General features: G+C 41.3%; 9 protein-coding genes across 10 annotated transcripts; 4 read left to right on the top strand and 5 right to left on the bottom strand.

Moving 5' to 3' along the window:
* Positions 1 to 9,007: 9,007 nt before the first annotated feature.
* Positions 9,008 to 11,892, top strand: si:dkey-266f7.9 (1-phosphatidylinositol phosphodiesterase; the record flags this gene model as incomplete). The annotated part of the gene is made up of 2 exons (XM_030792664.1): positions 9,008 to 9,604; positions 10,404 to 11,892. Coding segments are annotated over 2 exons (942 nt in total), but the record flags the coding sequence as incomplete, so codon positions are not given.
* Positions 11,893 to 14,068: 2,176 nt separating this feature from the next.
* On the bottom strand, positions 14,069 to 35,495 carry chd4a (chromodomain helicase DNA binding protein 4a). Its single transcript, XM_030784757.1, has 41 exons — positions 35,382 to 35,495; positions 34,718 to 34,859; positions 32,401 to 32,519; positions 31,066 to 31,311; positions 30,297 to 30,415; positions 29,735 to 30,009; positions 28,989 to 29,113; positions 28,575 to 28,710; positions 27,504 to 27,673; positions 26,522 to 26,758; positions 26,017 to 26,220; positions 25,483 to 25,694; positions 25,135 to 25,266; positions 24,640 to 24,739; positions 24,072 to 24,263; positions 23,541 to 23,741; positions 23,128 to 23,265; positions 22,835 to 22,956; positions 22,456 to 22,629; positions 22,020 to 22,161; positions 21,736 to 21,867; positions 21,459 to 21,576; positions 21,081 to 21,205; positions 20,888 to 20,980; positions 20,648 to 20,786; positions 20,388 to 20,557; positions 19,982 to 20,171; positions 19,262 to 19,348; positions 19,057 to 19,148; positions 18,804 to 18,937; positions 18,550 to 18,694; positions 17,862 to 18,018; positions 16,871 to 16,974; positions 16,338 to 16,590; positions 16,031 to 16,096; positions 15,747 to 15,902; positions 15,535 to 15,643; positions 15,266 to 15,398; positions 14,956 to 15,151; positions 14,558 to 14,721; positions 14,069 to 14,247 (listed from the first exon to the last, which is right to left on the bottom strand). The coding sequence occupies exons 2-41, from the start codon at positions 34,779 to 34,781 to the stop codon at positions 14,233 to 14,235; spliced, it is 5,886 nt and encodes a 1,961-aa protein (XP_030640617.1). The 5' UTR covers positions 34,782 to 34,859; positions 35,382 to 35,495; the 3' UTR covers positions 14,069 to 14,232.
* An 8,280-nt stretch (positions 35,496 to 43,775) lies between these two features.
* On the bottom strand, positions 43,776 to 53,947 carry LOC115820977 (cell division control protein 42 homolog). Its single transcript, XM_030784709.1, has 5 exons — positions 53,843 to 53,947; positions 49,867 to 49,939; positions 48,344 to 48,453; positions 47,539 to 47,736; positions 43,776 to 44,303 (listed from the first exon to the last, which is right to left on the bottom strand). Exons 1-5 carry the CDS (start codon positions 53,945 to 53,947, stop codon positions 44,214 to 44,216), a joined length of 576 nt encoding a protein of 191 aa, XP_030640569.1. The 3' UTR covers positions 43,776 to 44,213.
* Positions 53,948 to 60,118: 6,171 nt separating this feature from the next.
* LOC115820781 (gamma-enolase) lies at positions 60,119 to 67,070 on the top strand. The gene is made up of 12 exons (XM_030784456.1): positions 60,119 to 60,177; positions 60,251 to 60,336; positions 61,227 to 61,322; positions 61,606 to 61,664; positions 62,774 to 62,843; positions 63,317 to 63,450; positions 63,888 to 64,110; positions 64,425 to 64,622; positions 64,719 to 64,920; positions 65,534 to 65,642; positions 66,011 to 66,069; positions 67,001 to 67,070. Exons 1-12 carry the CDS (start codon positions 60,119 to 60,121, stop codon positions 67,068 to 67,070), a joined length of 1,365 nt encoding a protein of 454 aa, XP_030640316.1.
* Positions 67,071 to 70,471: 3,401 nt separating this feature from the next.
* tpi1a (triosephosphate isomerase 1a) lies at positions 70,472 to 75,393 on the bottom strand. Its single transcript, XM_030784698.1, has 7 exons — positions 75,285 to 75,393; positions 74,107 to 74,230; positions 73,751 to 73,835; positions 73,320 to 73,452; positions 72,919 to 73,004; positions 72,431 to 72,518; positions 70,472 to 70,590 (listed from the first exon to the last, which is right to left on the bottom strand). Exons 1-7 carry the CDS (start codon positions 75,391 to 75,393, stop codon positions 70,472 to 70,474), a joined length of 744 nt encoding a protein of 247 aa, XP_030640558.1.
* A 3,796-nt stretch (positions 75,394 to 79,189) lies between these two features.
* LOC115828498 (HLA class I histocompatibility antigen, Cw-2 alpha chain-like) lies at positions 79,190 to 83,650 on the top strand (the record flags this gene model as incomplete). Its single annotated transcript, XM_030792543.1, has 6 exons — positions 79,190 to 79,236; positions 79,734 to 79,996; positions 81,718 to 81,996; positions 82,400 to 82,705; positions 83,204 to 83,260; positions 83,604 to 83,650. Coding segments are annotated over 6 exons (999 nt in total), but the record flags the coding sequence as incomplete, so codon positions are not given.
* Positions 83,651 to 85,137: 1,487 nt separating this feature from the next.
* On the bottom strand, positions 85,138 to 94,876 carry LOC115820820 (major histocompatibility complex class I-related gene protein-like). Its single transcript, XM_030784508.1, has 8 exons — positions 94,812 to 94,876; positions 90,627 to 90,893; positions 89,694 to 89,972; positions 87,959 to 88,261; positions 87,526 to 87,627; positions 87,398 to 87,415; positions 86,043 to 86,091; positions 85,138 to 85,855 (listed from the first exon to the last, which is right to left on the bottom strand). The coding sequence occupies exons 1-7, from the start codon at positions 94,861 to 94,863 to the stop codon at positions 86,048 to 86,050; spliced, it is 1,065 nt and encodes a 354-aa protein (XP_030640368.1). The 5' UTR covers positions 94,864 to 94,876; the 3' UTR covers positions 85,138 to 85,855; positions 86,043 to 86,047.
* Positions 94,877 to 104,578: 9,702 nt separating this feature from the next.
* On the top strand, positions 104,579 to 116,707 carry LOC115820837 (H-2 class I histocompatibility antigen, K-K alpha chain). Its single transcript, XM_030784533.1, has 4 exons — positions 104,579 to 104,781; positions 105,827 to 106,087; positions 115,050 to 115,328; positions 115,632 to 116,707. Exons 1-4 carry the CDS (start codon positions 104,703 to 104,705, stop codon positions 116,027 to 116,029), a joined length of 1,017 nt encoding a protein of 338 aa, XP_030640393.1. The 5' UTR covers positions 104,579 to 104,702; the 3' UTR covers positions 116,030 to 116,707.
* A 6,725-nt stretch (positions 116,708 to 123,432) lies between these two features.
* Positions 123,433 to 128,506, bottom strand: gnb3b (guanine nucleotide binding protein (G protein), beta polypeptide 3b). 2 transcript variants are annotated; one of them, XM_030784577.1, is made up of 8 exons: positions 128,450 to 128,506; positions 127,474 to 127,634; positions 126,015 to 126,078; positions 125,242 to 125,398; positions 124,973 to 125,039; positions 124,539 to 124,740; positions 123,903 to 124,119; positions 123,433 to 123,539 (listed from the first exon to the last, which is right to left on the bottom strand). In XM_030784577.1, exons 1-8 carry the CDS (start codon positions 128,504 to 128,506, stop codon positions 123,433 to 123,435), a joined length of 1,032 nt encoding a protein of 343 aa, XP_030640437.1. The 2 variants fall into 2 exon arrangements, with proteins under 2 accessions (XP_030640437.1, XP_030640444.1); XM_030784584.1 differs by having other exon boundaries at positions 127,489 to 127,634.
* Positions 128,507 to 131,614: the final 3,108 nt, after the last annotated feature.

Raw genomic sequence — 131,614 nt, 5'->3', positions numbered from 1 at the left:
TGAACGTGACTGACCAGAGGAAACACAGGACTAATCTTAGTTAAATGTTTTGTGAGGCCAAGTGGCCTGACCAGGGTACCGTGTCAGCGAGGTGTAGTGCGTCATGTTGGCAACAGGTGGGTAAAATAACCATTGGCCCCAAAGCGTTTAAACAGACAAGAGAGCTAGCCAATACAAACTGGTGGTTTCATGACGATAGTTACAGGTCGTATTGGTAGATAGCCACGTCCGGGAGGGGTCACCTCAGAGTCCCTAATTCAGCCGGAATCGCAGTTGGACCTGGTGCAGACATCAATAATGGCATCACACTCAGATGCCTGTGTCAGGAGAGGTAAGTTAATTTATAGTCTGGAGAGACGAGAGGAGAGGAAATACAAACATATGGCATGATGTCTCAAAGACAACACCTTCTGAGAAATTACAAAGTCCACAGAACAGCTGAGTCAGGGTCCGTATCCTAAATGAGGAGCGTAAACATATAAATTAAAGGATTAGTCTGCGTATAGGTAACTATACCAATGATCCACAGCGTCGGACAGAAGAGCAATGGAAGAATCTGTGTTCATCTGTTTTTCCCATGGGACCAACAGACAAAACCTCTGGTTAAGAAAAATGACCCGGTGTAGCTCTCAGTATATCCACAGCTTGAGATCTGATACTGTCACGAACTGACCAGACAGAAGTTGTGTTTTCTCTGGGTATTCACAACGGCAGTGTAATTTACGTTGGATATGAATACTGTGATTTAATGTTGTACAAGTGCAGTGTTTTTTTTCAATGGCTATAAGATAAATGACGACATTTTGTGGATACGATCTACAGATATACGAAAGTGACAGCGCTTAGCTGAACTGGACTGCAGAAGAGGTGCAAACTGATCAGTTGAATAGTTTTCTATCCAGTGCGACCCTAGATCGGGTTTACATTCATGTCAACCAGAACAGATACATTAAATATACACATAAAGAACGTTTCTGTGGTACACACACAGAATCAGTGGCCCATAAGATGATGTGGCTTTAGCTTTAAATCATTTTTACAACATAAATAAACATTACAACTTTAAGTAGCCTGAAATGGAAAATGTCCGTTAATCAACAGACCGTGGCCGATAACCTCGTCACAGCCACCACTGTAGCACTGCAAAGCACTGCAAACAAAAGACAAAAAAAAAAAAAAATCACAAAGCCCTACACAAATGTGGCAATTAGCATCAGTTGTAGAAATAATCAAAGCACTTTAGAAACTCTGCATCGTAATGACATGCGCAAAATGTTAAAACGCCACAAAGCGAAGTTACCGATGTTGACGCATCGAGTGAACTTCGCTAAAGTTGCTGGTGGTATGTCGCCGTCTGAATTTATTTATGAATTTAACCACGACGTGAACAGCATTAAATATGCTTACGTTGCATGAAAAATGTATGATACAGATTTTACGTTCTATGAAGTACATTTAATATAAAGCGTCTTGAAGGAAATTTAAAGTGCAGCGAAGTACCACATTAAGGATATTTCAAGTGTTTCCAATATACCGCAATAGCACATTTTAATATACCAAAAGCTGCTATGACACAACTATACTAACTAAAATAACTGTGGCCAAAAGAATTCACTTAAGCGCATAGTTAGTACATCAGTGGTTTAAAAACACCAAAATAGGTGTACATAATATGGTGTTACTTTTCCTTCAAAAAATGGCACAGTCAGCCATCACTCACAACAGGGCAATGCACTGCACCAGGTATGGTAACTATGGAGACTTTGTGTTCCAAATTTCCCATTACGTTTAGAAGATCTTTAACTCCAGTCCTTGGATTTTTCCTAATTTCCCAAATCGCGTCATCGATTGTGACTGAAGGGCTAGTTGCAGTTGTGTTTGTGAAATCGGACAATAGAAAAGGACAGGAGATAAACCTTAAAAACCCAGTTTACTAAAGGTCATTACTGTGTATCCCCTCATACCTTTCTAGTTACCAAAAACTACGACGCAGACAATGTCAACATTAGTTTTCCCATGCAGGCTAGAACTCTGATTATTCTCTATCGCAAAATGGCGTTTACTTTTCCGTTCTCCTTTTTTTCTTGAAGATATGATTAAATGGTTACATTAGGTAAAAACCAAAAACTTGCCCCCCCAAGGAAAGCATTGTACCTCAAAGCTAAATCCTTTAATCTAAAACTAAAAGTTTTAGACAAAAATCTAAAACTAAACCAATAATGAAAAAATATATTAATTTTAAAAACTATTAAAGAAATATATAAAACATTACTTTCTTAATATGCTCATTTAGAAATTAGTAAAGTTTTATTGTTATGGACAAGACTAAACCCAACCCAACATAGATTAGCCTACTCCCATAAAGAAGAAACACACAGCCTGACAAACAAGCGTGAGTAACGTCAAGAGGATAACTTAAACAAGCTCTTCAAAAGGGCCAGTCAGGTGACATTTACAACCTAGAAATCAAAAACATATATACAGGCAAAAAAAAAAAGAAAAAAATCCAAACAAATACAATTTTGGGAGAACAAGGTAAATACTCACCATCAACAGCATAAATGTATCCAATATATCAAGTATGACCAATTCTGCTCTTAAAAGGCTAACATGAACTTACCTATCCCCATATCCTGAATGTTTGAATTACAAAACCAGTGGTATTACTGACTGTAAAGGAAACACGCATCCGGTCAATGCCAATGGGGCGGGACCAGTCACCTCTGACACGTCCTGATCATCTACTATAATCTACAATCCATCCAGAATCTTTTAATGCACCAATTTGTCCAATATCAGCTCATCTACCCCAAAAAGGTATTAATCAAAAGACAATTAATCAATTAAATGAAATATAATAAATAACTACAAATTACTTAAACATTTAAGGTAACCCCCCAGCCTTACCCCAGCTGACTGCTTCTAATGTAGCCAAACACTCATCAGTACAATGATTTTGATTAGCAAGATAATCCAGCCATAACTGTGGAAATAGGATTAATACTTAAACCTAAAGAACTCTAAACATTCAGAAAACTACCAGTGTCCCTCAGTGTTCTGTGTTGTAGGGCTTACGGGTGCAGAGCTGACATGTCATTGAAAAACATTTGTTCAGTTTTCGAAAGGATTTTAAAGCAACCAGCAGTTCTGTGTCTTTTTGAGATCTTTGACTAAAGGGCCATGAACCAGACCACAGATTTGTGACAAACATTTATAAATTGCACATGATGCTGAATGTTAAATAAATTAATTTAATGCTAAATGGTAGGGTGACTAGTGGTTGTTAGTGTCTGTTCCATTTTTTTGTTTGCATCTATCAATGAATCATGAGTCTACAGGTTGTTATTTAATATTTGCACAACACAAATGCAGCTGGAATTCAGCATTTCATTCTCTCAACACTATCAATGTGATGCTTACGGCATGGCCTGGATCGGATCCCAGGCGAACACGGGCACCACCTGAGCCAGGCTGGTCGTGTGCGGTTTTCTATCATTGCCTGTTCTCTTGCTTCCCCCTCCTCTCTTCTCTCTCTTACCGTAATTCTATAAATAGAACCTGATGACCCCTCTCAAACACAAAAGGGTCAGTATGTATTTGTGCGTTCAACCAGTTTTATCCAGAACTATGTTGTGTGCCCCCCTCTAAAAAAAAAAAAAAAAAAAAAAAGGAGTACAAAAACAACAGGCAGCTGCATTGCTAACCTGACAACTGACCAGTTGCTTGTTTCCACCACTGCCTCAAAGTCAGGTCCCCAAAGCAAAGTAAGAGACTGATCGCTTCATGTATCGTTTTAGTTTGTTTCAAATGCCTTTCTGACTCTCTTAGTCATGGTGAAGTGTATGTGAAGTCAGTGTTTTGCAACCCAATTTTTTTCTTTTTTCGCAACAGTCTGCACAGTGTCAGTAACCAATTACAAATGCCTGCCTAAGCCAACCAGTTTAATCTCATGTTTTATAGGAAATCTGCTGAGAAGAAATGAAAAGTTTGGTGACGTTGTTGGTTTTACTGGGGTAAGTTAAGCACAGTCTTACATGCACACACACACACGCACACACACACACCCCCAAAAACTGGGAAAATGTTAGACGTTGCGAAAGATTCCATGTTACTTTGAACCGTAGGTTTATTTTGAATATGTTCAGTCAAACTATACTACGTAAAGCTTAGCCTACAGGTAAACATTGCAGTGCTCTTTTGCTTTCTATTAATGAGGTTTTATGTCATTTCTTCATTAATCCCTGTGTGGTGAATTACTTTAAAGATTAACATTTGGAATTGTAGTTGTTTGTAGAGGATGACTGCTGTGTTCAGCCAAACCTCAGATCACTGCAGGTGTGAGAAGCCAAAAAACTTCAGTAGAGACATGCTGTCCTCACAATGCCGATAAATTTCAGTGTCAGCTCTTTATCAATAAATAGCTTTTACAGATATTATTTATTGTAGTATTGAGAAAACATCAGAAGTGCATAATGTGGGTAAAAAAAGAGCAAATGTTTCAGGGCTGTATGCGTTTGTTTCCGTTAGATATTTTCTTGTCCAGAAAGTGATACTAGCACCCTGTGGTGGACAGACCCCATATGCACCAATGAGAAACTCAAACTGAAGAGTTCTCTCTCTATCTTGTTTTGAATTCCTGTGTTGATACATTCCGTACAATAGTCGAAGGAATGTTGAACCCAGGACACAAAACATGTGGATGACTGACAGCATTGTTTTTAGTTGGGGTGATTAAGCAAATGCGGTACTCAATGGACAAAATCGACTGTAGCACAAATAGTCATTAGGACAATATATGTTTTGAAAGTGTTGGTAGAGACAGTCCTGGCTAGAAGAAAAAATAAGTCTAGTTATACATATATATTTAAAAAAAAGTTCAGTTTAGATATTTGTACAACCTATTTCAGGGAACTGTTTCATCCTGTTTTGTTTGTTGTGGTTATTGGGCTCTAAATAAACTTGAATTTGAACTGGTTTGAAGACAGTCCAAAGGGTGTCCATCCAGAACATTGTCATATCTCAGTCAGCATGAGCTGGACATTTTTCAGTGTATGTCAAGTACAAGACAGATCCATTTAATCAGTGTGTATTCAGGTGTTCAGTTATTCTTGCTTTTATCATCAGGTGCATGGGCTAGGTAATGGTATATTTGCAGCATTTGGAGCTGCATTTTATCGGTACAGGAGACACAGTCATGTCAGGGGATGTTTTCTAAGGGTGCAGAAAGATTGGGTACATGAGTAACAGCACAGACTAGTTTGTCCTTTAAACTCAAGGCTCCAGAAAACAATACAACTCATGGAAAATCAGTCAGCATCACTATATTCTATTCACATGCTAACTGAATAGAACACAGGTTGGCCTGCACCCCTACTAAAATGCATCCCTTTCTTACTTCAATTACAGGAGAGATTTGACAGGGTTGGAAACAAACGAAGTGCATACTTGCTGATATATATTACGCTGATGGTCAGTGCACCCAGCTATCGGCACAGACTAGTTGTCCTTTACATTCTAGCCTATCAGTGTTCCACACACAGCTATGACTACAGGCTCATTGAAAGTAACCCAAAGTCTGGAACCAAAGTCTAGACCATAGTCTGGAGAAGTCAGGAAAAACATGCATGGATGGAGACATGGGATACCTATGCTAACTGAATAAAGCACAGGTTGATGTGCATACCTGCAAAAATCCATTTGTTTCTTAATTAAGTAGCAGAGAGTTTTGACTTGTTGATTTCATGCTGATATATATTACATTGATGGAGAATGTTACAGGTTTCCCAACACAAACACAAGAATGCTTCATTCATTTTTGATCAAATTTTTTAATTAATTTCAGCACCTTTATTACGCTTGTGTGCGTATTCCCATAGCCCCTCAGCTTCCTTGTCACAAGACACATTCATTAGTGATGAGAATTACTTAAAAATATCCGGATGAATTTCTGAGGCGAGATCACCAGGAGAGGGAGGGACTTCACTTGTATCCTTGTTGTTTGTGTTGGGCAAGCATGAATGACATTCATTTCCTGCACCTGTGCCCGGATCTGCTCGTTCACCAGAACACTACTTGGACATTCCATCTGAGTGCACGCCAAGTTCTACCTCTGGGGTGCAGGATCAAAATGTCCTCCTGTTTCTGCTGTAAACCACAGTCCCCACAGACTTTGGTCTATGAACCACTGTCATGCTACTGGTGCCCAGTACACAGCAAACAGTATTACAGTGAGCTGAAACAGTCTGACTGGAGTACAAACAGCTGCGTACTCCTTGGAATCCGGAGCCAACCTTACCTGATAGTGCAGTTTACCCAGGTCAAGGGTAATAATGTACCTGGTGTACTCCAGTATCTCAGAAAGTTCATTCATCCATGGCATGGGGATGAAGGATCACAGTCTGAGACGATGTTCACGTGGTGAGAGTCAGTGCAGAACCGGATACTCCCATCCTTCTTTAGCACTAACCACTCTCAGGCTGCACCCTTCACTGGAGGATGGTTCAGTGACCCCCAACCATGTACATTAAGTCCAGCTCTTCTCTGAGGTCTGATAACAACTTCTCTGGGGCTTTGTACAACCTCTTCCTTGGTGATGTGCTGTATTTAAGTCAATTTCTGCCCTAAACCAGTGCAACGTACCCAGATGACTGCTGGAGGATCCCTGGCCTTTGTCTGACCCTTAGTCCCATTTGCTGTTTGGTGGACATGTCTAATTAAGGCTCTCCTTTGCATGTTTAGGAAGTACTGTTTGAAAGAAAATATTTCAAAGCCACTGAGAGAGAATGGGTGGAAATGCAAGGGAAAAACTCATGGCCTCATTCATGAGTTTTGACCAGTGACAAAAGTAGAAACACATGAGCTTAGCCATCTAACGATAATTATGTAGCTACATTAATCGGGATGTTGTCGTTTAGCTTCAATGGTTAACTACCAATAGTTTCTGAGGTAGCTAGTTATACGTTTTAGTATCATCATCAGCCGACAGCTGCGTTAATCTGTATTTTGTGATTAAAAGTAACAAAACCCTCCATATTATTGTCACGGTTGGCTACACCGTATTTTCAGGTTTTCTCAAATGTCGCAGACCTTGCTAGCTAGCTAACTAACCAGTTGTCAGTCTTAACAGGAGCTACTGTCAAGGACCCAGGCTCTCCCTTGTTAGAGTGGGTGGTCATATTATAGATACACAATTAAGTTGAACAGGTGTGTGTCACATCATAGCTGCTTCAATAATCATGTATTTTACATCACCGGTACACTGTATTGACCAATTAGCACCTAGGACCAGAACTAACCGTTTTATAAGCTAAATTTTAATGTTCAACATGAAAACATACTTTTGAAAAGGCATGTTTAACACAGTAAAGGACATTTTAATAGGCTAATCCAGTAACTGTAATGTGATTACTGAAATTTGAACTATAATGCTTTACTTTACTTCGTTATGGAGGAAAGTAATATAATTACAGTAACATGTTACTTTGTAGCGTGTTACCCCCAACACTGCTTCTAGGCTTGAGTTTTTGAGTGATACACAACCTGCATATACATGGTGCTTAGTAACACTCTCTAGAGAGCACAGCAGAAAAAGTCAAAATGTTTGCTTTGATTCATTTTGCTTTTATAGTTTCTGTGCACTGTGCACTTTTTCAATACGCAGTTTATAAAATTTAAACATGAATTTCAGACAAAGAGTGGTATGTGGGATTGTATTTGCAGTGGGTATAAACTTTCACATTCTGCACTTTCATTCTGCTCATGTTTCATCTGCAGTTCATAGCAGTTCTCATCCTCTTTCTGCAACTTTTTTCCTTTGTCATTATATAAACAGGTTTTGTCATCTCTCGCTGTCCATCTTGTTTGATTTGATCTGGTCCAACAGTCTAAGGGGGTTTATGTAATCATTCATAATACAGTATACAGGTGATCACCAACTGAATGGAAACACTATCAATGCCAAGTGAACAAGAATCTGTGACAGACACTATAAATCTGGGTCTCATATATTTCACTAGGTCAAAACACTTTGCTTATTCATGGTAGACAAGGTTCCATTTTGAGGGTGTTTGGAACTAACGTTATCACATGTAATTTAGTTAGACCTTCAAAGTCAACAACTTTTCAGGCTTCAAGACAAGTGTTTGCCATTAGCCTTTTCGACACATAATACACACACACTGGTTGCAAAAAGATTGGCTTTCATTCTTTTTGGGTTGTTTTTTTTTTACTCTGACCAAGTCTTTTGTCTCTTGCAATGACTCAATCTTCTGTGTATATATGCATGTAGGCAATACATGTCATTTTCATTTCCAAATGAAAATCAATCATTCTGAATGATTTTTGGGTGTTACAGACTTATGTATGTTATTGGTGCCATGTGGTAGTGCAAATATTTCTAGCTGAGGAACTAAATATATTGTATTTTTATGCTTAAATGAGAAAGTTAGTCGGTCAGTTGTTGTTGCCTATGTCCTATGTGAGATGAGTTGGATCAAAGTTAGCACTTTTTAATGTTCAATTTCTTTGTCAAAAATCCAGGTGACAAAATTACTAGTCCATTTATTTATTTTCAGGAATAACTATAGCGCAGACTTTTATTTTGAAGAATACTTCATTTCCATTTTCGGTATTGATTATTTTTCAGCTCTACCTTTTTACCCTTTGTTTTTGGTCACAGAACTGTGATCATTGTTCTTCTGATGCTTGTCTTTGTTCAGTGTATGTTAGTATGATTTCTAGCACTGTTCCTCTGATTTGTTCAGATCCTGCTGCCATTTCTTTCATTGATGCACCAACTATATAACCTCTTTCAAAATCCATTATATCTCCTGTTGCTTTAGAAACTCATACATTAGAGTGTTAATTTTAAGATGTCTTTTATCCCAGAGGGTACAAGTCATTTTTTAATTTCCCCTTATTTGGTCCTTGATTTGATCATTAATATTGATGCAAATTTGACTGAATGTTATCTGTGTCACCACACACACACACACACACACACACACACACACACACTCTCGTTATACTAATCAGGGTAAACTGCCTCGTCAAGAGCGCCACTCAAACCACCAGTTACGATGACACTCCCACACCAGAGTTCCTCAATCCCGGTTGGATGGCGTCCATCCCCGACAGTAGACTCCTATCTGAGGTCACCATGCCTGGCACACACAACACCATGGCTTTGTATGGAGGCTCTCTGGCCCGGTGCAACTCTTGGTCCCTGGCCCAGCAGCTTCGGGCAGGCATACGTTTCCTGGACATCCGCGTACGGCACGTGAACGGCAACCTCACCATCCACCATGGCATCTCCTACCAGTGGGCGCACTTCGGCGACGTCATGAAGGGCGTGGCAGATTTCCTGTCCGAATGGCCCAGCGAGACGGTGCTGATGAGACTGCGGGAGGAGCTGAGCGAGACGGGCGATATCTATGGCGCGGTGGTGCGATACATCAATGAGTACGCCAGCTGGGACCTGTTGTGGCACAGCCGCCTGGTGCCCACAATGGGTGAGGCCAGGGGCAAACTGATCGTCCTGCAGGAATTCTCTGGGCCTGACCTGGGCATGCGCTACCGGTCTCTGGACATCGCAGACGACTGGCAGGTAACAGCGATTGACTGTGGTTCTTTTTTTTTTTTGGGCGGTGGGGGTGGGAAGTGTCAGAGAATTCCTTCTTAGGGTGATCATTTGATTCAGTTCCAGTCACAGTCATTTACACTGCTAACAGTACCGTTCTGTGAGCGTAGTATACTGCAACAGAAAGGAGGTTAACAGATAGGGGCAGCTTAGTTGTGCACAAAAACACTTTGGAGGAACAAAATATTATTGTCATAATGTGTATAGAGCATTAGCTTTTTCCATACACATAATACAAACTTGTAAACTGGGTACAAAAAATTGAGCAATATTTACTGAGAACATGACACAATTTTTCAGAGGAATGCTATCAGATCAGAATTAGGAGCATTTGGCATCAGGCACTGGTATTCAGAGCGCAGCTGGCAGGATGTCTTTTCAAGGGAAAGGAAGGTTTAGGCCTACTTGAGACACTGCCATTGACTGTCTCATCTGTGCTCCAGTACAAATTGCAAAAACCACAGTTAGAGTGTACCATGTAAACAGAACATCAATGACCTTCTAAAGTTACCTACACCACACGGTAAATTAATTTGATTAATTATATTGTGTTACAGCATATTCTTAGTGTTCTACACACTTTTTAAAAATTAAAGTTTGTACATGAATGTTGCATAGTGGCTAACTGGTGACCATTACCTTGTTAGCTTGTTCGCCAAATGTTTTAAATGATAAAAACTTGACAGAAATGCACTGTTTATAACTTTATGTTTTGTAATGAGTTACCTATAAAACTGAACGTGACATTTACTTCTCTCTCCTGTAGGTGCCATCTCTTCAGACTGAACATGTCGATCAGAAGTGGTCAAGCATCCACACTCACCTCGAGGCAGCGGAGGTTGGCAGCAAAGACCGCATCTTCCTCACGTACTCCAGTGGAGCGAGCATCCTTGCACACCCCAACTCCCTTGCCAAGCGTATTAACCCTCGTCTGTACGACTACCTGATCGAACGCGCCAACCAGAAGAGGCGTTACGGTATCATCACCATGGACTTCCCAGCTGCTCCGCTTGTGAAACTCATCATTGGCTTTAACTCCCCAGGGGAATATAGCTCAAACACATTTCCCTTACCACGCACCATGTCACCCTCAGTCAATATTTTTCTGTAAACCCCCAAAAGCGATAAGCACTGGATGCGGATAGGAGTCTATTAAAAAAAAAAAAAAAAGTTCTGGCACTTCCTTAGTTGATGCATAACTCTTGCATTATTCAAATTTGCAATGCAAATTTTACCATTAATCCTTTTTTTTCCCTTGCACAAATGTATTCCTTTGTACAAAAGAATGCTTAATATTTTTTGAAATATTTCAATGAACACAGACATTTTGGAGCTTTTGACAAATCAAACCCCTAAGATCTGATTTGTGTCAATGGATATTAGACCTGACACCAAACAGCAGTCTACTTCAGTCACACCATTCCATGCTGGGAGTCCAGTTTAACAATTTGAGTTTATTTTTGTTGAAACAGTTACTTAACTCTCATCTGGGTTTTACATAATTGTTCCCACACAGATACCATGCTTTCACTGCCTGCTGTCTGCTTTCCCATATTTACACCACATGCCACGTTAGTGTCCCTTAGCTTACTTCAAAATTACATCTGCTAAGTCATTTTATAGTTACATACTCATTTTCCTTCATTATATGTTTGGGTTGTAGTTGCTGACATTTTCATTTAGAGATAAATGTACAGTCAGTCTTTAAACTGTAGACTGACTCAAAATGAATATTCCCTTCGTTTAAAAAGTTGGGATAGACGACAGATAGATGGCAGTCTTTTGGTGTTAACTGAAGTATTTTAGCTTCAGTACTTACCTTCAGTAACTCTGACATCCAAAGTTAGAGGACTAAGGCTGTTTGTGTTTATCTCATTTACTACATTTCACTGTCTACAGAGGGATAACAGTGTCCTCATCATTTTTAACTGTTGCTTTTGCCTACAAAACAAGACAGTGAGTTTGAAACTAACATGCAGGATTCATTCACGACTCCGAGACATACACTATTTGAAGTCTTTGTATGCGATAGGATGATTCAAATCAAGCTACGCAGAACCGTCAGGAGACATATGAAAAAGGCTGAATCAGTGGAACACCACATCAAGCACTTGATATCAATGTGAGACTGAAAAACGCTCATGATTACACACAAGGGTAACTGAAGGATGAATAGGAAGATGTGTACAGTATACACGGGGAGAATGATTATACAAATAAAATTGAGAAGTTGAATTGTTAACCCCAAAGAAGGTTTTTTTCCATCAAGTAGAAACTCAGAAACTCTAAATAAATAAGATAAATAAATAAATAAAAATTGTTGATACTACCCAAACTTTCTAAAATTGAAAAATCTACTCCACAGCTCCTCGCCTGCTTTAACATGTCATTCTCAACTAATGAGCTGTGTAAGAAAGCCCATTAGTGTACCAGCAAGCCTTTAAAAAACTATTCTCTCCAAATGTCACTTTTCTTTTCAATATGCACCTACCAAATCTCAAAAGACTGATATTAATAATATGGGTCCCCCCCCCCCCCCCCACACACACACTCACACACTCCATGTCAGGGTATGTCATTGATGTCTGCCTACTGGCCCCAGATGCTGGTCTGCTAAAAGATTTTTAGGGTTAGAGATCTTCCTCGCTGCATCTTGAATTGCACCATAATTCATTTCAGCCTTTAATTGCATGAGAACAGACAGTATTGGTAGTTCTCCAGTAGAACTTGCTATTGAGTGAAACCAAAATATAATCCTTTAAATATCTGTCACACCACAGAATCACTGACAAGTAGGTCGTTGGCTTATTTCATGACATGACAGAAGTAGTTCACTCTGAACATCACTGCAGGTAGGCATCAGTCTAACTCACATTTTCTGACCTAACTCAGAATCTGTGATAGGTTATAGCCTACGTCACTTTTTACAGGGAGTGCTGAAGAGAATTTTGTTCCAACACTATCACTCACTCACTCACACATTTTCAAAGCCGCTTATTTTAGAGTCCTGGGGGTGCTGGAGCCTATCCCAGCGTTCACTGGGCGTAAGGCGGGGAAACATCCTGGACAGGTTGCCAGTCAATCGCAGTCCAGCACTATCACTCACTCACTCACTCATTATCTAAGCCGCTTACCCCTCATTAGGGTAGCGGGGGTGCTGGAGCCTAACCCAGCGCTCACAGGGTGAAAGGCGGGGGTATTTTGTCATTCCAAATTTAGTGAGGAAAAAAGACGTTAAACAGAGAGGTTCAGCACAAAGGTGAGTCTGTTGCTTCAGTCAAATGGGTGAAAAGGATTCGGATTTTGAACACTGCTTGCAACCAGCAACAGCAATAACAAAAAAACGCTTAAACTGGAGAGCTAATTTTTAGTCAGTTTAAATGGGGCATTCTTTGCCTTACAATTACAGCAGCCTATATGGGGGGCACAAAATGTAACAGTTTTCTACTCATACGCGCCCGAAAAGTACATGTAATTCATTTTTTTGAGCAACTAAAATTCGTCCATTTAACCACAGTAAATATGTATTAAGCAGATGACGTCCCACAGCTTTTGGCATAGGATCCCTGCTGTATCCGAAACAAACGTAGCTTATCCTGAGTATGGACCTTAGGCACTATTTTTATAAGGTTTATCTGAAGAATGCTGCCCCCGTGTGGTAATGTTACTGTGTTTCCACCTAGAACAACCTATGTTTCATCAGGTTAAGGACTGGGTTAATGAAACTGCCTTGCAGTGAGACACCAAATACTTGCATGTGGATTAAAAAAAATATTAACAAGGTTCTTACATTCATCAAATCTCATCACCAAATGCTCAACAGCATCTAAAAACGTCACAAATACATTTGTAGAGACTGTTTGGAAAAAGAAATGACTTCATACATGCTCACTGTCAAACTATATGAAAAATAATCCTCACTGTGACGTCAGCTTCTCCATATTAAAGCAGAGTCAAGAGGCCAACTGAACACCACTGGCAATATTTGGCCAAAAGCATACCAAACTTGCACAAGGATCATATTGTCCAGATACAAAACAAGTGTTGTAAACTGCCTTCTCAGCTTTGCCAGAGAAGCTAATCACTTACATAACCATGCAGATGTTTAAGAAGTTCTTGTAAGCATAAAAGCAATTCACCCTTTCTTAAGCAAAGGGGAAAGAAAATACTTATACATGTTTTGATAAATGTAAAAGGCCACTGGAAACCGTGATAGATTTAAACAGGATTATCAAACTCTGTGTTAACTAATAGGGGGTGAGTCATTGAACCATTTTAAAGCAAAAGATGAAACTGACCGCTAGTTTTTATTTTTTTTATTGTAGGTCCCAAAAACCATAATAACATTATATCAATAATAATAATAACGATAACAAAGAGAGAAAAAAGTTCAAAAAAAAAAAAAAAGGGAAATAAAATAGCTTCGTTTTTCCACAGCCTCTAGGCTTCTGCCTACAGAAGCACTGCCTGTCCGTATAATAGGTAAAGGGGTGTGGCTTCAAGCTAAGGCGAGATGTCCTCTGAGGTGTCAATCGGGAATGTTGAGGTGGTGGGCGGTGCTTGGGTGGGGTTAGGAGGGAAAGTCAACCACAGGGCTATTGCTGAGGCACCTGGGAGCAAAGAAAAAACACACACACACAAAGTTATAAATAAATATCACATGAACAAATGATGCTTAAAAGATTTACATTAAATCTTTTGGCAGATGGTTTTCTCCAAAGCAACTCAGAAAGCACAGAGATTGATTTAAATCAAAAAGTGTCAGTACATAAAACTAGAGCCAAGAACTCCAAGGTCCACGTATGACTTAACCAAGTTTTTTTTTATATACTCCTTCTGCCTAAAATACAGAAAAGTAAAGTTAAATTACTAGTTAAGAGGTCAGAGTGGTTTTTAAAGGTACACATCCATGTTCAGTACCTGCTGGGACTGTGTGTCCGGCCCTCGGCTGGCCAAACGACTCAGGATGTTCCTTTCGGACATCTGCAGCCTAACGGCAACAGGTGGTATCCTAGCAATAGTTGCCGGGAGACGGGTGACATCTGCCTTCATGTCACTAAGCAGTTCTTCCAGCTGCTTCAGGACTAAATGACAGAAATGGGGAGAGAGAGAGAGAGAGAGAATTGTACAGAGTGAGTTACAAAGGAAAAGAGGAATGGAACCAAAAAAAAAAAAAAAAAAAAACGCAAAGAGAAGAAAAAAGACAGCTTTCAACATTCTCTCTGAGGGAAGTGACTCTACTGATCCTAGCACAGAGTTCTCTCGGTTTCCACATGGCAGGGTTAGAGCAGTGAGAGGGCAGAGTTAAGGCCATTCACCTTTGTGCAGGACGGCGTTGGCAGGTTTGTTTCCAGACATGGACTCCTTGCTGAGGTGCTGGTGGGACTCTGCCAAACACTCCACCTCGCTGAAGCGCGTGTTCAGAGCCATGGAGGGGTGGGACGGGTCCTCGGACATGTTGAGGTAGGCAGCCCGACGCAACTGCTCTTCTATCACCAGGGCCTGTTCCAGCAGCTGGGGGAAGAGCAGACGGAAAGTTCTAGAGAGGCCTCTCTCGCTAGTACGGACTCGGTTTGACAACTTAAAAAAAAAAAAAAAATTTTACACGTTATCTGTCTGGTCTTTTACCTTAAATCTCCTGGCGAGGAACTTGTTCTTGATCTCCAGGAAGTTTCCTCGGTTCATCTCTCCTTTGAAAGGCTCGTTGAGTATAGCGAATCTCACGTCGTTCTGGATGTCCTGCCACCGAGCATAGCCGTGTCTGAAGCACCGCCGTTAAGGACTCCTACACCGGAGGCCGAAAAAGACCGCTCATTTCATCTCTCTCTCTCACGCGCGCGCGCACACACACAAACTTCATTTGGTTTCATGTGGCAGGAATACAATGTAAAGGATACTGTATGATGCCAGCAAGCAGCCAGTAGTCATGGCGACGATGCCAAATTTCATTGGTCTTCTTGGTAACTGTGGCAGCTCGTTCTTCATTCTGCCACAAGGAGTGCAATTCTGAGAAAAAGAGAGAGAGACAGGGCACATGTTAGACAACTTTTCTGAATGACATTATCCATTAAAAAGAGAGATAGACAAAGAGACAGAAATATCCCCCTACCAGTGAATCCTCCATCTGCGATGTTGAACATGAAACGAGTCTTGGCCTTCTTCTTCTCCTCACTGCCCCCAGCTGCTGCAGCATCTTTGGCACTGTCTCCATTCTGCAGCTTGGTTGACTCCTCCGTCTTCCCTGCCTCCTTCTCCTCCTTTTGCTCTGAAGCCGCAGTACAGAGAGAGAGAGAATGTGAATAGGGACTAACACACAAAGCCAGTTATACTGTCCAGTGTGAGGTAATGGACGGAGGTTATGCCAATCTAAAGAGGTTGTAAGATTATCTCTACCTTTCTTCTCATCTGGAGGAGGAGTGGTGTCCATCTTCTCAACTTTCTCTTCTTTCTTCTCCTCTGCTGGAGGGCCAAACAGAAAGTCAGTCAATTCCATGCAAATTTACACTTCAGCTTCATAACTGATGCACCGCTTTGTGTTTTCAAAACTAGTCTCATGAATAAACAATCCCAAGTCAGTTACAGGCCAAATCTAAAAGTAAGAAATATTTAAAAATAATACCTCACCAAGGATCATACTTTATCTGAATGATTCATCTTGAAAAGTCTACACTGAATCTCATATTAACCATAAAACACTCACCTTTAACCTCAGGCTCTTCACTTTTGACCTCAGACACCTCTGGTTTGGTCTCTTCTGTAGACTTGTTCTCCTCTGCTGCCTCTCCAGTGTTCTCCTCTTTGTCTCCTTCCTTCTCAGTTTTCTCTTTCTCTTTTTCTTTATCTTTCTCCTCTCCGCTGCTAGCTTTCTCTGTCTCTGTGGTAGATTCAGCCGGTTTGTCCTTCTCCTCGTTGGGTGAGGGCGTTTTTTCGTCTTCGTCAGGAATGGCAATGACCTGTTCAAGTGGTACAGTTTCTGTTTAACTCACAGCTATAGACTGTTAACAGTTCATATCACCTTCACTTAGGCTATTCATCCAGCCCTGATAATATTTCATAGGTTCACGTAATTTAATTGTTAAATGTCAAGTCAGTCAAAGAGAACTCAGATGAACTGAATGAAGACTGAGTGGTTTCCCAGTGGTAGGGGCGTGGTTTAAGGGACTAGGGTTGAGAGGGGGCTGTATATGAGGTGGGGGGGGGGGGGGGGGGTTAGCCGTGTGGCCCAGTGCTGACCTCTGACTCTGTGCTCTTTTTGGGCTCTTTGCTTTCCTTCTCCGCTTCTCCCTCCTTCTCTTTCTCCACTTCTTTTCCGGCATCTTCCGACTTGGAGGCTTCGTCTGTGGATTTGAACAGAGAGACATGAAGTTTGGATATGAATTCTGAGGCATCTGTGCAGTACTGCAGAACAAGTTTTCCCTTGGTCACTGTAGTCCTGTGGAGGTTAAAACAGCAGAGCGTGGGCAAAGCGTGTGTGTGCACGTGCGTTACCTGCAGCGGGTGTGTTGGGCTGTGTGTCTGCGGGTGTGCCAGTGGAGGGCGTTTTTGGGGCTGAGGGGGGTAAGAGGGCAAGGGTGAGAGGGCAGTAATCTGAGGCACACTTTTCACTATGTCTCACCCACAGAAATAAGTGTCTAACCGAACAACAGTTGTGAAAATCAAAACAATGAGATGGTGTGGAACAGTACAGGAGGAGAGGAAGCTTTAACTAGGGCTGCACAATTAATCATACATTAATAATATTTGCAGTTTTGATCTCCATAATTGCAAAAAATTACATCTCTTCCTTCAGTACTTCAATTGCAGTAGGAAATCACCAACATGAAAAAAACGTCAATTTATATGCTGAGCTCAAGATGTCTACAATTATTAGCACAATTATATTTTTGTGCATATTGAAACAAAAGAATATAAATGGAACCCTGTTAATTATAAGTAAATAATCACAATTGTCTTTCTCCTCTCTAAAATGGAGTAGCCCAAATTACAAAACAGTGTGACAGTTATAACCGACCCGCTGTAGCCATGGAGAAGGCACAGGTTAAATGAGGGGGTGAGATGAGTTGCCAAGGCCATAGAAGACAAAATGACTCAAGGAAGTCAAAGACAGAGTAAGACACTGACACTGTTACAGGGTTAACTGAGACTGCTCTCCCAGCTGTCTGCAGAAACATAGCGCAAAGAGGAACCACAGAGAGACACAGGGGGCAGGGGGGCGGGGCTGTACCTGGGGCGGGCGTGTTGGGTTGGGTGTCGGCTGGTGTGCCTGTAGAGGGCGTCTTTCCGGGCGAGTCTGGGTGGGCGGCGGCTGCCTTCTTATTCTCCTCCAGTTCCATCATCCAGGGCATTGACCACTGGCCATTAACGTGTTCAAACTCCTGCACCTGGTGACAAAACCCCCAAACCTTATCACACACTGAACTGACAAACATACATCACTGCAGCCAGGACCATCATTCATTTATAAACTCAAAATCAGTTAGTTCTGTAGTTGCAAAAACCCCACACCTTATCACACACTGTACTAACACACACATTATTACAGACACGACTACCATCCATATATAAAATCAAAATCAATTCGTTTTCTGGTTTTACTTCTACTAAAATGTATATTTAAAGGCATCTATATATTTCGTATTTTTATCAGGCTCTTTTCTCACTAATTCTATTCAACTGTAGATGCTACACAAATTTCAAAATACTCAATATACTAAACACAATCACTAATAAAGTCCATGACAAAAGCAAATGTCAAATTCCCATTGTTATGTCAGTACAGTAAAAAAATTAATTCCACAATAATCCTGCAGCCTCCCAAATAACAATGTTAAGCTATAAACAGTATTTGGAATGAGTGAGTCAAACGAGTAAAACCAGATTGCAAAGAGCCAAGCAGGCACTGGTGCAATTACCTTCTTTCGGATTAGTGACATCACACCAATACGGGTAAGAACGTGTTGTCGTGACAACCCTTCCCGCGGGACTCCATCTGCGAAGGTCTCCGCCCCATCTGCACCGGGTTCGCACAAGTGCCTCATGAAGAGCGACACGTATGCCCTGAAAGAGAGAGACATGAAAGGTGATGAGCAACATGAAAGGGATCAAGTATAGACCCTTGAGGCACGCCGCAGCAGTAATGGTAATGAGAATGAGGGAAAACACTCACTTGAACTCTTTCTCTGATTTGCCTCGCAGGTCCCTGACCAGCCACTGTGTGGTGAAGGCATCCTGGGGCGGCATGCCGTAACGCATGACCGCGTTGAGAAAGGCCTTCCTCTGACGGGCGTTAAAACCCAGCACCTAAAGTACACAACAACTCTCACAATCAAGCCTTCTCCAGTGTCATTTTGGTACACAACTATACAACAACGCAAGATACACAGGCAGACAAACTAGACAGGGTGGTGGGGGGAACTCACCTCGATGTTGCCTCCCACTCTGGCCAGCAGAGGGGGCAGAGGTTTGTCCTTGTCATTTCTCAGGCCTTTTCTGTTGGGTCTACGAGAGTTCACTGGAGAGAGAGAGAGAGAGAGATAAAGAGAGACATCAGAGCTATTCCATTTGCTTCAACAGCTCCATTTCTGCTCCCTGTCTCCCAACCCAACTGGTAACTACATGTCTCACCTTCAGACCGCTCGTCAAAGTCCTCGTCACCCTCTTCTGAGGCCACGGAGTAATCAGACTGGTTATCAGACTGGTCATCTTGCCAATCTGTCACACGGGTACAGAGGAATAACAAAGAGTTCAGTTTTATTATAAATCAACTAGAGATGTTTCTACAGGATGTATCACATATCTCTGCAATAAATGTACGGACAGATAAGTAATTATGATTGAGTGTCAGCTGGTCATTGAGACAATAAAGTATGATTACTCTCTGTTTATGTCCGTGTGTGTGTGTGTTTGTGAGATAAAAATGAGAAACAGTAGTGGCCATTCATAAAAAGAAGCAGATGTTCTCTCTGGCCAGTGTACCTGATGACTTAACCTTGTAAACCGAAGAACATAAATTTATGCATGCTTAAGACTGTAACAGTGCATGTGTTTTATCCGAACCCTTCTGTCTGGGATCTATGGTTCTGTATGAGTTATGATCCAAATAATATTTCACAGGTAATAAGGGATAATTTAATATATGCTGCTAAACACTGGCTCTGATCATTTTCACACAGACAATCACATTTATAATGAAATACAGATTAGCATCATGATTTCGATTCCCAAGAGCCTTAAAAACAGGCATATACATGGTTTACCAAACTTGTACCATGCTGGCTGGTGCTTAATACCTGCACACCCCAACACACACACACACACCAGGGAGTAATATTGTGCACCGTTTACCCCGTCTACTACCTCGGTCCTCCTGGGAGCCGTCGTTGTAGTTGACCTGTTTGCGGATGCGTTTGCCCTTGCCCAGGTTCCTCGCCAAGTCCTCCTGCTGCTGCTCGTAGTGATGACGCAGGAGCTTCTCCCAGTAGTCTGGGTCCACGCTCTCCTCCTGCTTAATGATCTCCCTCTGCACCTCCTCCTCCTGACACAGCCAGAGTGTGAGACCAGAGATAGACAGCAGAGAGACAGCAGAGAGAGAGAGAGAGAGAGAGAGAGAGAGAGAGAGAGAGAGAGAGAGAGAAAGGATTGAGTGTGAGGAAGTCTTGAACTTTCAAGATTTGCTGAGGTGTCTTACACAGGTAGGGGTGTGTGTGTGTGTGCGCGCGTGTGTGTGTGAGTATATGCATGTGACACCCACCTCTTCATCCTCATCCTTTACCACGTATTGGGCCACCTTAAAGGAGCTGAGGTATTCATTCATGCTCTGGAGCTCTGTGTCCTCGGTGGCGTCCTGGTTCCGGTCCAGTAGACGGTCAATGGCTTTGTCGTCGTAGTGGATCACACTGCTGTCCTCTTCCTTATTCTCTCCTGACCAGAACACAACAACCTGTCAACTCCACCTCATTCCTCTGATTATTTCGCTTTGTGTGTAAATTTTCTTTGTACTGGTGGACTCACCTTCTCCCTCATCCTTGAAGAGCTCCTCCGTGCCAAATTTCAGAATGTCGTCCAGCTCCTGTTTGGACATGGAGCCCGTCTTGGAGCCCAGACCGGGCCGGACCACCAAGTGGGTCAGCATCATCTTTTTCTTAGCCACCTGGAAGAGAGGAAGAGCGGGTGAATGAGGGTTTTATTTTTCAAAACGTAGAGCCAGGCGAAAGGTTCTGAGGTGAGATGAGGGAAGGTGTTGAGACAGACCTGAGTGATCCTCTCCTCCACCGACGCCTTAGTGACGAAACGGTAGATCATCACCTTTTTGTTCTGGCCGATACGATGGGCCCTGCTGAACGCCTGAGGGAGAGGAGAGAGTGACAGGGAACAAGATCAGACATGCTGGGATGTAGAACTTAAAACTGAAACATATGGAAAATAGGCTTTTGAAAACCCAAACCTGAATGTCATTGTGAGGGTTCCAGTCTGAGTCGTAAATGATGACGGTGTCGGCAGTAGCCAAGTTAATACCCAGACCTCCAGCCCTCGTTGACAACAGAAACACAAACTGCACAGCTCCCGGTGCTGGGGGAAGAGGAAAGAAGGCTTGGTTAGCGTATGTGCGAGTGTGTGCATATAATGGAGAATGAGAAGGAATTCCAAAATTATCAGAGTTTGGCTGGTGTTAGTGTTAGGTCAGGAGCTTAACTGGCACAGTTAGAGTTATGGTTACAATGTGTGATAAGTGAGGACGAGGGTGGCATTAGTATTTGTGCCTTAAAGTCATTGTCAGCGTGGTGAGGAAGAGTAGCTGGATGAAGAGCTGTTTGGGTCTCACCATTGAAGCGGTCAATAGCTTCCTGTCTCTGGGCTCCAGTGATCCCACCATCGATGCGCTCATATTTGTAACCCTCATGCTCCAGGAAATCCTCCAGCAAGTCCAACATCTTAGTCATCTAACCAAGGACATCAATACACCGCTCACATTAACTCAAGTGTGTGTGTGCACCTGAGAGAAATTTAGTATTCTGTGTCCTACTTCTTTGTGTGCGTGCGTGTGTGTGTGTGTGCGTGTGTGTGTGTGTGCACGTGCGTGCATCTGTCTGTGTGTATACCTGAGAGAAAATGAGAACCCTATGTCCTCCTTCCTTGAGTTTTTTCAGCATCTTCTGCAGTAGCAGCAGTTTCCCGGCAGCTTTAGCCAGGGCACTGCCTTCATACATCCCATTGGGCATCTTTGGAGCCTCCTGTTCAGGTCAACCAATCAGAAATTAGTTAAGTAACCCATTCACTTTATCACTTCAAAAAACAATATATTTTGCACCATCAATCCAAGTGACTTTTCTGTATGTTCACTGTTTATAGACTATAATCAGTGGGGGGTTAAGGTGGATCGTACCATTGCGGCAACAGGGAAAAGGTAGGGATGGTTACAGCACTTTTTCAGGTCCATGACCACGTTGAGCAGGGACACTTGGTTTCCCCCTCCACGAGTGTTCAGAGCCTCAAAGTTTCGTGTCAGGATGAACTTGTAGTATTTCCTAGTCAGACACAAAATACAGGCATGAAGACCATCGCTGTTTGCTTCAGCCTATCCTATTACAGATGATTACATCAATAGTCTGCCTTAGCCCATCAGAGCTGCAGCCTGCTGGAAGTTCAAGAGTTAATAAACACAGGTAGTGACTCACACTACACCCACAATGTTTGAGTCCAGACCTGTGGCTTTCGGTCTATTGTCAACTAGCAGTTAAAAAATGATAGAATGACTTTGTAACATGCTTTTTTTCCCCTTCATTTTCTCTCTCTTTGTCCATTACTTGGCTGTGACTCACTTCTGCATGGGGCTGAGTTCCACTCGGACGATGAGCTCGGTTTTGGACGGCATGTGTTTAAACACATCGGCCTTCAGTCGTCTCAGCATGTGTGGACCCAGCATGTCATGGAGTTTCTTAATCTGGTCCTCTTTAGCGATGTCCGCAAACTCCTCCAGGAAACCCTCAAGGTTACTGATATAGAGAGAGAGAGAGAGAGAGATGAATGGTGGCGAGTGATTCTCGTGTGTCTCTGCATCAGTGTAGAAAACTGACAGAGCAGATTTGTCCTCCAGTGGTTTTCAACTAACTTATATTATGGCAATGATGCACAAAGCAACAGGATCGAAATGTTTTGTTTCCTCCTTTGGAGGCCATAAGCACTGACAGGCTCTCCTACCTGAATCTCTCGGGGGTGAGGAAGTTGAGGAGGTGGAAGAGCTCCTCCAGATTGTTCTGGAGAGGAGTTCCTGTCAGGAGCAGCTTATGCTGGAGCGGATAGTTGTTCAACACCCTGAAAAACTACACACACACACACACACACTCACATACATTATAATACAAACTTTAAAAACATAATCCTGTTTGATGAATGTTTTCCCACTTGATCCATAATACACACACACACATACCATACATAACTCTGTTTGCTGACTGGTTTTTATTCCCTCAGACTGTTTTTTGTCTCTGTACCTTAGACTGGTTGTTTTTGAGTCTGTGAGCCTCGTCCACCACCAGACAGGCCCAGTCTATGGAGCCCAGTATGGCCATGTCTATAGTGATCAACTCATAGGACGTCAGCAGCACGTGGAACTTCACCGCGGCCTCTTTCTGCAGAGAGGGGAGGAACATTCGACATGTGAAAAAGAGACAAAAAAGGAGGAGAATAAAATGTGTGACACCAGTAGAGTACGAGTATTCAACACAACGTTAGAAAACGCAAAGGGAACTAAAAATGAGACACCAGATAGAACGAGACAGAAAATTAAATGTGACACTGGCCAGGCTGCTTTCTGAGTCACAAATGAAAATATTCTTTGTGACTAGTCTTTATTTGGGTTCCTTTCTCTTATATCAATGCTTATAAGGCAGAGCTTGTGGTTCACCTTCATCCTGGAGGCTTTCTTTCCTCCGCGGATGGCGTTGTCCTCGAAGGTGAACTCGTTCTCCCTGATAACGGCCCTGCTGTCCTTGTCTCCCACATACGTCACCACATACATGTCTGGAGCCCACATCTCAAACTCACGCTCCCAGTTAATGATGGTGGAGAGAGGGGCACTGACCAAGAACGGCCCCTTTGAATGACCCTTTCATTCAAAGAGAGAGACACAGAGAGAAAGAGAAAGAGACAGACAGACAGAGAGACACACAGAGACACAGAGAGAGAGAGAGCGAGAGAGAGAGACAGACAGACAGAGAGAGAGAGTTAATATGTAAATGAGATTCATAATTTACATTTGCTGTATTTTCAGCCGCACTACATGTCCAGTTTAACCTTGTACTGTAACATGCTAGTATTCATTTTAACAGTTACTTAAAAAACACATGACATCTGTATGTCAGTTATGTAAGTGCATATGGGAATGCATTCTTCACTATACCCACTACGTGGCATACACATGCGCGCACACACGCACCTCTTTGTAGAGGGAATAGAGGAACACAGCAGTTTGGACAGTCTTGCCCAAACCCATCTCGTCGGCCAGGATAGTGTCTGTTCCCTGAGCCCAGGAGAAGCGCAGCCAGTTTAGCCCCTCCAACTGGTATGGGTGGAGAGTCCCACCTGTAGAGTCCAGGTAGTCTGGCTGACGCTCAAACTTTATGGTGGGCTGGAGAGGGGAGAGAGAGAGAGAGAGAGAGGGATGGCTGGATTGATATAAGGTCACGCTTTGTCATATTCATTGGTCAGGAAGGTAAAAGAACAAATTAATGAAACAGGGATGTTCACATCAGTTAGCCATCAACTGGACTTAACTAAAGATCTGATCTATCAAATGTCCGGAAAAAAAAAAAAAAAAAAAGAATCCTTCAATTATTTAACCCATTAAGGCCAGATGGAACATTCAAATGTCATTGGTAGTTATGTGTTTTGTGCTTTCAGGAGACGTAACCATGTCAGGCTAAAGGAAAATCAGTCTTACAGAGCTTGTGAAAAATGGACTCATGCAATGTTGGCACACGGCAAGCAGGGGGCAGTCTACTCACATCCACCACAGGGTTCTCTGGAGGTCTGTCTAATCTCTTCATTTTGCCCTTAATCTTCAGCTTCTTTCCTGGCTTGCCCTCATCTCCCATCATCAGTTCCCTGACAGAGAGACAGACAAAGAGAGAGGAGAGACAGAGAGACAGACAGAGAGACAAACAGAGAGGAGACAGAGGAGGTTTAGTCACTAAGAAAGTCATCTTTCAAAAACCATAAGTAGGTACAGCGTACAGCAAAGTACTATAAAATACACACACTAAATATATGTATTAAACACTTTAAAGTAATATACAGTGTACATATATATGTGTGCATGTGTGTGTGTCTACTCTTTGCCATCCGTGTAACTTTGTGTTAGTGCACGGGAGCGTGACCGTGTGTTTCTTAATATTACTGTATCTGTGGTTTTGTGAATGCACGGAATGTCTGTGTGTTGTTTGCTTTCATGTTTTTATCGTGTGTGTGTGGATGTGTGTGTGTGTATGCACATGTGTTACCTGTGGTTCCAGTACTGCAGTTTATAAGCGTCAAAGTCAGGAATGTCCATGTCTTCAGACTCCCATGTGGCCTGGTCATAGGGCAGGTCCCTCCATTTGATCAGGTAGTGAACGTTATTCTTCTTATCCACACTGCACAGGGCAGAGAAGACACGAAGGATATGTTTATTCATACTACCATCGAGGTATAGCAGCCTTCACTGTAAACTGACTCAGACACTCACCCGTGTAAACTGACTCAGACACTCACCCGTGTAAACTGACTCAGACACTCACCCATGCAAACTGACTCAGACACTCACCCGTGTAAACTGACTCACTCACCTGTGTAAACTGACTCAGACTTACCTGTGGTTGAGGATGCGGTGGATCATCATCCACTCCATCTTGATCCCGAAGCGATAGTATTTCTCCTCCATCTGAGCATAGATTGGGTCTTTATTTTTCCTCTTCTCACTCTTGTCTTCATCTCCATCCCCTCCAAAATCGATGGGCGGTGGCTCGTCCATGTCGTTCTTGCGCTGGTAGTTTCTAAACATCACCTGGCAGTGCAGCTCCAGCTGAAACAGTACAGACAGGACATGAGACACAGCCCCGGAACTTTCTGTCCAAATGCACCCAAACCACAAACATAACCAAAAAGAGTGACTGCATATTAGTCAGGATATGAGGAAAATACCAGTATCCACTGGTTGTTCTCATATATTAAAATGCATTTGGCCATTGTGTTCATGGGTTGCTTTTACAAATCTGAGTGGGTGAGGTTGTAAGTGTGTGTACCCACGGCTCTGACAACCATAAGCAGCACCTGTTCTTTTGAGAGTGTGGGTTTGTCCATGTATAAGTATATATATGAGTAAGAGTGTGTGTGTGTGTATATACCTGTAGCTCAGACACCCAAGAGCAGTGCCAGTATGACATGTTGTGCCATTTGACGAAGAATTCCCTCTCAGGGCGGCCGGACAACGGGGCGGGGTCAGGGGCGTCAGCTGGAAGGTCAGGGGGGCGTGGTACAGGGGTGGGAGGAGGAGGATCGCCCCATCGCCAGGTCAAAATCTTCTGCACCTTACCCTTCAAGGCAGGACACTGAAAGCAAAGGAAAGGGGGGAGAGACATAGAGTATAAGAACTAAAGAGAGTACTACGTCTCCTCCTTCCCAAATACGTTTTAATTTTAACATGAAGTTTCACATTCCCAAATGTTACAATTATAAAGATAATACACATATACTGTTGTTACAGGAGCTCTCAGTACAACAGTCACTAGCCAAGATCGCACTACGGAGAGCATTTTCAGAGCTAAAACCCCAGATAAACTGGACAAAAGATGAGTGACAGTCACTGATTGGCTGTGTTCTGATTGGCTGCATTCTGATTGGCTGACTCACAGTGCAGCGGGGGCAGATCCACTCTCCATTGGGTATCTCAGGCAGAGGAGGATTGAGACAGTGGATGTGATAGGATGAAGGGCAGGAGTCACAGCACAGCAACTCTCCTCCATCCTTGCACACGCGGCAGAACTCCATATGATGGTCATCCTCTTCAGCTTCTCCCCTGTCTCCTTCATTCTCCTCCTCACCGTCAGAGCCCTCCTCACGTGCCTCCCACTGTATGCCCTCCTTCTCCTGAGGGAAGAGTAAAATAATGTCAGAAATGCAAATACTTTAAAAGAGAGAGAGAGACAGAGATACAGAAAGAGAAAAATGGGAAACCAAAAGGGAGCGGAAATGAGTGAAAATGGTAAACTGGAGTTGCATGTATCAGTCAGGCATGTCCCTGTGTGTGTGTGTGTGTGTGTGTGTGTGTGTGTGTGTGTGTGTGTGTAAAACTGATGTAAACAATTTCACCTGATACTTTTCCAAGTAATTTAAAAGATGTCAAATTTAGCAGCTGCATTTATAGTCCAATACTTGGGAGAGTGTTAATTTGACAAAGGCCTGTGGTTGCTATGATACATTGCTAAGCACTGGCCTGTCGACTGTGGGTGTCAGGAGAGCTGTTGATTGTCTTTAAAGAAGAGGTGTTAAAGTATGAAGGATGGATACCTCAACAAGACCAGCATGAGACTCACTCACAGATCAGAGCTCATTTGACTGTCATATTGGAGGGAGTGTCTGTCACTCAGTCATGCTGATGTCTGATTGGCCCATCAGTGTGACTGAAAGCATCACTCAGAGCAAGGCTGGCATCTGATTGGCCAATTAGTAACTGACAGAATGAATCAGAGCCATGCTGACATCTGAAACCCTGTTGCGTGTGACGGCAATGACTCACACAGAGTGGGCAACTCCAGGTACCTTAAGGAGTTTTCTCCATGTCAGGGTCACTCTGTGTGTGTGCGTGTGTGTGTGTGTGTGTGTGTGCACTCACGCAGTGTGGGCAGCTCCAGGTGCCCTCAGGGGCCTTCTCCATGTCAGGGTCCAGACAGACCATGTGATAGGCTCTGGGACAGGTGTCACACAGAATGATCTCCCCACCCTGCTGACACACCTCACAGTAATCCTGATGATCTGTCTCGTAGCCGTCCCCATCCTCATCCACTGACACAGAGAGAGAAAGAGAGAGAGAGTCAGCTTATCCTCCAAAAAAAAAAAAAAATCTGATGACAAACTGTGAACAAGATTATTTCTCCATGAAGACACAACATGCAGAGGCCGGAAGCAGCAGTCACAGGGGACAGTCCTCATCAATCACACCAATACACTCTTCTTCACTAACTGCTCACTATAAACACACTCAGTGACATCTCTCCTCTTCCTCCTCACAGCCTACAGACACTGACAACTCCAGACAGCAGTACACAACCTCTGTCCCAGAAATAGCCCTCCTTTTACCCCTTCACAAAAGCATCTGAAGCTAAGGACAATGGAAAAGGTGATCTGAACAGGTGTTTCACAAAAAAAAACCCTCACAAGCTTTTGAATGTAATCATAGTGTAATGACTGTCTCTATCCAGAAAGCACCGTGTCTCTCTTGGAGGAGAAGACGCTGTCCCTCCTCTTTAAGCATGCTGATTCTTTCGACATGGAGGAGAAAACACCATCTCTCCTCCTTAAGCATGCTGATTCTTTAGACATGCTAGAGCCAAATAACCAAGAGTCACGTAGTCAAACCCATTTCACGGTGGTTAATATGGTTAGCAATAACACAGGACCTCAAAATAGAAACAAGCAGTTTTGGTTGTTAGACTAATGTGTGTGGAATTGCTCGACCGCTGAAAATCGATTCACCAAACTCCTCAGCACTTCTCAAGCGGACAGCGAGGCTAAAGACCCACGTAAATATGACTCTTCCATTCAGTGACCGCGAACATCCCTAAGACCGCGATTTAAAACAGTCTTCACGTCTGAGACTGATCGTTAGTCAATCCACGCTGCGGTATTAAAGCAGCTGATCCAAATGGGTCTCTGACGGATCCAGCAGCACCAGAAGACCCCTCACCTCTTTTCTTCTTCTTGGTGGTCTTGGGCTTCTTCTTGGAGCGGCTGCTGCGGCTGTTGGAGCCATCAGACACAGACACGCTGTTCATACTGCCATCATCAAAGTCACTGTCCGCATCCACATCATCCTCCTCACTCTGAGAGAGAGAGAGAGAGAGAGAGAGAGAGAGAGAGAGAGAGAGAGAGAGAGAGAGAGAGAGAGAGAGAGAGAAGGAGAGAGAGAGAGAGAGAGAGAGAGAGAGGGTTAAGTGAAACCCGGAGTTTGAAGGAGAAAAGGGTTACAGATACACAGATATGGAGGGGGGGTGCTAATGTTTCTTCTCAGTGTGATGCATCCTAACCTCTTCATTCTGAGAGGAGGAAATTAACATGGAAAATGAGTGAGAGAGAGAGAGGGAGAGATGTGAAATCTTACAGAGGAGCGTTTCCTCTTGCTGTTGAAGCCTCCGAGTTTAATCTTCAAAGGAGCGACTTTCTTGGTTTTCACTTTCTTCTCCTGAGGCTTTGGAGCTGGTTTGGATTTCTTACGAGCATTTGGACCTGGACAACAGAGAAGAGAACAAACACGCAGACTTCAGACGACAAGAAAAAACACCCCCCACAGAGATCGACTGAACCCGATATGAAATGACCAGAAGTCAGTGCGCATTAGGGCTCAAATTCTTTATTCACTAACCTCTCTCACTGCACTCTCATATGTGAAACAACAACCAGTTACATCTACTGCACATTAATGTAGACAAATAGGGATGCATGAGGCAAAGGCTCCCTTCACAGAGTCAATAATTGGTTTTTTCCCTTTGCTTTTCTCCAGATTTCTTGGTTTGTAATACATGGTTCTTGGATGTCACTTTGGAGCATTTAAAAGCAACTGTTAAAGCAATGAATGTAATCATTTCTGCTGCTATGACAGTTATTCTAAGTCCATCTTTCTAACACAGTTGTTACAAACCGGATTCTGACAGACGACGTACGTTTCATGTAGTGCATGAAGACTGGAGCCCCATTTAAACTAACTTGGCTTGTGACTGGCTGGATCTTGTGTGTTAGAGATGAGCAGAAACACAGACAAGCTGCCCATTGGAGCTCTGCTGTAAACCACACATGCTCTGTGCACAAGAAGGGGAGCCTACAGAGAAGCCCCACCCCCAAAACACTAACCTTTGCCTTCTTTGGTCTTGGCCTTGCGGAGAGGAGGTGCAGGTGGAGGCTGAGGTTCGGGGGCAGGGGGCACACTGGGTGTGGAAGCAGGCGTTTCCGTGCCACTGGTAACCATGTTGTCCACGGCAGCCGCCACGTTAGCCGCGGCCAGGGCAGCATTCGCAGTAGCCGAGCCACGGAGGGGGTTGTTAGTGCTGAACTCCCGCCACTTAGCACCGAGAACCATCATCATCTTTGAAACGGCGATCTTCGGGTTTTTAGCCGCTATCAGAGGCCTGTGTGACAACCAGGGAACAAAGGGTCAATGAGGAGAACTGACTGAAGAGTTGATTGTGGAGACCTCAACCAAGTGAAAAAAAAAACACATACAGAGAAAAGAGTTGAAACACATAAGGTAGAAACACATTTGAGTACAGCATTAAAAAAAACAATTTAAGTTTTCATTTAAATCCTGGATGGTCAATTCTACTTTTTGAAATAATTTTTTTTTAGTCTATTCCTTCTCCTGAGGTAAAGAAAGGGCTTGGGGTTGATTTTTTTAGCCTTCTGAACAGTACTTTACCTGACAAACTGGCTGAAGGCCTTGTAGTTGGTCAGGGATCGGTAGTCTTCCTCAGTGAAGACATGGTCGATGTCCTCCATCCCCCAGGCATCCAGGAGCTGAGAGGAGGTCTTCGGTTCCTAAAACACAAACCATCCGCCATGATCAGAACAGCGAAACAAAACACCACCAGGGATGAAACCTGTCACTCCACACCTAATAATCATACTATCCTGGTGAAGGTCATCTTTCTGTGGGAAAGTGTGTTGTAATATAATCTCACACCTTTGGAAACATGTTCTGTATTACAATTTCACTGCTTTACTGAAGCAACCTCTGTTATAATCTCATTATTTTGGCAAAGTACCTCACATTATAATCTCACTGTTTGTTAAAGCAGTTTGCAGTAGACTTAATCTCACTGACCTGGGAGAACAGTTAAGGTGATAACGTAAAAGTGAGCGTAGCTGTCTTAACTACACTGAAAATGAACTGATTAAGTACTTTAAATAATAATTACTAATTAGCATATATTTTAATAATTCTTTATGTTTCTAGGTCTGGCTGGTTAAATCTGAATCAACCCACAGATGCCGAATAAAAGAAAGGGGGTTGAAGCACAGCGCCCCTCAATATAATCTACTATAATCAAATCTCAGAGCAGCACTGAACAGACAGGAACCAGGAGCATGTTTCAGCCCAGAGTGAGAGAGATGAAACTGGGCAAACTCTGTTCTATCACAGAGCCCTGTCCCTCCCTTGTTACCGTGTGTTAAACATCAGCTCTCACCTGGCTGTCGTCATCATCTTCCTCATCCTCTTCCTCAAGCTCTTTCCTCTTGGTGACGGCCGAAGCGGCGGCCCGGTCCCCGGCGTTGCTCCTTCTCTTGTCTTTCGAGGAGCTTGCTCGTTTCTTCTTCTTTCTGCCAGGGGTGTAGTCACTCCCCTCGCTGTCTGAGCGCACCCCTCCTCCATCCTCGTCTCCCTCGTCCACATCAGGCCCCTCCCCAGCCTCCGGAGAACTGACAGCCAAGTCCTACACACACATCAAAGTTATACCATTGTGCACAGCCTCCAGAGAACTGTCCTAACGACACACAAATAGACACTCATCAGAATTATACAACTATACAGAACCTCCAGAGAAATCACACACATACCAGAATTATAACACTGTAAACAGCCTCCAGACAACTGGAGGCTGAGTTGTAATCCACACGCACACACAACCACATATAGGCCTACACTTCCCCCAGTGCAAACACGCTCATCAGAATTATACGACCGTACACAACCTGCGGACAACTGACAACACAGCTCTATAATACGCACACAAACACACAGAAGAATTACACAAAAAATCCTGCACCATTACACAGATCAACGTTATGTAACAAACAGTATGGCACACACTCAGATCAGAATTATGCAAGTCAAGCATCAGGACTGGCTGATAAGAATGTCCTACAGCTTCTCTCTTATAGGACAGTTTTGACTTTGCGCTCAAGGCATGGGGCTAACTGTGAAGTGCTGCTTTCTGGAACACCCCCAGAGTTTCACTTTACAAGCACACACACAAGTTCACAACACACATATCCACACATGCACAAGAACTACCAAAGTCACACACAAACATCAAAATTAAAACGAAACACCTGAACAGTGCAACAACAGGCCAAGTATAGCAGCTCGTGACGCCAGATCAATAATCTGACATTAGAAACACAACACACACACATAAACACAGACTCACTGTAAATATACAACCACACACATCTAAAAAATAAATTACTGCACACCACAACAGCACACAAAGAAACATCAGGGCCACACAACACAAAGACTGAGAGAACAAACACACAGATCTCAACAACACTGCTACAGGGACATTATTACTGTGTATCACACACACCAAAACAACACACAGATAAGAGGCGCATTGACACACAACACAATACACCTATTGGAACAACCCGACAAAATCAATGAGCATGTGTGTGCTCCAGCATTTTACAGAGAGACATGTGACGGAGCAGAGATGACTAACTAATACTATGTCAAATCTTTGGGTCTGTTCAGTTCCACCCTGCCTGGTCCTCTCACACACATACATCCGGGTCCATACCTCTCTGCGCTGCCGCTGCCTCTTGTTGCTTTTGCTTTCACGACTCTTCTTCGCTTTCTTCTTCTTCTTCACCTTGGGCGCTTCATTCTCCGACATGTCCTCCTCCAGGTCCTCTTCATCTGTAAAAACAAACACAAACATGAAAACAGACCATAAATTCTCACTGCAACGGCACAACCATGGCAGAACCCCTCACAAACATCATATCTCAGAATTTGCATCTCGTGGTTAAATTTCTGCATTGTGCCCGATTCCTGTAATTGTGCTGGCGTTAATAACTAAGATGTATCATGTGGTTTTGCGACGATTCAGTGAAACGCACTGAAATGCACAGATGACAATATTTCTTCCAACCTTTCTCACATTAACTATAGTAACAATACATCTTTCAGACAGTAAGACTTTTCCTGAACCAGACCCTGAGTCCGTTCAGTGTGCTACAATCGCAGTATCACAAAAATGGTGTAATACAATCCAACCAAGGTGCTAACGGCAGGGTTCGAGTTACAGGGGGGCATGGGGGGGGGGGGGGGTCTGAGTCCCCTAAATCCCTGACTGTTATTGTATAACTCGCACTCTGGCTAAGAGCATTATCTATCTGGACAGAAGACAAAATTTCAATATTTGCACAAGCTTGGCATCTAAGCGCTCTGGATACAGGTTTAAAACTTAAATAACACTGTCTAGACCGAAGAAACGGAGGCGCGCTTGAAGGCTGTTTCCCTATTAGCGGCTTGTTTGGCACTTCGACGGTGGACAATGGCTGCAGAAAGAGATAAGCTGTTAATAGGTCAAATCACAGTGATCAGGTCACGTGATCGCGTATCGCTCCATACACGTCAATCCCATTTGGTATTCGCGAGCCATCTAATATTGTCACAGGCTTATATCTAATTCACGTTAAAGCGACGTACTGACTTTAAGGAAGAGAGAGAGGGCGGCTTGATTAAGGGCGCATTTAGTTCGTTCTCCAAATTGTGAGTCGCATGCCCCAGAACAATATAACATCATTAGCTACTAGAACTCGACAAGGCCTCGTTTGTTAAGGAAAAAGTAAACGAGCTATCAGCAACTAACTACTGCTACATTAATATGGTTTAAATTATTCACTTATCAAGTCGGCTAAGACAGCACATGTGAATTTGTTTATGACTTACTATTTAAACACTGTAAACCGCTACAGGCTTAGGGGTCAAATTTTCTAATATTTTAGTAGGGTAACAACACTGAGACAGTGGAACTATACCGCCACAACACTCAGGACAGAATATCGTAATAGACATATCAGCAAAGTTTTTGCAACGAGGCTATGTAACACAAAATAACACATACCACCATGTATGTGCAATTTTGACCACTTTTCTTGTACACAAATACAACTTCAGAACGCCCCAAAGCGATCACCGTATACGAGAAATTCATAACTTAATGTTCTCGTTACAAAAAAAAATCCAGGGAAACCCCCTTCCTTCACTTTTTCCCTCCTAACCATCGTCGTCACATCCGAAAAACTGCGTCGGGTACTCCGTGAAAAACACAGTCCCTGAATGATAAACATATACCTCTTTCAGCTCTGTAAAGCCTCCAATCGCCCAAGGACTCAGAACGACGTATCCAAAACTGTGTAGATGTTAAGTATCTGGATTCGCCATGATGACCAACAAACGTCATCAACGAAATGGCTAACTGTAGCTCTGGCTTGTCATCAGCACGCGAAAATACCGGTAGGCCGCGAGACAGTGATGCCGGTAGAATAAATAGTAAAACTGCAAAGACTATAAAAACAAAAGTGAAAAAATGGAACTCGGTACGGGATTTTCGAAAGAGCATCAGTGACTAAAAAATCGGACGCGATGGCCGCCGTGATCACGGCAAACCATCTTGAGAAATTGCTTAGGCACTTTGTGTCAGTTAGCATAGCTAGCTACAGGGCTAACTAGTAGCACGAAGAGCTAGTTGTTAACAGATACCAGTCTAAAAGTAGTGTACGAAGAACTGCGGTCCATTAGCAATACATGATAAATATCTCAGTTCTGATCTCGGCTTAAGTGTTGTAACACTTAGGGTATTCCAAGAGTAATGTAAATAATGAAGGAACGTTGTTCTGAACAACAAACAAGTCCCAAACTGATGTCCAAACTTTAAAAGTACCTAGTTTTGTAACCCAGTTATCCAAGTTACACTATAACAACTTTACAGAAAACTAAGATGAGATCTTCTACGTAGATATGCAACAAATTACTTTACACCTGCGTAGACTTCGTTATATCTTTAAAGCATTGTATAACTGTGAGAACCAATAATTCAATTAACATACCTTGCATCATGGACCGGTCTTCATTGTGTCCAAAATCATCTCTATCATCTTCGCTCCCCGACATAATACTCGTGTATTTTCACCTTTTCCAGAGGCTGAATACACTTTTGTCCTCCGTTTCTTCTCAAGCTCAGTCTAGCGTCTGGTCAAGTCGATGCCGGAGGAAAGAAAGCCGGTTTCGCAGAGGGGTGGAAATTAAAAGAACAATAAGAAAACGGAAGTTAAGTAGGCTACTGGTAAATGCATTGGGCACCATGTGAATAAGAGTAGTCAGAATCTACAAGGCACTCAGACCCCTCACGTCAAACTTGGAACAGGTAACCTGCACCTGCAAGCAAGACACAACTTCTCATAATAATAAGCTAAAGCGATACACGGACAGAACTCTCAAGCTCACGATGCCCGGCTAGATAGCTAACTACCTATCCTAGCTTCCTCAAACCGAGCCAGCTATGCCTGCTAACACGCTTGCAGCACGTTAGCCTTTACCGGCTAAATTCTGAAGCACGATGAAAGCGTCCTGTGATGTTAAGACCTTCGATGTATAAATAGTAAGAGACACACTTATCGTTTAAAGTCCATTCTGTTTACCTTTATTAGAGCCCAAAGGGTGATTTACCTCAGAGGAACAAAAATACCAACAATGTAGCGTTACTGTACTTACACAACTTGAATGGTCCCCTTGTTCAGAAAAAGGATTAAAAAAGGTAACTTGATGTGGTTGTAAATCTTTCCCGCTCTAAATTCGCTTCACTCTTGAACACAGCTGTATGCAGGCTTATATTTATATATTTTGATTAATTAACCGGTACATTAATTGTCGAATATTTTGTCCGGTATACAGACGACGTCGGCGTCTCTCTCACTAACACCCTTTGCATACACACACAAAGAGATCAGGGGGCAGACATCCCATAATAACCCCCCCCACACACACACATACACTCTCCCCTCCCCCCACTCTGCATAGTTACCTTGCAACGTACAGACCATAATAATCTCCACCCCCCCACACACATATACTCTCTTCCCCATTCCTCTGTGCCCCCTTAGCAACCACTGTTACCATAGAGACACTTACCCCCTCCCACCCCTCCCAACATCCCATAATAATAATGAGCACAGTCACTGACATCCTACAATAAGCATAACTCCAAAAAGAGAGCGCACGAAAAAAAAAAAATGTCACATGGCAACTCCACGCCACATGACTACATTTCTCATTTTAGCCCAGTCTCAGTATACTGTACATCTACGCACATATGCAGACTGGCAAAGTCTGCTGTGAATTGTGAGGACACATAATCAGCAAAAGGATTCAGAGATCCATATGCAATGTTGGGACCTGACTTAGTCTTTGTTTGTGAAACTCTACTACAGGACTGTGCATGTGTTAAACTTCTGAGAAGTCACAGAAGTTCCCTTTATCCATGCACTGGTGTACACAGTGGTGGCCTTGGAGGTTCTTGTGTGGTTACAGTCAACCGAGCATAATCAGGCTGAATTACAACTCATTTCAAGGGCAGATTTAAATCGGTCCTTCAATCAGACTAGTTCTCATGTTTACAGATACCACTGGAATGGAGACATTTCTATGTGGACTATCAGACTCAAGCCTTACGCTCACACACACACGCACACATACATACACATATACTCTTAGTATTTTACTACACACACAGAGGCCCAGTTTGATGCAAACCACTGGAGTACAGAATCCTGAGCTCTTTGCGGTTCATAAAATGGTCCAAACACACTGGTCAAATGTGTGAGCTGTGTCCGTTAAGTGTCACAGAGTAAGACTATAAAACAGAATACACTCTCGCTGCATCTGGGCACATCCACTGTAATGCGAGAACTCCATGACTTTTTTCACTTTTCAGACTCTGTGAAACAAGGTTTTGGCCTCTGACATAACCATTCATGTCAATGTCACTTTACCACTGGGGACTGGTGGTGTCCACTCAAAGTCAGTCGTATGGCAGCTTCAGGGTTTCTGTCTCGGGTGCTTTATTCATAGAGAAGGTTGAAAATGTGACTCAACTGTTTTGCTTTTGGTTTCCAGCACATTATTTCATCTAGTTCTCTGGTTTCTCTTTCTCTCTCTACCTCTCCTCCCATATCTCTCTACATATCTTTAAAACACAATGCTTCTCTCATTGCTTTATTCACCTCTGACTCAGCATACTCTCTGTCTCTGTCTGTGTATCTGTCTGTCTCTCTCTCTCTCTCTCTCTTTCTGTTTATGTGTCTCCTCCCTCTCCTATGCCCTCCCTTTGTGCTGCATGTTCTCTCTCACCCCTTTCTTCCTGAATTTCACACACACAGTAGCCGGCTACCGGTGCAAAAAGCAGCGGAAATGAAGCACATGCACATAAACTTCTACAACCAGCACATGGGTTTCTCTGTATATTCATGTGTTTGTATTTGTCTTATGGAGGTGGAGCATTCCTCTGTGTCTGGTGAGGAGTGGGGGAGGGGTAGAACTGGTGAGGGCTGGGGGGGTGGGGGGGGCTGGGTTAGGACAGAGTAACATCCCATAATTACAGATTGAGAAAAGGATATGGAGGTGGTTGTCATGGCAACCCACTCACACCCCCTCCCCCACTCTCTGGGGCCCGAACAAAACATCCCATAATATAATTTCTGAGTCAAAAGAAAGTACAGACCATAATAAGACCTTCCTGTGCTATGTGTTGTCATGGTGATAAGCAGGCAAAAGGGAGTGGGGGTGGTGGGGTGGGTCAGATTACCATGCAAGCCAAAATGCAGACCATAATACTCCTTCCGCCACCCGCAACCCCCCCCCACACACCTCCACACCCTCTCCATTCCACACACATCCTTTAATGTTTCACTGTCACTAAGAAAAAATATGCTTCTTACACTGCAACTCATCTGCAGCCCCAAAGAAAGTATAAGGGTAAATGTGTATGGACAGACAGACGAATAAGAAGAAAGTTGCGGGAGTATATCTATGTTATCAGGCAGACATATGAGGAGACTGGAACAGGGATAAATTCATACAGACTGGCAGGCAGACAAGCAGATACATGGACAGACAGATAGGTGGACACACATGATTTTATGACGTAGCATATCAGGTGAACAAATATTTGATCACAGATATTGACATGAATATGAACAAACAAACACATAAGAAGATCTAGGCCAAAATCTTGTATAACTTCCTATGGAGAAAACAATTAAATGCCATTTTTTTTACAAACTTTCACCTTGTAGCTACTATAGTCGACTCATTTAAAGTTGCTAATCTTTGAGTATGTAAAGCTATTTTGTGTTCTTGTCAGGGAGGCAATATTTCAGTGAAATGCATTCATTCTGAACAATAAAATTCGCAGACTCTTTGAACAGTCCAGCAGAAGAACATCTGTGCTGGAATGAAGATTTTCATTTCAGGCTTTTTTCATTGTTCTCCTCACTCTAAGACTCCAAGGTTGTTGTCTCTCTCTGCATACAAAAGCTCCACCTGAAGAACAGCATCCCATAGGACTCTCATGGAAGTCTGACCTTTATGTTAAATCAGAGACCGTAACATGGGACAGTGCATAGACTGGGAGAGCTGTGCCACTCACACACCAAAAAAAGACAGAAAAAAGAAGGAACAGGCCTGAGCCAGACCATAATACCCCCTCTCTTCACTTATTTCCCCGCCTTCACCCCTCCCCCCATCTACCAGCTCCAGACATCCCATAATATGCAAGATGACTAGCACCCCCTCCTGCTCGCAACTCCATTATAATCAGAGAGCAGTGGTGTTAATTCAACCTTCTCTCTGTCCCTCTCTCTCTCTCTCTCTCTATCATTGCCCACTCAGAGACATAAAAAAATACGATAATGCCTGCCATAAACTTCAAAAGTGTGTTTATTTTTATTTTTCTGAGTGTGTGTGTGTTTTCAAGGTTCTGAATGACAGTAAAGCACTTAAAAGCATTCACTAGACCTCAATGAGTGTTCAGACCCACATCCAGGTTTACATCTGAGAATCTGAGATACATTTGTAGGTTGTTGTGTGTTTAGCAAGTCATCTTTTACCTGTGTGCTGAAGTCAGAGGTGGACCAATATCATCACACTACATTACATTATTCGCTTTGCCATATATTGTATGTACCTGCCAGGAGAGCTCCTATACATAAATCAATACAGCAGCAGAAGAAGAAGAGATAAGAAGAGAAAGATTGTGTATTTCTCCAAGGCCCATTAAACACATAGTATGCATCAATAGTATGCATCAACGTCGATCTAAACACTCATACATAGCCCCCACCCCCCACCCCCACCCCCAATCCCAATCTCCCTCCCATACCAGGACACGTTGTGACAAAACAAAGAACATCCCATAATATCTCCTTCAGTCAGCGTGCTGTCACAGTTAGCATGGCAACCAACTATATCAAAGGTGTGAGTCCAGTGACAGCGTCTGTGCATGCAAATGTACATGCTTGATCGTTTCCGTCCACCGCCGAGAAAATACATTAGCCTTTCTATTTCTGTGTGTGTGAGTGTGTGTGTGTATACACAGTAAAAACTAGGTGAAGCTGTTAGTCTGTTTTTTTCTTATCAGATTCAGATTTGAAAGATGGATGACTCTGTGTTTTGGCAGCCATCTTTTGAAAGCAGTTCTTTGAGGTAAAAAAAAAAAAAAAGAAAGAAAAAGAAACATCAACAGAAAAAGAGGGAAAACTGAGAGAGGTCAGATTTCACCTAACCAGCACCCCCCCTCACCCGAGCCTTCCACCCCCCCCCACCCCTCACCCCTCACCCCTCACATACACATGCGCTGTCCCTCCCCCAAACTGTTGCTAATGGCAACACTCTTATAATGAGGTCAAATGGCCATCCAGTAATAATCACTACGCTTTATGACTCAGTTTCTCATTCACTCTGCAACATGTCAGACTTCTGTCTGCGCTAGACACATGCTGTCCAACCACAGAACACAGAGTAGCTACTGCACACGTTACTCAACCACAGAACACCAAGATGACCACATACACACAGAAATACACACACAATACCCTATCACAGAATATGGGATAACCACACACAGATACATACTCACATGCATACATGATACTCTACCACAGTACGTGGGATGACCATACACTCACAAACCCATACTCTCTACCATGAAAAAAAGACAACAATACACACATACACAAACACAGACACAACACCCTACCACAGAGTGCAGGATAACCACACACTTACACAGTCACATACTCACACACTACACAACCACAGAAAATGACACAACCACACACACATCTCCAGTCATTACATTTCCACAGAAAACAGAATAACCCTTGAATGGTGAAGTTGGTTAGGATTATGTATTCTGCCTGAGAAAACAGAATAACCCTTGAATGGTGAATTTGGGTAGCATCACATATTCTGCCTGAGGTACAGAATGCAGGTTACTCAGGATCTTACTGAGTGATACACTGATGTTCTCAGTAAGTCATCATTATTTTAATGTTGCCCGCATAACATGCCATCAGCCCGTGTTCAGTGGGGTGGATAATGCAATGTTTAAAGATTCCTACCAGAAATTAGTAAAAAAAAACAAAAACCAAAAAAACATTCAGGACACTCTGATTTGTTCATGAAGTCCACAGAGGTAGGCCAACAAACCTGTGCAGTCTTTGAATGCACATTTTCTTCATGAATGCTTTTGTTCTGTGGCTCTTCGGAGGGGGGGGTGGTAATGCACATTAATTACTGTGGCAGTTTCTGCCTTAGTCTGTTTCAACTCAAATCCACTATAGTCATGTCAAAATCACTCTCACATATTCACATATTATACTCTGACAACCACTATCAGCAAATTTTTCATTGCAAAGCACCTGTTTGTAATCTCTCTCTCTCTCTCTCTCTAACACACACACACACACACACATTTATTCACAAATTTTACCAGTTCTCTTAGTTGTTTCTTGGCTGATTGTTCAGTACTTTTGCACCATCTGTGGATATGATTGCTTGCCTGTTGTATGTACAGTAAGCTACTTTAGTGGTATTCTATATGGAAGGAAACTCTTCTTTTCTCCCTTCACCTGTAACCTTACCTCTCTCTTTTGTAACTTCATTTATTATCCTGCTCTTCACTTCCCCACCCATCTGCATTCAAGAAAAGTACCTGAAAAATGTTAAAGGGTGGAGCTTTGGAGGGAATAAAAACTTGTTATGAAATGTCTGTAAATAAGGGACCTGTTTACACTGACATTCAAATGCACATTCAGACTCAAATTCAGTCTAGATTTAGATTCAATTTTAGGTACGAGCCCAGGCTTAGATCTAGATTCAGGTCCAGATTTCAGTTCAGATTCACACTTTCAGGCTTAGAATAAGATTGTGGTTTGTGTTTCGGTTCCAACATGCTCTAGACTTCATGATCAGTGACTATTCAATTTCACTTTTAACATCAACAGTGGCTGATATGCCAATTGTCAGTAACTGGTTTTGTTATTATCACTTTCAGACATGCCTTAACTTGTTTGTGATGAATACTTTGTTAGTTCTGCTCAGTACTGAGTTCTCTCTTTCATTGCTCCATTACACTCAGTGACTGGACAAATAAAACAGAACTTGTACAACTTAACGCTGTTTTCAGAGTGCGTCTGTAAACAAAAGGAGGAATGAAACGCACACAGATCAAATGAGCCTTGCCCTTTCATGAAAAACGGCAGAGAAGTTCTGGTAAAGATCCACAGGAGCAGGGAGAGCGAAGTCATCTCTGTTTTCTTCAGCTCAGCCATTCATATAAATTAACACATCTAGTCCCCAAACTTTTAAAGCGATAGGCCACCTCTTTCACAGACTGTGATTCAACACTTGTTATGACAATATAACTCCACAAGAACAGGGTCTGGATGACTTTCTGTGGTAAGTGCTCAGTTAAAAATACACTGTATTTCCTCTTCTTAGCAAAAAGGATGCAACATTATTTAATTTAAAAGCCAACAGTTCCAAGGTCTTCCTTTGAGGATCCAGTAAGATAATATTGAGAGATACACTGAATGGGACTGGATGTTGCATGTGATTATCCTGGAGGTGCTGAGGTATTTTTAGCACTGGCATTGACACTGTCAGCCTGTGTGGGCAGATCTTAAGCCAGGGGTGTCCAAATCCAGTCCTGAAGGGCCAACGTCCTGCTAGTTTCATATCAGCCAGCCACTGCAGTCTCTGATTGGCTGAGATATGCACACACCTGGTCCCCAGATAAAAACCAGCTTCTGATTAAGATGTGAGAGCAAATAAACAGCAAGACGTCAGGTGTCCACCACTGGATCTGAGCACTACTGTCTTAAATGAGTCAAATTTGCCATGAATATCATAAATATGTCCATAGCACAACTCTGCAATCTAGTTCACTCAGTAGTGCTGAAATAGCTCAGTTGGGAGAGTGTTAGACTTAAGCTGTAAAGGTCCCTGGTTCAATCTTAAGTTTTGGCAGTTGCAACTGGCAGGTACCCTGAGCATCACCCTGAGTATGCCCAATCTTGGAAGCTAAGAATGGTCGGGCTTGGTTAGTACTTGGATGGTAGACCGCCTGTGATACCAAGTGCTGTAAGCTTCAATAATTTCCTTTGGGATGAATAAAGGTCTATCTTGTCTTAATGCCATAAGTTGTAAGCAGGATGACGTTTTTTGTCAAAACTGCAGACTCTAACTTTTATTTGTGAAATCTGACATTAGAGCATTGTACCCCATCAAAGATGCTCCTCTGTAGTCAAATTGAGACAGTTTTGTTTGAAAAATGAAGTTCACACTCCAAGGTTATTTATTTATTTATCTATTGATCAGGCATGAAAAATGGAACCCATTGGTTTTGTATATTCATGACGGCCTTTGCTGATACAGGCTTTTGGTTGTACCACAGTCAAAAGCAGACCTGCATTGTTAAACGCATGGGCAAACATGTACAGCCGTGTTCAACTGCTCCCCCTAGTGGTTATGTTTAGGTAATGCCAAAGGCTGTAATGGATAAGTGAGACACTGACAGAGATTAAGTGCCTTTTTCAGGTTTGAATGCAAGAAATCATTAACACATCACAAGCAGTCAGTAAAGTCTAAGGTTGTCCGTTGAAACTTTAGTGACTCAGTGCCTGGGAAATAGCAATGTCCTAATGTCATGAGTGCTTAAGGAATTTATACAGCATGAAATCCTAACAACTAAAGACTGAAAATGAAAAAAACAGGGATGTGTTCAGGATGCGACTAGGGTCAGAATGTGTCCAGGACACAGAGTGTGTTTAGGGTTCAGGATGTGTCTGGGGATCGGAATGTGTGAGGGTGTGAGGTTTTAAAGAGGTGAGGTTGTGAGAATGTGAGGTTATAAAGAGGTGAGGTTGAGAGAATGTGAAGAATGTGAACGAATGTGTACGTTTATCTGTAGCGTTCTGTGAACCTACAAAGCAGATATGTAAAAAGGCAATGTTAAGCATGTCATGTAGTGGAACAGACATATCACAAATATGAGAATTTATCTTTTATTGCATTTGAATTATATATATATATATATATATATATATATATATATATATATATATAATTTTGAAAGATGATACTAAATATAACCACTCTCTGAAAACCATTATTGCATTAGTTATTATCAAACAGGTCAGCGATTTTAATCATTACAATTCAGTTACTAAAACATTGACCATGGAGGCTGGGAGACAATTTAAAAACAAACAAATAATTGGCACAAAAAAAAAATTGAACAGTATTAAAAACAAATAACACAAAATAATCTCACATCTCCAAAAACCAAAGCTTGTTCAAATCCCCCTCAAAATAAAACTTAAAAAAAGTACAGCATTTAAAACATAATTATACACTACAATGCTTTAGAGCAAAGGAATTGAGAAACGCCATTCACTGACTTGCCTGTCGGAAGCAGTATACTGAGGTAAAAGAGGCACTTGGGATTTTCAGTTCTGTGGCAGAAACCAAAAGACCCCCCCCCCCCAAAAAATAATAATTAAAAAAAAAAAAAAAAGAAAAAAAGGGGGGAGGGGGGGGTGGGGTCAATTTTTTGATCTGTAGTTGTCCCAATAACAGACGGACAGCAGACAGAAAAACTATGCATGCATGCTAGCATTACTCACTCCCAACTAGCCATGTCTGTATTAGTTACAGCAACCAATTAAAACTCAGCAGTCACGCTCATTTGGCTAGATCGCTGGGTCTTTTTTAAGGCTTTAAAGGGTTAATAAGCTCTCCACCCCGCCCCTTTTCTTTCCTAAGTCTAGTTTGATGAGAGATGAGTTGTTTAACAATGAGGAGATGAATGGGCTGTTACCACACAAACAATCCAGTCTCTTATTTAAATTAGTAAAGGCACTGCACACATGAGCAGGTTGAAATCTCTTCTTCTCTGTCTGTCCGTCTGTCTTGTTCCTTTTTTTTTTCCAACTTAAACCACCTCTGCAATGGTCCATGCTCTTTCACACATCTCTCTCTCTCTTTCTATAAAAGAATGCAGCGTTTCTTGGATTTGGTTTCTGGGGGCTCCAGAGCAGCCAAAATAGCCTCATCAAAGACATTCTTCAGACCCCTCTGTGATGGACAGGGAGAAGGGGAGAGAGAGAGAGAGAGAGAGAAGGGGGGGGGGGCAAAGGGAGAGGGAAACATTATGATGTAGTCATAAGTGAGATAAACAGAACAGTGTTTTATGAGAACAAGGGAGCATTTCGCAAAGTTATTTTACAACACTTTCCCCAAACATGCCACCAAATGGTCTGGACCGTCCCACACCACTTTTTTACTGGACAGTTCTGATGACACAACATGATTACTGGAATAATCTGACTCACTGATGGCCCTCTACTGAGTGTTCTCTGCAGATTAAATTTGAAATTTGGGCTCTGACTGGGAGCTTGGCTTTTCTGTACACCAGATTAAGACAAGGCTGATTATTGACTGATCATTCCACTATATCCTGAATTGTTCCCCTGCACCATTTCACAATTAACTGTTCCTTTGGGGCAATAACACACTGAGCTGTTCCATTAGTGTCATCATACACTGAACTAGGGCTCTACCCGACTCAGAATTTTGTCAGTCCAATCGGATTGGCTGTTCAATACGAAGATTCCACTATTCGTTCCTTTTTTTTTTTCCCATAAAGACTATCTGGCGATCAGAAAATCCACTGACATGAGTTTCAGTGATGATTTTGACCACATTAACATATTCAAATGCAACAGAGTCATGGGAACATATTTTTGAGCATTTAAAAATCAATAAAAGACAGCTGCATATGATGCAAGATTTGAATTGCGGCCTTTTTGAATTGCTGACATACCATGTCGGGCCACCACATAGATTTGTGGTAATAATGAAACAGGCAATGCGCATGTATTTCTGTTTAAATCAAGCTCTTATAGCATCATTTTTTTTACCTCACTTTAAACATTAAAAACAACATTTAGCCTAAATGAATAAACAAATGAAACAGTTCAAAATAAATTCACAGTATTGCCTGCTACGAAATAATAACTTCTCTTCATCAGGATAGGCTTATTAGGCTACTGTATTTCTCTTTCAACATAATAAATAAATCCTAAGTGTAAACGAATAAATAAATAAATTATACGTTTGCAGTTTAAGATTTGAAACCTTTAAGATGAAAAGGCAAACATTTGTCTCTTTTTCGATGGCCAACTATACCTGTTTCAATGGTTTGCCATATTCAATGTTGTTGAATGACAGCAAATTCTTGCATTCAGAGTTTGCATTTAACTTTGTTAGAGTTGTCCCTCAAAAGTTCAAAATGCTGCCATACTTTAGACTTCTTCTGAGACATGGTTTTAGCTAGCCTAGTTTACCAACCACTCCACCTCAGGTTTCAGCTTCTTTCATCAGTTAACCACCAGCGCATATTACGTGGATTTTTTTTTTTAGCAAGCACCAGCTGGCCCTATTAGAATATAAAAATATATTTGCAATGAGGAATTATTTATAATCCCTCATTGACATGTTATCGCTGTGCATTTTTGTAAGCTTCTATCCGTTTTACCCTGTTTTGTAATGTACACTGACTGAAAAAAAAAACAAAAACAAAAACAAAAACGACTGCTTAATTTGAAGAATCTCAGTCAACTGACGGGTCTCCGACAGACGATTCAACTCGTCGACTTTCAGGGGGCAGTCAGTGTATTCTGAGCTCTGCTTTTAAGACCATTACTCCCTGAGCTGTTCTCATAGGGTCATTATACACAGAACTGTTCTCATAGGGTCATTATTCACTGAGCTGTTCCCACGGGGCTGTTACACACTGAGCTGCTCCCCTTGGATCATTATACATTGAGCATTCCCTCTAGGCTCATTATTCACTAAACTGCCCCATTATGACGTTTCCACACTGAGCTGTTCACTAGGACTGTAAAAGAGCTGGCCAATACAGCCAACACATTTCAAAGAAGGAGCTGTATGCATACAAATAATAATTCAATTTACAGAGTGAGCCCGTATCAGCACTTCTTTCACAGTTCATTTCTCCTCTGTTTTCACCAGAATCACGCGATCTCTCAAAGTAAGCACAAGTGAGACATGGGTGTGTCCAGTCAGTTCATGTGACCAATCCTGTAAACCAATGAGCAATCAAGTTTAATGAATAAAAAGAAAAGACTCTCTGAACAGGTCTATCCCCAGGTAAAGGAATGTTAAAACAAGTTTTAAATGAACAGTCTCAAAACTGAAAATGAGGATTCCAAAACAATGCACACATGTTAAATAAATAAATAAATAAATAAATAAGTAAGTCAGGGGGACTCCTCAATAAAGCCTGCTGTAGACCAAGGACCAATGCTGTTCAATCAAGGTCAAAAGGTCACAAACTGAGCTGACCCAAGAAAAAAACCCGATGAGTCTGTTACTGAAGTATGTAACTGCATCTAGGGGTGTGCGATATGTATCGTCTATGACAATACCTTAATTGTTGTTTTAACAATGTGTGAGCTGACATTATCGAATATGTCACTTACTTTGCAAAAACCAATCAAAAACACGCTTTGAGAGTCCACCCATTCACTGCATCATATAGCCTAGTAGGATAGACTACTGCACATGTGCATTGAAAGTGCATGCAGCGTGCTAGTATAGGCGAACATGGTCACCGCACAACAAGTTAAGCTAGCTGCCTAAAAATGCATGACTTAAGTTAAAAATGAGTGAAAAAACAGCACCAGGAGACAAAATATAGACAACGCCAGCCTCGCAATCTCGTCGTTAAAATTAATTGCTAGACATGGATCATCCTCACTTGCATGGAGGTGGTTTGGCTTTGAAAAGGCTGATGTTGCTCAAAAGACTGCAGGCTGCAAACTATGTCAGAAATCGGTTGCTGTTAAAGACAGCTCGACAGCTAACTTGTTTCACTATCTGCTGTTTGATCTCAATAACACTTGCACTGGTGACTCAATGTTTTTGTATTGTGTATACCCGAGTGCTTCAGTTTTAAGTAAATAAATAAGTTTTCCTTAGATATGTTGTTTCTGTTAATATCATTAGTAAGCAACAATTAATATCTTATTAACAAGAGCGAGCTAGTACAATATAAGACTTTTTTGAAGGATGCAAAATATCGTCTACTTATCGTTATCGACAAAATCCCAGAAAATATCGGGATATCAATTTTTGTCAATATCACACACCTCTATCTGCATCTGTGCTAACCAAATTTAGGTTCCAGTCCAGTGCATCTACACACACTTTTCCCCTAAACTGGCTGAACCACAATTTGATGGGTGGAGCCTGTAAAGGATTCTGCTGTTTGAATGGTCAGGAGTACCTGTGTGAGGGCGGAGCATTCCACGTATTTGACAGCTCTTAGCTCTCGTGCCAGTTTCTCTCCGCTCTCGATTGACAGTGGGCGCTGTTTGTTCTTTGCCAGTTTCTCCACAGTGTTAATGTCATCTCTCAAGTCCACCTGCGTCCCAACCAAGAGGAAGGGTGTACGGGGACAGTGATGAGAGATTTCTGGCACCCACTATGACAGACAGACAGAGAGAGAGAGAGAGAGAGAGAGAGAGAGAGAGATGAGATTAAATTAGATGAGTGTTGGAGGTTTAAAGAAGCAGGCGAGAAGTGTGCAGAAATGAGGTGACAGGAAAGAAACCTGTATTTAGCCTCTGACTTGTCTTACAGACATAAACACAGCATCAAATGCCGTTGGTGACATGACAAAACATAAAGGGCTCCATGGATATTAATCTCCAGCTACCCAGATATTACACATGTTCAAAAACATAATGAGCGAACATGAACACACACACACTCTTGAACATAATGAGTCAGAAAATGACTGAGCTAAAACACATAATGAAAAACATACACCCCAAAAACAAAACACAGTCTGCCTTAGGAAAACATGAGTCAGTAAGTGACTAAGGCGGAGGCTTGAGACACTTGGAGGAACGGTGACTAAACCTGAATATTTCAAACAAAAGATGCAAATGTAAGCATCTTCCAAATAATTTCTTAGTTTCAAATTTAATCATACAGGGTCTCATTACCTCTTCCTGTTTATTCCCATTGTTCAAACAAACCAAACACAGGACACACAGGTGTTTGAAAAAACATTTCCGCTTACTAACCTTCTCCCTGACATTTTCGAACGATGAGGGGGAAACAACGGAGAAACACACCAGGAAGACATCAGTCTGAGGGTAACTGAGTGGCCGCAACCTGTCATAGTCTTCCTGACCTGGAAAGAGAGAGAGAGAGAGAGAGAGAGAGAGAGAGAGATCAGCTCTTCAGGTTTTAAAGCAGTCTCTCAGTCTCTCAAAACACACACATGCACACAGACCCCACTGAGCCTCCAAATCAAGAGCCTGGTCATTACTCGACAACATGAACCTGAAAAAACCCGGAATGGTCCTCAGCATCGGGGAGTCGGACTGGAAAATGGACTGTCTTTGAAGACGCTTCCACAGAACCCAGACAAAATAGAGACAAACATTTCAAGTTGAAAGTTCTTCACTGCAGGAAAGAAAATCCTTCCCTTTTACATCCCTACCCTAAAAAAAAGAGAGATTCTCTCCCATGGAGCAAGGACGTTGTTCAATCTAATCAGCAGCCTAGCGTAAAACACAAGCATATTCTATTGACGGTTACCATAATAAAACACTTCATTAACAGTGAGCAGGGCAGATTAGGCCCATTGATAATCTGTAGAGTTTAACACTGCATATACGTAAAAGAGTTTCAAAGAAATGAAAACACTCTGAATCACCATCAGTGCCAGTTAGCCTTACTGACGTCAAGCATCAACAATGTCCCACCTTACCATCTGCTCACACATACACTTAATGCATATTCCTGTTAAACTCTTAACGCTGGATATTGAACGGCGAAGCTGCAAGTTAAAGGTAAACAACTGCAAGTCTGAGTTAAATAACTCCTGCTCACAGTTTGTCTGCCGTCACACAGCGCTTTGGCAAAGAAAAAAGTGCAGCGCCTTTGGGCATGGTTTTTAAAAAACTCTCTGCCTGCCTTGTTACTGCATCAGCTAAACCAGCAGTTCCAAGCTCCAGTCCTGGGGCATTGTACCACAGTAAAATGATCTTTTCTTTACCCCAGCACCATCACACCTCCGTCAGCTTATCCACTAACAGCCCAGCCTTTGGCTTCTCCAGTCAGGCGTGCTGGTTCCAAAAATTAACTGAAGACTTTAGTCTAGTCCAGTGGGTCCCCAGGACAAGAGTTGAGAAACACTAGACTGCATGACTGCGCAAATGCTGATGTCAGAAAAACGTTCGATATGAGAGAAGTCAAAGCAATGTCCTAGTCTGTCTACTGCTCGACAGGCATTTCGCTTTCATTTCACTTTCATGTTAAAACATGAATCTGCAACTGTATCTGAGTGATATCGTAACCCTAAACTAAACCTACAAATAAAAAACATGTAGTTCTCCTAAACTCTTTTAAGCCAGTTAATGATTCCTTGCCTATATGTTATTATTAATAATGTAAGTCAGTGTATGTGTGTTGTGTGTTGTGTGTGTGTGTGCGTGCGCATGTGCGTATGTGTGACATGTGACAGTAGTTCAATCATTCAGATGCTAACGTTAAAATTCCTGTGAAGCGAGAGAAAGGGAAAAGAATTTTGCCTTTTTACCTGCAGTGTCAAACAAGCCCAGAGTGTATGGCTCTCCTCCAATCATCACCGTCACGGCATAATTATCAAATACCTGAGAGAGAGAGAGAGAGAGAGAGAGAGGGAAAACAAAAGAACAGCAAGGGTAGTGCGTGTGTGTGAGAGAGGTAGATATTCAATCCACTGTAGCCCACTCATTCTCAGAGGGGGAGCCAGAGGGCCAGACAACCATGCTGAGTTGTTAGTTGTGTCAGAGCTTCAATGGTGGAAGAGTATTAGGCCCCAAATCCTCTCTTTCAATGTCCTGCTCTTTTTTTTTTGTTTTGTATCATGTTTTCACCACCATTTTATGGTCTTCCATAGGGCAACTGGTTTCTCCTCATTCCAGAACTTTCCTGAATACGATACCTACAACCAAGGCCTTCTCACTCGCTTTCTCACAGCAGCACACTGGGCTTAAGTTCACCAGGACTCAGATTCATCAGAAACGTTCAGTATAAGACTATAGAGCCCTAAAGAGCATAAACACACGTAAAAGTCAAAGTGAAACACAGCTAAAAATGCTTAACACAGGACCCCGGCTGCTTTACAAAACCCCGCAGCATACAACACAGTTCTCTCTTTCCATAAGAACATATCATCTGTCCATATTCTTCATTCTCTTTGTTATCAGCACACTGCTCAACTGGACCTGACTCATAAGATTTCTCAAACAGAACATGTGGGACTTAGAGATTTATCTGTGTCTCTCCCCCAGATGCCTCTGAGTTTGAGAAACAGTCACTGTAGTCACTCATTCAGTCAACGTGGACAGATATTTTATGAGCTTTAACTCCGCTTGTATCTGTGTTTATGATTTCCTAACCCCTATACTGTCTGATACTCCAGGACACACTTTTTCACCTCCCCTGGATAAACTCTGAACTACTAATCAGAAACTTCCAGTAAAAAGATTTCACGGATCTTTCTATTAACGGCACACCACAACCATCCCCCAATAAGCAAGGTTTTAAACGGGACAATAATTCTATATTAAGATATATGTGGGCATGCGTAGAAGGAAGAACTGGAGAGATAAGCTTCCATTTGAATGTATGGAATTATACTTCCCTTTCTGGAATTCCAGCGCCTCTCCATGCCACTCCTTTTTCCACTGCCCCTTTATTTACATGTTTGTTGTTTGAGTGAAAAGTAGGCTAACGCTGTTAGCGTGTCAACAGACTTTTTAAATGCTTAAAATATTTTCCCCCCAATGTTTCGATTTTTCTGTCGCTTGTTTTGGAATCAGATTATTTCCAAACTGCAACACCTCCCTAATGAGGACACTATCTCCTTCATTTCCACTTGGGCCCTAATAAAACAGCTTAAGAAACATGTAACTGGGTCAGTGTGTATACAGGCTCAGAGACTGCTGTTCTCAGGTCAGTGGGAAGACCAACTCTAATCTAGTTGTACTCAGGTCAGTGAGAACCCAGGCCCTGATATGGCGCTACTCAGGTCAGTGAGAACCCAGGCTCTGATATAGCTGTACTCAGGTCAGTGAGAACCCAGGCCCTGATATAGCTGTACCCAGGTCAGTAAGAACACAGGCCCTGATATAGCTGTAATCAGGTCAGTGAGAACACAGGCCCTGATATAGCTGTACTCAGGTCAGTAAGAACACAGGCCCTGATATAGCTGTACTCAGGTCAGTAAGAACACAGGCCCTGATATAGCTGTACTCAGGTCAGTAAGAACACAGGCCCTGATATAGCTGTACTCAGGTTGGTGCAAATACAGGTTCTGGAACTGGTGTAAGAATATAAGAACTTGATGATATTATTGGAATGTGTTATGGTAGTTCATATATTATTTTATTTACTCATGCTTATTTGACTCTAAAATGAGCAAAACCCGAGAATTACACATTTACAACAATGGAAATAATTATTCTTCAACTCACACTTATGTTCAAAACACAATGAAGAGCAAAGTCGTTAAAAAAACAAAATACCCAGATATTCCACGTAAGCCGTGAAAAGTTTGTTTACGATACCCGAGAGAGAGAGAATCCAGGGTGTGGTAATATCATGAGCTTTCCTTTAAACATTTTTGACCCATTCATGGGTTAAACAAGGTATAATAACAAGGTTTTAATTAAAGTCTTTATCTTCAAAATCATCCAGAGTTTCATGGAAGCAAAACATCCCGTCAGCCGGAACAAGCTGTCCTGTCTCAAACCATATGGGCCAAGTGCTGCACTTTCTTTTTTCTTTAAATCTATATATTGTAAACAAACAAACATCTAAGGTGTTGTTTGCTGTCCACTCCCAAACAAATTACAACTATAAACAATTATTAAAAAGTTGGGGGGAGGGGGGATTACTATAATACCATGACATATTCTGAAAGAGTGCAGTGGTAATGATATTCTAAAGTTCCTGTACTAAGATCATTAAAAACACAGGTACTGACGCGCTCAGGTGAGGGACTGAGCTCTGGCGGTTTAACACTGCTGTACTCAGAGCAGTGAGACTACATCTACTGATGTAGGCTACTCAGTGAGAGACTGGGCTCTGATACTTCCATGCTGCTGTTCTCAGGTAAGTGAGAAAGCAGGTTCTCACTGAGCAGTTTTATGTGCTGTGATTTATTTTCTGTGATGACCCCTGCCCCTCAGGCCACATGATGCTTTAAAAACATGCCAGCACAGCGCTGAATTAGACTCCACTGTGACTGACACATAAAGCCAATCTGGGGCCCAACACTGCAACCTGACCACTGAAGGCTGGCGTGCTTTTGTGTATGACAGGCAAGACAGTTTTACAGCTGGATATTTCCCCATCCCAGGCATTTCCACAGTCAAACACCCTAACTACAACAGCTCATTTCCACAGAACTTCACAACTGCAACAGGTTCTTTCCTCGAACAATGCAGATCTTGAATCAATTCTTCAAACTAGCCCCCATTCCATAAACTTCACCCAAACGCATCCTGGTTCCCCTGCTATACACTTCATCCCAAACACATCTTAGTTCCTGTGCTATACGCTTCATCCCAAACGCATCCTAGTTCCTGTGCTATACGCTTCATCCCAAACGCATCCTAGTTCCTGTGCTATACGCTTCATCCCAAACGCATCCTAGTTCCTGTGCTATACACTCTACCCCAAACCTGCTCTAGTCCCTATTCTACATGCTTTACACTAAACATGTTTTAAACCCCATTCCACACATTTTACCTGTGAAAACCTGCTAAACTCTAGCTCTCAGCTATATTCCCCAACATTCCAAGTATGTCACTCAAGCACTGTATTTACGGTCTTTACGGTCATTTAAAGGTTCACAGTTTACCCCAGAGAGAGAGGAAGGGAGAGGGAGAGTGTGAGTGAGAGAGAGAGAGAGAGAGAAAGAGAGAGAGGGAGAGAGACTGCCCGAGGGTTCGCATGCTGGAAACTTAAGATTGCAAAATGAGCTGAGTGACAGAGAAGCCTGTCAGCGTTCTCAGTGTCTGATCATACACCGCAGTGAGCCAATCAGAGCTCTCGTTCTCTGATGACAGACTGTACCCAGGCTGAACGGGGGTACTGCAACCGAGCTCTTGCTCCCAGACAACAGTCCCCACCTAAAACACAGCACGTAGGCTCTGCAAGCTCTCCACATAAGCCCAGAGACAGGTCAGGACATGGAGAAGGGTGAGGCCTCCTTAACACCACCTTCAAACGCAGCCATGCACATGTGGAGACACATAGAGGTCTCAGCTCAAATCAAAGTAACTCTGCCACAAACGGCAGTTATCTCTCTGCCAAGCATGTAGAAAAACAGTATCCTCAGGACTATTATTGTCTCCACAATACCAAACAAACCATCCCTTCCGGCCCAGGCACGTAGCGCCTCGTTTCTGTTCAGCCCCCCCCCCCCACCCTCGCTTTAAATTCTCCTTCTGTCAGCTTTTCCACTGAGATATCTCCTTCCTCTTCTCATCCCTCCCCCACTAACATGCCTGTCACTCACTCACCGTGGGTACATATTCTGAGGGAAACTTATTGGTGGTGTAGGAGATCAAGAGACAGGTCTTTCCCACAGCACCATCACCAACCACCACACACTTTATGGTCTGCATCTGAAAGGGACAGGAAACAGAGAGAGAGAGAGAGTAAGAGACAGAGAAAGAGAGTAATAAGCACAACACTTTTGACAGTGTTCGTTACAGAATGATGTATTGTACTAAACATTGGTAAGAATGCCATGTGTTTTCGTGGCACAAGGGCAGACAATAGGCTGTTAGACTCCCCCAACAGGGCTGGCAGTGTTGTGGAGAGTTTCTGCTACAGGCCCCAGGCCCTGTGACTAGTAAGACCATTAACAAATCACATACCTGAAAACCTAAACAGATTAGAACACAATAAACCCTTACATTTACACAACTGTTGTCAATCAAGGTGCTTACAGGAAAAACTGGGACTGTCATTATTGCACACATAAGTTCACATAGTCAGGCATCTCTCAATGTCACGGTCATGAACCTCAGGTTTGTAAAAGAACGCAAAAACAAGATCTGATATTCTAGCTATTGACAGTCTGCAGGTGATGTAGGCGATAGTGCGCTGATAGTACTGACAGGGTTGACGACACGGTAACAACACGGTTGACTGGCAGCTACGACTGGACGAGGTAAGTGAACACGACCAGTCGCCAGGAAGATGAAAAGCATTCCCGACACGAATGACACCCAACCTGTCACTTCCGCATACAGAGTTAGCTATCACAGCTATATCGGAACGGCTAAAGAAATAGATGAGCTACGACATGAAGCGAAACAACGAAGAAATTCGGTGACTGGTGTTTAAAACCTGTTGACAGCGATGGTGATGTGAAAACCCCTTTTAGGGAACACTGCTGGACAATTACTTAGCCAATGACATGTCATTTTCAAAAGTTAGTCTAGCAAATCATTCAAGTGATAGCCGAAGTGTTCTCAAACCGGCTGCTTCTCTTTTTATTTCAGTAAAAATATTCTTCCCCCCTTGTGGCTGATAAACAAATTCGTAAACCCCCGCCAAACAAAACTGTTTAAACGACTATTACTGCCGGTCTTAGATGTTTGATGTAAACGAGATAGTACAGGTAAGACTAATATCAGAGTGAAAGTGAATCTGGTCAGCTAGTAAAGTAAGTTAGCCAGTACTGAAACTCAAACAAGTTCCGTATATTTGTCGAAAAACTTTGTAACTATCAGAATCTTATTTATATCACTGTATACCACTATTGTAATGGGTTTTGTCATCATCGCTCTTTGAAAGTTAAGTTGGTTAGCTAATTAGCTCACCTAGCAGATCAGGTTAGCGACACAGTTAGTGTATATTATGATAATTTTGAAATCAGCATGACATGAACGAATGAAAAAGATATTATATTAAAGACAATGGAATTGTATATTTTTAATTCTACATGAAATTGTACGACAAATTGTATTTGGAAACGCTGATAAATGACTCACCTTGTATCACGTCCCAGCACTGGCGTTGCGGTTAACATCCGGGTGTGATCGGTGGAGCTCTTTACTGAGGACGGGGCGTGTTAAACGCGAAACCCAACCCCTGAACACGCAACAACTATCGCCAATATTTATCATTTAAAATGTCATGTGTCGCACTTCGTAATCCTAAGCATTGTTAATGTGTTTGTTTCTCTGTATTTAAAACGGACAAACGAAAGGACGTACACCTGTCCTTCTCTAAAACAAAACTGCCTGTGTATATACCAAGCGCACACATGTCAGTGTGCGTGTGCGTGTGCGTGTGTGTGTGGGTTGACCTAGGGGGTGTAATAGTGGTCTCAGAACATACAATCTGTTGTCCAGCATACCAGATGTGTTCACACATGTCCTCGCGTTGAAAGCATGCCAGGACAAGGTGAAACTGGTCACTGTCTGTTGTCATTAAAACGACATGCTTTTAGGTGGAAAATGAAAGAGAAGGCACCGTCAAGTCCCGCCGTTCCACTACGGCGCAAATAAAACAAGTATATCCAAGGTCCAACAATACTGAGCCTTGGTTGGTTCTGACATCTGCGTATTTGCATATCATGAATATTCACTTTCTCCTTGCCACGCTGTTGGCTACTGATATCGAATAATATAAGGAAACAAATGTCAAAACTCTTGGAGATTTGTTAAAGCTGTTCCTGGAACCGAAAAGACAGAAATAGAATATCCACTGATGTTTGTGCTGCAATGGCAGGGAATTATTCATGCATTCAAATTGTATGGGACTGTGGTTAAGACTGGACCATAGGGTCCATAACACTGAAGTAGCCACGCCTCCTTGGCTGATAGCTGATCAATCACATCCACGAACCAAGAGTCTGGTCTCATCAACAAATATTTTACCTCTGTGCTGCTAGCAGAATCTGCTCACTCTCACTCATTCATAAACACACACATGCACAAACGCACGCACCCACACACACAGTGTATAGACAGATTTCTGTTCTGCAGGGATAGACTGGCGTTCCTCTATGTTGTATTTCCTGTCTCTACTGTCTGTACCATCTCTACTTTCCTCACTCCCTACATCTGAGTGAGGTTTCACATCCGGGCCCTCTTTGGCTTTATCAGCGCAGTTTATCAGACATAACTGCATTATGAACTGTATTGTAAACACTGTGAGGGAAAGCTCCAACAAACCATTAGAGTCAATTAGTTGATTTAAAGACTAAACTGTCTGTGAGCTGGTGAACTAGAGCAGAGATGCGTATCTGGATTTAGGGGCGTCATCCAACGGCTCTTTGCATTTACGAAGTCAGACAGGAGCCCAGCGGTCCTGTCAGTCATCTGTGACCAAAATACCAACAGTGTATCATGCCCATCAGTTCCTGCATGAGAGCAGCGCAGCGAGCTGATTGGCCAGAAGGCATGTGAACTGTTCAGTGGACGGCATTCTGAACAGAGAGCAGACGGTCAGCTTTCTCAAGACTTAACACAATAAATCAATGGAATTCTTTCCCTCTCTCTCACCCCTTCTCTCTCACTATCTATCTATGTATCTGTCTATCTATCTATCTATCTATCTATCTATCTATCTATCTATCTATCTATCTTTATCTCTTTGTCAAGGGCAATGCAGGCTCTGCCTTTTCAAACAGTAATCTTGCTAATCCAGGCAGTCTTTAGATTATAGATTATCTCTCACCTCTCTGTACATACCTTTTTTTTCCAACACACACACACACACACACACACGCACGCGCACACACAAATAAAAAGTGCTCCTCAAATGTACTGAATACATATTTGAATATGGCTTCCAGAAGGCAAACTTACTAATAAAAATCAAGCACATAATGTAAACATACGTACTTAGGATCTGAAGTTGCTTTCTCACTAACTTTTAAAGACTTTAATGTAATTACTCTCTTTAAAAGTCTGTTATTTAGTTAATTCATTTATTTAATAATTTACATGATTGGTAAGAGCACGCCTCTCTTGGTTGTTGCTGAATTCCTTTTTCCTGACAATCCAGTTTCACTTCAGTTCTACACCCACAAGATTCCACCTCCAATTCAAATTACAAGAACCAAAATGACAACTATTAATTCTCAATGCAATTCAAAATGGGCCCCAGCACACACACACACACGCACGCACGCACACACAGACACACACAGTGACTGTGTACCTCTTCCCTTCTTCAGATCTGACTCCTACACACATCAGCGTGTTTCCACAGAAGTGAAGGAACTCAAATGACTCTTCTCTCTCTGGGCTGCTGTCTCATTACAGAGGGCAAGATGCTGTGTGTATTATGTCTGTGTGTGGGCTGATAAATGGAGAGTAATGATGCTGTCCAGTCAAGCTTTATAAAAGAGTAGCTGTGGACTATTGTGTGTGTGTGAGCGTGTGTGTGTGTGTAGTAGGGCTTGTGTGTGCCTGTGTGTTGCATCTCCAGCTCCTGCTGTGAGATGAGAGGATCCACTTTTCCACTGTGTCCCAACCCCTAGCCTATTTTTACCCCACATCCACAGCAAAACAGTCAGAACCCTATCTTTTTCTCGCCCCCCCCCCCCAAACCTCACGTCTCAACCTCTCCTCTCTCTCTCTCTCTCTCTCTCTCTCTCTCTCTCATTAATCAGTCCTCTTGACCTCCTCTCTCTCTGTCTCTCTCTCTCTCAACATCTTTCTCTGACTCATCCTTTCATCCCCTCCCTCTTCTGTCACACATCTCACCCCCCCACACACCCTCCTCTGATTTCCTCCTCTCTCTCTCTCTCTCTCTCTCTCTCTCTCTCTCTCTCTCTCTCTCTCTCTCTCTCTTTCTCTCTTCCCTGCTCTGCTTCTCTCTCCCTCTCTCTCACACTCTCTCTCTTTTTTTCTCTGTGTCTTTCCCTCTGCCTCTTCAGTGTTATCTGGCGTGCCTGACGAGACTATACACACGTGCGCACGGCAGGTAATAATAGGAAATTTTTCTCTCTCTCTCTCTCTCTCTCTCTCTCTCTATTTTTTTTAATTCTCTTTTCTCTTCTGTCTCTAGTGTTAGTGTGTTTTGTGATGCTTTGCTTTGGTCTCTGTTTGCTGGTATGGATTGTACGGGCAGCGTGTACTCTGTGTGCGTGTGGGTGTAGGTGATGGCTCGGTCTGCAGGCTGTTACAATAAAGGCATTAGTAAGCGTGGCAGCTCAACGCTGGCTCATTTTGTTTGGCTTTTATTGATTCTGCATATGTGTGTGTGTGTGTGTGTGTGTGAGAGAGAGAGAGAAGGAGAGAGAGAGAACAGTGATTGTATCTCCTTATATTTTCACTAGTCCCTCAGGTTATGTTTGATCATTCTTATGTCCATATGGTGCAAAGAGAGAGAGAGAGAGAGAGAGTATGTATTTATGGATAAAGGATTAACTGAGCTTAATGTGCCTTGAGTAATGTCTCTACTTTTGCCTGATTTGTCAGGAAACTCTCTGCTTTACCTAGGTTGATAGGAAATATGGTTTTATTTGTTTGTGTGTGTGTGTGTGTGTGTGTGTGTGTGTGTGAGAGAGAGAGAGAGAGAGAGAGAGAGAGAGAGAGAGACAGAAGGGAGGTGGCAATGGCACTATGTGCCAACATGTGTGTGAGACACTGCTTGTGTGTGTGTGTGTGTGTGTGTGTGTGTGTGTGTGTGTGTCAGCGTGGTTCCAATCTGTGCTCATTTCCTGTGAAAATTATCCTTCTGTTTCACTGTGTGTCGGAGGCTGCGGCTCAACTCCTTCTTTTGCCTCCTCCTCCTCCTTCTCTCTCCCTCTGTTTCACAGTCTCTCTTTTCCTCGGCCAAAAGGAGGTTAAATAATTTATCTTTCTCTCCTCATCACTGCTTTCTCTGCGCTACCCACTCCACCCAACCCCTCATCCCTCTCACCCTCCCTCTCTCTCTCTCTCTCTCTCTCTCTCTCTCCCTCCCTCCCTATCTCTCCCTCTCTCTCTCTCTCTCTCTCTCTCTCTCTTTCTCTCTCTCTCTGTTGTTTTTGCCGGCAGTGGAGTGCTGCAGTCTCCCATAGGTACAGTGTAAGAATGTATCCAGTGTGTTACGTAATGCATAACTACATTCATAACTGAACAGACATATAGGGTTGCATTAGGACAAGCTTTCATTTTTACTATAGAAACATAATATTTTCTGTCTGGTACTTCACAGCCCCATAGATTATGACATTAATTCAATGTTTGGATCATTTCGTAGATCAGTTTGTCTTGTTTTATAGACCTGAAAGACTGCTGTATTTTTAACCATTTTAGAGTGATGTACCACTGAAATGTTCAAATCTAGGTTTTAGTCGTAGTTTGAGGCTTTGCAACAACATTTAATTTTTAAGTTTTATGTGTAAGTTGTTGCCTGATTGAAATATTGCTGAATTGCTGGTTCGTTTTAAATGACACTCTGGTATGTTCTCACACTGGAGCTGGTTCATTCCATGATACTTTTCATACAATTACTTTGCTGATAATGTGTGGCTGGGATGTACAGTTAGTGAAGTATTTAATGTCAGGAGAAGCCCGGAGAGCTGTGTATTTATCCTGTTCTCCCATTGGTCAAATCTCCATTTCCCTGTCCAGGGTAACACCCTATCAGTCCCCATGTTGTAACCGTAGCTCCATAGAATGTTGAGGGGAAAAAAGCAGACTCTGAACAGACAGAAACAGTGGGGCACTGAAGGCTGTATGGAGACCAGTCTTCTTCAAGCTCATCACAAGCATTTAGTTTTTAAATTACAAAGATAAGCTGATCCCAGATCAGCAGCGCTCTCGTCAGCACTCAGAATGCTGATGAGAGCACTCACTCACTCACTCACTCACTCACTCACTCACTCTCTGTCTGTCTGTCTGTCTGTCTGCCTGTCTGACTGTCTCTCTCTCTCTCTCTCTCTCTCTCTCTCTCTCTCTCTCTCTCTGTGACAGGATGTCCATAGTGAGCATCGTTGCCAGGGAGATCCTGGACTCCCGCGGAAACCCCACGGTGGAGGTGGACCTGAGGACGGAGAGAGGTAGTCAGTGCAGTGCTTGTTCAATCAGCTGCAGAGAGAGAGGGGGGAAAAAAACTCCCTGCAAGATCTGTTCTGTTTAGTAATGTCAGCACGTTTAACACTCTGCTGCTCTTACGTAAATTCACATTACCAGGATTTTTATTGTACAGTTCATAGAAAACTAAAGCATGGTCTTTCTACCTCCTCCTCACACACATACATACACACACGCACTCACACACGCAAGCACGCACGCACAGACTCACGCACGCACAAACACACACACACACACACACACACTGTGTATCTCTCTCACTTACACACACTCATGCACATAAATATACCCTCTACATCTCTTTCTCCCTTTCTCTCTCTCTCTCTCTCTCTATCTGGTACACAGACACAAGCATGCACACTCTGTGTATCTTTCTTTCTCTCTCTCTCACACACACACACATTCTGTATCTCTCTCACACAGAAATATACATGCTCTCTCTCTCTCTCTCTCTCTCTCTCTCTCTCTCTCTCACACACACACACACTCTCACATTCTTTCTCTCTCCCTCTCACTCTCTCTCACATACATATACAAACATGCACACTCTGTAACTCTTCGTCTTTCACACACACACGCACTCTATATCTCATTCTCCTCTCACTCTCTCTCTCTCTCTCTCTCTCTCTCTCTGTCTCACTCTCTCTCTCTCTCTCTCTGTCTCACTCTCTCTCTCTCTTTGTGTCTCTGTAACTCACTCTCTCTCTCTCTGTCTCACTCTCTCTCTCTCTCTTTGTGTCTCTGTAACTCACTCTCTCTCTCTCTCTGTCTCACTCTCTCTCTTTCTCTCTCTCTCTCTTTGTGTCTCTGTAACTCACTCTCTCTCTCTCTCTCTCTCTCTCGCTCTCTTTGATAGGGCTGTTCCGGGCTGCTGTGCCCAGTGGAGCGTCAACAGGAATCTATGAGGCTCTGGAGCTCAGGGATGGAGATAAGAGCCGCTACAAGGGCAAAGGTGAGAGGTCAAAAGGAGACAGACCTGAATGCGTCCCTCCCTGAGTGAACAGAACAAAGGCATGGGCCGAAGTCAAACAGATGGAGAGGAGACAGTGGAAGCATGATGATGATGATGATGATGATGATGCAAAGCAGCTGCTGAGTTATATATATATGCATCTCTCTCTCTCTCTCTCTCTCTCTCTCTCCCTGTCTGACTCTATGTCCTCTGTTTTCTTCTTTCTTTCTTCTTTCTATTTGTTTCTAAACTCATTTCTTCTCCTGTCCTCTCCTCTTCCCAGGTGTGCTCAAGGCTGTGGGTCACATTAATGACACTCTTGCACCTGCTCTTGTTGAGTCTGTAAGTGGAGACACTTCTTTGATTGGTCAGTTACTCAGGTTATGTCTGTGATATCACATTAGCACTGGTGTGTGTCGTGCCTGCCTATCACTCTTGGATCTTATTAACAGCTGTAAGTCATAATCATGTGGGCTAAGATACAGCATAGCATAGGAGTGTGTGTGTGTGTGTGTGTGTGTGTCTAAGAGAGAGACAGAGAGAAAGTGTGAAACACACAGAGAGAGAAAGAGAGAGAGAGAGAGAGAGAGAAAGAGTTTGTTCCAGGCTGCAATGAAAGCCTCATAAGGATTTGGGTGCAAGGACAGAGTTGTGTTTTATTACATTAGTTATGGTTCAGCTAGCAGAGCCACTGTGGTTGTTTGTGGTATTTAAAGAGAAAACTTGACTTGTGCTCTTTCTGTGGCTGATGCTGTGTCTGATCGCTGTTATCTCATCTCTTTAAAGAAAGGAATCATTTCACTTATTCTCTTTTCAATGGAACCCTAAACTCTATGCAATTTTGATAGAAAACTGTTATTACATATCTGCACTGACCATGACACTGGGAACCCTGCAACCAGCTGCCTCTATTTCAGACCTTTTCCATTTGTACTGTAGGATATCAGTATACATTTCCAAATACTTCATTCTCTGGTTTGTACACCATAGGTGATATGTTTCCATATGTTCCCAAAGGTTTTATTCTCCATTTTGTGAACTATAGGAAATTAGTGTATGTCTGTTTCAGTGCCTGTAGGAGATCAGTGTGTGTATCTGTTTCAGTACCTGTAGGGGATCAGTGTGTGTCTGTTTTGTGAGCCATAGGGGATCAGTGTATGTCTGTTTAACTGACTGTGTGAGATCAGTGTGTGTCTCTGTATCAGTACCTGAAGGGGACAAATGTATCTCTGTTTCAGTACCTGTTGAAGATCAGTGCATGTGCGTATGTGTCAGTACCACTAGAGGATCAGTGTGTGTCTGTTTCAGTAGCTTTGGGAGATCAGTGTTTGTGTGTTTCAGTACCTGTAGGAGATTAGTGCGTGTCTGTTTCAGTAACTGTAGGAGATCAGTGTGTCTGTCTGTTTCAGTACCTGTAGGGGATCAGTGTGTCTCTGTTTCATTGACTATAGGGGATCAGTGTTGTGGAGCAGGAGAAACTGGATAACATGATGATTGAGATGGATGGCACAGAAAACAAATGTAAGTTCTTGACTTCATCATAACTACAAGACCTATCATTCACTTGCACAGACTACACCTAACATATGTTTCCCTGCATGACCTGTATCAGTTAGCTCCCATGACCAGTGTCAGTTAGGTTACATGATCAGATGTCAGTTAGCCTTCATGATCTTTGTCATTTAGCTTGTATGACCTGTGACAGTTAGCCTAACTATACATCCTCAGGATCAATCAAACTGGGACAGTTTGTACACCATTAAACAATGTCATCCAAAACTGGCATAATAATCCATATCTGTCTCTTAAACTCTATTAAATAGATGACAACAAAAGAACCTAAGTCCGCTTATCCAGAATATTTCTCCTAGAACTAGTCCATAAATCTCTCTGGCAAACACCACTGTACAGACCAAAAGTCTCTATGTAATTTTTTAGAGAATAACAGTGTCACTAGGATGTTTCAGATTTATACTGTCTGTTCTGTAACATAGCTAAATTTGGCGCTAACGCTATCCTGGGCATCTCCTTGGCCATCTGTAAGGCTGGTGCAGCAGAAAAAGAAGTCCCTCTGTACCGTCACATTGCCGACCTGGCAGGAAACACAGAACTGGTGCTTCCAGTTCCTGTAAGACACCTGAGTCTTATACATGTCAAATCTGTGTGCAATTCTGTTTATTTATTAGCAAACTTTCTACCATTAATTAGCCTTTTGCTAAGTCAATGCTCATATTTACTACATACTTAGAAGATGACAGTAATATGTATGATACTCTTTTTTTTCTTTTTTTTAAAAATTAGAATGGCTTTTCATTTTTCATTCAGTTTTTCATTTGTCTTAATCCTTCCCTTCTATCTTCCTTTCTCCTTCTTCATCATTTACAGGAAAGGACAGTGATGAAAGATTCACCATTCTTGATCTGAAAGATTATAGCTGAGAGACGGATGAAAGTTTAAGGATGAAATTAAACTCTTCTCCATCATCCTTTTCATCCCTCTCTCTCTTTCTCTCTCTCTCTCTCTCTCTCGCTCCCTCTCTATTTCTCTGCTCCTGCTCTACATCAGGCCTTTAATGTGATCAACGGAGGTTCACATGCAGGAAACAAATTGGCCATGCAGGAGTTCATGGTACTTCCTGTGGGGGCGGAGTCATTCCGTGAGGCCTTGCGTGTGGGGGCAGAGCTCTATCAGACTCTGAAAGGCGTGATCAAAGACAAATATGGCCAGGACGCCACTAACGTGGGCGATGAGGGTGGCTTTGCTCCTAACATACTAGAAAACAGTGAAGGTGTGTGTTTGTGAGTATGAGTGTGAATCCAGCTGGAAAAACAAACAGATTAAGAAAATTTTTGTTTTTGTATATTTTTAGGTAGAGACCTGGTCCTATATGTCTGTACATGTTTCAGCCCCAACCTTTTAAAGCATGTTTTCATTTTTGAATACAAACTGGTGTGTGCGATGTGCGTGTGTTAGTGTGTGTGTGTGGGGTGACATGTTTTCACACAGTTGGTCATGCCCCATCAATCTCCCATAATTCCTGATTTGTTTTGGTTTTTCCTTCTGCATCTTATGCCTGTATCTCTCTCTCTCTTTCTCTCTCAGCTCTGGACTTGCTGAAGATAGCCATAGAGAAGGCTGGCTTTACAGATAAGGTGGTGATTGGCATGGATGTGGCTGCGTCTGAGTTTTACCGTGATGGAAAGTATGACCTGGACTTCAAATCTCCGCCCGACCCCGGCAGGCACATCAGCGCTGAGGAGCTGGCTGAAATCTACCAGGGCTTTGTCAATGACTACCCAGGTCTGTACAGACAGACAGACAGACAGACATCCCACGCACACTCTATAGCCTACTCCTAAATCCTCTCTCTCTCTCTCTCCCTGTGTGTGTGTGCAGTGGTGTCTATTGAAGACCCCTTTGATCAGGATGACTGGGAAGCCTGGTCTCGATTCACGGCCACTGTTGGGATCCAGGTTGTTGGGGACGACCTCACGGTGACGAACCCTTGGCGGATAGAGAAAGCCGCGGAGGAGCACGCTTGTAACTGCCTCCTGCTCAAAGTCAACCAGATCGGCTCTGTTACCGAGTCAATACAGGCGTGAGTGGCAGCTGTCAGTCATCTATGTACTGCTGTTATCTCAGCAGAACTAATCCTTCAGGCCAGCCATGAAAGCATTATTCTGTCTGTAAGGTGTAAAGTGTATCTTGTCTGTCTGTAAGGTGTAAAGTGTATCTTGTCTGTCTGTAAGGTGTAAAGTGTGTCTTGTCTGTCTGGCAGGTGTAAAGTGTGTCTTGTCTGTCTGTAAGGTATAAAGTGTGTCTTGTCTGTCTGGCAGGTGTAAAGTGTGTCTTGTCTGTCTGACAGGTGTAAAGTGTGTCTTGTCTGTCTGGCAGGTGTAAAGTGTGTCTTGTCTGTCTGGCAGGTGTAAAGTGTGTCTTGTCTGTCTGGCAGGTGTAAAGTGTGTCTTGTCTTTCTGGCAGGTGTAAAGTGTCTTGTCTGTCTGGCAGGTGTAAAGTGTGTCTTGTCTGTCTGGCAGGTGTAAAGTGTGTCTTGTCTGTCTGTAAGGTGTAAAGTGTATCTTGTCTGTCTGGCAGGTGTAAAGTGTGTCTTGTCTGTCTGACAGGTGTAAAGTGTGTCTTGTCTGTCTGGCAGGTGTAAAGTGTGTCTTGTCTGTCTGGCAGGTGTAAAGTGTGTCTTGTCTGTCTGTCAGGTGTAAACTGGCTCAGGCCAATGGCTGGGGAGTGATGGTGAGTCACCGCTCTGGAGAAACGGAGGACACATTCATTGCTGACCTGGTGGTGGGACTCTGCACTGGTCAGGTGTGTACACACACACACAAGATCACAGACAGATGTGTACACACACACACGTACACACGTACACACGAACGCGTGCACACACGCACACACACGCACACGCACACACACGCGCAGATGTGTACACACACACTTGCACACGCACATTTAATTTAGCCCACTTACATACCCACACACAATAAGAATTTAATGTTCAAAAATGTCTGAGCAGTGATTTGATTTGAAGGGTCTTGCAGGATATCTAAACAAAAACACAAAAATAACCGTTCAGTAAATTGTTGGATTTTAATGACAATAAAGAAAAAGAAAAAGAACAAAAGGTCCATAAATGTAACTCTCTCTCTCTTTCCCTGGCCCTGTCTCTTTCTCAGATTAAGACTGGAGCTCCATGCAGAAGTGAGCGTTTGGCCAAGTACAACCAGTTGATGAGGTCAGATATCTCTCTCTCTCTCTCTCTCTCTCTCTCTCTCTCTCTCTCTCTTCACCTCAGAATAAATCTGGACAGTTTCAGTGTGTTCAGTGTGTGTTTCCAGGTCAGGGTTTCAGTGTGTTCAGTGTGTGTTTCAGGGTTTCGGGAAGTGCCAATACAAATATCAAAAGACATTCAAAGTAGAAAAAAAAGCATTCACATAACCATAACCCAGTCACTAGCATGTAATCAATGTGAGTTTTGATAGGGAAATTCAGGTCTGCTGTTCTCCTTTCGTATTAGAGTCGAAAAGCAAGAACCCAAGGGAAGTAGATCTAAAAACAACCCTGGTGTCTGACACTGGTTCAGTGCTGCTACTATACACAGTGACAGCTGTGGAAGTGTCACACCATGACTGACAGCCAGTCATATCAGCCTGACTGCTGTGATCCAATAAGCATAATCCAGTCAGATTCTTAAATGAGCCAATGAGGGAGGGATTTGTGCCATGATCAAAGCAAAGGCAGAGCCTGGTCAGAGCTGAGCATGGTGTGTGTGTCAGCTCAGAATGTGTGTGTGTCCGTGGTGACCAGCAGAACACTCAGCTTTACTTATGGATGTCAGTTATTAGACTCTCTCTCTGTCTTTCCCTCTCTCTTTATCTCTCTCTCTCTGTCTTCTTCTATCTTTATCTCTCTCTGTATTTCTCTCTCTCTCTCTGTCTCTCCCTCATGCACACACACACACACACACACATACACACACACAGAATGTATCACTTTAGTTTTGTCTTTACATCGGTCCTGTACCACTATAGTCATCTCTTTTTCTCAACCCTATATCACTTTAGTTTGCCTTTTCTCTTTGTCTCTGTGACCCCTATATCATTTCTCTTCCACTCTCTCTCTCTTTCTCTGCCCAGTAACACTTATGTTATCTCTCTTTGTTTCAGGATTGAGGAGGAGTTGGGCGATCAAGCACGATTTGCTGGGCACAACTTCAGAAATCCCAGTGCCCTGTGAGCTTAGCACAGACACACATAACACACACACACGCACACACAAAACACACACACACACACACACACACACACACACACACACACATTTACCAACAATACAAGACAGACATCCAGACAGCCATATGAGCAGACAGAAAGACAGAAAGACAGATGGACAGTAGACAAAGCAGAAACATGAAGTATTTGCACTGAATGACTGACTAACTGAGCAGATCTGACAGTAGAGTGAGCACAAACTGAGTACAGAATGAGAGACTAGCTGAAAGGCAGTACCACTGCCCTGATGGCTGACACACAGACAAAGAGAGAGAGAGAGAGAGAGAGAGAGGGAGAGAGAGAGAGAGAGAGAGAGAGAGAGAGAGAGAGAAATAGGTTAGAATGACACTCTTCACAGGGTAAATAGGACAGACTGACATTATGCACATGACCTTAATGGGCAGACAGACAGACAGACAGACACATACATTTCACAGAATACATAATTTAGTGGGTGGCCTGGTTGCAGTGGCAAAGTGAGAAAAAGAAAGAATAGCTGATCTCACCACAATCCTCAACACACACACACACACACACACACACACACAAAGAGAGACTGCTATCTGACAGAAACAAGACCAGACACACATGCCCAGACACATCCCCCATCTCTCTCTCTCTCTCTCTCACTCTCTCTCTCTCTCTCTCTCTCGCACACACACACAGAGCACAGAGCCCTTTCAAGACCAACACAAAGACAGACCACACACAAAAACGAATACAAGGAGACACACTTATTGACGATCAAAGACCCTTACAGCCTGACAGAAATGCTTGGACACACACAAACACTGTCACACACATCCTCCGAGCGTGTACGCACACACACACACACACACACACGACTGCACTTTCTTTTTCCTTTTTTCCCCCTTTCCTCCTTCTTTTCATTCTCCATCACTGCTCCTGTCTCCCCTCTCTTGTTGTTTCTTTGTCTCTATCCCTCCCTCCCTCCCTCTCCTGCTGTTGCTATAACCGGAGATCTTTGCTTGCTCCTCCGTGCTTGGATTCCCAACCCTTAATTCCTGCTTGTTGGTTTTCTTTACCTGTAGAATCACTGTGGTTAAAAAAAAAAACAAGGAAAAACAATCAGCTGCCTGCCACAGAGTAACACAACAAAATAAAAACTGTCACTGTTTACGTCACCTTCTGGTGTTGATTGTGTCTCTGTATTACTAGGTTGGCCAGCTAGATTTTAACAGGGAAGACAAAGTGAGAGTTCTAGATTTGACTTAATTGCATTACCTTTTCTTTTCTTACCTGTTGGATCCCAGCTAGGTGCTTGACAGATACTCAAGTAGGTATACATCACACCTACACACAACCTATAAATACAACATACATCTGCTCCACAAAACCATTGTATTACCGCATGTAAGTCCCACTCACAACCACTACACATAATCTCAGTATTCCAGCTCTACAAACAATCACCACAGACAACACACACCTGTTATCCACAAGCACTACACACAATGGTTACTGCTACCCATTAAGCCACATCAGCTCCACACAACACAAACTCTTAAATACAACCTTGACACATACACCACACTTTCCAGTAATAGGTTCAGAGACAATGTATTTCTGGTCCTTTTCTGCCACTGGTGAAAACTCACTGTGAAATGATTCATCAAAATGACGACATTGAGATATGGGTCAGTTTCATTCTAAGAGCTGCAGTTTCGGCCTGTGACCACTAGAGGGGCTTGGTCTGTGTGGACTAAACCTCAGCCGAACATTCAGAACTCTGGCCCGACAGAATCAGACAAGATGTTTTCACCACATCTGACAGTAGGAGAATTAGAAATATTTTCTAAATGTTTTGATATTACGACCAGCAGTAAAGTGAAGAGAATCACCTGCAACACATTGTTCTCAAATCACTGAGTACAAGTCAGTTAACCCTCCACAAGATTCAGTGCTTTACAGGTGTGTTCCCAACTGCCTCACACTGGACTCTACAACAGTTCCATTTGTTGGGTTTATGACTTTTTTTTGTCCCACTGGGTTGATGTTTTGTGCTGGTGACACTCTCTGTTTGTACTCAGTACATTTTCTGCATCTTTCTTATTTTTCATGTTTCCCCCACCACACTTTTCCTGGTTTCACAGTGACAGAGTGCAGTTTAGAGGTCGCTCTGTGTGTATATGGGTGGGGGCGGGGGGGGGGGGGGGGGGGGGGGGGCAGCGTGGAAGAGAGAGAAAGAGAGAGAGCACATTTGCAAGCTTGCCTCATTAGTAAAGAAACCTCTGCAATGTTCTTTGACTGATTTCTACAGATGCTAACATATTTAGCTAGAACAACATTTGGTGTTTTCCCCCATTTTTCATTTAAATTACAGCAGGTGCAGGGACTTAAATTGGTTAGAGAGTTCTCTGTCTCCATACACTACAGCAGGTAATTGTTTACCTCAGAGCTGGCTGTGGCAGCCATGTGTTTGTGTAATGGAGCTCACACAGACGGCAGACAGATGCTTATAAGCCCAGGAACCTGTTTGTACACACTGTTACATTATCTGCTCCCTCTGTCAAACAGAGAGACACATGTCCGAATGAAGAGAGGATTTACAGTCACACAGGCACTGGGAGGCCTCCTGAACACGGTGAGGAATAACATATCATTTCTGATCTTACACCAGCAAACGCACATAGAGCACACAGCAGAAAATACAGCAGCAGATCCTTTCAGATGCAGAAATCAGTCTCAGAACACTCTGGGTGTTTTGTCTGGTAGCTGTTTATTTCAGTCTCTCACAAACTTGAAGTGATTTCCAGTGAAAAGACAAAACAGACCGAGAGCTCTCTTGTCACTTAACCACATCTCTCAGTCATTAATTAAAACAAACTACAGCAATTCTCATTAAATGATCACTACCAAAACACACACACATTACATATTCATCTATTTTCAGCAGCAAACACATATCCAGTGCATCATCTATTCAAGTGTTATCTGTTTACACACATTGCTCAGGCTGTGAAATAATTGTGTAGCAAGATTATTAAGCAATAAATCAACAATAAAAGTCTCCACTAGAACAGAGAGAGCAACCACACAGTTAATAGAACGACTTGTAGAGGGCTTTTATTGTGAAACATTCACACTATACCGTACTGTTAATGCAGCTGTTTTGCTCCAGATAAACACAGTCAAAGGAGGTGCAGCTAAGGGAGGTGATTGTCACACAGACTTAGAAGAGCTGAATCTAAGGGAGATAATTCTCAGAGGGATTCAGAGGAGGTCAGCTTAATGGAGGTGATGCTATAACCCTCTCACACACACCAGAGGAGGTGAAACTAAATGTAGGAGTCGGACTACATATGTCTTGCTTTAAGATCACACAGTGAACGTGTGACAGTCTCTCTATGCACGTGCGTTGATGATGTCAACAAACTCAGGCTTGAGGGAGGCCCCGCCCACCAGGAAACCATCCACATCACTCTGGGATGCCAGTTCCTTACAGCTGCCCCCGGTAACAGAGCCTGAGACAGGAGAGGACAGACAGGATAGGAGAGTCTTGTTAAATTTGAGAAGTCAATCAAATCAAACCAAATCATCCATTGCTAGTGCAAAACATTTCTCTCCTTTCTTTCTTCAAGCTCTGAAGTCCAACCGTTTCTCTCTAATTAAGCAAAATATCACAATCAATAATTCAAGGGTGATAAAAATGATCATCAGCTAACCAGTTAGCCATCGCTAACTTAAAGCAAAAAAAGGACACAGAGCTACAGATAACTAAACACCTACAGCAGTAGCTAATCAAACAACAATAATGTTTTAACAACTGTAACATATTCCACCTGTGTAGGGTACTGTGAAAAAACAGACACAGATCTGTGTGGTCTATCACCACTTTCAACTGTCAATTAGCTGTCTAAGTGAGACACTAAATTCTGTCACAGAGGTCGGTAGAGATGGACTGATGACAAATTTCTGAACACTAATACTGATACAAATATTGATATAACAGGGTTGACTGACATGGTTACCTCATTGTTTACTTGCCTGTGAGTTGCCTTCCATGAAAGGAACTTATACTGGAGTAACTAATGTAGCTGAATAATTAAAATCAATTATACCAACATCACCAATGGAAAACACCACTGTGATTCAGTATTTTACCTCTGAGTGAAGTTATCCACTGAAAAATGCTAATTCACAAAAGGGCAGAGAAATGAGGAAAATAAAGCAGAACATTTTCTTATGCCTTACTGTTAAAGTTGGCTTCATTAACAACAAAGTGTCAAAGAACACTACTGCACCAAACCAGAGGTCCACCCACCCCCCCGCCACCATTACCACCCACTTTTAGACTGTGGGCTGACTCCCTGGGCCCAACTGAGTCTGGTTCAGTCGATTCAACAGTTTGTTCTGACCTCAGGCTAAGAGGTTAAGTGGTGTGTTTGTCTTCTGGTATGTATATTTTATAAATGTGAGCCTGTATGTTAAACCTGATGCTTCAGTCAAAGGAGCAGACTGTGCTGTAGGAACAAAGAAACAGAGGAGTCTCTTCTCCATTTTCTCACAAATCAGTCAGATTTTCAAAGTGTTAATTGGATCAAACTCAGCTCTGAATCAGACTCAGGCTTCTGGCTTCAGGCTTCAGGCTTCAGGTTAGGTTTCGGTTTCAGACGCTTAAGGCTTCAGAGGTTAGGGTTTAGATTTCAGAGGATTTTGCTTAGGTAACTAGGTTTTCTAAAGGTGCATCGACAGAGCAGAGGGAAAGTTTTATATGACACATTTAAAAAAAAAAACAAAAAAAACAAACAAAAAAAGCGTTAACTGTAGGATATGTCTGTGTATCTTTTCGAGTTGTGCGGGCAGATCAGTGGTAGAGCTGAACTCCACCCATATCAGCACTACTCTAACCGCTGGAGATAAGATCAGTGACAAGACTTCTGAATGCTAGAGGGAGAAGGAGTCGCTGTTCATCATTGTTTCATCTGCCAAACACATGAGATGACTTTTCAGAAGGGGAAATGGGCACCAAACATGGAAGAGACTAATGGCACTTGTTTCAGCAATGATTTCAGTAAACATCTGTCTGTTACATTCCAGTAAACATCTGTCTGTTACATTTCAGTAAACATCTGTCTGTTACATTTCAGTAAACATCTGTCTGTTGCATTTCTGCTGCTAGGTTTGGGAAGCAATGTCACTTGTTTAGCTGAAGAATGAAGTAAAAGCTAAAGGTAGTTCAGACTGCACTACAGCCATGAGGGAGAACTGTTTGTGGTCTGGATCTGAGAGAGAGGCAGGCAGACAGACAGAGATAGGGAGAGATGTAGACAGATTTTCGAGAATGTTGTGTCCTTCACTGACCTCCATAGATTATTCGGACTGAATCAGCCACAGACTCAGAGACATTGGCCCTCAGCCACTCCCTCAACTTCTCATGCACCTCCTGGGCCTGGAGACACAGCAGGGTTGAGTTATAAACACACACACATACATACACACACACACAATCATGAACTCAAGTGTGCACAATCACATATGCAAACTTGGACACACAGACACAGGCGCACACCCATGCACACAGACAGACAGATACACACTCAGACAAATTCTGTAAGCTTCTGACACACAGAGAGAAATTCATATCTAATATTGAAGAGCAAAAGATAATTTAATAATTATGCCAAGAATAATTTTCAGAGACAATATTGTAACCACAGGGTCAGTGTCATTGAGCTAAACAAAGACTTGACAATCATGGAACAGAAAACTGTCAAGCCCCCCAAAAGATGATGACATCATTGCTGACGTTCAGTGAAACGGTCAGAGGTCAGAGCGGAGGCCTGGGGTACCTGTTGTGGTGTGGCGGTTTTGCCTGTACCAATCGCCCACACTGGCTCATATGCCAACACCACTCTCGACCAGTCTATCACATTATCTGTAAAATACCGCACGCGCACACACACACACACACACACACACACACACACACACACACACACATATAGTTAGAGATAATTAGAATTAAGTACAAACCTCTCTTTGTCTCAAAGATTACTGAAAAAACACAAATCCCAAAGTCCTACTTAGTGCTGAAACAAAACACTTTTTCCTAATTTCAAATGTAATCCTGAATTGAGAGCTTTATATTAATACAACCTGCAACTCAAATGGTTAGTGACCTTGGTGATGCTGTGGGGTTTCATTACCATGGTTACAACTGTGCCTTTTCCTTGTTTTGTTGGCTCATTACCTGTGATGACTTTAGTCTGTGCGAAAACCACATCTTCCGTGGTTCCCGCCTCTCTCTCCTCGAGCTTCTCCCCAATGCAGGCGATCACTCCAAGACCACTCTCCAGAGCATGGGCCACCTTCTGACCAATCAGCTGCAAGACAGACCAGACCACAGCAAATCAGAGAATGTGCATCAAAGAAGACAATCAGGGAGGTTCTGCATGATCCCACTGTGAATATTTTCAGCTGGCAAAGAGTGAGTAATTAGAGCCGCATTTGATATGCTTCCTAAATATGATCTCTTACAAGCTTTGGAGTACATTAGCTTCCATGGTACAATTTAGACACACAGGTAAGAGCATAGAAAATTCATTTCAATTTTAGATAAAAATTTGCACCCACTGCTGATCAGAGAAAGCAAAGCTGCAGCGACAGGTACCAGACTTTTACCTCATCACTCTCCCCAAAAACATGACGTCTTTCAGAATGACCCAAAATCACCCAGTCAGCTCCACAGTCTTTTATCATCGCTGGGCTAGAGAACGGGCAGACGAGGAGGGAGGAAAGGAGAGAGGGAGGGGGAGGTGTGAACAGACAGACAGACGCAGACATAGGAAACAGACACGAAAACAGACAGATAGAAAGGGGGCCCGGGAGATGGAGAAAAAACAGCATAAGGAACCCAGTAGTAAAAGTAAAACACCAGATAATACAGAGACAAACACAGATAGACAATGACTGTTTTTTTCAAGGCTATTGCAGGACTCAGTGTCCAGACCAAGGGGAGACACAGACAAATCTATTACCTGATCTCCCCAGTGAAAGCACCTTTTGCCACCTTATAGCAGTTCTGGGCAGCCACACTAATCCTGGGGTCCAGGTTGGACCTGGCAAAGTCTAGGTAGATCGACGGTGCACCGCATACAACCTCTGCAGACATTTACAACAAAGAGAACAACCATGAAACCTGTATTAGTTCTCTGACTGGAAAACAACAGTTTGGCATAATTTTGTCAAGGCAAAACAGCTGACTTGGGAGAACAAAGGACAAAACTCGAATTTTAATAAACATTCACACACATAATTACAGTGCAAGGTATCCTGTCTGAGCCAACAGCTACCGTCACGCAGCAATCAAAAACATTAGACCTCTATATACTGTATGTGTAGTTAATTTACTCAGCATACCAGCGACCTCTCTGTATACAAATTTGAACGTTAAGATATGTTGTCATTCTGCGCTACGCCTAAACGCGTACCTGTCTAAGAGATATCACTTCAGCCATATTCTAGTGTTTCATATAGCTTAATTTTCAGACAGTTACGCCTCCGTCTCAGTAATTAAGAAACAAAACCGTTAAAGTTCTCTTTTTCTAAACCCACAGCTGCCGTTGGTAGAAGTTACACATCAGTTACGTGACCAACTATTTCTGTCAAAAGGCGACGCATTAAGCGACAAAAACAAAATAGAACGTGGTTATCGAGGACACATCAATGAAATAACTCCTTGTTTCTCATTTATATTTTAATTTGTAAAATGTATGTCAGTTAGCTTATCATACTCAAAACAAAGCATGCCTGGTCGTGAGTTATTGACAGATTCGCGATCTTGCATAAAAGCTTACGCTAAATGTCTGCAGACAGCTATCGCATAAAAAGGTTGCGGATGACAGGAATAACTGTTATTGTGTCTAGTCTTTCACTCTATCGGGAGCTGCAGGCCCAGAGTCCTTATGGGGATGCCCAATGTCAAAGCGTCGTTCGTTGCACTGCAATGACTCGTGCCCTCACACCAGTGATCCAAACAGAGTATTACGTTACTGATTTGCTTTCATTGTTTAAACGGACATTATTTGGGCTATTGGTATCAGAGATCGTCGTAATGAACAAATGGTAAGAGTAGGAGTTAAACGGAAAGCCGGTTGTTTTCTTTTTATTTTAATGACAGCGCCACTTCAATTCAGATGCTAGGCACGCAGTTTACCTGTCTCATCATGCAAACTAGCCGTGTTAAGTGTTGTGATGAGGTCGCCAAGACTTTTCTTATCGCCGTTCATCTTCCAGTTTCCCCCGACGAAAAATTTTCTGGACATCTTGACAATTTAACGGAGGCAAAAAACCGATGCCTATAGCTGGAGCTTTTATGGATCTGTGTTAGCCTGAGCACCCTGTCCAATCCAGTATCATACAAGACCGGTTGCACACTCCCACTCTGTGCTGATTAGCTGCAAGGCCCAGAAGGAGCAGGCGTTTAAGAATGCTTGTCTCAAGAACCTGCTTAATCTTGAGAGCTTCCTGTTGCGCGTGCGTGCAATATGGTCCAAGTACTGGATGTGATAAACATATCTCTCATATCACATTTTTTTGGTTATTTTTTCCCCAAAACTCACCAAAATATTATTTAGGGTACGTAGCGGCGATTAACGGGATCCAACCACAATACTCCAATCATGAGCGTTTTTAAAGTGACTCCACTTGTTACATGTGGCAAGTTAAATTTGCAAGATTTGGGAGATAAGAGCTATCTGTACAACCACCAAACTCTACCTAATATTTCGTTTAGATGTGATTAACTTTTGGGAAGAGGGGCAACTTTAGACACCTTGCAATCACTTAAGTAAAATACGGAATACTGTTTCATTGACCCGCTTGTTCTGTATTTTACCATTGTGACAATGGTAACAGAAGTTTACCTTGAAAATCTCTCATCTTACTGCTTATGTACAGAGTGCTGACAAAATAATAAGGGTACAGACAATATAATGAACTACTGAAGTTCTTATAAAGGTTCTAGTGTTTGGCAAGGCCATGGGGGCTGTTTAACTTCATTTTAGTATTGATAAAACTGCACCTTTATTCTGTTTGGCAGTGTATATGGGGGTGTTTGTGTCTTTCAATATTGGATTATCTTCGGGGGGGAAAAGCAGTTTTAGCACCACAGAGTATAGAATTGCTTAAAATGCCTTGTCCTGGGCTGTAATTCCACCATGCAAAGTAACAAGGTTGCACAGAGGAACAAACTCAGTCACTCCTACAAAATGCAATTGGGAACATGCAATTTGGATTGAAAGCTTCCTTTGATTTCTTTTGGCTCTAAACACAATCAAATCCAGGTGTAGGAAAATGAGTTAAAGAAAACCAATCATACCCTATGACTTTCTTACACTGCTGAGAGGGCTGGGGTTTGTTCTCATAAATGTCAGATATGTATTGTTCCACTGGATTTGGTTACAAGTAGTTTCTGAATGGCAGTCCAAACATAAATATCAACTTTGTGAACATCTGGTTTGTTGAGAAGTGCTCACAGGGGAGTGGATTAAGCTCTGTGGGTATGTTTGAGGTTGGTATTTTGTGGTTAAGTGTGTAGATCCCTAGAGACTGAGAGATATAGAGATACAGTTAGAGGTATTCGGTTGAACTGTTCCTCATTCCTAATGTAGCCACTCTTGTTTGGTCAAAAGATCATATTTTTTCCACTCTGTTCCATTTACAGTTAAGATTATTTTATTTTTTGCTGTTTCTTATGGGCACTATCCACCTGATGGAATGTAACTCGTAAAATACCTCAGAGATCCAGCCTCATATGGAAAATCCACCATAAAACTGAGCTGGGAATCCCAGATGGAGAGCACATTTACATAACTGATAGTTTCAAAAGTTTTCTTAACAGTTTGTTTCATCCAAGTGGACCGATGGCAAGATTCATGGATTGTTTACTTTTATCAGGATACACTACTAGAGGGAAGGTATAAAGGTGAGATGTGCGATCAGATCTTTCTCAACTATACACTCTATTCTTTATAGGGGTAGAATGAAAATTTGGCTATGGGAAAGTGTCGAGAGAATACCGTCAGTCTGTTCCGCTGTCCAGTACACACTCAGATACGTTTCATTCACTCTCAGCCTCCAACCTTCTCTTCTGTCCACTCCCAATCAAAGAATTATTTACACCTGCACAATCTGGCTCTGAGACTACACAAGGAAGAAAAAATCTAGTGTTTTTGCCGCACAGTGTCAGAGCACTTGAAACACAGAAGATTCTCAGTGTGCAGATTGATGATAAACATAGCTAGCTTTAAGAATGAATCTGTATTACTGAATGCACTGGTTGTTGATAGTTCATGCAGACCTTCCCAGACTAATGAACTCACTTTCCAAAAATGTGATGTTGAAATATATGCCGTTCGGATTTATTTAGATTATTGTAGATTATTCAGCTTTACGACCATCCCCTGATGCATGTTAGAGCTGTTCTTGAGCAGTTGGGGTAGTTGTGACAACAGACTTCTTGGGTCACACTCGATATTACGTTTGGGATGTTCATCGTGGCAAGATTTTACTGGTATAATAAATTACAAGACAGATGTCAGTTTACTCTGTGGGGAAAATAAGTTTTGAATTTCAAGCCCTCTCAAAGTGATCAAAGGAAGTGCTACAAATGTTACAGCTATTCCATTACACCCACCAGCCCCAACATTTGACAAATTTCATTACATGTGCAGTTTATGGCTGGAGCAACAGACAGTTTCCTGTTTCCTTCCCCACCAGACCACCAGTGGTTGTGTCTATATATAATGCTTAAAAATGGTTTCACTTCATATGACAAGTCTTACATCTCGACACTCTGCGAACATATAGGAAGTAGAGTCTGCAGAGTTGAAAGTAAAGGGGGGAAAAAACCTGAACCCGTGTTCATATTTTCAGCTGTGAAAAACATGGCAGTTGTGGTGTATTTGGTTCTTATTAGCTTTGTGCGTGCTTCAGCAGGTAAGTCTCTAATTTTAATTGATCATCTCAAATAATCTTTTTTGCTTTTACATGTTTAATATTTTTGCTCTTACTGTTTCTTCCCCACTGGCCCCTGAGATATATATGGATTGCATAGACTGTTACTCTTTTTGAGTAACCTTTAAAAATAGTCTTTATCAAAAACAATTCCCCAGAACTGTGGTCTTAAATATAGTGTGTTTTTGTTTGTGTTGTCAGTCTATGACACCTGAATTTATCTTTAAGAATGTCAGTGCATTGCATAATTGCATGGATGTTTTAAAAAAGTGCATAAACACTTGTATAAAGAAAAATTTATGCCTGCAGATCAAAAATATTGCTTCATAGGTTCTCTGAATTCAAGCCTCAGGTAGTATTATTAAAAATGTTGATGTATAAACAGTGCAAGAAGTACTTTTTTCCCTCATCTTCCTTATTAAGGCATTAACATACACATTTTCAGTTCTGTCTTTGTTCATGTTTAACATGTAACCCATTGTTGCCTGTGATTTGCTGAGTGCTTGTTAATTTTTACTGCAGTGATGAGTATTTTCATGATTTTTTTAAACTTCCAGTACATAACATGAAGGAACGGCTTTGGTTAATAAGAAACATTAATATATTAACTGATCACAATAAATTAAAAAAACAGTGGACCATCTTTACTCATGAACAAAAGTTAGCTCAAATTGTGAACATATAATCAGAGCACAAAACACATTCACTTTTTTAAATTATTATTATTATTATTATTATTATTATTATTATTACCACGCACTGGTGACATAATGGCAGGAAGAAGGGTACTTTACATTTAAGATAAGATATTATTTACATACTACATAGTAAAAGTTGATAGAGTCGTTTTTCCTGTTTCATTTTTAACTTACATTTTATTTTTTTAAAAGCGAATTAGCTGCCCGTATCTTTGTAAACCTAGTCCATTGTGCTGATTTGTGGAGATATATGCAATAGCTAAGTGATGATTAAAAACACGCATTGCATTCTCTAGAAATGACTGAGACGGTGCTCCGCTGATAGAATCTTTTCAACCAAAAGACACTTTTAAACACAACTCCTGACTGGACATCTAAGACTTGACTCGAAAATGAAAATGAACTTGTAAACATCTCTGCCGAACTTTCCCTAACAGAAACTTACTCAGTGTCCCAATGAACTGTTCTGTACACATTTGCACAGCTGTGGTAGGCTTTTTTTCAGCTGTGTTTTCCCACTACGGTCAAAGACGCTAGAGGTGTTCACAGGTAGCCACAGGTAATCTTATTTACCAGCAGTTAACATTAATTGTTCCAGGTAAACTGTTCATGTTGCATTGGGCTGAGAAACTGAAATGCGGGGTGTTTTCAGCTGGTGACAGGACAGTTAACTAACTGTGCATGCGACTTCTTTCTGAAAGTGTGGATAGGCCGCTTAGAAAGAAAATAGCTTTATTTCATTTTAGATTCAATTTTAAAAGTAGTTTTTATTTTTTAGGTTTTTTTCTCTCTCATTTTAATTTATTCAAAATATTTGACAATAGTGGTTAACAGCTTTCGGTTATCAGGGCTTTAACTGAATCTTATTTTGTTTTCTTTGATAGTTTTGGAATAACTGGGTATGGATTGCCAGTCCTAATCAGCTTTCTTTTGTATCTGATTGTAGATTTACACTCTTTGAAATATTTCTACACGGCTGTGTCTGGGAACATTGACTTCCCAGAGTTCACTGCTGTGGGGCTGGTGGATGATGAGCAGTTCATGTACTTTGACAGTAACGTGATGAGAGCTGTCCCAAAAACAGAGTGGATTACTCAGGGCGTCGGAGCAGAATACTGGGAGCAGGAGACTCAGGCCGATGTGATAACCCATCGAACCTACAAAAACAACATTCAAATTCTCATAGAACGCTTCAACCAGTCTAAGCTGTATGGTATGTGTACACACACACACACGCACACACACATCTACTCATTGGGCACTAAAGTCTTGAAAAGACAACTTTGCTGCAACAGTTCCACCCAAATTCATGATGAAATTCATGATTGAGTTGATACTGGACTGTCACAAAATTACACAAGGCGTAAAGCCACGTTGCTGATATTCAGTAGAGAAGTTATTAGGTTTGCCAGTCCCTGCGTTCTGACTGTGAATATTATCAGTCGTGCAGATCACAGGAGGTGTAATAGGAGTAAGTCTCAAAGGGAACTCGACTTGACTTTTACCTTAAAGGACCTTTGCCACCCGTTTGAGAGGCTTCCTCAGTTAAACTGAGTGGAGGGAGACTGCTTTAAAGCTCCGTGGGCCACTCAACACCCACATGAAATTCGAAACTTGTTGAGGTTACATGATAGTCATAGTCATGGGAGGGTGGTAGAACCTGCTGGGATAGGGATGTTTAGTGGTATTGTAAGTATCTGATATAATCCAGGGTGATACGGTGGTGCACTGGGTAGTGCTGTTGCAAGAAGGTCTCGGGTTTGATTCCCGGCCAGGTGGCTAGAGTCTTTTCTGTGTGGAGTTTACATGTTCTCCCCATGTCTGCATGGGTTTTCTCTGGGAGCTCCGGTTCTCTCCCACAGTCCAAAGAAATGCAGTTCAGGTGAACTGGAGACACTAAATTGCCCCTAGGTATGAATGTGTGTTTGTCTGTGTGTCTGTCTGTGTGTTTCCCTGCATTTCTCCCTGTGAGCGCTGGGATAGGGTCCAGAACCCCCTGTGACCCTTATTAGGATAAGCGGCTTAGATTATGAGTGAGTGATAGATGCCCCACCTCCAACCTAACCTGGTTGCAGGGGCGAATGAAGAATTGCCACTGGTTGACACCCCACCCCCCTGACTCTTGTTACCCATAATACCATGAGGCTCTTTTAACACATCAGCACCACCCTATAACAATAGCACACACAATAACTTCCTCACAAAACCTGTCACCTCCAAAAGACTCTGCTCACTAATCAGAGCAACTGATATCCTCAGATCACATCAATGGTCTCTGTTCTTCGGAAGCCTGTTACAGCCACTGTAATTTCAAACATGGCCACCATTCATTCATTCATTCATTTTCTAAGCCACTTATCCCAATCAGGGTTACGGGGTGTACTGGAGCCTACCCCAACACTCACTGGGCAAGAGGAGGGGGAACACCCTGGACAGGTGGCCAGTCCGTCGCAGGGCAACGTGGCCATCTGTTTATTAACAAACCTCACACATTCATGTTCACTGAGTCAAATGCTGAGCTGCACTACAACAACCCACATCAGTTTATCTGTCTTTCATGCAGGTCAAGCAGCATGCCACTGAATCAGCTCCAGTTGGTTCAAGGGTATTCACTAACACACATCGTTGGTGTCCTGCATTGGAAGGGGCTATTGAGCTCTGCTCTTTTTCCCATGTTTTTGTTGAGACTAATTTGATACAGAGGCAAATATTTAATCAAGTACAGTCGTTAGAGGCTGATATACACAATGTTTAATACCTACATCATTTCCTTTTCGATGTGAAGTCTTCCACTTAATGAAATAGCAATAACTTTAAGAGGTTTTACAACAATGCACCTGGAATGTCAACACAAGAAACACACTCCATTCCATAATTGTGAATATTCACACTGTCATGTCGATGATGATGATGATTTCATCCTCCTCCCCTCAGGTGTACACACACTCCAGAGAATGTATGGTTGTGAGTGGGATGCTAAGACTGGAGAGGTAAATGGGTTTGATCAGATTGGATATGATGGAGGAGATTTTATAGCTCTGGATCTGAAGAGTATGAGATACATCGCTGCAGTGCAACAGGCTCTCATCACTAAACTCAAATGGGAAGCAGACAGGGACCAGCTTCAGCGCTACAGAGAATACTTCAATAAAGAGTGCTCTGACTGGCTGAGGAGATATGTACAGGATGGGAGGAGCATTCTGGACAGAGCAGGTGCAACAACAATGATCAATACACAAAATGTATTTTTGAGATATAAAACAATAACACTGATTCATACACAAGTTCCTTCTCTGCCACTCCTCTATTATTCAGATTTATCCAGAGAAGATCTGTAAGCAGTAGTTTGCGTGAGAATGGGGCAACATATGTTACAAGTTTTGCATCTTTAATTCTCTTATAAGAAAGTCCTGGCCACATTGAACTTCTGATGGAAATATGGTTGTAGAGCAGTAGTAGTAACTTCTGATCTCCTGTAAGTTTCACTGACAAACCCATAGTGTCACGCAACATACAACACCTACTTAAAAAATGACTATGAATTTTGAACTTTGGAGCAGCTTGGAACTTTGCAGTATTCAATTTCCCATTTGTCTCTCTCTCTTTTTCTTTCCAGTCTCTCCTGAGGTGTCTCTGTTGCAGAGGGACTCCTCTTCTCCAGTGGTGTGTCATGTTACAGGTTTCTATCCTAGACAAGTGATGATTTCCTGGCAGAAAAATGGTCAAGACCATAGTGAGGATGTGGATCTTAGAGAGACCGTCCCTAATGGAGATGGAACCTTCCAGAAGAACAGTGTCCTCTATATGAGGCCTGAGGACTGGAGGAATAACCCTGAGACATATTCATGTGTGGTTCAGCACAGGAGTCTGACAGAGGACATTGTTATCCAACTGAAACCAAAGAATGTCAAATCCAGCTCAGGTAAGAGATGTCAAATTACACAAAAAACAGAGCATATGTAAGATTGTCAGTGCAGTAATGAAGTCATATGTGTGAATAGCACATACTGGCCAGTTGGGAATGCATTTTATAACTTGCAATCGATATGAAATAATTATTCAGTGTTTGCAGTGTGATGTTTCCCAGTAATTAACTTATCCATGATGTCTTTTGTTAGCTTTGACCATGTCACAGATTACTGATTACAAAGGGCAAACTGTGTGTAAAAATCTATATGTCATTTTTTTTTCAGTTTTGTAGTAATCTGTCAAAACCATGTTTTCAGTTTGGAAGAAGGATCCTCAACATACCAGACAGAGAGGAAAATATTAAAAAAAAGGGAAGAAAAATGGGATGTATTTCCTTGATGGCCATCTCTGTTGGACACGGAATGTAAACACTGTGATAATAAATAAATGACTGATTTTATTTCAGTATCATTTATTCGTCTGTCCCTCCCTGTTGAGTATGTGGCTCCAGTTCTTATCCTCATCACCGTAGCTGTCGGCTTCCTCAGCTGGAGAGATTCCAGCACTGGTAAGAGTCCGACCAAAAATCGAACAGCAGGAATGGAAATGATGTGTGTGCATTCTGTGAAAAAGCGAGTGAGTATATGATTGTGAGTATATGATTGTGGTAGGCAATCCTGTTTCCTAATTTGTGTTCTTTTTTTTTTTACTTCTTTCCTAGGTGTTGCAGTTTGTAGGATAGTCATTTTGTGCACAGTTACAAACAGTGAGTGGATTTCTTTGTTGTTTGTCTTTAAGTTACACTGCACATTCCTGAATGTGAACAGATTTTACATACTGAGAGATGCATAAAAAGCAGACTCAACATTTATGCATCTGAATTGTGAAATGTTATGAATTTGAAATTGTAGCTGTTATTGTGATCATGCTGATTGTGAAAGTCACGAGTGGCTCATGATGAAAAGCCATCCGGCATCAGCCTGTCACCCTCTACAAAAATGTGAGCAAACTTTCTCTTCTCTTACACAAAAGCTATGGCCAATTGATCTTTTAGTTGCTTTACATGGTTCTACAAAATTCTACACGGCTTACTGGAGAACAGCCAGACCTGGACTGACAGACCCACTTAGCTTATGACCCATATGGAAAATGAAACATAAACAGACAAATTAAAATCTAATTATTACATATAATTCACACGAACATCAGGAACACACCCCCCCCCCCCTTCCACATGATCTTTTACTGTAACTGTAAACTGTTAGAGAATGACCACATTTGAGATGCAGCAGCAGAAAAAAATAATTTCAGTTAAAGGTATAAACAGTGGATGATATTTTGAATATTAAGACATACTAGCAGTAGTATTCATTCCATTTATATACATGTTGTTTCAGATTGTCTGTTGATGTTGAAGCTCTGAAAATGCAGCCAATAGGCCTGTAAATGTCAGTTTGGCACATTTGTGGTTGAGCTCAGTTTAATGTTTCTCCCTTTGCTCTGTTTTTTTTTTTTTTTTTTTTTTTTGTGGTGCATGTGTCTGTGAGCTGCTCGTGTTTGTGTGAAATATCCAACATCAGGTTCATGTTAACATGTGTAATGTCTGAACTTTGGCCTCTCACAGTGGACTGACTGGAAGAAGACTTCACACAGAGAACAGGAAGGGCAGATGCAGATGTAAAAAGTTTCTTTGAAAATCAAGAGATTTTTGTGAATATATTCATGCATACACTGTATATACAATATTCATGTACAATTAACAGTGCATTTTTCCTTTAGTTCAGAGGCTTGTGCTGTGATACATTGTTCCCCTCTTCTTTTTTTCTTCTTAGCTGAGACTTGATGATCAGGGAAAATAGAAAGGTTTCTACCCCCCATGTCTATATTTCCATTGTAGTCTCTAAATCACTATACATCTGTAACGACCTCGCATCCTCCCTGGTCAGCTTCAGCCACTCAGCATTCAGTGTCACCGGTCAACTGATCACCAGTCTGGTCACCACTCAGCTCCCTCACCTGTTCACACTTTGTTTTCATTGTTTGTCTCCCTTATTTAAACTCCTTTGTTTTGCACCTTCCTTGTGAAGTCTTCATTTGTTTTCTGAGCACGAAACTCGGCCTGACAACTTGAAACGAGCCTTGTTTGAACAAACTTTGTGAGATGAACCGTTTGAACCAACTTTGTGAGACAAATCCTGTTTAAACGAACTTTGTGAGATGAATCCTGTTTGAACGAACTTTGTGAGACGAATCCTGTTTGAACTAACTTTGTGAGACAGACTCTGTCCCAATGAACTTTGTCCATTCTTCGTTTAAATTCCATCTGATTCCAAACTAAAGTCAACAAATATTATTATTAAGCAAAATACTTGTTCATTTTGTGGACTTTAATTGAAAGTGTACACAGTTTTATTTTTGTATCTGTATTTTTCCAACATATTCATTCAAGCAAACATCTATAACCTCCCTCATTCTGCATCATGTTTCAAATGTAAGTGAATGAATATATAACACCTTCATTTTTATCTTTGATAGTTCACATTTCATTTCTCTTAAATGTAAAAGTTGGTTTAATAATGGTGTGAATTTCTGTTTCTGTGTAAATGGTAGAAAAGACATTAAACAGAAAAAGTGCAAATAAAAGCTCTTTTGACAAAACCGTTAGCAGATACAACACATGGAGCATGCTCAGACGGCCAGAGGAGTGGAGAATACTGTGGGTGGGGCCATGGGAGGAGAGCAGCCAATGTCTTCACTGTGTTACCAGTCAAAAGTATACACAACCACTACAAGACAACAGTTTGTTGTGTGTTTCAGATCTGAGGTAACAAAGTGAAATGTTTGCTTTATAGACACCTTCATTTTTACTGTTATGACCCAATTCTCACCAGCACAGGACTCAGTGCAGATTACTGGTCCACACACCAAAACATTTACAATACTGATATGAGCTGATTGTCATGTTTTAGCAAAAGAATGAAGCTGAATTTTACTGTACTCATTAGCTGTTATGCAGTTACAAGTGAGTAGTTAATCTGTAAATGAGCTTGCAAATGAATTTATGATTAAAAGCTGTGTGTGTGTACATATATTTGCTTTGTGTGTGAGTGTGAGAGAGATTGACAGTGTGTTCTCTGTATCAGGTCTTCCTCTCATTGATCCACTGTAAAGAAACAGAGGCATGAGATACATTAACCTGATCAGCTCACCCACTGACTCAGAGTCAGACAGAATGTATTTATTATTTATTTATTAGCTTTACAGGTTTATAAATGCTTATGTACAGCCACTAAAATCCACAATCACTTCATAATGTTTTCACACAGAATATGAAATAGAAATCTACTTACAGAGATCAGGCTTTCTGGGCAGGCCACTCAGACTTGTCTGAATCAGTGTCTGAACCAACAATGAAAATACAAATAACACAGAGTGAACTCTCTGGTTCATATAAACATTACATAACTGTGGAAAAGGCCCTGAATTTTCAGTTATTTCTTATATACATTTATCGTTTATTTGTTGGTGCCTTGTGTCTTGCTTTCCTATCGCATTCCGTGTCGGGCTCCCCCTCCCCCTAGTGGCCAATTACTGTTTTCATGCAAAAATTGCTTGCTGTGACCGATAAATGTCAGTCGAGTTTATCAAATCAGCTGACAATTTATCACTCTATTTTTAGCTCACATCCATTTCTACCCCTCTATTTTTTCATCACCTCCATTTTTAATCAATTAATTTTTGTTACCTCCACCCTTGAGTGTACTTTCCCTAAATGATAAATGGCAATTTTGTGTTGTCAATAATGAACGATGAATGAAAATCATGACACATAGCTCTGTTTCACCATATCACGACTGTTTAATCAAATCGACTTTAAATTAATCAAATCACTTGATAATTTATCACCCTGTTTCATTCCACATCCATTTTACCGCTCTATTTTTCAATTCAGATGCATTTTCATTTCTTCCATTTTTGTCAGTTAATTTTTGTTTCTTCCACCCCGATACAGTGGTCACTACAGAGATGCAAGTTTGAGCCAGCCGAACTTGGCAGAAGCAGACCTCGTTTATTTCCTCCTTTTAGATGAACTTAGGTTTATAATATCTATCTTCGTGAATTCCCTTCTTGTCTGGAGTGCGTGAAATGTTATCTGTTACTACTTTCGATCTGTATGATGTTAGCGAAATAGTGTTGGAAGTTGCTAACTTGTTAATTACGCTCTTTACAGTATGTTTACCTGTTCATATGCTAGCTAGCGCTAGCATTCTAGCATATTAGCTAAAGTCGCTAACGTTCATTCGTGGATATATTGGATTGGTTACAAGAGCTTTAAGCAGAGATTATCTTTCATTGTTTTATTAACTTATTAGTAAAGTCTCAGTACATTTCATGCAACTGTACCCAACTCATGTTACAGTTTAACTCAGTATAAGATTATGTTAATTCAATATCTTGTGTTATATTTCTTCTCTTGTATTGCCATTGTATTTGTCTCAGAAACCACATCTGTAAACAACAGTAAGCTAAAGGCTGGTGTATTGGAATTAATAAGAAGCAATTCACAACTTCATCCCTGTGGTGATTGCAAACTCCCCTGAATCTGCAACCTAGCTCGCCAATCAAGCTTTTCGAATTACCCACTTTACAATGACCTTTTCAAACGGCGAACTGTTGCTGAAAAAACATCGGAGGCTATACTCACTGTTTGTTTTCCCATAGCCTGCAAAGAGGGATGGAAAAAAGGTGAGAATTAGCTCCTCACAAAGATAAGACTGTTAAATAAGAAATCAGTAAACAGATGTGCGTGCACAAACACACACTCACACTTACCACTCATGGATCTTTTCCATATGAAGAACAGAACACTAACAGAGATGAGGATGAGAAGGGCTGCAGCCACAGTGATGATGATGATGCTGATGTTGTCAGGATCTAAAACAGAGTGTAAACATGTTCTGGTTACTGTGAAAACACACGCATTCGCTCTCACACACACACACATTAGGATTTTTGATGACTGTAAAATACACAGTAGCGTTTCTTTTGTCTATAAAGACAAGGAGATGATGGTAGCTGAGGTTCCTAGTAAACACAGTCTGTCTTGTTTGATGTCTTGATAAACTGGATGAAAGCCAGGAAACCCTGTGCTCTCCTATTCTTGTAAAAATCCATTTACCTTTGCCGAACTGTGCTCTATCTGTGACCTATGGCCTCTTGTGCCTAAGACAAAAATCAAAACTGCCTTGAGAAAATACACACAAACCCCTTTGCTTATCCATAAATTCGTTCTCTCCCCAAGTCTTGACAGTCTTGTCTTGGAGGCTCATGTGATCTACGACACAGGAGTACTGATGCTGGCTCAGCTCCTCAGCTGAGACTGTCAGTCTGATGCTCTTCTGGAAGGTTCCATCTTCATTGGGCAAAGTCTCTCCTAGTTCCACATCTTCATTAAGATCCTCTCCATTTTTCAGCCAGGACATCATTACTTGTCTAGGGTAGAAACCTGTAGCGTGACACACCACTGGAGAAGAGGGATCCTTCTGCAACAGAGACACCTCAGGAGAGACTGTACAGAGAGAGAGAGAGAGAGAGAGAGAGAGAGGCAGAGACAGAGAATTGGCAGTGGATGACATGCGGTTATGGTGATGAGATGATTCAAGGGTAAAAACCAAATGCCTGTTTGTAGAATTAGTTTTCTGGCTTGATTTTGTTGTGTTTGTATTTATTCAGTTTACATAGTGTGTAATAGGAGTCTGGCCCTCATTAATCAGTCTAACGTAGAAATGAGATCTGAGTGTAGAAATCATCTTACGTGTGATTCATGAAATGTTTGTATCTCACCAGTCACAGCATAAGAATGATCGGGTGTTGATAAATGTAGTGGCTGAAAACAATCATCATTTAAATATCACGCCGCTAAATATTCTCGGTTTAGAGGCCTCACCCCTAGAGTTTACGACATGGGGATGTGTACTACGTCCAAGAAGAGAAACTTCTCTGACCTCGAAATAGAAACTCTAATGTCGCAGGTCTAATTGAACCAGTCGCATTGCAAAATGGTTAGCCTACCCATTGCTTTTGGTTGCTTAATTTGAATTGCTTGTAAGTATGTTACCAGTAGCCCAGCCTAACAAGTAGGATATCTCAAAATGAATGAAAAATTAATCTTACACCAAAAAACTGTTCACTTCACTAACTGCAAACAATTTGAAAATACTTGGGCCTATTTATGTTAGGGATATACGACACACAGTTGATGCAGGCCTTTACAAAATAAAATATTTTGCCTTTGGCTACATATTTTTAAGGGGCTACAGATGGGCTACATATTTTTAAGTGATGTGGCTGAATATGCTCAGATACCAGTCAGAATATATGGCCTAATAACAATTCTCCAACTCAGCCAGATTTTCTATGCTGCACCGTAAGTCCACGCTGACCTGAAAACTTGCGTGCATGAGTTGAGACTTGATGTGAGATTTGATCATAACCTCTGCTCACGTCCACAATGACAAATACCAAGCTTTGCATGGAAATGACCGTATGCCCAGTTTTCTATTGTACATACTTTTCATAAATGAGGGCCAGTGTGTTTTGTGTGTGTTTTCAGTATTTAAAATGTTTAACTGTGTTCTGTGTGTGTGTTCAGTATTGATAGTGTCTAACTGTGTTCTGTGTGTGTGTTCAGCATTGATAGTGTTTAACTGTGTTCTGTATGTGTGTTCAGTATTGATAGTGTTTAACTCTGTTCTGTGTGTGTTCAGTATTTATAGTGTGCAATTGTGTTCTGTATGTGTGTGTTCAGTACTGATGGTGTTTAATTGTGTTCTGTGTGTGTTTTCTGTATTGAAGGAGTTGAAGTGTGTTCTGTTTGTGTGTTCAGTATTGATAGTGTTTAACTGTATTCTGTGTGTGTGTTTCTTCTGTACTGATGGTGTTGTGTTCTGTCTGTGTGTGTATGTGTGTCTGTCTGTGTGTGTGTGTGCTCAGTGTTGTACTTTTTCTGTCCAGAGTGCCCCTCCCATAGCACATGTATCTCTTTAGCCAGTCAATGCAGATCTGCTGCAGGTACTGTTTTTCACTGTCCAGTCCATCTGTGTTAACGTCCCACTTCTGTTTAGTGAGGAGAGCCTGTGGTACTACAGCGACCCATACCTTGTTCTCCAGATCCAGAGATATAAAATCTTCCCCATCATATCTGTGTTGATTAAAACCTTTTACCTCTCCAGTCCCATCATCCCATTCACAGCCAAACATCTTCTGAGCTGTGTGTACACCTGTCGGATAAAGAGAGAGACACAGAGAAATGAGTGCTCATTTCTATCTGTAAAATATACATGAAAGTAGTGTCTGTCCTCATCCTCCATATGGCCATCGCCAAGTGTTTTCTCTCTCTCTCTCTCTCTCTCTCTGTCTCTCTCTCTCTCTTTCCTCCATGGTATGTTGGTTTTATTGGTCAGTCTGTGTACCATTGTTTGGTTTTGATGGCAGTTTTGAAGTGGCATGAATTTATTTATTTATTGGCATGACTGCATGTTATCGTGTGTTTGTGTGTGTGTGTGTGTGTGTGTGTGTGTGTGCATATATAAGTCATGAATTATGAAGATCACAATAAAATACAACATACCCTGTCAGGGGTGGCTATGCTTATTTCAACTCAGCAACAGTGAAGCTTAAAATGTACATGGTTTGGACATGCAAACATCTATAGGATCTGTTCTTTTCTCTGTGTGTATTCCTCTGTGGTGTATACTTAAGTATTAATACGTATACCTGATGGACTCAAGTTCTAACAGTGCACTTCTTAATACACTCAGATATCACCTCTTACGGAGCCTTAAAACAAAAACATAAAACACTGATTGACTTGAGTGTGTAGGTGAAAGTGTGTTTGTACAAACAAATAGTATGTTAGTTGTGTGTACACCTACCTCCAGTTTGGTTAAACCGTTGCTTTGCGGTGTCTATGTTTGTTATAAAGGCCTCCTGTGCGCCCGAGAAACTGCCAGTCTCCTTTTCCCAGTACTGAGGGTGCTTTCTCGTCACCCGGTGCATCCAGTCCTGTTTAGGAGTAGCTTGGGGAGAATTGCTGTCGTAGTAAACGATTGGAATGTCGTCAACCATTCCAACAGCAACAAATTCTGGGAAGTTTGGCACCTCAGATGTAGCAGTGAAGTAATACTTCAGTGAGTGGATTCCTAGAGGGAGGAAATGAAAAGAAAATGATCGATCTCCCCACATTCATTGCAGTCTTGTTAACATCTTTCTATCATTTCTATTTTATTAACATGTTTTAATGTGGTCTAATCTGCAGTACAGATTTGTTCCCAGAGCTTAGATGATTATGAGGGACTCTATAAAAACTGATCCTGTCCCCGCACAGACAAATAAGAAGCACACATAGGTGTGTTTGTGTGTGTGTGTGTGTGTGTCTGTGTGTGTATGTGCGTGTGTCTGTGTGTCTATGTGTGTCTGTGTATGTTACTGGTTATGAACAGAAGTCTGCTGCCTCTACCCTGACTCCTCTCAGTTCTACTGACTCATTCAAACTCCTTATTCCCCCTCACTATCCATTGAAAAGACATGAGTCACAATAAAACTGACCTGCTCATATACCACAATCAGTTCTGTTGTAAAAAATATATATAACAGCCACATTATGTCTTCTTCTGCTATAAAATGAGAACCATCTTGCAGCTGATATTTACAGTTTGTTTCTTTTTCTTTATCAATGAATTTTTTATGTCTTGGGTCATTATAAGCCTATGTTGTACACAACCCAATAACACATGCGAATCAGCAGACTGAAGAAGCTAAACATAGTCCCTGCTTTATATAAATCATAACTATTCATAACTATAAGTTGTCAGAGGCGTCGGACGCCTGACATCAGAAATAGCGCTGTATTTCTGATATCAGGAGGGGAAAACCCAGCTCTCCTCCCTCAGTAGTAATCACTGGCTCTATTCATGACAAAAACATCAGCATTCAGCACGACTGTCTGATGACACTGATCTCTCACTCAGTCACTCATTATCTAAGCTGCTTATCCTAATTAGGGTGGGGGGTGGGGGTGGGGGTGGGGGGGGGGTGCTGGAGCCTATTCTAGCATTCATTGGGAAAAAGGCAAAGAAACACCCTGGACAGGTCACCAGTCCATCACAGGGCAGGCACACAGACAAACACATTCATGCACACCTAGGAGCAATTTAGTTTCTCCAATTCACCTGACTTGCATGTCTTTGGACTGTGGGAGGAAACCGATACAAGGAAAACATGTAAACTCTGTACAGAAAGGACCCTGGCCAGAAATTGAACCTGAGAACTTCTTTCTATGAGACGACAGCGCTACCCACTGCAGTAGCATGCACGCTACACAGAGCTCCTCAATCTTAATATAACACTTATCATTGGACAAATCCATGACTGTCTAACTCACTGTGAGCTCTAATACAAAATGTATTTCAATTCCACACACTTCACATTAGATTAGACAAATTCAGCAAACTGCAGAGATTCAGTGACAGAAGAAATGAAGTCTTTGAGTGCTGTGTGGACAGAGAGATCTCAGTCAATATCATTCCTGCAGCAGGATTAATGTCCTCAGACTGGTTATTTTGACCAGGGTTATTAGGGTCACCAGGGTTACGGGGGTCATTACTTCTGATCTCAGTGCTCTTATTACAAATATGGGAAATGATATATAAATAACAATATAAAGACCAATTGTATCCAGAATAATTAAAAACACACAAATTACAGGATGACTCTAACTCGATTTGAATTCATGGCTTTGGCTCTTATATATACAACTTCTGGAGCAAGTTTCAAAGGTGAATAAGGTGAATACAAAGTGAATAGATTTTTTTTTAACATGTATTACATTTTCCCTCTAGATTAGGAGTTGGCAATTCTTCTCTTTAAAGATGTAAACCGTGTAGAAACACACCTTTAGAAACACACGTTATTCAGCAGGTGAAGCTCATGCCAAACCTCAGAGTATCAGAATCATGGGTTTTATGTTAAGACTGGAACACAGTGGTGCAGGACCATAACTCTCTGGATGGACCTTTGTTCAGACAGATTATAGATGGATTCTTTTACAGTGATGAAACCTTTGTCATCAAAGACTCTGAAGCTGCTCTAACTCTATATGACTTCATTGTGCCCAAGCAATCTATCTTACATTTAAAAGTGAGTACTAACACAAGGTTACCAATACTGCACTGAAACAACTCGTGTCATATCTAACACACATGTACCCTGCATTATACTCTGACACACACTGTGTGACTGTGATGAGCAGGGGCGGATTTAGGCATGGGCGACATGGGCAGCTACCCAGGGTGGCATCGCCCCCCCCCCCCCCCCCCCCCCCCCCCCCCGCCATGTGGGTCAGTTAACCTTATCGGAGTAGATGCCCTGATTCTAGTTTGTGAGCTAGGTAGGCTACTGCCTGGGAAGGTCTCCCGCTCAGAAGTAGGAGAAGGGGAGGGGGAGGGGCGGGGTTCGGTTGACCTCAGGTGTCCCCACTGGAAGCCCGATTTAGTAGGAGCAGGAAATCTGTCAAATAGCACACCTCTAACTTTGTACAGTAGCTACTAATGCAAAGTAAAATCAGCCACACTACGAAATGCTACCAAATAAAGCACAATTCATTCATAATACTGTGAATATATAGTTTCACAGACATATTGTTGCATTTTCTTCTGGTTTGTGTGAAATCATTAAGAATAACATAAAAGCAGTCTGCACCTGGGCTGCCGGAAGCGGGACTTTTGGCTCTCAGAATATCTATATTAATCAACACGTCCACTTTAGTTATGCTAAAAGATGAAGAGAGAAGTTAACCATTGCAGCGGTAACCTAGCTCGCTTCTAATGTACAGTCTTGTTGATTTGTGCAGGTTGGGTTCGCCCAGGGTGTCATACAAGCTAGATCCGCAACTGGTGATGAGATAATGTTTGAATCCTAGTGGCTCTTCATTGCCCTCTGGTCATGGTGAGATGTGTGTTAGCGCGTTACCCAGTGTGTGGCTTGTCTTTTAGCAAATAAACACATTTCCTCTACTCAACAGCTGCAGAGATTGCTAACAAACAGGAAAACACACTGAAGTGAAACTTACCAAAAATAAACTTTCAGTTGTCAACAATATGACAATGCATTTAAGAATATTTTTAAAATCTGTTATGGTTTTGTGGCATACCATATAAATACACTTCTCTGTCTACTGGTTTGACACTCTGCATATATCAGGAAATGGTTAATATATGTTAAACTCATATATTAAATATAATGGTTAATGGTTCCCATCAGCAAAAGTTTCTTTCAGTAAGGAAGTTCAGTAAACTATGGTCTCTGTCACACATGACCACACACAGCATCATGATCAGTGATCCAGGCAGAACAAACATGACACTGAGATAAGAATTACAATTCAGATTAGCTTCTACATACTGTGGATAATGTTCATCTGGCCCTATTCTGAAGAGGGAGAACGTTTATTTCACCATTTTTTCCCAGCATAACACAACATCACTTTAACTAAACAGAATTAAAAACAAAAACAGATATTATAATGTGTCTGTAAACAACACTGGTGTGTCCCTGGAGAATTTAATTTCTTGCACTCTGACAAAAAATTAGGTTTCTGTGTTTTCTTTTGCTCTGTTCTTCTCAGACAACCTACAGTCACATGCAATGCTAACTACACACACACACACAAAATGGTGCAATGAAAAAGTGGAACATGGTGGGTGTACTTATGTGCTTGTTGATAAGTGGAGCTGAAATATCACAGATGTGATTGATATTTAATCTAATGTCTGAAATAACACCCAATAGTAAACAGACCACTCTACAGTAACAACTACTGCATTTACAACTTCAATTAACTAGTGATGCAAAATTCAGATAACTATATTAAGATATTACAGTGCTTTGTTAAAAAAATAATAGTTTGTGCAATTTTGACAAGACCTTAGTTTTGACAAACGGCTGATATTAATGTTTGTAACTCAGTCATGGCTGTTAATTCGAGAACTAAATTACTATTTGCCCAGCAAATTCAGTCTAACAAACTTGTCAGTGAAGAGAAAACAGTATTTCAGTCTCACCTGCTGAGGCAAGGTGGATGCCAAAGAATAGCATCAGCAGAAAGGACCTCATATTTCTTATAACTCTCATATCTCTAACTCTGTGTGTGATACTGTAATATTTAGATAGGCACTGTTAGATGACCAAGTGCTGTGTCTGAACTAATCAAAAAAAGGAAAAAGAAAAAATAGCCTGAGCCAGTAGGAGTAAAGGAAAATGCACCATCATCAATTACTAAGATCAGGTTACCACACAGGGAAGTGGATATGCAAAACATGGACAAAAAGAAGAGGGGACAATCTATAAATAAATAGTAGATCAACCGACACAAGGCTACGGTTGACTGGGATCACTCTTCACGTACATTGCCAAAAAATGTCTGCATATGGTTCAGCTTACATTCCATTTAGTGACTGAAATGAACATGAAAGTGATTTACCATATAAAATAAACTAAATGAGAAAATACTTTGTAACAAATAAATATATCAAAACATTGTAACAGTGTGCATACACTGTACTTCTCTGTGCTGGTGGTACTTAACAGGAGTCTGGGTTTACTGTGTTCAGTGTGTGTGTGTGTTCAGTATTGATGGTATTTAACAGGACTGTGGGTTCCCAGAGTTCAGTTTGTGTGTGTTCAGCATTGATGGTGTGTAACAGGACACTGGGTTTACTGTGTTGTGTGTGTGTGTGTGTTCAGAGTTCATAGTGTATAACAGGACTGCTGGCTGCCGGAGTTCAGTGTGTGTGTGTGTTCAGTGTTGATGGTGCATAACAGGAGCTCATGCTGTACATATTTCCACGGCCACTCAGTGCAGTTCTGTACTCTGTTATTGTCCTACTCCTGTTTAGTACTAACTGCCTCTTGTACCACAGAGACCCATTCCATGTTCTCCAGATCCACTGACATGAAATCCGTGTAAGATCAGTTGTCTTGAAATAACTAAACTGAACATCCTGTCTTCCAACAGTATTAACAAACTGATGGTGTTACTCTGCCCTTATGTAACCTCACTTCTTCATTCAGCTCTAAGCTTTTCCCCAAAAATATGCTATTAGTACATATCAACATCAGGCAGTTTCAAGGCCTTCAGAGGACTGAGGATAGAGTTGTTCAGTGAACAAAGCTGTTAATCGCTATTAAGTGATTTTGACTGGATTCATATAAATTTGCTTCTCATTTGTAACTAACAATCTATTCATTAATTGAGTTATTATTAGTTAAGTTTACTCTAAACTGTTAGAAATACAGATAGATGAATGAGTGACAATCCTCTTTGTGTTTTCCTCTTCCATGTCTCTTAACCAGAATTTCACTCTCTGAGATATTTCTACACAGCTGTGTCAGGAGACATCGACTTCCCAGAGTTCACTGTAGTGGGCCAGGTGGGTAGACAGAGAGCCATCTCTAAAACACAGTGGTACAGACAAAGTGTGGAAGACTATTACTGGGACAGACACATTTACATTCTTGTGGGTACCACAGAACAGGTATGTACACACCACATACACACATATGCACACACACACACGCACAAGCTCACACACTGCACATAGGTATGAACAGAATAGATCAACATCCTAGCAATACATCAAATAGATTAACATTGATCAAGGATTGTCAGGATTGTTTTTTTTTAATTAATAAAGAAAGTAGACACACATGTTCAAAGACAAAGGCAAAACAAACAACCAAGTGGAAAATTATGAAAACTCAGAGAGAAAAACACAGCCAAAAATAACACATCAAAGGGTGAGACAATGCAGCAGCATTGAGTAACATGACAGCAATAAGAGAAATGAGGAAATGAAACATTCAAACTTCTTGGTACAGAAATGATTGTGTTTCTAAAGTGCGCATGATGCTTGACTTACAAGACTGTCTGCCTGTTTTCTGTTTTGTGTGTTAATTATGAATTATTAGTGTGGGTACATATAAAAACTGTAGACTCTACAACAACTCTGAACACACACACACATACAGAACACCGTTAAGCACCATCAATACTGAACATACACACAGAGCACTGTGAACCCAGACTCCTGTTAAACAATATTAATACTGAACACAAACACCATTTCAACCAGTTCAAGTGGCTAACCTCAGAAAGTACTTTCGGTTCTTTGTGTCTGAACAGGATGAAGAAATATGTGTATTGTGAAAGGGACAAAACAAGTACAAGAACACTGAGCACACACACGTACACACACGCATATACATACACACAAAACAAATTTGGGCTGCTCACATTCTCTCTTTGGTGTTGGTATTTCATGGTACTTGCATTAATAATTAAACGACCTATGAAAAATTTATACGAGTATTCAAAATCTTATCATACCATACCATATATAGGATATTATCATATGTTACTGTAATACAAGTATTATTGTGTTATGCAAATATAGCATGAATGAATGTTTTTAAATGAACTTAATTAAATTATATATAAATTGTTATGCTGTTTAAACTTCATATCTTTTATTTAACAGCAGTCTTGCTGTCTCTCCAGTCTCTCCTGAGGTGTCTGTTACATCTCTCTCTCTCTCTCTCTCTCTCTCTCTCTCTCTCTCTCCCTCCCTCCCTCCAGTCTCTCCTGAGTGGTGCATCATGCTACAGGTTTCTACCCCAGACAAGTGTTGATGTGGTGGCAGAAAAATGGAGAGGACCTTAATGAGGATGTGGAACTGGGAGAGACTTTGCCAATGAAGACAGAACCTTCCAGAAGAGCAGTTCCCTCTCAGTGGAGGAATAACCCTGCACTTTATCAGTGTGTGGTTACTTGGTTACTTTATTTCTTAGGGTGATCTGCTTGACTATCATTTTTCAAAGCTTTGTCCAGAGGATCTGAAAAAGGGAAAGTACACAGCATACCTGAAGACACAGGTGGAGACAAGCGAGGAACTCCGCAAGTTTTCTATCTGTAACTCTGCTTAAAAATCTGCTGCATTTTTAAAATGAAATTTGGGAAATGGAATTTAGTGGCAGATGTACAGTGATTCAGAGACAACAATGGAAATATTTTCCCTGACCATCAAGCTTCACTCAGCAAACAAGAAAATGTATCACAGCACAAGCCTCTACACTAAAGGGAAAAAGCACCATATACTGTATCTGAATATTGTATATTGTATCTGAATATGTATGCATGAATATATTCACATAAATCTCATAAACTTTTTATATCTGCATCTGCCCTTCCTGTTCTCTGTGTGAAGTCTTTTTCCAGTCAGTCCACTGTGAGAGACCAGTTCAGACACTACAAATGTTTACGTGAAACTGACACTGGATGTTTCACACAAACATAAGCAGCTCCCACACACACGCACCACAAAAAAAACAACAACAAACAAAAAAAAAACTTGACGTTCATGTGAATTTTGTGTTGTCGTGCCAGTGGTATGAGAAAAAGGGCATGCTGCCATCTCTCTTGGGGGTATCTCCAGCCCAAGGGAGGAGACACCCCATAGAATTTAAAAAGTGTTAAATAAAGCCTGCTGTACATAATTTTACACTTTTTCCCACTAAGAAATAGTAAAATTACATTAATCTGCTCATATCGGTTTCATTTTATGCTTTTGAACAAGATCAAATATGGTTTTTCTATCATTAAAAAGTAGAGTTACACTGATAGTCATAAAATTAGCTGCTAGTGACTTGGTTTATGGTTATCTTTAAGTCCTACTGCGCTTTTATGACTATAGGGATGGTTATGGTTCGATATGCATAACTTTTTATTACAATGGCGCATGGTTAGTTTAACTTTTCTTTTGTTTTACATAGCTCGTGCCTAAGTGGAGTGATGCAGATGGGATCTGTGGCATAGTCTGAATTCCATTCTCATCAGGAACTAACTTCCCGAGTCGCTTTAGTGCCCCTCGCAATTACACGTCATCAATGTTTGATCAAATTGTCTGGGGGTTGCTGCGCTAAAACGTCAAGCCTGGCGTCTGTTAGATGTTACAGTGAGGGGTTTCTGTTTTGGTGTGCATTGGTCCTGAATGCAGGGAGGCCAGGGCCATAAAATAGAGAACTGGGATCAAAGGGGATAGGGATAGAGAGGCTGGGAGAGAGTGATAGAAAGAGATAAGGAAGAGTGAAAAAAAGGGAGAGAGTTTACACAACTGCAACTTTAATTACTAAGGAACACTAAAGGTTAATAAATGTCCTTTTCTTTTTGAAAGTGAATAGTGTCCGCCCGACAGTGTAATAACTGGATTTGAATTTGTCAGTTTATGTTTCATTATCCAAACTGCTACAACTAGGAAAAAGTAAGTTAAAAAAAAAAAAAAAAACACTTCTGAGTCAGAAAAAAACAAAGCCTTTTTATTTTGATGTATCAGAATTATTTCATAGATTCTAGAAAACTATGCACCTCTTGAAGGAAAAAATGTTGTTTTGACATCAAAATCAGGTCTGTAAAACAATAAACTATCTGGTTAATTCTCCAAAAGCAACTCTTCAGAACTTATGGAAGCTATATGAAACTTGGGACTCTCAGATTTAAATAGACTTCCTCGTTATCATTTGCCACACTTTGTATTTTGGAGAATGCATGCCAGTACCTGTGTTGTACTTGCAGTGCTTTACACACTGTATGACTCGCTGTCCTTTTCTCTTCTGGATGTCCTGTGTTAACATGCTTTAGTGCTGTCATCTGGTGTGCCTGTCATTTCTAAATACAACAGAAATGACAGGCTAACCACTAAATGTTAACAGGGAACAGGGGTTATGATAGCCATGAGGGAGAAAAATAGTTCTGTGATTAAGCTCTTGTCTCGTTCCACTTCCTGTCAGGTCTTGATCAGGATTTGGATTTCCATGAATAACGTATGTGTCTACAAAATTATATGTGAGGAAAGTGATAAGACAAACAAATAAAACCTTCAATAGATGAATGCTTTTTTAGATATTTATGGTACAGTAATCCATAATACTGAGTTTGAGACTTTTCAACTTCATTAACTTTGAGGCCACTTACTAATAACATATTTTTTCTTTGACTTCTGAGTCAGAGAAAAAAACGTAACCTTTTTATTTTGATGTATCAGAATTATTTCATAGAATCTAAAAAAAATGCAGCTCTTAAGGGAAAATATCTTCATTAACTTTGAGGTCATTGCATTTCATTGCATTGGTCAGAATAACTATTCATGGAATGTTTTGTGATTAAAAATGTTACTGAATTCAATTCAGCTTAATTTTTATAGTGCTTTTTACCATGGATATTGTCACAAAAAGGCTGGGCCTGAAAACCCCTACTGAACAAGCCTAAGGAGACAGTGGATATCTGAGTAGTGGTTCAGTCAGGAGAAGGATGAGGAAAGAGGGGGGGTCAAGTTGGTAAACAGGCAGGCAGGTCACTCCAGGGCTCTGGGCGTTGGTACACAGCTCCTTAATCTGTGTTTGGTATGTCACTCATCGCTCATGTGTGTCTGAGCCTCAGTACCCCAGAGCCCTGTGGCATGTACAGGGTGAGAGAGTAGCATTAATGCTCATGTGATTTCTGATAATAAAGTCTGATGCTGTGAATGGCTTAGGTACGCAGTGAGTATGTCTACATGGCTGTAAGACAGCAGTTCCATGATCATGGTGTCACGGCTGACTATAAACCAAACTATTGTTTTTAGGCTTTGTAAGTTCAGTTAAAATATATTAATTCTTATTAAAGTGGATAGTATCAAGTGGACTTTGATAAGGGAGAAAAGTAGTTTATGCATGCTATCCTTTGGTGTCTCTGATGGTTCCCACTAATATGTAATATGACATCCCACGCATCATATCTCTTAAAAATCCTTCAAGTTGCCATTTTATACTCAGTGATATTCTTTTGTATGTTATACCACAAATCCCCTTTGTCTCAGGTACCATATATACATGGCCAGTGCTCATTTTCAAAAATCCAGCTAAACACTTTACATAGTATAGGGGCCTTTAAAATTAATACAATTTGTTTGCGTAGTCATTACTATCTAAACTCTTCCCTCTTTTAGATTTACAGATCATTTTAAAACACTAGAGAAATAGTTTATTCTTGATTTCTGTTTAAGTTGCCACACATAAATAATTAAAGGTGGATTTACTGTCAGTTATAGCAAAACAGTTTTTAGAGATCATATAAATGTACTGAGTTCAAAGCATTTTTATTATGATAACAGTAACACTGTTATTTTATCAGATGAGCACTATGGAAGTGTGTGTGCACAGTGATTTAGGTGTTGGACAGAGCATTATGATATTAACATGATGTGTTTTTATTCACAGAATTGAGTTACACCACTATCCTCATCATCATTGTCAGCCCCAGCATCCCTGTCATTGCCGCTGTCATAACAGTGACAGTGAAGCTGAAAGGCATAATTACACAGATATGAATTACTGTGCAGAATAACCCGTGGTTTTAGGTAAACTTGTTAACAGTAAGTTAACCATTATTCACACTCAAATACTTATATGAAGATTTTGAACTGTAAGCTGACTCTCACAATGAAGTAGAGAATGACACTCACATTGAAACAGAGTCCTATACTCTATGAATGACCTGCAGTTTATGTTGATGCCATAATCACAAGTGTAATCACAACTCTCAAAAATGAATTTGATGAAATTGTGTTGAATTTTTTTTTTTTACAAAAAAAAATGTACTCTTTCTAAAAATCGTTTGTGTCACGCAAATGATTTGAGTCAGGGTCCGATGTCTAATCTCTGGTTTCTTATGGTGGATCTGTGAGGATGGCTTACATGGACAGGAGACACAGACGGGGAGAGCACTCAAGCAAAAAAGAAAAGCACACACACACATGCACACGCATATGCTCACACACACACACACACACACTATATATAGTTGAGGTATATGCAAAGTAGTGTTGGTGGCTTTTGAGAAATTTGCCAGGCACCTACAAGGCCCCAATCATGGCACCAAAGACAGGACACACTGAGCAGAAATTATCAATAAAGACCTTTACTCAAATCGAAATGGAGGCAGTGCACTCGAAGAAAACAAAAGATGCAAAAACAACAGAGGAGGACAGATGTGAGAGGGCTCTTTCAAGATCAAAATATGTGTTCCTTACACAAGACAGAACTTAAATAGTAGAAAACACAGATGTGAATCATAACAAATTTACAGAGGTACTAACAATGATGAACGAGCTTGGGTGTAAAACAAAACTAAAACAAAGCAGAGGAAGCAGGGACTGAAAGAAGGAATGAGATTGCACCACATGAAAGAGTCGTCCTCACCAGCACTTGTAGTCTCTGTGTATTCTTTCCCTCAGTACCTCACTTTCAGTTTCAGTCTTTTAAACATGTAGAGTCCTTTGTTTTGAGAAGACTAGTCACATGACCTGATTGAGTGTCACAGCCTGCACCTCCATTTTGGACTTTTAGTTTGATATGTCTTTGTGCTCTTGTTCTGTGTCTGTCTCCGCCCCTCACCTGTTCCTGTTTGTCTCATTATCAACCTCGTTAATTTCATCCAATCCTGTTTTGCCCTGTTTAGTTCTCCTTCTATTTATGCCCTAGTGTTTGCCTTGTCTTTTGTCTATCGTTGTTTGTGTTTTGTGCACACTGTTATGCTGCACATTTTTGTTACCAGTTTTTGTTCCTGTTCTACACCTGTATTTTGATCTTCAGTTCAAGTAAAGTCCTCTGTTTTGTCACCATCATCGTGTCTTTGCACTTGGGTTCTGCACCACACCACCAGCGGGACATTGAGCCTCAGTTACAATTTACAATTTGGCATTTCACAGATGCTTTTAAACCAAAGCAACTTGCAATTAATGCATCAATCAGGTTTAACTACCTCATAAGCAAAAGATCACAGTAGGAAAGCAAATTAATTATTTTTAGTACCGTGCTCCTGTATATCCTGCGACATAGAGACAGGGTTAGTACAGGGGATTTTTTTTTTTTTAAAAATAAAGCATAACATAAGAGTTGTGCTATCTTTGAAAAGTGACATGACTATTGTGAGAGAGGAGAGATGAGCGGTGGAGGAAATCCTGTCAGAAGCTTTACTCTGCCAAGTCATGGAATTCTATCTGTTTCTTACCTTCCGTTTTATCTGTCAGGTCTTTGACCACCACAGTACTAGTTTCTTTTACAGTTATTTTTCCTTTCTTAACTCACCAGTAGACAACCCACAAGACACATTTTGTTTTAATGACTGAAATGGCTTTTCTTAGCATGTCCAGGCCCCGAATATATAGAGAATAACTCATATAGATTATAATTCTCCATGAACTAGTATTTAAAACAATAACTTATAGAAAAGCAGAATTTTTGTTCAGATAAATAATGTGTGTATTGTATGTAACAACTGTTCAGACACAGGATTCACGTGCTGAGTAGACTTTAAGCCAAGACATCAAGTGTGGTACATGGTTAAGAGAACACCATAGTCAAGACAGGAAATTGGAACCAGTGAAACAGGCCAGGATCAGAACCTACGGAGGGTAATACAAACAGAATGGATTAAAAAAACCCAGAGCACTCAGCCTCTGAATGGGAATGGGAGGCTTAGTGAAGAAGGAAGGGAACAGTATTTATGTATGTCAGTAATGAGTCCATGAATGAGGAACAGATGTGACTGATAATCTGTCCATGAGCTGGTGAAACTCAGTGCTGAATCCGATGGAGGTGGAGATGAAGGTGTGATGACAAAAGCATAAGACAGTGTATGTCATCACCTTGTTCTGTATAGATCCATACAGCTCAATTCAATCATATTCAAGCTCAGTATGAGAAATTGCATTTGAGTATGTGTCTCTAAATCTGTTACCATTTCATCAGTAGCACAGATCTGAGAGGACTCTGGCACATTTGCGCAAATATGTATACATTTATCATTTTTATTTTATAATTGTTTACTATATTGTTCATATTTACTATATGAACACATATTTATTATATTACTCATATAGTTTCAGTATGTGTTTATAAAAAGACCCTTACAGAGGACACTGGGTTCTTTCTATGTCCCTGCATGAACACTAAGGTTAGTGCTTCTGCTGGATGTACATGCCTCACACTGCAGGCATGGTTTTAATCAAGAGCTCTGTACCTCCTCCTGTTCTATATCTACAGAAATGCAACAAGAGTCCGTGGAGTGCCTTGTTTTCTCTGAGGTTTCCATCTCTGTAAACGTCCTTCACTTTGGCTACCTGCTTTGTAGCAGTCAGAAGGAAAGGAGGTCTCATGACCAGTGTGAACTGGTATGAACAATAATTTTGTCCTCTCCTCCCCGAATCAGTGTGAGGATTGTTCCAGTACAGGAGTTTAAGAGATCTATATTCAAAATGATTTACTGTTTAGCTGACAGATATGCTAATTCAATGAAAATTTTCAGGGCAGTTCAGGTTTGCTTCAATAGCACTTTTTTTTAGATGGAAAGCTTTGCAAGGCACTGAGCCTAAGACCTCCAGTCATCCAGCTAAAGGAAACATTTCTCTTGGTAAGGAAAAACCCTTGAGAGAAGCCTTGGGTCTCAGAATGGGGAATTCTCCTCCTGTAGCTAGCACTAGGTTGTCAGAGTGGTTAGTTTTAGGAAAATCTAAGCAGTGGTTAAGTCAAACATTGAGCTGGTCAGGTGGGATAGTCAACCATGACAAAAAACAAGGGGCTGGGGTTTGGCAGCTACTGAGCAGGTTGGCAGGCAGGCAGGGGATGATGCTGGGTGAAAGGGGTGTTTTGGGGACTTTAGCCGCAGATTTTATTTGTAGATGGCTGAGCAAGCACATGGGCAGGTGCCAAACAGTGGGCAGAGGGTAGAAGAGTAACACCAGTAAACATGTGAAAAAATCCGAAATGATAGGGACTCCTTTGCTATAGATGATTCAGTAAATAGAGAGCCTACAACACACAACAGCAGTTCCAGGTTGTTGGGTAACCTCAGAGTAACTGAAATGAAAATGGATTGCATCTCATCCATAAGAAACATTTTTATTCTTCAGCTGGGGCTTTGGCTTCCTCTGGCTTTAGCAGGTGAGTTAAATTCTCTCCTTTGCAGTGAGTCGCCTCATTTGAAAAGACACCCCGTTAGCCAACAGCGTTACCGTATTGAGAGTATACGCCAGTCACGCAAAGCTGTTCCCAAAAAGTCCATGCAGTTTATTAAACATGTTGCCGTTCCATTTAGCATTTTGAGACCCGCTTATAAGAAGCTCTTCAGATACATCCGAACATCCTGTCTCACCTTATTAAGTCGCAGTACCGCGGAATAGTTGATGTTAGTTAAGTTTGCTTTTATATGAAGTTTAATTGCTTTCAGTCTCCATTGTTATTCAAAATGGGCCAGGCAGTGAGGTCTGTGTTTTAAATAGTGTGATAAACGTGCCTAGGCGAACGATGCTACTGGTCCGCTTCACATCTTTGTTTAGCTTGATTTGTGATGTTGTGATCTAGCAAAAGGAATGTAAATTAGAAGACATGCACAGGTTTGTGTGATACACACATACACAAAGAAACTGATTTTTTAATTTTTTTATTACTTAGATTAATAAATGGGTTAAATGGTCAGGCACCCGCTCGGGAACCGAGCCCATGTAGTTGCAGTGATGCCACCCAACGCTCGCAAGCAAAGGTCTCAGAAAAACTCAGACAGAAGTTAAAGTCTAAAGGTCCGGCAAATGGTCAATGCTTAAAAAAACAAGACAAGGCAAACACAACTTGTTAGGCAACACTCCAAGATTGAGCGACATAGAACCAAGCCGAGACGTCCCGGTAAATACACAAAATTACAACACAAGTGCGCAGCCAATGCCAGAGAGGTGCGTCTTCTGAAGGTCTCTAGTGAGTACCTTGACTCCCTCTGGTGGCCAACACAAGAACCTATTGCAATCCTCACAAATGATTGATTTGAATTTTCAAAAATGATGTTGACTAGATTGACAGTAAATTAGATTACTATTCATGGATAGCAGTCCATTTACTATTTGAGTTATTATACCACCAAGTTTACCTTAAATTGGCAAGATATACGAATGAGTGTTAATCCTCTCTGTGTTTCCTCTTCCTTGTCTCTTTACAGACACTCACTCTCTGAAATATTTCTACACGGCTGTGTCAGGAGACATTGACCTTCCAGAGTTTACTGCTGTGGGTCTCTTGGATGATGAGGAATTCATGTATTTTGACAGTAACATAAAGAGAGCTATTCCTAAAACAGATTGGATCAGAGACAATACTGGGACAGATTACTGGGACCAGGAGACTCAGACAGACATTGGTCAGCATGAGGTCTTCAAGAAAAACATTCAGATAGCAGTGCAACGCTTCATGCAGTCAGCAGGTATGCACATAACACACACATACACACTGGCTGCAATTACTCTTGCTTTGTTCCTTTGTAGTAAACATATACTAGGATTAGATTTTTCACTCTTTTCACTTGAGTGAAAATCAAAAAATATAAAGCTGAGGCCAGTGTTACAAAATACTTCCAATTTATTCATAATAAAGTGTAGGGATGTGTGATATGTAGGGATGTCCCGATCCGTTCTCAAAGATCAGTGTCAGGGCGATGAAGGCATTTTTTAACTGATCAGTATAGGCTTTATTGAGCACGACCCTTAGCCTGATCCTTTGTTTTACGTCAGTTGTCAGACAGGTGTCATAAATGGAGAGCATACTTTGTGGTAGGAGGCGGCTAAAATGTCTGCAGTGTGTAAATATTTTTAAATTGGGAAACGAAATCAGTCCAGCAGCCACTTGCAATGTTTGTAATTCCAGCATTTCGCGAGGCGGTAGGAGTTGCATTCAATAGGCTACTACTACTTTGATATGGCACCTAAAAAAATAAGCACTCAATCGAATACAGTGAGTTAATCAGGTAACTCAGGCAATGGCTGCTCCGAAGCAACTCACATTGGATGATATACATTTAAAAAGAGAGAGAAATTCCTCAAGACTGCGACAAGGCCAAAAAAATTACCGAGAGGGTAACTGAATCAATCGCTTTGGATGACCAGCCCATCACTGTGGTGACGAATACAGAAGTGCGTTCAAATTCAGCAACCTGAGGCGAACGTTCCAGGTCAATGGCTTTTCTTTTAACTTTTAAATTTGAATGTTTTTTAGGCCAGCATACTCCGACGACATTAATCCTCAAGGCTACTAATAACAACCAAGGTATCATTTCACAATTGAAACACCTAACGCTTTAGCTGTATGTGATTTATGCGAGTTAGCCTAAACTAACGACCACGCAGAGCAATAACGCTAAGGGTTGATAAAGATAGCATACAAAAAGAGGCTTTCAGAAAAAGTATCGATGAAACTGACAGTTAGACAAGTTAACCACTTGAATTATTGTAAGAAGTTTAAATAAAATCGAATACTTACGTATATTTTCCTGTACAACTCCCATCTGGACACACATCTCCCTTATTGTACGTTCACACTTACTGTACGTTCACACTGAGCGCGGCGAGAGCGTCAAAGTGACCGGAAGTCATTCATTTTCAATGAGAGCCAGCGTCTTTAAGCGGCGAAGAGCGTCGCAGCAAAGGGCGTCGCGGCGAGGGTGGTTTGGCGTCAAAATACAGTTGAAGTTCGGTTAACTTTATGGTAATGAGATATGACGCGGTTGGGCGGCAACCAATAGAAACTTGGAAGTGCTCCGCTCTAGAGAATTGTAGAGAACACAACAGTATAAACTATTGTTCCCACAAAACTTTTGGTCCTAAGCAAAATGGAGGAGAAACTGATTATATCGGTGGTGGGTTTCCACATGTTGTACTGTAATGTAGGTTATGCACAAACGTTAGTGTTAATTAAAGACCAAGGCTAGTAAACGTGTCCTATAAACTCCATGCTGGAATTTGACCTAGCCTATCATTAACACAAAAGACACACAACAAAAAAAAGCTTTTAAGTAGTGTTTTTCATTAGTTTATTTTGTTACGAAATATGTAATTAGCATTGTTTATTAATTTCTGTCATCGGTCGATTTCGCACCTTCTCATTTAAAATATCTCATAAGGTTAACTTATAGCCTACTGGTGGTCAGTCAGCACAAAGATACCGCTCGACCTGTTTGTTTGCTTTATAGCCCCTTTAAAAACATTTGCATAACCAAGCTTTCCGAAGGAACTTGTACCCGCCTATTTCATCAACGGCAGAGCGTCAACAGTGTTCAACAGCGTCGTTGGCAGGGAGGTTTGGGCGACTCTTGACGCTCAAGAGTCCAATGTATATTTGTACATTGAAGAGGTAGCGTACACTCCGCTTCGGTAGGTGCTTGTGTGTCCGCTTGTGTGACTGTGATCCGCATTTTAACCTAAAATAAGAATGTGTTTATCCAGCTTACCATTTGAGGGCTGTGGCGGGGAAAAAGGGAAAAAAAATCCCACAATGCTGCGAGCAAGCGTCAGGCACAAGCGCTATGCTAGTACCCAAAAAGTACTATGTCCATCGAGTTGTTCACTGCTACTGCGGTGGTAAATGCAAGTGGACATTTTTTCTTCCATTGGACTTGGTCTATCGCCATATAGTGTTATTTTCGTTAATGAGAAGGCAGTTATATGTTATCTAATGTGCACTCAATATTTCTGACATTCAAATTCAATAGAACTCATTAATTGTGTATACTGTAGTAGTTTGTCGATTTCTTTTGCCGCAGTACTGGTATTTTTGGAGGTATTTAAAAGGTCTTAAAAGTCATTAAATTTGTACTTAAAAATGTGCAGCTATCCTGGTTAGTCGTAAACAACAGCTCTTAGCTGCTATACTGTCAACCAGCTTACGTCACTTCAGCGCTCCTACTGGCGGTGCGAATGCAAACAGAAAAAAAACCCTAGAATGTATGTAGTTCTAGGGGAAGCTCCGCAGGGAGTAGTTCCTATCAAATGAGACCCTAGAACTGTTCAGTCCAAAAGCACCTAATGTCTTTGAGCGGCGAAGAGTGGCGTGGTGAGGAGCAGTGCGGCGAGGGTGGTTTAAGCATCAGAATAAAGTTGAAGTTCGGTTAACTTTATGGTAATGAGCTATGACGCGGTTCGACGGCAACCAGTCGGAATTTAGAACTGCTACCCACTAGAGAATTCTGGGGAACACAATCGTGTAAACCTATACCCTACATGTGGTCAGTCTGCATATATCGGTCTACACGTTTGTTTGCCTTTCAGCTCCTACAATTTTGATGATGAAGCATTCCGAACGAATTTGTACCCGCCTATTTCATCAACGTCAGAGCGTCCACAATGTTCGATAACATTGTTGGCAGGGCAGCTTGAGTAAATTTTGACGCTCTCGCTGCTCTCAGTGTGAATGTACAGTTAGTCCAGCGTCCAGCCCTGAGAACTACCTCCTCAGACCGTTTGTGTGTGTTCACAAACATTCGCAGTGAACTCAAAGCAAACGAAAAACTGTTTGAAAATGTTCACGAATGCCTTTCTTTGCTAACTGAATGCACCTCAAGTTTTCGCTGTCTTTTTTTTTTAGCTTTTGCAGCCACAGTATTCCCTACCCTCTTGACACTACATTTCAGACACTGCCCTACCGGAGCTTTACAACAAGGTTTACTTTGTCATTAAATAATAAAAAAAATGAAGCTACAGCTTGGATCCAGGCAGTTTTTTTCTTAATGCACTGATAAACAGTTGTCACGCATATACATTAAATTGATTTTATTACCTTAATGCACTGTGCAACTGTATTATGTAGGAAAATACAAGTATCATTTTGGGACTCGGTATCATTTGTGGTAGGTACTCAATATGAAATGGCTTGGATCGGGGGCAAAAAAACCTGATCGGGACATCCCTAGCAATATGTATCGTCTATAGTAATGTCTTAATTGTTGTTTTAACAATGTGTGAGTTGACATTATCGAGTATGTCACTCACTTTGCAACAACCAATCAAAAACACGCCTTGAGCGTCCATGCATTCACTGTGTCATGCAGCCTAGTAGGATATTCTACTGCGCGTGTGCATCGAAAGTGCATGCAGTGTGCTAGTATAGGAGTACATGGTCACCACACCACAAATTAAGCTAATGTAGCTGCCTAAAAATGCATGAAGTTAATAATGAGTGAACAAACAGCACCAGGAGACAAAATACAGACACAACCAGCCTCGCAATCTACGTCGTTAATTGCTAGACGTGGATCATCCTCACTTGCATGGGGGTGGTTTGGCTTTGAAAAGCCAGATATTGCTCAGAAGACAGCAATCTGAAAACTAAGTCAGAAATTGGTTGCCGTTAAAGACAGCTCAACAACTAATTTGCTTCGCCGTCTGCAAACTGTTTTATCTCAGTAATGCCTGCACTGGTGATTTCAATGTTTCTATATTGTTTTTACTTGAATACTTCAGTTGTAAGTAAATAAATAAGACCTGTTTTCCTTAAATATGTTGTTTCCATTAATATCATTAGTAGGCAACATCCTAGACGTACATCAAATGGATCAGCAGCAAATGCATGGTTAATATAGCGAGCAGATACAAATCTTAGTTGCACAACTATACACTATGTTTTGTAAAGCAGAATATACTCAATAATCCACATGCTACATAGTCTTTAACGAAATCCTTTAGTAATTTCCATTTGTTTCTCTACTGATAAATAATATAATATTTCATGAATGCCTAAAATACTCCAGAGACTAGACAGTAGTGAATGAAAAATTACAGTAGTGAACGTGATTCAATTTAATGACTCTGTACTGTTGTGAAATCACATGTGAGCAGGTTTTCTGCTGTCATAAAAACACCTGTGAGCAGATTTTCTGCTTGTTTTTCCTGGAGTTACACAAAGACACAATATATCACTGGGCAGTGTTATAGTATTCACGACTATCTATCTATCTATCTATCTATCTATCTATCTATCTATCTATCTATCTATCTATCTATCTATCTATCTATCTGTCTGTGTGTGTGTGTGTGTGTGTGTGTGTAAAACAAATGTATTATATTTCAAACACACTGTAAATGGTGTACAGGAAATCACAAATAAAAGACAAGAACACTGCTCAGAAATAGACAGCAATAGACATCACTTACAGTATCTTTTGACAAACATGCACACCATGCATCATGTGCACAGTTCATTGGATTCATAGGCATATAAACAGATCATTTAGGACTTCTTCTTCTTCTTCTTAATGTATTTTGGTTCTGTTACGCAAAATTCAGTGTGTCAAACAAATAATATTAGCACACAGAGAAAGTCCCAGATGCAGAGTTCTACATCTCAGAAGATGGGATAATATTATTATGGGATATTGTTATGTGGATCCTATGTTCATAAGTCAAACCAGTTCTGAGGTACGAGCATCTGAGAATTGCAGGCTTCATTTAATGGTGTGGAGCTTTAAAGCATGACCAAGACATTCTGGGATTTACAGAAATTATGAATGTGAAGTTTGATGGCTTTAGCAAAAAATAGAGGCATACCTCACTTCCTCTTTGTGCTACTTCACCATCAACTTCATCAGAGCGTCATGGGCGAACAGGTCAGAACGTCAAAAATGTGTGGGAGAGCCCACACATTTTGTGAACTGCTCTCCATGGATCATTACGAAATCGGAGTCAGAACAAGCAAACAAATATGTCTTTCTGAAAATTCAAAATGGGGAAAAAAGCCAAAAACACAGTGGACGAAATAGTGGCATGAAGGAAAGCTGTCTGGCTCATTTGTCTGCATCCTGTGACACTTGATGAGTGACTTGAGGAGAAACAGCCTATTGTGCTTCTTAAGTTAAATTAACATTTGGAAATTGCAGCTTTAGGCTGGGAGTTTGGCTGGAGGGCTGACTCTACAGGCCCCAAAAAATGCTATGTGATAATTTGACACACCTCTGTAGCCACTAGCCAGTTTTCAAATTATCAAGCACTATTAGGTGAGAATTGAAAACCTGGGCCCTGTACAACAAAGCAGGATTTGGGGGTTAGCGAGGTAACTTCAGGTTTGACCCTGGGTGTTCAGTGTCACGACAGTGGTTTACTTTTTACCAGGGTACATCGCCATGGTAACTTATGCTGCACACCTAACCTGCTCCGGAGCAGGTTATATTTGAGATAACAGAGTAAAATGTATAAAAGCACTGCCTACTGACCGAACAATTATCTTGGGAAATGGCGTTGCCATTCTTGGTGGATCCCTTGAAGATTTACATTTGTTCTTCACTTTCTCCGAAAACTGTTTAACACCACCAGAGTTGCAGCTGAAAGAATGATGCTAATATTGACTTACACGCCATAATAATACATCTAAGCAACCCATCAATTTAATGGAATACACTGCTGTGGTTATAGTCAGACCTACTCGTGCCTTAATGATGGGGCAGTGATACTGATAAGCCTTTTAATACTATTTTTGTGTTTTTCTGGTATAGCACCCCCATGTGGCCAAATTTCATGAAACTTGGTGGGTACCCAGTATTCTCTTTCACAATGAAATGTGCTAAGTTTGACATCAATCCAACCAGGCATTGCTGAGACACTTCTTGTTTGGTGTCTTCACCATCGAATTTCATTGGACAACAGTGGCTGTATCGCTTGCCCTTGCAAAATTCTTTGGATAACTTTTGGTCAGACCCCTCTCTAGATGATACGTACCAAATTTGGTGGTGATGGGATCAACGCTCTAGGACTAGTTTGCAAAAATAGGTTTTTCGAAAAATTACAAATGACTGAAAAGTCCAATGTGGCGGAAATTAGTGCCAATGAGTACATTCAAATCAAGATGACTCAAGGATTCAGGGGAAAAAAGATCACAAGTTATTAGCAAAAATGTACTGTCATGTAATGTAATGAATTTTGCCATGTTGTTGGCACTACAGGCGTGCATGAATTGACGCCAGATTTGGTGCCTAGATACCTTGGACTGTCCTCTATCAATGTGCCAAATTTTACAACTTTTTATCTCACAGTTCTAGAGGCTACCATAGACTCCCGTGTCAGAAAGTATAGTAATAATAGTGGAAAATTCTTACAATTACAATGGGTGCCTTGCACCTTCGGTGCTTGGCTTCCAATAATAAATAAGGGATAAAGTATAGTATGTAATGCAATGTAATGGCTTCCACTTAGAAAAGTAATCCCTCTAGCAAATAGAACTTTGAAGTTGCAGGTAGTGTGTAGCAAGGTGTTAGGTGAGCTGCAGACGTGTCAACTTTTTGCAGATTAATAGTCTAAGCATTGTGTTTATTGATATTACACTGAATGTTTCCATTAATAGTGCATTTTGAGAGAATCAATGGCACATCTCAGGGGAAGTTGAAGTTGATTTCCCCATTCATTTCTTGTCTTAGATTGTCCACAGAAACATTTCTTGGGGTCTTTTTGGACATACCTGAAAATCACAACGGGCCAAGGTCAGGCTACAATGTAAAGGCTATCATAGCGGATAGTTTGTTTGTTTTGACTAGCCTGCTCAGGGTAGCTGCCCACTTGATGAACAGGAGAGGATTTGGCTCCTTTTCACCCTGGCTGCCAGGGCTGGAGTCCAGTAGCTTTTTTGGCTACTCTCACATTTACGCCTGGTGACAGTCATTATTTCTCTCGATTCGAGACCTGCCATTAATAGCATGGCAGGACTGCAGTACTCCTCAGACTGTGGTTGGTATATCGCCTTGACAGAGTAGCTGCTTGGCTGATGTAGGGCATCATGAGGCCCAGGAAATTGTGACCCATGGGCTCCTTTGAGTACCAAATTTGTGGATAGTTAAGGAGAGTTTGGTCCTTTTTTAGGGGACGCACAGTTCCAGTCAAAAGTTTGGACACACCTAATTCAATGGTTTTTCTTTATTTTTATTATTTTTATTTTCTACATTGTAGAACAATGCTGAAGGTATCAAAACTATGAAATAACATGGAATTATTCATTTTCTAAGCTGCTCATCCTAATTAGGGTTGCGGGGGTTGCTGGAGCCTATCCCAGTGCTCATTGAGTGAAAGGCCAGGAAGCACCCTAGACAGGTCACCAGTCTATGGCAGTGCAAACACACAGACACACATTCACAAACACATTCACACCTAGGGACAATTTAGTATATCCTATTCACCTAACCTGCGTGTGTTTGGACTGTGGGAGGAAACTGGAGCTCCTGGAGGAGACCCACGCAGACACAGGGAGAACATGCAAACTCCACACAGAAAGGACCCTGGCCACTCGGCCAGGAATCGAACCCAGGACCTTGTTGCTGTGAGACAACAGCACTACTCACTGTGCCTCCATGCCGCCCATAAAGAATTATGTAGTAAGCAAAAAAAGTGTAAACAAAGCATCTTTGATCACAAATGAATGCCTTGTCAGGTCTCTGTTACCCTCTCTACCTCTTTGTGTTAGATGTAATTGCACATCAAGCCAAGCCTTCCGCAATAATCCAATGACTGTGTCTGCAGAGAGGGCCAAAGGCCTCTTTAATACACTTCGTATCAGCAGGAGAGATGGGAGGATGGTGTTGGCAAGTATCGTTTCCATTTCTGTGAAGCTCTCTGATCACAGATTTAAAAACACCATTGCTAGACTTAAACACTGGACTCTTCAGAATGTCAAATGGAACCACTTTGACCAGAGGAACTCTGGACCGATGCATAAAATGACTGCAAAGCTTGATTTAAATTCTCTGTATCATAACTGTTAATATTCGCAGAAATTCCCTTCTCCACTAACCAGTCCTTGAAAACTCCAATAGCCCGTGCAGTGCTCCTTTTGGTGTTAATTTCATGTCTGTTCTCCTCTATTTTGTTGACATCATCCTCGTCCAAGTCTTTATTTATTTTCCTCTTTCCTTCCATGCTAGTTTCCCTTTTTCATTTATTTTCTGAAAACTGGGCCTGTCACCAGCACTCAGAAGTCTCATACTCTCCATAAATATTGAAACTGTTGTTAAAATCTTCCACGTTAAGTAAATGGTCTACTTGCAAAATGATATGAAAGATGTGAACCAGAAGCACAAAACCCGTTGCCAGTAGCAGCAGTCATTAATTCTTTTCAGCAGTCATTATCAAGAACTATCAGACCTCTGAACGTTGGGATGGCCCATTCAATTCAATGGAACTTTCTGAAGCATTCTGAGGAACCATATATAATAATAATAATAATAATAACAATAACAACAACAATAATGATAATAATAACAACAATCATAATCATAACAATAACTATAATAATTTGAACCTTTTCTGTTTTCACACTAACAGTGAAACAGTCCAAAGAACAAAAATAATTACATCAAAAATAATTTTATACTGATAGTAATGAACATCCACCTCTTCTCTCTCTCTCTCTCTCTCTCTCAGGTGTGCACACATTACAGAACATGTATGGCTGTGAATGGGATAATGAGACTGGATTCATAAATGGGTTTGATCAGTTTGGATATGATGGACAGGATTTTATAGCTCTGGATATGAAGCACATGACATATGTTGCTCCAGTACCACAAGCAGTCATCACTAAAAACAAATGGGACAGTGACAGAAAAAGGCTTGAGTATGAGAAACAGTACTTGACCAAAGTGTGTGTGGAATGGCTGAAGAAATATCTGGCATATGCGAATAGCACACTGGAGAGAACAGGTACAACAACACTGAACACACACAGACACACACACACATACACACATAACCCACACTGAGAACCCAGCCTCCTGTTAAACATCATCAGTGCTGAACACACACACACACACACATACACACACACACCACAGTGAACCCAGACTCCAGTTAAACACTACAGATACCTAACACACACACAGAAGACACAGTTCAATATTTTTGTGCCATCCTGTGTCTTATTTAACTGTAGATATATATGGATTCTGTATTAAGCTGTGCTCTCTCACATCCCCCCCCCCCCCCTCTCTCTCTCTCTCTCTCCAGTCTCTCCTGAGGTGTCTCTCTTGCAGAGGGATCCCTCTTCTCCAGTTGTGTGTCATGTTACAGGTTTCTACCCCAGGCAAGTGATAATTTCCTGGCAGAAAAATGGTCAAGACCTTAGTGAGGATGTGGATCTTAGAGAGACCGTCCCTAATGGAGATGGAACCTTCCAGAAGAGCAGTGTCCTCTATATGAGGCCTGAGGACTGGAGGAATAACCCTGAGACATATTCATGTGTGGTTCAGCACAGGAGTCTGACAGAGGACATTGTTATCCAACTGAAACCAGAGAATGTCAAATCCAACCTAGGGGTGGGTGATATTTCGCATATACCTGAGTTATTACGAGCTGTTCTACATGGGATGTACACTGTAAAAAAGAATCTGTATAATATATGGTAAAATACTGGCAGCTGTGGTTGCCAGAGCTTCACCATAAAAAATGTGGTGACAATATATAAGACGTTATGGTATGCTTTTTGGCAACCGTAAATTTATAGTTGAGAACTGTTGTTTGTTTACGATAAATTACTATGAAGAAAACAGATATATTGTAAATGTGTTTAAGGTAATTTGCTTTAAAAATAACAGCCATAATGTAAACCTGTTTACATCAAACTATTTTAAAAACAAGAGATATACTGTAAACCTAATTACAGTCAACCTCAGTGATAAACAACTGTATATTACGGTCTTTTATTGCAAAGTTCAACTTTACAGTAAATTACCGGCAGCTGTGGTTGCCAGAATTTCCCTGGCAAAAAATATGGTACAACACATAACGCATAACAGTTTGTTGGCATAGATTTCACAGTCAGCAACTGCTTATGGTAAATTACAAAGGAAATAACAAATAAAGCCCACTATAAACCAAAGTACAGGCTGTCACTGATAAACTTTAAGAAACTGTTTTTGCATTTACACATTCTCTGTGAAAAACAAATTTAACCAATCCAATATCTTGTCCAGTATACTTACAAAAAGCAGTGTTGAGATCTTGAACAAACAGCATATGTCCATATACTGTATATGAAGTATAATCCATGGAATGAATAATGAATAAACATTATGAAAAAATTAGCCACTTGCCCTGGTTGATCAAGAGTAATGAGTCACTGAGTCTAGACTTGACTGAAGAGGGCACTCAACATGGGATAGAGTCTCACATGGACATGATGTTCAAGAAACTGGAACTTAAAGCATGTATTGTCACCAGTTCTGCTTGAGGACTCACATGTTGTCCATTAGGTGTTCACTGTGGACTGGCATGATCCTCTCTTCAGCCAGAGAACAGAAAGAAAGCAAAAGTTAGATTGATGCAGTGCTTGGGCATGATGCCTACACAGAGATAAACTCACAGCCTTCTGTTGTTAAACACTGAAGTGGAATAGAATGTCACTCTTTTCCTGGGTGTCACAAAGGCCAGCAAGTTGTTCCCCCCAAGTCCACAACCACTCATAGGAGTCTGAATGCAATACACTTGCTATAAAGACAAGATAATTTACAGAAGACCAGTGTGCACAGATAATTAAGACAAATTCCTCTTAACACATTAAAAGATTTGTTAGATATGTGTTCAGTTTACTTTAAAGGAGATTCTTAGATCTTAGCAATGCCACAAGCCTTCGACCTACTCTGAGGTGTCAGAAAAGCACCGAAACAAAAGCTCAAATGTTCTTCAGAGACAGTTTTATTGCCTCGAATGCATAGATAGCCAAGAAGCTCTGCACACTTAGCATCATGGATTATTTCAAATAAATGAGTGACCAAATCAAAGCCAAAACTGGACAACTCCCTGCATGTAATGTAAAATCTTAAAGATGTAAATTGCTATTTGCCATTTTCAGGATTGTATAACCGAAGTTGGTCTTCCCCTCAAATTGTTGGACCTAACTGAAAAAACAGGCTCCAATAATAATGACAAAAAAAATGCCGTTGCCTTTACCTTATTGCTCAAGTAACCATTAGGCATTAGTAATTCCACCAAAATGTACAATCAGCTAGTTCACATAAATTTAACAGAAATAACTGTACTTACTTTCAAAGCGCATTAACCATAGTCTGATCAAGGGGCCAAATTTCAGAATCGGGGCTGGGTAATGATGTAAATAATGATGCTTTGGTTTCAGGCTACTTTCTTGGAATAGAGGTTTTCTTGACTCTAATTATTCTTGAATAAGAGCATCAAGATATGCAACCTGAGGCACGAGATTTTCTGAGTACGTATCATGTCCACAATGTCCTTCAGCTGTAGAGTCAGCTGCCACACACCATCTGCTGTAGCTTTAAAATGTTTAATGTTAGATTTCCAGAGGAGGGAGGCTATAACTGCTTGTCCATTACTCTGACTCTGTCATTATCATTTCGTTAGTATTCGTCAACGAAAATGGTACAATGGTTTTTATTTTCAAAGGGGCATTTTTATTTAGTTATCGTCTTGTTTCGTTGTGGAAAGTAGTTCGTTGATGAACATTTTTCGTCACAGTTTTCGTCGACAAAATTAACTCTGGGTACATATTCAAATGTGTGACTTTTGCTTTCATAAATATTAATCTTTTTCAGAGCAGTGAAACTGAGGTAAGTGGTTTCTTGTTTGTTTGTATATGTTTCATGTTCTGTTGAGTATTTTGAGTGAAATAATAAAGATTATGTATGCAGTGAATTACACTATCTTTTAGCATTATTGACTAGTAGCTGGTAACTTACTGATGCATTTTGTAATTATAATTGTTCAGTTAATAGAAAATTGAACAAAAAGAGGATAAAGAAATAATAAGTGAGCTATATTAAGTATGATTTTCATACTTTTTGTAGATGATTATTTCATTGGCAATGGCAGCTCAATCATTTCTAGCAGCTCATTCTACAGAAGGCACCAGGCGCTTGTTTTGTACAAAGGTCATTGGTGATAAAGAGAAAAAAAAATCCATTGGCACATCTAGCTTAAGCACAATAGAAGAAAGAGCATCTCTGTGGGCCAAGATGCCACTACCTGAAGGTGATGAGCCTTATCAAGAGTCATGAGCACGACCACAAAAAATGTTTCAGGCTCATTCAACATGCAGGTTGACCTTCAGAACACATTTAAAGAGGAAGCAAAAAGACCAAATGAATTTATAAAATGTACCAGGAAACAAGTTTGAAGGGGCAGCAAAGAGACTTCTTTTGTGTGGACAGTCATTTAAGACTTGAATTCAAAGACATTACTGTGGTTATCTACAACCTAATTATCAATACATTTCTTTATTATGTCATTATTTCCACTAATTTAGTTAGGTATGCAAATTATCTCATTAAATATGCAAAATGTCCCGGGAAAAATTACCTTAGGATCAACTGAGAAAAGTTTGGTAGTGACGATTATTAAATTGTTCGAGGGTTAGCCCTGTTGATGTAGCTCTCTCCCTCTCACAGACAAAAGAAATATAGCAGCAAGCGGTGATGGCAGGCCCCTGCAACTCTGGTGATACAGAATCATTTTTACGTGAACCAAGCAATCTGCCAAAAGTAGCAGCATGAACAGGCAGGCTTTTTTAGATTAACAGTAACACGTCATTTGTACACACACAGGCATAAACGCATAAGCTTAAATGCATAGTGTAATGCATTGGCTGAGCAAAGCTAACAACTTGAAGTGGAATATCCCTGCGCCATGTCCAGTATTTCCAATATTTCCGTATTCCGGGACAGTTTGTCAGCCTTCATTCCTGACAATCACCAAATTAACACAACACCACAATTAACCGAGGTAGCAAAATACAATGTCTGCTTCTCTTAAAAGGCCATTTGGAGCTCCTTTGTTACTAAGCATACGAAATGCATCCCGACATGGATGAGTTTGCAATTCTGCGACTCGAAGCTGAGTTTGCCTACATCTCATCCAATATTTTTATATCGGGACAGCTTGTTAACGTTATCCCTGACTTAATCACCAATTTAACACAATACAAGAGTTCGTGTTTTACTAAGTATGTGAAATGCCTCCCGACATTGGTGAATTAGCAACACATAAACAAACATGGCGGCGGCCCTTGTCTGAATGTGTCTCAAGGGGTATGTCCAAACAACCCTTACATTTCAACTTATTCATTTGATTGGTTAAACATCGTGTCACACATCAGACAGGTGAAACAACCCAGAAATCTTTTCAGAGGTACCCAAATTCATTCTTCCCCCATGACTACACTGTTCAACATATAAAAAAATCCCATCACAATATAAAATCAGGACACCCGTGACTTCTTGTACACCAAATCTGAAATGAATCCAATGAACTGTCTAGGACAGGGGTGTCAAACTCCAGTCCTGGAGGGCCGGGGTCCTGCAGATTTTTGTTTTCACCCCTTAGTTACCTGTTGATTTTCACCTTGAAAACAGGTGTGGACACTCTTCAGCCCAGCCCATCAGAGATTCTATTTAGTTGATCTTCGAGAAAAACAGCAGGACCATGGCCCTCCAGGACTGGAGTTTGACACCTGTGGTCTAGGAGGACTATAGCTGAGATTAGTGAAAAAGCCACTCTTTCTGTTGCCAGATGGTGGCGCTACACCAGAGTGTCACTTTGGGCATGTGGATATTATCATAACCACCATAACCAGTAACCTATGAAGTTTGAGCTGTATCAAATAATGCATAGCGAATTTATGATACATTCCTGTTTGTGTGGCAATAAATTCATTGTTTTGCATTTCAACACCTTGCAGGATATCAAAAATCCCTTCACAATTTAAAATCAGCAAAATCTTGACATCATATACGACAAATCTGACATGAATCTGATCAACCGTCTGGGAGGAGAATATCAAAATGTAACACATATCAAAATGCACAAAATCCAAAATAGCTTAATTCCTGTTGGGCATGGATGATACAATGTATTTCAGGTTTGGTTGTCTTGGGGAGACCCACATGCCTACCAAAATTGTTGTGTGTAGGTGAAACTATACGCCAGGGCACAAGACTCAAAGTTGTATGGGGCCGCTATGGAGTCCCAGGGCCAAGCCTCTGTCCCTGAGTAACTGTCACAAGCACTGATGTGTGTACCAAATTTCATGAGTCTTCGCCCATTGGAACCACCTCAGAAATGGCCAAGACTTTAAGACAAAGAACAATAATCCTTACAGAAACAATAGCGCCTTGCACCTCCAGTGCTTGGGCCCTAATAAAACTCATGTACATACCTCATACACATTTGTCCACCCATCCAGACCACTCTCCTGGGCGAGTGTGTGTGACATGGGTGAGACGTGTGTTTTTGTATCTGGAGAGAACAGGGAAAGAGCCTGGAAAGAGCGAAAGGAGTGAAGCGCCAAAACGAGTTTATACGTGTAGAGTTTGGGAACAGAGATAGAAGATGGAGACAGACGAATTGGTTCTGAAAAGAAACAGCACTGGATCCATCGTCTGGCTGTGGTTTGGGTATCGCAAGGAGGATGTTAAATACTGTTTGGTTAAAGTTAACTTGGTTGTGATTTTCCCCTTTTTGCATGCAAGTTTGAAATGGTTCCAATAGAAACCACTAATGAATATGAACCAGAATTTTTTAATGCAGACATATGTTGCAGGGACTACTAGAATCATCATACTGGTGTGACTGTATGCCCCAAAGGGTTAAATCAAGCATCTATGAGGCGCTTTAGAGGAGATTTCAAAATATCAAGCTATATATCATGTATCACGATATAGCCTAAAAATATTGCAGTATTATTTATAGGCCATATTGCCCAGCCCTAATTGAACACACATCAAACTATATAGCACAGGGGTTTAAGGAAAAGGAGGATCAATGAATCAATGAAAAGACTGGTTTTCATTTTCTGATGTTTATATATTTTCCCTTGAAATTGATCAATTTTTTCTTTTATTTTAGTTTTTCATTTTTCATGTCAGCTGTATGTTTTCATTGATCATCGCAATGACCTCTTATGGGTCAGAATAACTTTTCACTGTTTTTTGGGTTTTTTAAAAAATATTTGCTGTTACATGGAGATGTTGATGCTTGTCTCATTGTCTTAGGGACTGGCTGTCACAAACACACAGAAATTGGTGTTGTTCTAATTAATAGTAAAATGTAATGTTAATGGTTTACACACCTGTGAGATTAATGTTAATTATGACTGGCTTAGTTTGAAACCTGGCAACCATTTTTACCACCCGTCCACACACTGTTACTATCCAATCCACCCACCTCCCAACATATACACAGACAGGAATGTTCTCTGCTGATTCATGGGACTGGCAGCTACATTTGAACGAGAGAATTAACCCTTAGATTACTACTTGATAGCCACATATGTCAGACAGAAGTAACATCAAGTTGCAAAAAAAATGTCTGTAGGTCATAGGTAGTTTGTAGTGCTGCGGCATTGGGTTTTGTGTAACTGTGAACTGTTACGATATGTAAAAGGAAAGTTTTAACAGTGAGCAGTTTACAGTTACACTCCATGGTGTTCTGGGTCCTATTACTAACGTTATATTACTGCTCTGACATCTCAAGAACTGCTGCAGTAGATATTATCCCCTGAATTCACATCACAACCCGGGCCCGAGAAAGGAGTACCTAATCAACAACATCGTTTTTTGTTTTTCTCACATTAACCATTTAAACAGCTACACAGGTATCTCAGATCTGGACTGAGGGGTTCAGACCAGGTTTAATTAAGCGCTGTCACTCACCCGTGCATTCAGCAATATCAATTTCCTCCTTGCAATCAGTCTGTATCCTACCTTAGTATAATGCCAGTAATATCCAAACTGTAACAAACTCAATTGGTGACCACAAGAGATAGTGGACTCAAAAGATACACATGCTCATGTTTTTGTATAATGCATTATTCTAAATTTATTAGAAAGGTTTTCAACAGCCATTTTAATTTTTAAGAGAGTCTGTGTGTAAAATGAAAAGCACTACAAAACAAAACAAAAAAGAAAAAAAAAATCAGAAAAGGGCTTGTTTGCTGATCCATTAACTGCACTGATATTTTCTGTGATCCAGTGTTCAAAATATCAGATTAGTGTACATATAGTTCAGCTGGGCTTTATTGCATTTTTACGTCATGGGTTGACCAGAGAAAAAGGAAGTGGCATCCATTTTGGAGCAAATGTTGTATAGCATTGATGAGTTGTCACAATCATCACAGATCCAAAATGGTGGCTGTTGTGTTGCAGTCACATACATACACTCTGAGTGTGTGGCAAAATATAACTGTACATCAACTCTGCATCCTATCAGAGCGCCTAAAATACAAACAAATTTACATATGAACTTTCACCTACCCATTTTGGGCTTTTAAAACCTAATCAAATTACTCTCTGAAGAAAAATATACCTGATACACTAAATTTTCAATCATATTTTTTGTCCTTCTTGTTTTATAATATTGTAACAGTTATATCAAGTACAGTATAACCATATTTTATATATTTAGCATTAATTATTTTCAAATATGACTTTATATACATGCTATTGCTGGTGGTTGTTGTGCCATGATAATCAAATACAGTGTATTTCCGTAAGCTCTATTAGTTCTGAGGCATGTTGTTTTGTTTCAGTTGCCGTTTACGTTTCATGCAAATATTCCCTTCTTCACAAACTTCAAAACTTAAAAAAAGGAGGTAAGGAAAGAGAGAGAGTAGGTTGAAATGAATATCTTCACATTCTTTCTCTTAGAATTCTCTGTATATAAAAACCACACTTTCTCTCAGCCCTCTCTACTCCTTCCCAAACATTCCAGTTTTATTCCATCTTCTGCTCTCTGACTCCCCCTAATCCCCTCAGCCCCTCCGCCCGTCAACCGGAGGACCAGCTCAGTTCCAGATCTTCAGGAAGCTATCCCAGGATCCAGTGCACACACACATGCCATCCTGTGGTACTCCAGTGCAGCTCACCCTGTTGTCATGGCCAGACAACACTCCTGTGAGAGACACAGAGAAAAAGAAGAGTTTAATGTGGGTGTGTGTATATGAGACAGCGAAAGAGATGGAACCTGTTGTTCCCCTCTGTTCAGATCTTAACATGAAGATTGTCTCTAGTTGTTTTTGCTCTGTCCTTCATCTAAACTCCTCTCTTGCCCACTCTCTCTCTCTCTCTGATCCTGTCTTGAGAATAAGTGTAATTGTACTGTCTCCTTCTCCTTCACATTCAAAACCGCTAACACATAGACACACACACATACACACACACCCTGTTTGGTCACTCCCTCCCTCTCCATTTCTCCCCACCCAATTTCCCATTTTCTTCTATCCAGACAAACTCCAGCTCCCCCCCCCCCACTCACCGACTTTCTCTCCCTTCAACGAATCCCAGATGTTGCAATTGAAGTCGTCGTAGCCGGCGAAGATGAGTCGGCCAGACACGGACAGGGCCAGTGATGTCACGCCGCTGTTCAGCTGTGCATCTTGGTAACTGATTACCTCCTGGTCAGAGCGAAGGTCGTACATTTTACAGGTGCAGTCGTCTGAGCCGGTCACCACGGCGTTCCCGCTGGGGAAGAACTGAGTGGGAAAGAGGGGGGAAAAACGTGGAGTTAAAGACAAAATCAAAATAGAGTGAGAGACAGAACGAGTAAGAGAGCAAAGTGATGGACCAGAATGCTTGAATGATGCAAATGTGTTTTTGTTTGTGAGAGTGTGATGTTAAGGTCACTTTGACAGTGCCATTGTTGCTGTTGAGTGTGTGTGTGTGTGTACATGCTGGTGTGATGTCTCTGGTCTGCTGTTGAAACACACACATACACACAGACACATGATATCACATATAATTGGATGTTACTTATGTGTGTGTGTGAGTGTGTGTGTGTGTGTGTGTGTGTGCACGTGTGTGTGTGAGAGAGAGAGAGAGTCTGTCTGCCTGTCCGTATGCATTTATATTTTGAAAAGCATATTCTGATGTTTGGTAATTGTTTTATACTGACTGAAATAGCATTGATGTCACTGGTGTGGCCCTGGAAGGTCTGCTTGCAGGTTCCATCTCTGATGTCCCACAGTTTGGCCAGCGAGTCACAGGCTCCTGAGATAAACATGTTCATGTCTGGGGACAGAGCCAGACACATGCAGTCTCCCACATGGTTCAGAAAGACTGTCTTCTGCTTGCCAGTCTCAATATCCCACAATGCACTGTGAGGGGGAAAGAAAGAGCCCACATATATTTAAAAATTCTTATACTGAACTTACCTGAACCAAAATCAGTGCTAGTGCATTGCGTATATTATCAAGGCACTGTTATTTGTATAAATGAATGTAATGATCTGATATCATTTGAAAACTGGGAGAAATGAGTTGAAAAAATGGAAGAAAGAGAATAAAAAAAAATCAGCATAGGAGATAAGGTGGAAAGGGTATTGCATACCAGGTGGTGTCACCAGAAGCAGTGAGAATCTCAGTGTCACTCAGGAAACGGGCACAAGAAAGGTACCCTAAAAAAAACCCAGAGAGAATTTGTGTGTATGTGTGACCTGATTTAGCTCACATCAGTTAATAAATGCTAGCAACAAATTCTTCCAAGTCCAGAATAAGAGGTCTGCAAAACAAAAAGTATAAGACATTTCTCCAGAATTATGTCTGTGAGTGTGACAGGCATAAAAAAAATAACAACCGAAAAAAAAACTTATGTTCTACCTGTGTGGGCATCCAACTCCTTCACAGTCTTGACAACAGGAGTTTTCAGGTTGTAGACTGTACACATGTTGTCCAGGCCACCACTGGCCACCAGGTTTCCTGAAGGGGCGTATGCACAGGTCATGACCCACGAGGACTTGAGGGGCACAGCATTGATCTGGGGAGGGGAAAACAGAAAAACAAATGGATGGAAAACGAACAATAGAAAAGCAGAAAAATAAATGGATAGCTAAAAGGATAAGAGACAAATTCTGAGACAAATAAGCATGTCCTCCAGTCCCAAAGTCACATTTGATCTGGAATGATCCCTAAACTAACCTCTGCTCCAGTCAAGCACAAACGCTAATATCTGAACCATTTAAGACTTGTCGTATTTGAATACTACTTCACTGTATCTCTTTTGCTATCGAAAGACTGAAACATTTTTATTTTTTTAATTCTGAGGAAGATGAGCGAATCACAGGAGTTATTGTATTATTATAACATTGTAATAGCATACTTATTAGACTTGATGTATTAAGATTGATCACTTTCTCCTTGGACTGATGTAACAGGTTTCATATTCATTCCGAACTCTTTATGTCAACACACTTAATACTTCATACTCAATAATGAGTTAAATAGAATTTGACTGAATATTGTTCTGAATGTGGACAAGTGAACTGTGTTTCTTGTTACAGACTGCTAACATGGTCTCAGACCAGATGGCCAAAATGTTCTAAAATCAAACTGTTAACATGGTCTAACACCAGTCTGTTAACATGGCCTCTCACCTTGTTACCAGAGAAAGCATCCCATATGATGAGTTTGCCATCCTGAGAGGCACTGACCATGAGCCTAAGAGAAAAAAACACCAAGAGAGTTGGAAGAAGAAGAAGATGATGATGAGGAAGAAAGTGGAGGAAGAGGTTTCTTGTCAGAATGCTGTGTTCTGGATGACTCTAGGTTATGTTCCTTGTTCACTTGAAGATGTTCATAGGTTCTACTACCATGCCTTTCAGAGTATGGTTGTGCACTGGGCAACAGGAGGAGGTGGTGTTCACCTCTTGTTGCCGTGGTTCTGTTGGTGAACAGACGCAAGAAGGCATTCAGGTGCAATGAAAGATGCATAATTCCCATTTGGACTTGTAAGTGAAGCTTTAGTATTGGATTGGATGAAATAAATTTGTGTTCTACAGGCCTTCAATATAGGTGCTTCTCCATTCTGGACATAGGAAGTCATTCAATGTCCACCCATAATTATTAAAAAATAACGTAATGTGCTATTCCACTGCAGTCTTTTTGCAAGGTTACTTTACATGCTTTAGGCATTATCATGTCGTTCTTGTTTTGTACACATCTCTCCTCTTTCTCCTTGACACAGCCGAGTGAATTCCGTGAATCATGTGTCTATTTCCGGCCTCTGAGCCTGATAATTGATCCAAATCAGCATTACAGAGGATTCGGGCTGACCGCAAGATGGAGTCGACTCCTGTAAGAGAGCTCAAGTCAGGCTAGGAGGATTACACTTAAGCCTCGGGGGACAGTCACTGCAGACTTCCATGATCTTCTGGGCCAAAAGTACGATTGTCCAGGCCTACGTGCCACTGGAGGTACTTATCTCGATATTTATTGTGGGCGCGGCCATCTAAACCCATTTTTCTGTGTCCATGGTTACAGCCAAGGGAGGTTTGTTGCCAACACCCCACAGGAGCCCCCATCATTAGGTTTTGAACATTGTTGCTAAGTTTACAGCCAAGATACCCTTTTAGCTGTGAGCATTTGGACGGTTTGGTTTGATATTGGTTTTGACAAGAATACATCAAATCAGCAAAACAGTTGTTTCAGAATGTTTTTAGCTGCAATGCCAGACGGTAGTTAAGGGTCAGGTTAACAGATGAAGCAATGAAGATATCAAGGATCTGGAATTCCCTTCATTGGTACACTGTGCACTGAGGATGGTTTGTTTTGCTGTCAGTCACCTTAGCATGATGACACACTAACAGTAATGTGTGTTTAAGTCTATACTCTCTATGTACATTATCTTGCCTGTTTTGTGAATGATAGCAATGAATGCCCACCTCAGACACTCCTGACTCACAAAATCAGTGCTAATGAACATCAGAGTAACATCTGATGCATTAAACTGTGGCTCAGCTGGGTTGGCTTCCCCAGAACCTTGACCTTTAGCTCTACCGTGTGTGTGTGCGCGCGCGCACGTATGTCTGTGTGTATAAGTACATATGTGTGTACATGGCATGGTCTAACCTGCAGTCTGTGGCCCAGTGCATGGCATAGATCTTGGCCAAGTGGCCTTTCAGTGTCTTCCTGGTCTTCAGTTGGACACGTGGAGCAGGAGCCACTCCTGAGGCTGCATCAGCCAAGGTTGTGTCGGCTGCTGCTTTACGGGCCGCCTAGTGGAGAGAGGTATGAATGACAGTCTCAGTATTTCACCATTCAACACTCTGGAAGTCACTAAATAAAGTGGTTATAGTTTGGTGACTTTTGATTGGTGACTTTTTCAACCTCTAACATGACCTCACACCAATATGATTAGCACACATTTTAAACATAATGTTATATATAAATGTTGTCGCATTTAAGACTCAGCTGTAAGCAAAAACAATTGCTTATACACAGTGCCTGTTTGTCTGTATGATTTTCAAAATGTCCTTGCATGTCATTCACATATTACTCGTATTACTCCCAAGTACACTGTTAGGTCCTTCCACTACAACATAACTAGATGTTAAAACAGTGTCCTGAGGGCTTTTATGCCCTCTGCCAATGAGAATAAAGAATTAGATTATATTGATGGGTCCGGTTACAATGCTTTGATATACAAAATACAAGTTTAATTAATCTGCAGTGAGCTCTGAGCCCTCTTCCCTGCATTTGAGGCCTTGCAGGTAATTGGATAAAACTGGGTATCTGGGCTTATTTTTAGGGTTTCAGTCACATATTTAGGGCTCACTTTGACATGTAACCTCCAGGTTTGGGTTACAGGCCTGGGTTTTGGAGTTAGGGTGACATTTCTTGGTTTGAGTTTACTTTTTTGATTTTGCTCAGCACTAAAGTACACTATGAGCTAAGCCTGATGAGTTGTTGTGCTAATGCTGGACAATAACAAACATGTCTAGCACCATAACATGGGATGGAGAATTAGAGGGGCATGTGTGAAGGGTTAAAGGTAGACATAAGGCATTAACAGGAAAAAAGCTGAACTCACCTCAATCTGTGACTTCAGACCTTCAGCCTCCTTTTTCATCTGATCCATCTCACCCATGGCAGCGGTTATTGGGGGTTAGTACTGACGTTAACAGGGCAGAGCCACGCAATCTGGACATGACAAGACAGAAAAAACCACCCAAAAAGATGGAAATGTAACAACTTTTTCTCATATTCAAAAAAATACTTGGTGACAGTCTTTTACTGTGTTCACACATCTACCAGATCATTTTTGTACAGCAAACTCTCTTTGTTTTTAAACACAGGTACTTGGTGATATGTTAATAGTGATGTAATCATATGATATAAAAATTTGGGCTAGTTTTAATTGTCACTGGAATTAGGGAAATTTAAGGCCATGTCCTGGAATTTACTAAAGAAGGCAGAAGAATGTGGTGCCATAATCCAGCATGTCATCAGATATCATCTGGAGAGTGGGAACATCCTGGCTTTGGAACGCTGGGACTGATTCCAACTATATGCATGATTCTACTCGATCATACAACACATTGGGTAAAGGAAAAAAATCTGTTTTATAATACAACCAATTTTGTTGGCTGTAAAACTGTATCATGTAGCTGCAAGTTTCAGTTTTGTTACTCACTTTACCTCCAGCAAAGTTCAATTTGGAGCTGATTACTGGCTAGTTTTAAGGCAGTAGCAGTCTCAATTTTTCAGTTGACATACTAATGTTATCTTTAAAGATCTGACTGCATTGCCGATATGTAGATCTTTGTTGCTGTTGTTGTTGTTACATAATTTGAAGGTATTTTTGCAGAGGCCATAGAGATACTTTCTGGCTAGCATTCCAGCATTTTGTCTGCCCTCACTGCAGATTATCCTTGATTAAGTTCCTTACGCTAGCAGACAGAGGCTAATTAACCTAATTTGTGGGACATTAGCAGTTCTCACACACATGACTGCTGCTTCAAATGCAGCAGGACAAAAAGGTCATGCTTTTTCAACCGTAACTGTCCTTTAATTCATGAATGAACAAATGTAAACAAAAATGATTTCCTCCAAATGATATTAACATTTAACTAATTTCACAGTAGTTAAAATGTTTTTTCATTTTTTACCCTCACTGAAAACTTCATTTTCCTATAATCCAATTAATAGGTTTATCTGCATTTCTTTCTGTTGCTAGGTGACCCTGACTAGCATGAGTAAGGTGACACCTAAGAAGGATGGTTTGACTTTGATGGACAGAGAATTAGAAATAATTCATTCCTCTCTCACAAGACATCATCTCACCCCTTTGCTGTCAGAGTATCCATGCATTTTCCCGGATGAACAACTATAGATACATGTATTCACAAAAAAAATATTAATTGGGGAGAGGGCACCTTTTCATGTGCATTGAAGCCGTAATGAAGACATAAAGGGAGAGTGGAGAGACGGAGGGGGCTGGACGGTGGGGGTGAAGAGATGGAGGAGAGAGAAGGAGAGGGAGGTGGGGCAGGAGAGCAGTCTAAGCCTCAGCCGGGGCTTTTCGACTTAAATCTCTTGTCATCCGATTACTGGCTGCTCTTTACCTCTGGATCAGAGACCGGCAAAGGGGAGCGGGAGTGGATCTGTGTGTGTGTGTTTGTGTGTGTGAGGGGGGGGGGGAGGGGGGTTCAGTCATGTAGAGCGTTGTTCATCTCCTGTGAAAAATCACTGTTCAATTCTCTCACATACATAAATGCACAGATTTAGGCCCTAAAAACATCCTTGTTTATACTCTGAATTCCTAAAAATTAATGAAATCCACTTAATGTTTTTTCTTTTTTAAATCAAACTACAAAACTACGAGCAGATGAGCATATGCCAAGCAACTTGATTGTTAAGCACAGATCAGATCAAGACTTGAAAATGTTTCTAAAAATCAAATCCAATAAACACACCAGTACTCAACCATCTGAAGTCCAAGTGTAAACCAGTGTAGAGAACACTGACCACTTCAAGTCAACATCAAAGTGCAAAGTTGCTCAGAACCAGGGTGTTCTGAGACCCAGTGCCCTGTGACGGTAAAACTCAGTAAAACTATACCACCCACACTCTGTGATAACTTCTCCAAAGGCTGCAGAGCTGGTGGCTTGGCATCATAGTTTGACAAATTAAAAATGTTTCCACAACTTGGGTGGGGGGGAAGACAGAACTTTTGGTATGTTCCTACTGAAGCCAAGGTCATTTTCAACTTAATTTAATCCAGTCCGAAAGAGGACAAAACTCTGGGTGAAAATGACATCAATGTTACAAAAATCACTCACCTTTTTCTTCTCAAAGCTCCTCTTCTCCTTTTTCTTTTTTATTCCTCTGTTTCTGTATCCCCAATCCTCTTTTTTCCCCCTGTACAGTTCAATCCACAGGAGAACTCTTATCTCTCCGTCTCTTCAACTCTGACTCGATCTCTGTCTCTCTGTGTCTCTCAGGCTTCCCCAGCAGACTGGCAGCTGCTTACCTGTGAAAAACTCTCTCTTTCTCTCTCCCTTAGAGAGGAACAGATGAGGATTGGAGAGGATGAAAGAGATCAAGGATGAGGGGATAAGCCCAAAGATGGAAACAGAGGCGGAGAGAGAGAGGGAGAGAGACAAGGAGAAACAGAGATAGAGAGAGAGTGCAAGGAATGGATGTTGTGAGAACAGGTAAACCGATTGCAGAAGAAAATCAGGTTACGGGGTCAAAAGACAGGAGCAGGGAGAAGAGAGCAAGGAAAGAAGGAGCAGAGGAAGGGTCGAAGTGCAAAGGGGAGAATACCAAAGCATAGATGAGACACTTGGTAGGCCAGTGATAACAAATGAGTGGAGTGATAGAGTGAGAGAGAGCGAGAGAGGGGTGTGATATTTAGAGGAATCAAACAGAGAGAAAGCAACCATGCGTGAAACAGCGTGTCATATGCAGTGAACTCAAACATCAAGCAGCCTGATCCAAGCTGTCTTTTCAGAGGTTAAAATGATCTTTGATGCTGAAGTGTAGAGTCAATGTCATTTTTGGCTAATGAGAGTGGATGGTTTTCCTGTTAGAAAGAAAGTCAGTTTACTGACATTCAGTAAAACCATATAATAAACAAGTTAGTCATGTGGTGTTGGCTTAGTTATCCAAGAAAAAACCAACAAATGTTTTGAGACCTCACAAGCTCTTCTAACTGAGGTACAGAAACACTCACTGTTGTAAGCAAAATGTG

The sequence above is a fragment of the Chanos chanos genome, chromosome 1 (genome assembly GCF_902362185.1).
Source record: "Chanos chanos chromosome 1, fChaCha1.1, whole genome shotgun sequence".
In the NCBI taxonomy this organism is placed as follows: Eukaryota; Metazoa; Chordata; class Actinopteri; order Gonorynchiformes; family Chanidae; genus Chanos; species Chanos chanos.
The sequence above is the reverse complement of the archived record's forward strand: the minus strand, read 5'-3'. Positions and strand labels throughout refer to the sequence as shown.

Coding starts and splice junctions, on each gene's coding strand:
- LOC115820977 (XM_030784709.1), bottom strand. CDS start 53,947: ATGCAGACCATAAAGTGTGTGGTGGTTGGTGATGGTGCTGTGGGAAAG. Junction 49,940..53,842: donor CCTCAGAATATGTACCCACG/GTGAGTGAGTGA, acceptor TCTCTCTCTCAG/GTATTTGATAATTATGCCGT. Junction 48,454..49,866: donor GGGCTTGTTTGACACTGCAG/GTAAAAAGGCAA, acceptor CTCTCTTTCCAG/GTCAGGAAGACTATGACAGG.
- chd4a (XM_030784757.1), bottom strand. CDS start 34,781: ATGTCGGGGAGCGAAGATGATAGAGATGATTTTGGACACAATGAAGAC. Junction 15,903..16,030: donor TCCTCCAGATGAGAAGAAAG/GTAGAGATAATC, acceptor CTGCGGCTTCAG/AGCAAAAGGAGGAGAAGGAG. Junction 14,722..14,955: donor CAACGCCGTCCTGCACAAAG/GTGAATGGCCTT, acceptor TCTGTCATTTAG/TCCTGAAGCAGCTGGAAGAA.
- LOC115820820 (XM_030784508.1), bottom strand. CDS start 94,863: ATGAGGTCCTTTCTGCTGATGCTATTCTTTGGCATCCACCTTGCCTCA. Junction 90,894..94,811: donor CATCCACCTTGCCTCAGCAG/GTGAGACTGAAA, acceptor TCCTCCCTCTAG/GAATCCACTCACTGAAGTAT. Junction 87,628..87,958: donor ATTTATGGATAAGCAAAGGG/GTTTGTGTGTAT, acceptor ACTCTGTTTTAG/ATCCTGACAACATCAGCATC.
- LOC115820781 (XM_030784456.1), top strand. CDS start 60,119: ATGAGAGCACTCACTCACTCACTCACTCACTCACTCACTCACTCTCTG. Junction 60,337..61,226: donor GGACCTGAGGACGGAGAGAG/GTAGTCAGTGCA, acceptor TCTCTTTGATAG/GGCTGTTCCGGGCTGCTGTG. Junction 63,451..63,887: donor AACTGGTGCTTCCAGTTCCT/GTAAGACACCTG, acceptor GCTCTACATCAG/GCCTTTAATGTGATCAACGG.
- gnb3b (XM_030784577.1), bottom strand. CDS start 128,506: ATGGGTGAGATGGATCAGATGAAAAAGGAGGCTGAAGGTCTGAAGTCA. Junction 126,079..127,473: donor TGCAGGTTAGACCATGCCAT/GTACACACATAT, acceptor TTTTTCTCTTAG/GCTCATGGTCAGTGCCTCTC. Junction 125,399..126,014: donor ATGCTTTCTCTGGTAACAAG/GTGAGAGGCCAT, acceptor TCCCCTCCCCAG/ATCAATGCTGTGCCCCTCAA.
- tpi1a (XM_030784698.1), bottom strand. CDS start 75,393: ATGTCCAGAAAATTTTTCGTCGGGGGAAACTGGAAGATGAACGGCGAT. Junction 73,453..73,750: donor TTTTTGGGGAGAGTGATGAG/GTAAAAGTCTGG, acceptor TCTGTCTTGCAG/CTGATTGGTCAGAAGGTGGC. Junction 70,591..72,430: donor AGTCCGAATAATCTATGGAG/GTCAGTGAAGGA, acceptor CTCCTGTCTCAG/GCTCTGTTACCGGGGGCAGC.
- LOC115820837 (XM_030784533.1), top strand. CDS start 104,703: ATGAAAATGGATTGCATCTCATCCATAAGAAACATTTTTATTCTTCAG. Junction 106,088..115,049: donor ACGCTTCATGCAGTCAGCAG/GTATGCACATAA, acceptor TCTCTCTCTCAG/GTGTGCACACATTACAGAAC. Junction 115,329..115,631: donor TAGCACACTGGAGAGAACAG/GTACAACAACAC, acceptor CTCTCTCTCCAG/TCTCTCCTGAGGTGTCTCTC.